The sequence below is a fragment of the Coffea arabica genome, chromosome 5c (assembly GCF_036785885.1).
Source record: "Coffea arabica cultivar ET-39 chromosome 5c, Coffea Arabica ET-39 HiFi, whole genome shotgun sequence".
Taxonomy (NCBI): Eukaryota; Viridiplantae; Streptophyta; class Magnoliopsida; order Gentianales; family Rubiaceae; genus Coffea; species Coffea arabica.
Window position 1 is genome coordinate 38,681,098 of NC_092319.1, and position 144,179 is coordinate 38,825,276.

Genomic DNA, 144,179 nt, shown 5'->3' on the forward strand with positions numbered 1-144,179 from the left:
AAAGAGAGACTAGTGAAAGTTTGAGTATTGTAAAGGCAATTTTGTTTAGATTATAAACGTTAGATCAATACTAAACCTATTCCACCTTTTCTTCTTTTGTAAAACGAAGGCCAATGTCTAGAAGGAAATTTAGCACTTGGACGAGAAGCTCCAGATTCTCAACAAACCGAAGGAAATAGCACACGGTAGAGACAAAATCAGCTGTCAATGAAATCAGTTTTAACCAAAAGATTGGAATTAATTAATAAGCCTGTTTTGGTATAATTTTGAAGAGCCAAACGAGGTCCAAATGTTTCAGTAAATTCGTATAATTTTGGTTCTTCAGTAAATTTACACATAATAAAAGGTTTCCTTTTGGCAGTAAAATATGTTAGATACCAAATTTACACAACAATATTTGTCAAATTAGATTCACGGAAATCAGTGAGGTTTTATAGGTCTCGTCACACAAGTGCATAAAATGACGGATGATTATCACAAAAAGGGAACAAGGAAATCTGGAAGTGTTTAATTGGTAGGGCATGAAAATCATGCAGTAGTTATTTATTTAATAGGACATACGTACTTTTTTTTTTTTCCAAGATTTCCATAATATGCAACTGATTTATGGAAATTAACGAGCTCCACCCCACCATTTATAGGCCAGGGAGGTAATACTTAGACATGGGATTCAAGAAAACAAAGTACAACACTTGAACTAGTCCTGCATGGACATAATTAAAATCCACCACCACTACCATCACCTCCTCCGAATCCTCCACCGCCTCCAACGCCTCCACCTGCTCCACCTCCTACACCACCACCAAATCCACCACCTTCTCCAAAACCTCCTCCGAGGCCTCCTCCACCTCCACCTCCACCTCCACCTCCACCACCACCACCTCCAAAACCTCCACCTGTTCCAAAACCTCCTCCTCCACCAACTCCGCCACCTGCACCTCCGCCGACACCGCCTCCAGCTCCAAACCCACTGCCACCACCAAGTCCTCCGACTCCAAATAACCCTCGTCCTTCCCTTCCCCTGCCACTACAACCCCTCCTGCCAATTCCACATCCATCTTCCTTCAATTCTTTGTTAAGCATGCCATCACCAAGAGTTGTTACACTCAATTCTAACACAATGCTCAAGAGAAGAAGAAACACAAAGACACATTTTCTCGAAGAAGAACCCATATTGCTAACAAGGTTCACACTTCGCAGTTCAATTTGGTGTGCTCTATTGCACCCCAAGACTTGGCATTTATATAGGCTTCACCTTACTAGCGAAAGTGCCAAGATTGTCAATACACCATTAATGTAAGCATGTGAAATTCTTGCTCAACGCGTCTAAACCGTTGGGGGAGATGTGGCGGGAAGTCGGGAGCCATTAAATTGATTATATGGCTGCCAAAGTCAATCTCTGATGCATCTTTGGAGCATATTTTCAATACTACTGAAAGTGACTCAGTAAGTACTAACTCGCTTTTTCTCATGCATAAATTTTAAGAATACAACTCTTATTTTTTACTGACCATAACTTGCATAATACCTTTCCAATTGTGCAAGATTTAACCCACTTGGTACAAATATTTAGAGCTTTGTTTGCACAAAAACCAAATCTATTAAAATTTTCCGTGGGTGTAGAGGTGAGGTGATAACTTAGTATAGATTGCCCTTAAAATTCACAGCCATGGATTGGTACCCAACTCTTCCAGCGTACTTTACTATTAGACACCTACACATCTGCTCGCTCTTGTGATGGAGCTCCGAGAATTGATTAATGGCATAAAACAAATGGAAAAGTATGAAATGTCTATGAAAGATTCTGATCTAGTCTTGGACACATGCATGATAGGCCATGCCATCAAGTATTTGTACCTACAATTAGCAAGTAATAATTTTCCCCCTTTCTTGCTTTTATTGTTGGAATATGAGATCATTGAGAAGGTAGCAGTCTTTGCTTTGAGTATCTATATTGTTGATTACACCTTCGTGTCGAACAACCATGCATTACAAGTCTGGTGAAGACTAGGGATATTGGCAAACTGGCCTATATTTCTGGTTGAGAATTTTTAACATGATTTCGGTATTTTAATTTTGATAACATCTCCAAATATATATCCAAATTTGTGCATGTAAACAAATCAGAATAATGGCCATGACGTACAAAACCTATTCTTGGTTAAAAACATAGTAATTTTTTAGGTCGATTTCAACATATGTGGAATTATCACTTCAGCAACATTCGTTTTTCAAATGTCCCAAGTAATTGAATTACAAACTTTTCCGCGGTTGAGGCAATAGTTTTTTTTTTTTTCTTTTCTCTACAAAGTGTCTTGAGAAATGTATTGAGAAATGCTGTAGACTATTATCCTGTTATCCATGATTATTTTATATAAGTAAGATTTCGTTGTAACATTTATTAAAGATGCTCAACTAATTTGGTGAACATTAAATTAGTGTAAAGGCCGAAGAAAATGTCTTTCTTTTCCGCTGGATCTAAAACCCGCACATCATCATCTGTGGACGGTGTTGGTGATCGGTGGAGTCAACTTGCCAGTATTTGTTCGACTTTTTGGTACAGACCATGGAGCCGGTGATCAATTGGGAGGCTTCATTTGACCTTTTGAGTAAACAATCATTGACTTGGTACCAAGGCCCGAACAGTCACCAGAAAAACCGTTTCGAACTATTTTTCTCTAATTTTTTTTTTCCAAAATGATAATTGATTGTATTACTTGACAAAAGATTTACAAGTACGAGCAAAGGCTCGAATGAACTTTACAAGCGACTTTACTTGCCACTAAGGAAACCAATGTTTCTCATCTAAAATGATGCCCAAGGCATAGTTACTAAGCTTAGTCACCAGAAAAACCGTTTCGAACTATTTTTCTCTAATTCAACATGATGTAATTTCATTTGTTGAAATGTAACTCGATTTCAATAACTTATAATTATAAACCAAAATTTTCTGAAGGAGATTGAAATCTATATATAAGATGTGATTTGAGTTTTATATTTTTTTAATCAAATCATGACCATCAATCTTTAGGGCGTTGCCTACCCCATTTCCATTTGATCCATTACTTTTGAAAAAGTAATCCAGCGTCATCAGCTTGAAGCATTGCTGCAAAATCTCCTAATACCTTGTCTATGGAATAGTAGGCAGAAAATTCCAATGAAACATATTTAAAAAAAAAGGAAAGAAAAATATTTCCTGTACCGTCAATAAAAACCCATTTTACACTGCCGATTCGTAGTCTTGCAACACCTCATTCATGAAAGTTTGGTAATCCAATGTAACTTCTTAACTGCCAAACCAATCTTCCCTTCCTTAATTTGTTGATCTTCTTAATTGTCAAAAAAATGACTCTAAATCTTTTAAAGTGGTAAAAGGTAAAGAACATTATAGTGTCATTAATCAGGTGGCACAAAATGATTGCGCAGGAAAAATTAACTCATAAAAGTAAGGCTGGAAAAAGAATAAATTTAAGCAAATAAATGAAAGAGAAATCTATTTAAGATTCTCGAGAGTTTTATTCCACAATTTCTATAAATATATATATGTGTGTGTGTGTGCGCGCATGTCTGAAAGCACTAAGGTGGCATGTTTAATTAAAGAGAGTTGATGGGGCAACCAGATACTCAGCCTATTATTCTATTTGAGCCTCATTCAACAACTTTTATCTAATTGGTTTCTCATTAAATATATAATTATTTATATTTTTAACTTTATATCTAATTGAAGAGAAAATCTATTTGGGTTTCTCTCATCGTTTCTCTCTTCTAGTTCTAATAACTTTAACTTTTTTTCTTTACAAATTTGAATTTTTTTCTTATCCATTCTTTGTTCAGTATAATCTTAATTGGTAAATCTATTAACTTTGCTAGAAACTAAATATTCGCTCATGAGGAAATAGGTTGTTACATCTTCTATATTCAATTCAATAAGTACATAGTTGTTGTAGATAGTAGATATATAATCATTGTAACAGTTTAATTACTATGTCAAAGAATACATATAATTTTTTCTCGGCATTGCAGTATTTGATGGATATTATCACATTATAATAAACTAAACTGTAGAAGTTATTAAGAATTAATCTGATATTTGAACATCCAAAATACAATAATGTTCTAAAGTAAATAGAACAACAATACAAGAATGTTGCTGATATTTCTTTCTTAAGTTATTCATATCATATACAAATTCACAGCTAACAAAAAAAAAAATCCCGCGCTAAATGCATGGGCTAAAATTACTTCGGGTTAATTGCACCTTTTCCAGTCCTCTTTCTGATTCACTTTATATGCGCCATTAATTCTGTGTCCCCCTTCACGTCCCTTTCGAGCTTCCTCGCTGTTCTAGCCTCTCAAATTTTCTTTACAGCAGGTACATGTCGAAATACCGAGTGTATGAAAATACCCAGCAGCTAAACTCCCAAGTTTTTCAGAATGCACATTAATTAATGAAGTTGAATATAAAAAATAATCAATTTTGTGTTTAAACCTGCTTTCCTAAGCTTGTTAAAGTCTAGCTGGAGTATTTTCTATATATTAGTGGATTCCTAACACAGACACATTACTTGTGCTTGGGAAAAATATGTTGTTATAAAATCTTTAAAGGTTAAATACAAAAAGGAAATGCTGTAGTAACTATAGTTATGATAACTAAACAGTTTTTAGCTGATATAACAGGTTATTATATTTGTAGCGACCATTTGATTACCTATTTGACCTATCCACCTGAATAGGATAATGTCTAAAAATAAGGAAGTAAGTTTCTTATCTAAAATAGTAAGTTAACCGTAATAATTAGTAACTTTTGTGTCTCAAAAGATAAATTGGAATAAATATGAAACTTACTTTTTAAAAAAATAAATTGCTATTTTATATCTCAAACATACTTTTGAGAGAGTAAGTTTAGTTCAAGTAATAGTAAGTTTTCATACATAAATAGTAATTCTTACTTATAACATAGTAAATTTGATTAATGACCAAAACTTACTAATTTATGGCAAAACTTACTAATTTATGGCACAAATGTACTACTTTGCTTAAAAAAACTTATGCCAAACCAATACTAGGAAGTTTATTTGAAATAACAATAAAATGTTTTATTAATGATTAAAACGTAGCACCTTAGTTAGTAAGTACTCGTAATACACTTGTATAATATATGATTATATGTATAATTTAAAATTTTGTTGTATTTATATATATTTTAAAATATTATGAAAAATATTTTGATCTTTCGCATAACCTTATAAAATAATAAAATTTTGTCGTATTATAATTTGGAATAATTTTTGAAAATTTTAAAAGTTTGGATAATAATAACAACACATCTTCCTAGTTATATATGGAACATCACTTATCTATGTAATTTCTATAATTTAAAATCTATTAATATAATAAGATGATAAAGTTTTAATATATTTATTGTCTGGGACACAAGAAATAATAAGAATTAAACTTGTATTAATATAGACCTAACAAAATGAGAAAAATAGTGTAACAATTAATATAACAATAAAAATAACAGAATTAGTATAACAAAATTAGTACAATCTGGAATTTTTTTTCTCTGAAGATTGTTCACAAACATAAGATCCAACCACTAAACAAAAATCACATGCATATATAATCTATTGTATAATTTAAATTAAATTTAGTTCTTGTACAAAATGATCCTAAAATAATTAGGACACTACAATACATATTATTTTAACAACAAAAATGTTTTTTTGCCAAAAAGTCTCCAATATCCATTACATATGTATGAGAGATATTTTACCATATTTTTATCTCTTTTTTTCCATATTTGTATCTCATGTCTAATCATTGATGTTAATTTGAGGAAGAATATTTCTTATAATAAAATCATTTTGAATTTAATTAACAAGTTGAGATTTTTTTAAAAATAAAAGTGAAATACTTTTGGAAACTTATTTTTATTTTCCCAAATTAAAAGATTGCTATTTGTTACCAATTGTTGCCATTAACATTTCATTTTCTAGACTAATTTTTATCAATGTAAAATTAGTTTAGTTAACAATAATTGAAATTCTGTTGGTCCGAGGATTGGCACGCTGTTGTTGTTATTTTACATGTAAATATATAACCTAAGTAATAAAATAAATAATAGCTACTTAAAAAAAGGAAATAGGTACTCAATTGATTGCATTCAAACTACGAATTCTGTTAATGCATAATTGCTAAATTATATTTTTATTTATAAGAAATCAATATGCATCATATATTGACCAGGACTAAATTACTGATTATTTAACACATCATATCTAAACACATGATGTGATATATATTGCATTTGGTCACCTTTATACTCGTACCATTTTCCTTTCTTTCTATTTATATTTTAAAGGTGCAAAATTCCCTTGATTATATTAATGAAAATGCATAAAATATTTTACAAAATTATGTCAATTTATTTACAAAATATTAGTACTTTTAGGAGAAGCAATGCATTGTAGGAATGGTTTACTAATTTTTTAGTAAATATAACTACTACATTAAAAAGTTAAAAAAAAAAACTTGATTTTATTGTGCTTTAATTAGGAGTGCTTTCGAAGAGAAGAATTAGGGGATTAATTTTTTTGATTCAAGAATTTTTAGAGATAGTAATTATCAAAATAAAAAATAATTTTTAGAGATTGTAACTCTCTTATTATTTGATTTAATAAATTTGACATTTGTGTAGGTTTTCGTGTCTTTTATTTTCGGCAACAAAATTTGTGCTTACAGTTAGATACAAATATGGTCAAATATCCCTCATATGTATGTCATGGATATTTGAGACTTTGAGTAAAAAAAAATTTTGTTGTTAAAATAACATTGTATCATAGTGCGCTAATTATTTTAGGACCGTTTTATACTTGAACTGAATTTAATTTAAATTATACAATAGATTATATGTGCAAGTGATTTTCATTTAATTTTTGGATCTAATTTTTATGAATAATCTCCCAAGGAAAAAAGTCCAGATCATAATGATTTTCTTATATTAACCATTATACTAATTTTGTCATTTTTATTGTTATACTCTCTCTCATTTTGTTTGGACTTTAACTTTTATTAATTCTTGTGTCCCAGATGTAAATTTATTAAAATTTTATCATCTTATTATATTCATAGGTGTTAAATTATAAAAATTGTGATATATAAACAGGTGATATTCTATATATAATTAGGAAGATTTGTTGTTATTGTTATCCAAACTTTCAAACTTTTCAAAAATTGAAAATGATTAAAAACTTATGATATGACAAAATTTTATTACATATTTTACAAGGTTATCTAAAAAATGAAACTACTTTTCATAGTATTTTAAAATATATAAATACAAAAAATTTTAAATTATACCTATAATCATTTATTATACGGGTATATTATGAGTACTTACTAACTAAGGTACTAAGTTTTAATCATTAATAAAACATCTTATCATTATTTCAAATAAACTTCCTAATACTAGTTTGAGATAAGTTTTTAATGTAAAATTGTACATGTATTCCAAAAATCAGTAAATTTTGATCATTAATCAAATTTACCATGTTATTAGTAAGAATTACTATTTATGTATAAAAACTTACTGTTAATTGAACTAAACTTACTCTCTAAAAAGTAAGTTCGGGATATAAAGTAGTAATTTATTTATTTAAAAAGTAAGTTTAATATTTATTCCAATTTACCTTTTGAGGTATAAAAATTACTAATCTATTAAGGTTAACTTACTATTTTATATGGAAAACTTACTTCCATATTTTTAGGTGTTATGCTATTTAGGTGGATAGGTTCAACAAATAATCAAATGGTCGCTAAAAGTGCAACAATCTGTTATATTAGGTAAAAACTGTTCCGTTACCATAACTATCGTTACTAAAGCATTGTCCATACAAAAAACCTACTTGAGGTTAAGCGATTGTGCACATTAACTCCCTGTGACTTGAAAACTTACCATTTAATCCTATAGTTCATGATTAAATTCAATCCATTAGTTTTCCATTTGATTTAACAGTCAAAGGAGAATAGTCAGATATTTTTTTAATAAATATACATTGTCCTTCAAATTGAGGTTTTAACGAGATTATGAAGAAACTTTGGGGTTAAAAAGAAAAGTTTATTTTCTTTATCTTCCCCAGCAGAACTCATCTAGGGATGGCAATGGGGGCGGGTGCCCGCGAGCAGAACTCATCTAGGGATGGCAATGGGGGCGGGTGCCCGCGGGGGACTCTCGGGGCGGGGGTTGGGGCGGGGGCGGGGGGGAATTTTTTCCCCCCGCTTAGAAACGGGGCGGGGGACGGGGGAGTATACCCCCGCCCCATCCCCCGCCCCGCCACCCGCAAAAAAATATATATATATATAATTATATATAATATGTAAGTTAATTAGTTATAAACTTATGATAATGATATTATTAGTTAGATGTATTATATAATGTATAGTAGTTTATGTAATATAATTGATATTATCAATTATATGAATAATTATACATGTCTACTAATAAAATTTATTAATTAGTTATACTAAATTTACTAATACATTTATACTAAATTTCTAATTACACTTAATAGAATAACACTTTTTTCTAAAAAAAAAAGCACAAACACAATAATGAATTAGTGATTGCATTTGTACTAAAAGTGAAAACTTGACTATTTTAGTTATATTTATTTCATCATATTGGATTGTATTCAAATAACTTCTGTTTGATTGTTTTTATGAGTTTCAATTGTAAAATTACAATAAATAATAATTTGATGATGTGTTGATATTTTAGTACTTGATTATTTATTAAAATTTAATTATAATAAAATTATATAATAAAATTTTATTAACCCCGCGGGGGCACCCGCGGGGGAAGCGGGGCAAGGCGGGGCGGGGGGAACGGGAGGCGGGGGACGGGACGGGGGACGGGGGGAACTAAAAGGCAACGGGGCGGGGGACGGGGGAGGGGTCCCCCGCCCCAACCCCGCCCCGTTGCCATCCCTAAACTCATCCTCTACCCTTCTATAGTTTCTTCTTACCACTCTTTGGTGATGTCGTATAGGATCAAGTCATGTAGTCGGGGATGTCGCTGTGATTTACCAGACCGTTAACACTCAAGAGGAACTAGGCGAACTCAAACGCTTATATAAAAAGATACATTGAGGATGTATAGAAGAGTAATCTTAATCTTTTACATATAATTTTTTCCTTTTCTATTTCAAGCAAAAGGAATAAATTACATAAAAATAATAGAGGAAAAATGGTTGAGGTAAGTACAAACAAAAAAAGAAAGAAAAAAGCAAAATAAAATTAAATGGAAACAGTTTAAAAGAGGATATATAGTTAAAATTTTGGCCATACCCACTGGCAACGCTGGGCATGGTGGTGGAAGGAAAGAAGTGAAATAAAGACTACTTTGGTGTTAAACAAAAATAAAAGGACTAAATGAGAAAATTTAAAACATTAGGGACTAAAAGATACTTTGCACAAAAAAGTTGAAGAATTAAATGAACTATTTCTAAACTTTTTCCGTCCAAACTGGTTCACGTCAATTGTACTAAATTGCTCAAAAATTAAAATTACAGGGTCCAACTGTTTTTTCACTTAAACTTTAGAACAATATAAAGCTTTATGGTGTAATGGATAAAAAAGGCTCTCTAATATTAGCCAACAATTATTCTTGCTCCATTATCCCTTTCCCATTAATCTTAACTATGTTTATGTCTATGCCCAAAAAAGAGTAAAACACGTTACTGTCTGTGGAGGTAAGTAGCCTTCATCATCAATTTGCCACTCCTTGTTTAAGAGATGAGACGTTACATATTGTCGGTTAGCAGGACAGTGCACTATTCGAGCTCAATTAGACTCGAATGCACCCTTCCATAATCCATATTGATTTCTCAATAATTTTAACAAATTTAATAAGATTTTGAGTCACTCCACTCACAGTCAATCAATTGTGGTTTGGACCTCGGTTTCCCTATTGCGCACCAATTAAGGTTCTTAATTCTCTTGTATTTAAAATGGTCTCTGAAAATTTCCACTAAAACGTAAATGAAAAAATAAAATTAAGAAAATGAAAGAACTTTAAAGGGCCAAAGTTAATTAAGTAAAAAAAGAAAAAAAAATTTTGAGAGAACACTGGATGTATTATAAAAGTGTTGTTCTACTTTTGATGATCATTCATGGCAGGTAAGGTTTTATTCTGTCTTCATTTTGAAAATTTATGTCACGCGTATTGAGTTAGTTTGTGAACTCTTAGTATCCATAGTTATTTCATCACCTCAACATGAACCTACCTACTTATGCCAGTAAAATTTTCAAGATTCAAACATTTTTAAGGATAAATATTTCAAGAAATCAACCAAGAAGAGTGATTCGATACAAAATTATTTGAAATATCTTTTTAAAATAATTACTGCACACTTTTGTTATATTATGTATGCGAGATAAAAAGGGAGAATTGAAAAGATAAAAAAAATATTTAAAAACTTATTTGTGATGCAAACAAATAAAATTTGCCAAATAATGGTACATCCAAACACAACAATATCTCTATCGAGCTAGCTATAACTAATTTAGTGGGCCTTAATAATGTGTGTTTGGACACAAAATTTTTTTGAAGAAAATACGGTTTTAATTTGCAATGTTTAGTCTCTATGCAGTTTTACTCCTTAAATTTTTGACAAAAGAAAATCTAGTCTTCAATGTTTAATGCATGTGTAATTTCAGTTCCCAAAGTTTTGGTAAGAACAAATTTGATCCTTAATAGATCCAATTTAAAGCATATTTAGGACATTTGAAGAAGTATTCCTAATTAGTGACAGAATTTAATCACATGTAGTGATATGTACATTATATTATATTTCAGAATATAGAAGCAAAATAATAGCTGACTTTAAACCACAAAAATTAAGAAGTAATAACTCACATGCTAATTAATTAGCTACTAAATAGAAGAAAATTTTTTAAACTATAAATTACTAAAACTAGTTGGAACATTCAGTTCATCGATCCAGAACTCATTTTCACTCTCCATCCCCACAGCTTGGAGAAAAAAAATTGCAATAATTAATTTTTTTCATATAGATTAATAATTTTATTTTTTCTTGGTTAATTAGTTATTAGCATGTTATCACATGAGTTATTCTTATACTTCAAAATTAGTCGTTATTTTGTTTCTTTTTCAAGGAGTTTAATTCAACAAACACGTTGCTACACATGATTGATTCCACTGATATTTGAAGAAATCAGTTAATTGTCCTAAATCTGCTTCAAATTGATAACATTAGGGACTTTGTTTTTACCAAAACTTTAAGGACTAAAGTCATATTAAGTACCAAATATTAGAGACTAAATTTTTTTTTGTCAAAACTTTAAGTACCAAAATTGCACAAATGCTAAACATTGATATCCAAAACTGTATTTCTCCCAAATGTTTTAAATATTATTTCACTTGCATCATAAACATATTTTCTAACATAGTTTTTAATATTTTCAATCACCTTTTTATCTCACATATATTAATCATAAAAATACAATAATAATTATTTCAAATAATATTTTAAATAATACTCTATCCAAACGCATTATTTAGTTAGCTACAACTTGGTGCCAAGGGCTTGGAGAACAGTCTTTATTCTATTCGGTCTAAAACCAGCCAATCATCCTCTAGGTTCTCGTCTAGCTGGTAATTCATTTCACTTGTGCTAAGAGAACTACAGATGACTCTTATCTAAAGTTATTGGCAGCCTTTACCAATTTGAAGCAGTTCTTCCAAAAAAAAAAAAAAAAAAGCGGTTCTTCCAAATTCTCATTATTCTCTAATTCTAGAAAGGTTTGGAAGAAATCCGAAAAAAGAAAACGGAAAAGTCAAAAGGTAAAAACAAAGAGAAAACATCATAGAAAAAACTTTGGAGTTTTTTGCCAAAATAACACTCTTTCTAAAAAATATTCCCAATATGATTCACTTTCAAATTTTATTCCCAAATCGATCCTGCTTGCCATGTAGTATAACAATAAAGGAAAGCTTTAATCTAGTCTATACTTTCCAACAAAAACTAAAAATTTAAACTTTTTTATTATAGAGGCACAAGAAGATTGCATAACTTTAATAATTTCCTTATAATTATTTAAAATAAATTCTACCATTATTGACCTTGCTATTATTGCTCTCTGTAATTTTTTTAAATGTATCAAACTTATTGCATATATTTTTCAAAAATAAATTTGCAAAATACAAAAGTTGCAATGAAAATTGTAAGCAATAACAAAAAAAAGTTACAAAAACTTCAAGACTATCATATTTGTTTTATGTTATGCTTCCGACTCCTTGAAAAGAACTTTTACAAAAAGTAATCAAACTATTGCAATTGAGATAATGCTAAAGTTTCTTGAAAGTAACACAAGCCATTTAATTGATGTTGAATAAATGTGCAAAAATACTTCAAGTATACGAGATTATTTGATCATGTGATAGAGAGGCGCTACAAATGAACATGCTTATATATATATGTGGCGGAAATCAAACATATTGAGTATGAATCTTACGTAGTTTTCCTATTAACATTTTATCAAACACACGGTGTGACCTCAACCACCAGACCAAGCCCCTGAGGGCGTGAGAAATCATTTGTTAAAACAATTAGTATTCAAAATTTTTGAAGGCCATAGGAATGTTCCAAAAATTGCACAATAGAAAAGATAAGAGAATAATCTTCGTTTACCTTGAGATTATCAAATTGAGGAGAATATTTTCATCCACAGATATAATATCAGGAATGACAATGAAGTTTTAGATGTTGTTAATATAAATATTGGCTTCTGGCAATTACATTTGACAAGGAAAAATAATGAAAGAACGAAAAATAACGAACCGAAAAAAAAAAAGGTGGAAAGGTTCAAAGAGAGAATCGGGGAAAATATTAGTTGGGAAAGAGAGATGGAATGTGCCTCTATCTCTATCCTGCCACATATGCAACCTATGTGACAAAAAAAGAATTATAAAGGTAATAAATTTTAAAACTAGGTTACTTTGGGTATATGTTTTGAAAGAAGAGTTATTTTGGCAATAAACTCAAAACTTTGTACTCTATTTGTTACTTTCAATATTTTACAAAAAATTGTATACACTTTACTTTCATTATCATCTTCTTCTTTTCTTTTTTTTAACCTTGGTTTTTAAATAAAATTGGTGAAAGTTCCTGCACGTCTAAGATTGTATTTTTGGAAATTTTGTCATTAATGCCTATCTGCTTAATTAGGCCCTTCTTATATTATCATTAACTGTAAATGTTGCTATATATATTTCTCAATCTATGCATAGAAAACTGCAATAGTTCCGTACCAAAATAGATTAGAAGACCAAAAGTATTTTGCAGAAGCCAATCCTAAACGACTGGAAAGGGCATGTGAAGCCTTTGGGCCGGTGGCCACCACCTAACTTAGTGGATGTCACATTTAAGTGGTTTGCTTCAAAAAATTCAGACGGGTGTGCTGTACATCCGTTTGATCCGGTGGTAGTTCAGTCCCCTCCGAATTATTCCTAGGTCTCCTTAGGTCCGCCCCCTCCCCCTTAGTATAGAATAGATTAGGTTATACAACAATTGTCGTCTCCGGAAAAGAAAAAAAGGAAAGGGCATGTGAAGCATATTTTCATCACCTACTATCTTTTTTTGACCTATTTTTTCTCATTTTTGAGAATATATATTCTAGAGATGCCAGGTTTAATTTTGTCAGCCATTGGCATTATTTGAATTTAAATACACATTATAATTAGTAAAGGTGATGTATTATATGATTATTGCTAACCATATTTAAAGTCCTATTTCTTTTGATAATTTTAGCAAAAATATTCTCCGGTGTCTCTTGAAGTTTAGAATGCCAGGTTCAAATCTCAAGATTATCTGTTTTTTTTTCAGGTTGAAAGGTCAATATTATCATATTGCATTGCTCAAATAATTCTCTATTATCCCAAAAGTTCTATCTGTGTATGTTTCTGTCTCTCCAAACTTTAATTTCTTTCATTCATCATATGCAACTGAATCTGCAAATGGTATATATATAAGACTGATAAGAAAAACCAAAATCCTGTCCATTATTTAACAGCTTTCTCAAGATATATAGCAAGCGATATTGAACCACGTCTCCCATATGGAAACCAAAGAGAATTTTCATGTGGGATGAGCAGGAACATTTGAGAGGAAGAAAAATGCAGAAGTTGCTTGTCCAAACTGGAGATTGAGGGCCTAAAACTTAAGCAAGGAGAAGAGAATTACTGAATCTGGAAGATATATAATAAGTTCTTAACACTGTCACAAAACATATTTTCTTGCTTTTAAATCAGCTCAGGATTTTGTCATTCTACGGCTGCTATGACCATTACAAATCCAAACTCTCCATTTCTTGACTGGTTCAAGAAGGAAGACAAATATGTTTCAGAAATATTAAGTTTAGATGATCATGCAACAACATTCAAGAAAACAACAACTTTTATCTCCAATTTCTTTCGGCAGAGAATGAATTCAAAGAAAAAGAAAGACAATCAAATGAGATGTGTTTCCACTGAACAAGCATGAACATTTTACATTTGCTGTGGCATAAACTGAAAAATGTCCGAAGAAGAAAAGAAAACAAAATGTTCTTGATAAAAGTGAAAGAGCTTCGCGCGAGACTCGATGCGTCATGCATGCAGGATAGAGTAATGGTAAAACTCATTTTGGTAGCATAACTGCCGTGGAAAACTTCTTTATCGGCCACCGCCGCCTCCGGTACCAGAACCAGTGCCCACTCCAACAGCACTGCCACTCCCAGTACCAATGCCAATGCCAACCCCAACCCCTACGCCAATACCAAATCCTCCACCATGGCCACCTCCTAAACCTCCGCCTGCGCCACCACCTAAACCTCCTCCAGCTCCACCTCCTATGCCACCCCCGGCACCAAAACCACCACCGTGCCCGGATCCACCTCCTACTCCTCCACCACCGCCTCCTCCGAATCCTCCACCACCTCCAACACCTCCACCGGCCCCACCTCCTATGCCACCTCCTGCACCAAATCCACCACCTTGGCCAGATCCTCCTCCAATGCCTCCACCACCTCCTCCTCCTCCTCCGCCACCTCCACCTGCTCCTCCTCCAAGGCCACCACCTATTCCACCACCTGCGCCAAATCCTCCTCCCTGTCCGGAACCACCCCCAATACCCCCTCCTCCTCCACCACCAGCACCTCCACCTCCACCTCCACCTACTCCGCCAAGTCCGCCACCTACACCACCTCCAGCTCCAAATCCTCCACCATGACCTGAACCGCCGCCAATGCCTCCTCCGCCTCCACCACCACCACCACCTCCTGCTCCAATACCCCCTGCACCCCCGCCTATTCCTCCACCAGCTCCAAAACCGCCTCCATGACCTGATCCGCCACCAAGGCCACCTCCAATGCCACCACCTCCACCTTCTCCTCCTCCTCCACCACCACCACCACCAAGTCCTCCTCCTGCACCTCCACCTGCACCTACCCCAGCTCCAAAACCTCCACCATGACCCAACCCACCTCCAACACCACCACCTCCGCCACCACCAAATCCTCCGCCTCCACCAACACCGCCACCAGCACCCCCACCAACGCCACCCCCTGCTCCAAGCCCTCCGCCTTGCCCAGCACCACCACCTAGACCTCCACCTCCACCCCCTCCAAAACCTCCTCCTCCACCTACTCCACCTCCAGGTCCTCCTCCAATACCTCCTCCAGCACCTGCACCTCCACCAAACCCTCCACCACCCCATCTTCTTCCCCATCTATCACGCCTACCAAAGCAGCCCCTCCTGCCAAATCCACAATCATCATCACCCCACCTCTCTTTCTCAAGCTTGCCATCCCCTAGAGCAGTTATATTTAAGTCAAAAACAACGCTGAAGAGAAGAAGAAATACACAAAATCGTTTTTGAGAAGAACCCATATTGCTAAACACTATCTATGAAACTTCACTTTGATTTGCTCTGCAACACTCTTGGACTGCCTGCCTTTATATAGCATTCATCTTTCTGGAAGACTTGGTAGCAAAATGCATGGTAATGCAGCGCGTTTGAACCGTTGGGGAGATGTGGCGGGAACATTAAATGACAATAATACGATATAAATATTCAAAGTCAATTTGACTCAATTGAATTGCATGTAGACTATTGAAGCTTGTAGTCAACTCTACCGACATTGATAACTATGCCATTTATTCCAATGGACCAATGGCCTCCAATTTGCTCCCATGCTGGTTCTTTACGTAATTATTCACTCTTTTCTTTTGTTATTTCTTTTTCTGCTTCTGGTCAGTTTCTATCCGGTGGGGGGAGTTCTTTAGCGCTTTGACATGTAAATTGCTTCTGGAAGAGATCTTTTTCATGCATATATGATTGAAGAATGGATTTTAAAAAAAGAATGTTTTTTGAGCCACGATGGTTGACAATGTTAGTTTTCTTTCTTCATAAATTTATGATAAACAGGCATAATTTCTTATGAGACACTGCTAGTGCATGAGTGACCATTGAACAACTTTCTTGTGTTATGATCTGATTGCCATTAGGGACAAAATTGAACTGAAAAGGACTTAGACAGTTTACATGTTTGTGAGGAATAGTGGTGGTTTTTGAACCCTCAAAAAAAATAAAAAAAGGAATAATGGTGAAGAACAATTATTGACCTATCTTGGAGCTATCATTTTTCAGCTTAGATAGGATTAGTCGACTGCAAAAAATTTCGATCGTTAAAGAACAAGTCAACAGGCACATCTTTGTCTGGCCAACACCCACTGATCCAAGGGGAAAAAAAACCACTGATCGACCTTGTTCTTATTCTTATGTTTTACATTTCACTTGTCTAATGATCATAGTTTCTTTTAATTCTGACGAAAATTTTATCTTATGCAGTCCTAGCAAACTCAGTTACGTTATTGTATATGATCGTCTCTTATTTTTAGTAAACCTTATGATCTCCTAAAGATGACACGTCTGATGCGTTGCTTTAGCTTCGAATTACTTTCTTATATTAGATGCTTTTGTGAAGTTGCATAGGATAAAATATACGTTCAATCATATAGCTCTTCTGATGGGGCCATTGTAAACATTTTTTAATTTTTCGAAGACCAATTATGGAGACCGGAACATTCATATTTGCAAAATTAAAGAGGTAAGTTGGGGATTTGGGGTAAATAAAAGTTGGTTTTGAAAATATTAAATTATTATGACAAGATGGGTTACATTTACAAATTCTTAAAATTTAGGGGCTCATGGGATTTCGTACTTTAAAGGATAGTGTCCAAAATTGAACTTTAAGAATTAAAATTGATGAATTTTTTATTACAAGGGTTCAAAGTGTTCAAGATTAAAAATTAAGAACTAAAGTGACAATGCATGTATAATTTAAGGATCCAAAGTAAAATTTTAAGCCATACTATGGTTGGTAGTATGTGACAAAAAAAATCAAAAATTTTCAGCCTGCGTAAAACTGTGAAACAGAAGGTCAGTTTCATTTGCTAGTTACGGTATTTTGTCCATATTTGTAAGAGGAAACTTTGACAGACCCCTAAACTATTCACTACTATTCACTTTGCACGATTTTAATCCCTCAACTATAAATTGTCACAAATAAACCCTTAGATTTAAAAAAATGCTTAGTTTATTGACTTTTGTCAATTTTGGGCGTTAAATGTAATGGAATTAGGGGCAAAATCGATCAAACAGAAAAATCAGCCTGTGACTTAATTAAAAATCAACTAATAACATGGAATTTGATGTTTCTTCCTCTTCTTTCATCTTCCTTCTTCTTTAGCCCTAATTTGATGAAATAATCAGTCAACGAGACCTTTTAGATTGCTTTCATGGATTTTTTTTTTGTTTGGTCAATTTTGCCGCTAATTCCTTCATCTCTAACAGCCAAAATTGACTAAAATCCTTAAACTAAGCATTTTTTTGTTTAAAGGTTTATTCGTGATAATTTATAAATGGGGAATCAAAACCTTAGAAAGGCAATAATTTAGAGGTTGTCGAGAAAGTTTCCTATATATGTAATCTACTATTTGTACTCAAGTTCATTTTCTATCATTTTAAACATATTCAGATGGTCTATTATTTGCAAAGTTTATATGATTATGTACCGTACTCAGTAAAGGCATCTTGCAAAAATATAGTTGATTAAACTGGTGTTGAGGTGAAAGGGATTATAAGTAATAGATCCTGAATTGAAAACCTCTCACTTATAAAAAAAAAAAAAAAAAAACTGCCATTAAAGCACCTTATCAATTTTGATTTTTTAAAAGAAAGTTTTGAAATATTGATTAATATGTCATACATTCAAACATGATCACTTGAGAATTGAGATGAAGAAACTTGAGTGTATCGAATATAACCTATTAAAAAAGGTCATTTGCAATTTCGGGGAAGATGTATCTTGGTCTTTACTATTTTTATTGGAAGGCAGTCGAAACAAAGAACAAATTGCTATATTAGTTCCTAAAAATTATAATACAGATGATTTAGTCCATCAGTTTTTGGATGACAATCAATGATCCTTAATATTCAACGAGCCGAGTCGCACGAATTTCTTCCCTCCTGTAAATCTAGAAACAACTTCATCAATGACATCCTCGCAAAACAAAAATAAAAACAAATCACATATATATTTTTTTAAATACAAATATGTGCACCTCCCAACCGCCTGTATAAATATATGAATCATAAGCTGTCATCTCGAACAAATAAGCGAGTACAGTATCTGGTCAGTTGAACTTTTCTTCAATCGCCAGTGCACACTGTGGATCAATAGATAAAGGGATCCTCCCCTAACGTTCATGACAATTAGAGACAGTACCCTCTAGGTTTGAAATATTACATTTACCTCCCCTCATGCTTCAAAATGACAAGAATTACCACATTTAGGTAATGAGTCGAACATTTTTGTGTTAATGCAAGTAATGGACTCTAATTTGAATTTACAAAATAGTAACAAAAATATTTAGGATATTATTTTGATGAAATAATGTTTTTTAGAGAAAATTAAAATATTTTGGTTTGTTATTGACATTTCGGATTTTGAATATTACCGAACTACTGATCTTTCAACCAAAATCCAATTATCAATATTCAATTTATCAAATTAAAATTTGGACAGTTATGAAGTATTGATCTTAAAAAATCGATTCCTGAATTCCCAAAATTTCTTTTACCGAATTCTCGAATACCGCCCGTGAACACCCCGAAGCAGTATCTCTTACATCCATGCGGTGGCTTTCCGACTTAAACGGGTCAAACCTACAGCAGAATGGCTCAAGACAGCATTCAGTACACGGACAGGACCAAGTCAATCTCTTGTCATTAACTCCTGGAAATGACAAAATCTTCCGACCATTGGTTAGGAAAGTCAACTAATGGCCCATGTCGACTTTTGAGAACGGTACCGGTAGCCGGTAGCCATTATGTGACGCATTGATGGCAAAACACGATTCTGAAAATTTCAAATCGGGAGGAATTGAAACTTCAAAAAAAAAAAAAAAATAGAGGTTAAGGATTGTAAATTCATTGTTCTAGTCAATCAAAGGCCAAACGTGGAAGTTACCAAAATAATAACACATTGCAATAGGGTAAAAAACGTAAAGATATGCTCTTATGGAATATCAGAGAATAGGAAATTGATTTTAAAATCTGTTGAAAATCGAAGGATTTCAAAATTTGGAAATTCTCATATCTCAGATGATTGGTATAGAAGAACACCAGAACTCTCTCAATCCAAAATTAAAAAAAAAAAAAAAAACTTTTAAGCACACATAACTCTTGAGGTCCGGCATTTGCCGCATGTTGTGCTTGCTTAGGAAAAAATTACAAAAAAAATATGAAACTTAAAATTTTGCATTCAAATGGGGTTTGTCTTTCCCCTGCTTTTCAGTAGCTTCCCCATTGTACGTAGATAGAAATTATAATGGATTAACTTTTTTACACACGGTCAGTATAACAATTTTTTCACATAAATAGATTTGGATCATGTTACATAATATGAATTTAAATTTGAAATTTAAATAATACACATATGGTATACATTCAATTATGCTAGTATAAAAAAATTCAGTACAGTATCGGTGCATAAAAAGTTAATCCATTGTATTATGTGTTTGACTCTTTTTCTTGTAAAAATTGTTCATTCTTGATCTCAATAAAAATACACAGTTTTGACTTTAAAAAAAGATTAAAAAAAAAAAAAACTCTTCTAATGTTGCCTCGACAAGTAACACCTTATAAGATGAAGATGGTGAAGGATGGAAAAAGACCCCCACGGGGTGTTTCTGGGGGGGGGGGGGGGGGGGGGGGGGTGAGTTGGGACTTGGGAGTCGAAAGTGGTCAAAATTGCTGTTCATTGAACCTGTGTCCATTCTGATGCTCTGGGGCTCTCCGAGACGATTCCAACCCTACATTTGATGCCCAAAAATTCCACCTGAATAGAAAGTGAAGGCCTTCAGCAACTTGTTCCATGTCAGTTTGTGGAATGCTAATAACATTGCAGCTGAGAACTTGATGGGTGGAAGGTCAGGTCCAACCCTTGCTTCCCACCAAATTGTCTGCCCCTCACGGGCAATTCGATTGATTTCAACAAGGTTCCTTAGGAGTTAGTGTCCAGTACCCGCAAGAATTCGAGTCCTGCGGTTATCGTGTTCCGGGGATGGGACCTTTCCTCCCGGGCCAAAGTGGGATTAGTCAGGCCTCGTAATGATTGACCTGGACACCCACTCTGTCAGAAAAAAAAAAAAAAAAAAACATTGCAGTTGAGCAAAGTCTCGAGATATTTTTACGTAATCAAACAAACTATTATTGAGGTATATATAATATAAAAATTACATAAATTAGTTTATATAAAATGACAAATGCTGATAGTAGACACAGTGATCTAGGCAAGTTTAAATAGGTCATAAATAAGTAACAAGTATAATTGAATTAATTTATTTATATTCATTTAATAAATGGATCAACTCGTTTATATACATTTAATAAATGGATATGAGTAGATTCAATTACTTATTTTTTACTTCCTTGAAATTCTACTTGCTCTTTTTTTTTTTGGATTTTGTTTAATAAGAAATAATAATATTTTATTGTTATTATGTTGGTACAAAATTCAGATTTATCCGCTTAATATTTACCAAAAATTTAGTTTAAATGTGTAATTATTTTTTAAAAAGATACAAATGGGCAATGCTAGTTAATCCATTACTCACCAATTAAATAAGTTTAATTAAATCATTCATATAAACTCAATCAAAGATCATTACATATCCAAATCTATTTATTATTAGGCTAATTAACATAATTGAACTGTAATTGACACATATAACTAACGGGGACACATTTATGTTTGCTTTTATAGACAAAACACATATCCTTAGAAATGGGTGTCTCGCACAAAAATTATAGGCGAACCAAATGAAAAAAGACAAAAGGCATTACTTCATAAGAGCGCACAGAAGAAAAAGAAACAAGCAACACAAAAAAATGGCGAACGTTACTTGGGGTTTATCCGCTTCTTCCTTTTTTTTTTTTTCCCTTTTGTGTATCTTCGAATTTCACGAGCCAATGCAATCCAATCCAAAGACTTCCAACTAAGATGCTTTCTTGCTTTGCTGTCCAAACTCGATTCTACTTTACATAGATTCATATTATCCATTTATATCGAAGGAAGGTACGGGATAGAGGGAGTATAAATAAAAGATTCAATATTTAAAATTTCATTCATCGTCTAAATTTATTATATGTGTGAATATAAATGATTGTACCAATCACAATCTAAGCAAACCATTTTCGAGGTCCCAATTGGCTTATCATTATAATTAAACTGGCTTATAATTATAATTAAACGTGAATCTTCCAAGGTACTCCGGTTTATTCTTGAATACTGTTAAATATTTTGGTTAGATACGCAAATACACGAAATTGTATCATCTTTATAGTTATCAATTTCCAATAGTTGTCCCTCAATTGCTCAATGGTGATTTCTTGCATTTGGCAACCTAAATATTGCATTTTCCATGCATATTTGGAGGTCAAATATCATACCATTTCCCAAATTTCAAAAGCCAGATCAATCCAAAAGACACGAGAGTTTCTTTACCCTTTATCATCAAATGAGCCAAACGAGGACGCTCAAATCTCAACGCTCGTTATACCAAAAACTTCATTCTATGATCTGTCACTGAAAATGATGCCATCAAGCAAACTCATTCATGGAAACATACTCTAGAATTTGTAATTTACATATTTTAAGAGGAAAAACTATTAATGATACAAGAGAAATTTTTAATAATTCTCCCAAAGAAAAACGATAAGCAAACAACGAAAATTTCCCTTTGAGCTAACCAAAATAATCCCTTTGTGCATGCTAAGCTTTATGGCCTACTGCCCGACCACAAAGGAGAGTATTACTTGGGATTGGGTTTTCGTCTCTCCAAGAATTTGCCGGAGAAAATATTCGAAGGTAGAATTGCTGTCCCAAGTGCTGACGAGCCCAGTCTTGAGATCTTACATTCCACATTCCTGCATTGTCCAGAGGCATGTAAACTGCAGTCCAAGATTTGGGATATACCTGCAAATATGTGTCATTAGCTGATTCTCCAATGTATGATTTGATCTAACATTGGTATAGTTTAGAAGTCATGTTGCAGATTGATTGATAAGGAAGCTCCAATAATGATGTTTGCCTGTTTACCTGAACAGTGGACCGAGATATCGTGTCTCGAAGGTTGTATACAAATCTGCTTGCAGGCGTCCACTCCCCTCCGTCCATCCTATTGAATTCCATAAGTATGTTAGAATATGTCAAACTCAATTCCAAGAAGAGTGTTATTATCTACAGATGACAAGAAGATTCATGTCAAATTTTGAGCATTTTAGACATAAAAGCTATAGTGAAGGTTTTACCCCACAACAAAGAAATGATGGCCATCAATATGCCAAGACTGCAGAGTGTCTTCAGAATTCTCAAATACAATCTCAGCATAACCGCGGTATTCAGAAGCCATCACGGATGTCTGGAGATAACCACCACCTCCAGTGGGGTTCTGAGGGATACTGCTCAGGCTGAAGACCCCTGGAATGTTGAAATAGTCAGCTAGTTTAACCGGTGTGTCTGCTGGAATGAAGGAGACACTATTAACGGCATATCTCTGTTTCCCATTGATGATTGGAGCAGAGTTTGCAAGTCTGATTGTATGCGTTGTGTTGATCAATCCATAGTGGTAAGAGCCCTGGGGATTTGGTCTTGGTCCACTAGCTGTTAAGTTCCGCCTGATGAGAAATATGACATGAATCTTGATATGATTAGGAAGAAGATATTCTGACCTTAATCAGAAGATCTTAGACACCCAAAGCTGTAAAGTGAAGATCTCCTAGGAAGAAATGTAGGTTCTCTGAGGAGATAGCCTTATTTCATTACCAAGGACTAATGCTGTCAACCATCTATTCTCTCTAAGAAGCCATCTTAAGACCTTTATTTCCACCTTGGTGTCAAGAAACTGCATACATTAGCTTGCTCTTTGCTCCTAAGAAATTACAAGCTTTTAACCTCGTTGCTAATGCATTCATCAAAATTTAGTACCAATATAGCCATCACTCTTTTGGAATTCCTCCCTACGTCTTGCCACTAATCCCTTTTTCTTTATACTGTCTTCTGTATTATGTCAATCTTACAAATTTATGTTGGATAATCGAAAGTTCAGAGAACAGCTACGAATATTCTATATATGGCAGATATCTGTATATTTTACTGTAAGCATTTCATCATTATGATACCAAGATAGTTATATATTTATATATCCTACTATTGTATCTAGAGAAATTGAATTTTAACAAATGTACCTCAGTGATCTGGCCTGATTTAAAGACCAGTCCACCTCAATTGTTGGTCCACCAGGAGGAGGACCAGAAACACTTTTCTGCGAGTTGCTGTACCGAAGGACAGATGTAGCTGTGAGCACTTGGGGTGTGAAACGCATTGAGGCAACAAGGTAGTAATCTTGTATAGGCTGATCAGCTGTGACCAGCACAGAGTAAGACTGGCCAAGATGAATATCAAGGGAATCATAAGTGTTTTGCAATGTATGAGTGCCTTCTACCTCAACTAGCACCATTTTGTGCCCCTGGATTCTGAAGTTGATGGAAGTAGCAAGTCCAACATTTGATATCCTGAACCTGTAGGTCTTCCCTGAATCAAAAATTTATCAAATTACGGTATTGCAAAATCACCATTCAATAATCATAACGAAGACTAATCATCGTGATTCAGCTAGTTACCATGTTCCACTGTGAACACATAGCCATTAGTACCACGTCCATTGATGAGAAGCCCATTAGGAAAGGGAAGATTATGGCCACTATCCAGAATGGCTTTCAAATCCTTTATGTAAAAAGATCAGAAAGCCATTAAATTAGTCAAAATGTTCAATGCATACAATGAACTGAAAATCAGTGTCATCTGATACCATTAATACTCACATTGTGGCTTTGGTTGAACCAATCTCCTGCAAGTATAGTGTAGTCTCCAGCAGGAGGAGCAAAAGGAACAGGGATTACAGAACGGCTGGCGATTTTGATGCCACCATATCCTCCTGCAGCCTTGTGGAAAGCAAGGGAGGGAAAGTAGAAGTAGCTACCAATCTGATCCTTGACTTGCAGAGCATAAGTGTAATTCTTGCCTGGCGGAATGGGACAATTTGTGCCCCAGACTCCATCTTGCCATGAATTCCTCCTCTGCTCTAAACCATTCCTAAATAACAAGCACTATCCGGTTAACCATTGAAATCCTCTCTATATTGGGCAAAAATTTCATCACTCTCTAAAGATTTGGAAAGTACAAAAGATTTACTGATCAGGGATAAGATATTGTAGGATTAAAGGTGAAACTAAAAGATAAATAGAGTTCACTAACCAAGAAATGAGAAAGGGTTCATCCAGATTGTTGAAGACATTGATTATCAAGTTGTCATTGGTCACTGACTCAATTGCTGGCCCTGGAAACTGCCCATTTATCAGTATACCCTGCCATGTACTACCCATTAATCATCTGTACATCAAGTAATCAATCAAGAATACAAATTTCTTGAGCTTTATTCAAATTGTAAAACTTTCATGATAAGAAGACAAAGAAACCAGAAAGAAGTAAAAACAGGGTACCTGTTGCTTGACACCTAGAGGATAAATATCACCATATGTTACATTCCATGTAAAGAATCTGTATGGATCTTCTGCAATAATGCAGCCCCCTAGTAACAAAACTAGCAGCATCACCAAAGCCACCGCGAACCACCTCCCGGTCTTCATTTCCAGTCTCCAATTCCCTTCCCCAGTTGCCACACTCTTTTTTGTCTCTCTGCACTGCTGAGAGAAAAGCACAGTTACCCTTTTTCTTCCCCTTCCTCTCTCCCTTCTTTCCTTTGTTACATTTCCTTCCTTTTGCTTTGCTGCGGGCTTATAATAATGGTTTCTTTAACTTAAAGAGTGTCGGTGATCAAGATTGACGCTTAGCAACGATGCCAAGGTATCTCATTGAAGATGAATCAAGGCGTAGTAAATGCATACAAAGAGCTATTTTGGTAGAGTTGTTTTCCAAATGCGACACCTGAATTTGATAGTTGTGTTCACAAAGCCATGTGTCCATTGTTCAGACGTTGTCTCCTTCTTAACTCATTATTGATATCTGTAATGATACACGTTTGCTATATCTCTCTTCTTAGAAAGTTTTCAGTACAAAACTCTCTTGACAAGTGGAACCAACATTAAAGGCTCAAGGGTTTGATTACATTTTCTTGTCAAACATGGGATTTATTGCATGGAAAATAGGTGTTTAAGAGGCTGTGTAGTTTACAAAATCACAAACATAAGGTAAACAGCTCGAATTTTAAGAAACTGCAGGAATATTCACTTTACAGGAGTGGGTATATCTAAGGTTTAGAAATAAAGTCAGGTTTAAACTGAGACATTAATTTATATTAGAACACTACCAATGATTTGTATAAACTTCTGTAACTCTCAAAGTCACATCATCTACAATCTTGATATTTTCCTTGTTGTATACCAGATGTAACATTTGCAAAACACTAATTAAAAAAAAAAAACTGCAGCATGACTTGAGACCATTTTTTGACGTGTTTTTATCAATCCATATGTGTAAAAAAATAGGGCTTAAGAGTAGCCAGTTAACCATGATGTGTTGGACAATATATGGTGTGTATGAGCTGTTCTGCATCTTGAGTCGGTTGGGGAGCCATTTAGTATCCTTCTGGACTTGCTATTCATATTTCATAGGATGCTGGTTATGATGATGACGGGTACATTGGGATTGGCAGTCTTAATTCCGGCTGATGGTACCGCCAACCATTCTTGACTGCATGCAGCTCATCAAAGAGATAAAAAAATGGCAATCCAAGAAGATTGTGTTAAAGACCGGCTTTTGGGGTTTTTACGGGATTTGGATTAGTTTATTACCACAAAAGTTTTAACTTGCTTGATAAAAAAGAAGATTGTGTTAAAGGCCACCACTGTAACCGAATCCACGGATTCAATTTTTATTTTTTATTAATTAGTAATATATGTGACTTTTCACTTTAAAATATTGAAATTTATTTAGATAATAGTGCATTTATCTGATCTGATTGTGATTTAATTTTCATCGATTTCTTTCCTTTAAAATAAATTATAGTAAAAATACGTGTAGAGTAAACGAATACCAATTATATATAAAAAAAGATTGTGTTAGGAATAGAGAAAAATTGGCCTCCGTAGTGATTTGTTCAGACTGTAGAGACTAGGCTATAGTGACGATTGTATTAAAATAAAGAAAAGATTGCATTAGAATAGGCGATGGTAAAAGTAGTGCAGAGTAAATAAATGTCGATGGTAAAAAAAAAAAAAGATTGTATTAGAAATAGAGCAAATGTGGTGTCGGTAGTGATTTGTTCAGACTGTCGGAGACTAGTAGATGGAATAAATATCAGGATTGATGGTGAATCGTTTTTGTCTATAATAATAATTAGGGACATTTGGCAACTACAGGGAGCCTTGGAGAAGCCAGTTTCTTTCTGCATGCAAAAGCTATGTGATAATAGTGATGGCGATAGTGCCAGTTTGGCAAGATTTGCCATCAAATTGATTAGGGAAGAAAAGAACAGAAGAATGATGGGATAGATACCCTTTTTTTTTTTTTTTTTTTGTAAATGTTATGCAAAGCTGATTATGATATCAATACGAAGACAAGTGACACTTTGACAAATATTAGAAGATTTGACATTCGTTCAAATAAAAAAGACAAAAAAGGAAAAGAAAAAAAAAAGAGTTGGTATTCCCAAAAAGATAAAACCAAAGAAAAGATTTCTAAGAATGAAAAACAATTAGAGATTTTTTTTTATAAAAAAATTCTAGTAGGGGAAGATTGGAATTTAAGAAATAGGCGGGATTAAAACATACAACTTGTAATTTTTGGAATCTCAATTTCAGACATTAGATTAAGGTCTCCTCGACACAAAAAAAAAAAAAAAAAAAGACAACTTCAAGAAAAAGAAAAAAAAATAAAGATAAATTAGACATTAGATTAAAGTATAATTTTGTTTTCAATCATAATAGAAAACAAGGGCATTTAGACTTACCTTGATCACAATATTCATGACAAGCTAAACAACAAAAGTTTAATTACACATTTTATGTTTCTTGAATTTATTCAATGAACAATTCTTCTTTGATGGGACAATTGTACAAAAGGAAGGGCTACACATGTTCACTTGAAAACTTTCTAAGTGGCTTGAGAAGAGATCCAAACTTTAAGGACCAATTGTATACAATTTTTTTTAAATTTAATTTAAAAGCAAAAGAAAAAAGAGATTCTCTTTTGCTTTTCTTAAAGCAACTGTTGCATGTATTATGGATAGTGAGAAGAATTTATCCGCATTTTCTCTTTTCTTTTCCTTTTCATGGGCTCTGCTTCATGGGCTCTCTCCTGTTGCCGTAATAATATTTGCTTTTAGTATACAAAAAAGGAGCGAGCGTCCATTGTATATTGATAATGGGGTTCCGAAATTTATAATCAAATTTTCAATGCTGAATTAAAGCCCAAAATCTACCCACGGACGATTTTGTTCCTCTTCTGTTTTTTTTTTTTTTTGGGTTGATTTTTAACTTTTTTAGTCAGTCAAAAGTTTATTAGGAGGGGAATGATATAATTTGTTCTGCATAAATTATTCAGCTTTTGCTTTTGCAATTAATGGCATATTTATGTATACAAAGAGCTTATGATGGGTCAAATATTTAGGCCCAATCCATGCTGCTCTAATATTTAGGCCGGATCCAAGATCAATATTGGGTCAGAAAATAAGGGCTCAATAGATGAGGCTCATTTGCAGCAAAGCATAACTAAGCGCGCATTGAAAAGTCCTAAAACGCCCAACACGGTAACTCATGCCACATAAAAACAAGAATTAATCTTTCTTACACCGTCAGTATTGGATGAATGACAAATATATAAATTTTGAATTTAAAATTCAACTTTTGCACATATTTTATATATCAAATGGTAATAATGGTGTATATAAAATTTACTTTAAAAACAATGGTCAAATGATTAAAGAAAAGTTATGAGTTTGTTTGGATAAGAGTTTATTTGGATGATTTATTTGAGATATTTACTGTAGCACTTTTTGTGATGTGATGTGTGTGAGATAAAAAGGTGATTGGGAAGATAAAAAGGTGATTGGGATTTGTGAGGCAAATTTTTTTTTCCCAAGTTCTCTCTATCCAAACAAACTCATTGATTCGATTAGTAAATCCTGCACTTTCTCCTTCTCCAAACCTCCAATCGAAAAAATAAAATACAAATAAAATTTCTTTATTTCCTTTTCTTAAATTTATTTTTCTTCTTTTATATCTTTTTATTTTGCAAATAAAAAATGAGAAACTACTAACAAAATTTGCTCAAAAAGAAGCTTTTTTTTTTAATTTTTCTTGTATGAATAAAATTTCCTAATTTCTTATTCTTTTTTCTTCTTTAAACAAAAAAGAGGAAAAATAAATTTAATTTGCTTTTTCTAAATCTAATATAAATAGAATACCTTGTATATACCTAATGCAAATTTGATCTATGTGACAACTCGTTTCATCTTAAAATCTTTAATATCACTATTTGAATATTGTGGGACCACATGCTCAAAATTTCAAATGTTAGGCACAAAAGTACAAAGTCAAAAGTTTTGACTAACACCATTTAATTTTGATCATTAGGTGCTCAAAATTCTCATCAGTAATATCTTGAAGTCAAAAGTATAGGTCATATTACTGACCAAATTTGCGAAGCCAAAACTTTTGGAACTACACACGTGCATAGGTCATAAAACAGAGATCAAAATTGCAATTCTCTCTTAACATTACACTACTAAATCTTGCAAAATTATGCCAACCGAACCAATCAAACAAAATTAAATTGGTCCAACCATGTTGTCACTATATTTTGTTTCCATTACGAATAATCGTTCTCTTTCCTCCGTTTCAACATCAGCGGTCCCTATATGCTTATCGGGTATTAAGCACGTCAAAATTCAGGCCATACATAATGGGAGTGGGAGGGACCCTCCTTTAATTTCGATATGATATGGTCTAAATCAGTACTACACGCTATATAATTTTACTTTAAATAAAAGGACCAAATTATTAACACAAATTAAGGAAAGACTTAGATGGATGTTGCCATTAATGTTAAGCAACAGAAGCATTTTGTACTTGTACATGGTGCCGGCCATGGAGCTTGGTGCTGGTACAAGCTGAAGCCGCTGCTGGAGTCTGCCGGACAAAGGGTCACAGCCATAGATCTATCAGCGGCCGGGATCAATCCAAAAAGGTTAGACGAGCTTTACACACTTGAGGACTACAGCTTGCCATTGCTGGAGCTCATGGCTTCAATTCCTCCTACTGAGAAGGTTGTTCTAGTTGGGCATAGTTATGGTGGCTTTAACTTGGCTCTTGCCATGGAAAAGTACCCTGAAAAGATCTCAATTGCTATTTTTGTCACAGCCTCCATGCCTGATGCTATTCATCCACCATCTTATCCTGCAGAACAGGTATCTAGAAAATGGTTTAATGATTTTTTTTTTTGTTGGATGCTTCTACTGTTATATTTCCTTTTTCTTTCTTGGTTTAATAAAAAAAAAAAAGGTTGAAGGAAGAAGGACAACAAAAGAATATCAATTCATTTTAGTTGAAGTAATTGAGAATTCGAAACTTAAGGCTATGTAGTGCATATCTTCCTGTCAAGAAACAAGAAATTGCAAAAATTATAGAACATTAATTTCTCAAGTTCCTCCTCATGGTAAACTGGCTAATTGCCCCTTGTAAGTTGTAAGTCCAGAAATTTCAATTATAACTGTTACATTTTACCTATTGTTTAGATTGATGAGCAACTTCGAATCATATGGCATGCGTAGTATTTGACAACCTAAAGAAAATTGCACCTCACTCAATTTTTAAGACAAATGTTTTCATAGCTAACAAAGTGTAAGTTCTCTTCTTTTTTTTCTTTTTTTTTCTGGTGTCCGATCACTTAGATATTTGAATTTTGAAAAGGAATTATTGACATTATCAATGGTTCTTTTTCACAGCATACTAAATGTATTTTTGTATCCAAACTTTGTCGTGTAAGCTGCAATATTATTGCAACTCTTTTTTAACTGATCATGATTTACTGATGTTCTTGTGGAAAAGCTTTCTGCTCAATACCCAGAATATTTGTTGCTGGACACGGAGATTTCATCCTATGGTACCCCAGAAAAACCACGGAAATCCATGCATTTTGGCCCCATATTTTTGTCCACCAAACTTTACCAGCTTTGCTCCGCTGAGGTGTGCCCTTATGTCTTTAATATTCTTGAACCTGTTTCAATTGGTTGTTTTTAATATACTAATTTTTCATACATAATGCTATAGCAACACATTGCAAAAAACACTCCAAAAAATAACTCCAAATACGCCTATCAAAAACACTAGAAAAATAACTCTTATATATATATAAAGTTAATTTTATATATGCTGATAATGTATATATTATCATCATTAGATGTATGATACATATGTAAAATTTGAATTTTAAAATTAAATTCAGGTTAATTTTCATACATCAAATGAAAATAGTATAAATACTGTCAGTGTATATAAAATTAATTAAAAAAAAAATCACCACCACACCACACCTCTCACCACTACCACCCCCACTTCCTCCTCCCACCAACTCCAATTTCCCCCTACCATCCCTCTCACTACCTTTCACCCACCCCCCCCCCCGCCCTTTCCTCTCTCTTCCAATTCTTCCCTTGCCACCCTCCCCCGGCCCTCCCTTCAGTTCCCTCGCGCCTCTCGCCCTTCCTTCCCACAGACCTAGTCGCATACAATCTAGTCATGTGGCCAAATTTGAGAGGAGAGAGAACGAGGGTGCAGGTGAACTAGAGAGAAAATGAGGGTGGCGAGCGAAAAATTAGAGGGAGAGATGACAGAGGGAGTATAGGGGAGGCTAGAGAGGGAGGGGAGATGTTGTTGGGGAAGGAGAAGGAGGGGGTTGCATGGGAAGGTGGTGGAGGGAGGAAGAGGGAGGTAAGGGAGAAGAGAGGGGATAATTTTTTAAATTCTTTAAAATATCCTTAAAAATTTTAAAATTTTAAGATTCATGTCTTACGTATATTTATGTGAAAGGATTTCTAGCTAGTTCCAGTTACGTGTTTAATCATGTATTTATTTGCTAAATCTAATACGTAATAGCCTACTAATCATGTATAAAAACCATTAGCAGTTTCTAATTTCTTTTGTGATGGCTCATGGCTAACATTTCCCTACTCCGTATTAATCATTTAAAAAAAAATTATCAACAAATTTGATTTTTGCTAAGTGAAAAATGATGGATTTGAAAATTGACTTTTAGTGGCTTATTATTGATATATAATTTAATGTAGGTTGTCTACCCTCAAAACCGTGTTATTCTTCTAACCGGGACAGGGCATTCTACATTTAAATACATCTTCCTTTTTCCAGGATCGATCATTAATATATGAAGGCTTTTTAGGTGGGTATCTGCATAATCCAATATATATTTCTTTTGTCAGGATCTTGAATTGGCAAAAATGTTGGCTAGGCCAGCCTCGAATTTCCTAGAAGATTTGGCGAAGGCCAAACCGTTTTCACCCGAAAGATATGGTTCGGTTAAGCGAGCTTATATTGTATGCAAGGAAGATAAAATACGTCCATTAGACTTTCAACGTTGGTTAATTCAAAATATTGGGGTGACAGAAGTGAAAGAGATCAAAGATGCAGACCACATGGTAATGTTGTCAAAGCCCCAAGAACTTTGTCAAAATCTCTTAGAGATAGCTAGTAACTACATTTAGTTATGGCGTCTTACTTAATTCATAGAGGGTAATAATGTGTGGGATTCTTCGTTTCCCTGAGAGGGAATCTACATCCTCTTTTTTATTTATTGCTACTTTAGGTGGACAATGATAGTAGAATTTAGGCTAGAATTGGATTATCTGTATTGTTCACTTGATTTTGCATTGGGTTTCCTAGGTGCATATAGGAATGTTGAAAAACAAACGTGCTTTGAAAATCAGTGCATTGTCTAACAATGAGGCCCAATGGGCGATCAGCCATGCAACTATACATGGATAAGTATTATAATGGCCAGCATTAACAAGTCACAGCTTGTAAATTACTCATTGCGAACCTTGTTTAGTGAATCAATTTAATAGATTTAGATTTTAATATATTCAGACGTGTTTGATAACAAAAAATAGAACATCTTACTTGATCAAGTGACTCTGAATTGGTTAGGCAAATCTTAATCCAAAAAATGAGTGATAATTTTTCACTAATCCCGTAACGCAAAATATGTTCAAATGTTAATATTTCAATATTTAACAATTCAGCAACTTAACAAATTCAAATTTCAGATTTCAATTTTATCAAACACACTCTTTGTCTTACATAGTTATGGAATCCTTCTATAGTACTGCTAAAGTCGGTAACGTGAAGAAGTGAATCAGTACTCCCACACTCACAACAGTGCTCTGACGAGCAAAGCCTCAGCGTCCCTTATTTTCTGTCTTCGTTTTGTAATCAACTTGACAAAAAAAAAAAAAAAAAATCATTGGCCATAATGGTCTAATAAATCCGATATGCATGGTCTTGCCTACCTTAAGTGCAGATTAATGTTCTTTCAATTTATTGTATTAGATTATGACTATTGGCCCTTTCCCGAATTAGTTGCCATCTATCAAGTTCAGCACCTTCCTCCTATGTGTTTGTCTGACTTGGCGCATAGAAGTGATCAATGCTCCAAACGGGTTGTCATTTTATACTAGAAAAATTATTCTAGTTGCCAAAGCACAAATATTAAAACATAACAAAACAAATTTCGATGTAACAAAGCTAGCAGTCTGACATCTATAGTTTATTGAAAATGATTCATCAGAATTCATAATCGGGTTAGAGATCCACCCAACCGAAGTGGGTCACCTGAATTCATAATCAAATCTAAAATTCACATAAATCAAGAGTGGTTTCTTGCTTGACTTCCACACCTTAGTCTCTCATAGAAAACCCTCTATTCCTCTTCCATCATCACACAAATCATAGCACATGTAAATGTTGCCAATGTTAAGCAACAAAAGCATTTGATCTTAGTCTATGCCGCAGGCCATGGAGCTTGGTGTTGGTACAAGCTCAAGCCACTGCTGGATTCTCCCGGACATAGGGTCACCGCCAAAATCAGGGAAGTAGGGGTATATCCTAACAAAATCCTACAGAGGGAGGGTGAGGGGGGTGGGGGAGAGACCAAAAGAATATTGATTTTGGCTTTGAGCGGATGTATTTTCACAAGAAGAGCAGTACAAAGTGCTATGTTCACTTCATTCAGGAGTTACCAACTTTTTGAAGTAAAAAAAAATGCGAGACTTTTTGAAGTAATATTGATTTTTTTTTTTTTGCAATTGCCAAATTCAGGAGTGCACTCAGAAATTGTGACTTAGGGAAGACTTGAATGAATGTATATTTGTGGGGCTAATTAATGTATATTTTTTGGTTGTCCTTTCTGTCATTGGCTGGCTACTTTGACTGGAATGCGGACTTTGCTTGTTCAATGGTGAACTCCTTGAATTTGGGTAGGTGTGCATGAGATAAGAAACACCATATTGGTGCACATCTATGATTTAATAGTAATCAATAGAAAAAAAAATATGTACTTAAATGTTCTAACAATTTAATATGTGAAGTCATGAAACACCTAACTAATGCCATTATGTGTGTCATTCCTTGGGAAGATTTTATCCTTCCAAAGAAATTGGTATTATTGTTTGTTACGTACTTCTTGAAAAAGTTGTTCTGAAATCTTTCCCAATATGCTCCCCATTTTTACCTTTGTTATACTCTCCAAAAAAAACCCCCCCAAAAGCATAATGCCATGTATATTATTCATTTGCTTTTCTTAGGATTTGAACCGACCAAGCTGACAATCTGCCAAGGAAAAGCATTGTCGAGCAAAGGCCATGGTGGTTAAAAAGCTTTTTATTTTTCAAAGGAAGACTCTAAAAAAAATTGAAAAAGAAAAGAATTTGATATTCGAATTAGAAATCTAATTAATAATTACTTGACTAATGTCGATTGTTTGTTATGAGTTGCATCTTGAGGACTTTTATTTTGTTTCTACTGAAGGGATAGAAGAAGCCGGCTGATAAAAGAAATGATTAGTTTATTTTCCCTTAGTCATTTTGTCTCCGTTGTTGCCATAAAGGACACAAACGTCCCTTTTCATTTAAGATATATATATATGTAACATCTACCCTCATTAGAAGACGTATGTATAGATTCAATCAACATAACCATTGACCAGATTGCTTTTGTAAATCTCCAGCATATAAATTAAATCCAACAAAAACTGACTGCAGACAATCAATAAAATACTAAAAAAAAAAAATCCAACAAAATTCGGTTCCACTAATTCTACATCCAACTGCATGTGTCAATATTAAAGAACTTTCATTTTAAGACAAGCAATACTCTGAGAAATTTTACCTCATTGTTTTATGAAAATAAATTGTTCGAATAATAGTGATCCATTCCAATAATATTGTTGGCGTGTAATATTGTTAAGTTATTACTCATTTATTGTGAGTTCCGGGAAACCTTATCAAAAGAAAATATTTATGGGGTTTAAAATATCACAGGAATCAAAGTCAAGTAAGCCAAAATTCATGGCCTGGCGTAGTGGGTAGCTGGCCTTACAGAATTTAAAAGCATTATGTTTATCAGCAAGAAAAAAAAAGAATTGGAACTGACTCGAATTGATAGTTGACTATACCCTTTGCTCCTTAAATATATATATCTGCTATTGAGGATACAAAGGAGTGGAGTTTTCCAAAAGAATTGAAGACAAGACACAAATGGATGTTGCCATTAATGTTAAGCAACAGAAGCATTTTGTTCTTGTACATGGTGCATGCCATGGAGCTTGGTGCTGGTACAAGCTCAAGCCACTGCTGGAGTCTGCTGGACAAAGGGTCACAGCCATAGATCTGTCAGCGGCCGGGATCAATCCAAAAAGGTTAGAAGAGGTTTACACACTTGAGGATTACAGCTTGCCACTGTTGGAGCTCATGGCTTCAATTCCTCCTACTGAGAAGGTTGTTCTAGTTGGCCATAGTTATGGTGGTATGAACTTGGCTCTTGCCATGGAAAATTACCCTGAAAAGATCTCAGTTGCTATGTTTGTCACGGCCCTTGTGCCTGATATTGTTCGGCCACTATCCTATCCTCTGGAACAGGTACTTAAAGACTTTCCTTGTTTTGATAGAATCAACTCGTAAGGCATAATTAATCCTTTCATAGATAGGGCAAAACTTTTTTTTTTTTTTTAAATTATCTTCCTGGCAATCGATTAGCAATTTTTTTTTTTAATTTGAAAGAAATTATTGTTATTATTATTTATATAATTTGGCAACTATTATCCAACTAACGATTTAACTGATGTTCCTTTGGCAAAGTTTTTTGCTGGTGAAACTCCAGAAATGGAACTGGACAGGGAGGTTTCCTCCTACGGTGCCCCAGAAAAGGGGGGAAAATCTTTGCATTTTGGCCCCATATATTTGTCAACCAGACTTTACGAGCTTTGTTCCGTCGAGGTATATATGCCCTTACATTTTTTGGATGTTAATTCCCTTATGTCTTTTGGAAGTTACATTATTTTGGTTCTTCTTCTTTTTTTTTTTGTTTTGTTTAATAAGACTACGACTAACAGGCAAAACCGTAAGATCAATAAAATCAAATTACAACTCAACAACACTGCAAGTTAATCCATAAATTGTCAAAATTATACTAACATATAGTTAGAGAAGACAACTCGAAAATAGTTCTTTTAGTTTCCAAATGGCCCTTTTTCCTCCGTTTTGGTTATTTGCATCAATGAGAGCATTGATAATGCAATTAAATGAGCTTCATTTTAGTTAGTAGTCAATAATAGGATTAAATGAAGTTATAATTGTAGCTAGTCCCAAATATACATGTTTACTTTTCTATTATTTATTTGCTTAAAGTAAATGAGTACGTATTTACATACTAATGCTTTCATAAAGACAAGTTTATAGCGAAGACATGTTTCTTTTATGCTGACACACCCCCAAGTTTTCCCTACTACAAGGTAATCTTTTTGAAAAACTTTTAAATCAACAATTTTGGGATTTAGGGTCTGTTTGATTCAATGTAAAATATTTTTAACGGAAAATGTCTTCCATGGAAAATTTTATCGAGGAAAATAATTACCTTTTCTATGTTTTTTCTGATGTTTAGGAGTAGATGGAGACTACAAATCTTTAGTGGGCTATTGCACAAGTGATGAGTTTTGTTCCGAATCTTAAGGCTAGTGAAGAAGCATGAATGGATAGTTTAATGACTTACACCCGGACATGGAAAATAACTTCAATTCATTTAGATGGGAAGTCATTTTACACCATCTGATGTAAAATATTTTCGGTAGGAAAAAATTTTCCCAAAACAATAACCCAACCAAACAATAGAAAATCAGGAAAACATTTTCTGAAAAATATTTTCCTTCCAAACAAACAGACCCTTAGTAATAACATGATTCATGAATAAAATATGTGTATTACATTGATATTTGCCAACATTAAACGTAGGATAAAAGATTTGAAGTTTGATTTTCATTGACTTATTATTGATCAATTAGTGTAGAATGTCAGCCCAATTGTTTGAAATCTATCTTTTTGCAAACAGCGACACAGCTATTCTACATTTGAATGCTCTTACCAATAAATACATAAACAAACATTTGAATTTTCTTTTGCCAGGATTATGTATGAAATTTCTTCTGTGGATCTATTGGAATATCTATCTATAGTTTAGTATATATGTATTTTTTCTGGTCAGGATCTTGAATTGGCAAAGTCGTTGGCTAGGCCAACCTTGCTTTTGGTGGACGATTTGGGAAAGGAAAAACCATTTTCAGCTGAGAAATATGGTTCAGTCAAACGAGCTTATATCTTATGCAAGGAAGATAAAACAATTGCTTTAGACATTCAGCGTTCGCAAATTGAAAATATTGGGATGACAGAAGTGAAAGAGATCGAAGATGCTGGCCACATGGTAATGTTGTCGAAGCCCCAAGAACTTTGTCAAAATCTCCTTGAGATAGCTCAGAAGTACACTTAATCGTGAAGGTTGTGTTAGTGTGTAATAAAAGTCAGCTTGCCCAATTATGGATTTAATGTTGAGATTTTGGTTAATAGTTGGACCATTTGCTGATAAATGTTATGCGTTATTCCTTTTTCTTAGATTAGTTAACTTAAAATTAGAGGAGTTTGTGGTTTAGAAACTAACCGGAGTGATGTTTCTTGGACTTGACCATTGATGCTTGATTATTATTTTTCTTGGTACCTTGGCAATTTGTTGGATAGAGCAATGGCCATTATCAAATTTTGGTGTCTGTGTACTTTTCTCATGCTTGAGGACAAGCATGGTTTAGGTGTGGGGGAAATTGATAGTTTGCGATTTTATCATTTATTTTATTATTAATTTCTCCTATTACCTGACCCAATCTGGATTAATTGTGGGATTCTACTCACCTTTAGTATTTTACATATATTTCAGGGAGTAGAACGAAAATATAATAACAGGTGCTAATTTGGCAGAAAAAGAGTCCAGATGATAGAGCTTGTCCTAGGGGCATTTTTGGAACAACAAAACATGAGCCCTTGTTGGGCAAATTGGGCCGAAGTCTTCATTTTTCCGCACAGGAGCCGTCGCAAGGGGCACTACTTTATAAAGGAAAATTGCGCAGGAAAAAAGAGAGCTTCTTCTTCCTCTCCGGAAGGGGAGCCGCCGCACAACAGAAAGAGCTTTTGGTCTCTAGTTTTTCTTAGCCGCAATTGTTGACTTTTCCCTTGGATTTATTCTCTTTGGCTTAAGAAACATACGAATGTCAGTAGCTTAGCCATCCTTGGCTTTGACTTTTTCCTTCTTTAGTTACTTTTAGTAGTTTTTCTTTTCCTTTGTGCGTGGAACGGAGTGGAAGCCGTGAATGGCCTTTTGTAGCTTTTCTATGTATTCAGTATTCGGACGAATTGGACTTTCCAAATTTAGCCGGACGATGGCCACGATTTCCTTTGCAATTTTGTATGGGGTTTTCCCATCAACAATGAGCTAAAGCCATTTTCTCTGGTCAAGGAGCAACGAAGGTTTTGGTTCGCCTAAAAATTGTGAGATTGTTTTAATTTAATCTTTTCCTTTTATTTATTGGTATCCGCATATTTCTTGGTTGCTATGCTTATGGTTATTTAATTAATTGATTGTCTTGGATCCAGATAATTAGTTGATTGGATAATCTATTGTCAATTAGGGCATTAAATCCGTAATTGTTTAATTGCTCTAAAATAGTGGCAACTGGCATGATTAGGTTTGTGTCAGGGGAATACGCGGGCTAATCTAAAATAACCCTGGTAGTGCGTTATTTGATTAGAATAGGGCTCCTCTAATACGTAAGGCAATTGGGGAATTAAATTCTATGGGCGTACCTAAGATTATTTCTCAATTAGAGCAGTGATTAACGGGCGTACCTTAATCATCGACACAGTAAGGAGGGGTTGACTGTCATCGCTTGTTTGGCAGTTATAACCTATTTATTAGTAAATAATTGGAATTGCCTTTGTTTATCGATGATCAATTAGGTGAACCATTGCTGAAATTATTTCTTGGCTAGATCCTTAATTATCACTCATTTGATTTTAGTAGATTGTTATTTAATTTTTAGTAGCTTCTTAGATTTTCTTTGTTTGCCATCTTCTGCATAAAAACACCCCCTTGTCACTGTGAACTTGAGAAGAAATAAGTACTCCCAGTCCCTGTGGATTCGACCCTGCTTACTGCTATCTACAGAAATCACTTTTAGTTTGAGCAGGTTTTATTATTGCACAGGCTTCGACAACCTGTCAATTTTTGGCGCCGTTGCCGGGGACTGGTGTCAGATTAGTTTGTTTCTTTTTGAGTTCACCTTGTTTTCATTTTTAATTTATTTTTTTTTCTCTTATTTTTTTTATGGCTTCTAACACTTCGTATTTTGGTGAAATACTGGATTTTCTTTCCGGAAAATGCGATGTGACTAGTTTTATTGCTGAGTCTGCATATGCAGAGGCAGTAAATTCTATTAGAAAAAGAATGGCTGCTGCAACCTGTAAAATTTGTTATGCCAGGGATCATTCAACAGGTATGTGCCCCGAATATCAAGATAATCAGAGTGTCCCATTCAATAATTACGGAGATTTTTCACCCTGGTCTCAAACGTGGTATGACCCTAATCCATATGGGTATGATCAAGGAGGGTGGGATAACTCCAATTATAATTATCCAACGGGGCCAATGAATTTTCAGCAGTATGAGTCTCAAGAATCGGCATCTATGTCAGGTATGTCTCTTGAAGAAATAATTGAACCAATAGCTACTAACACATACCAATTCCAACAGGAGACACTAATGGAGAATGAGATGATGAAGGATCCAATGAGTTATCTGGCAGATCAACTATGTCTATTGACATCCAGAATGAATCGATTGGCTTCTCAAATGGAAGAATTGCCCTCGGAAACCATTGTTGATCTAGAAGAAAATGAGAGTGCAATTTGCTTGACTAGTGATGAGGAGATGCAAGAGTGTCAAAATGAGAAATCTACAGATGCAGTTGAAAAAGAAGCCAAAAAGGAAGAAATGGAACCCCAACCGCAACTCATTCACGTGAAAGAATCCAGTGAACAATCTCCAAATGCGGTGACATCTCCTCCACTCCTTCATCAATATTCTCCTGACTCTTACTCTTCAACTCCTGTTACTGAAATTGATTTTATTATACCAGAAAATTTAAAATTTCATGACAGGAATAAGTTAAGAGTGGAGATGGCAAAATATCTTGAACCAATGAATGCGTGTGATGGAGGAGTGAGTGGAGAATGCAGATCATTGTTGACTTGTTTAGCGCCATTTATTAGTCCATGGAAGCCCGTAACTCGTGTGCCCAAGAATTACTCCATCTACGAGGGTTATCAGGACTATATAGAGGATGAATCATTAAGACGAGCTACAAGATTTTATCCGCCATGAGCAAAACGTGATAATGTCTAGCCAAAGACATTAAAGAAAGGCGCTCATTGGGAGCCAACCCAATTTCTTTTAGCTGTTTGTTTGATTTTATTTGTTAGTTTAAATATGTTTTTCCTTGAATTCGACTGATTTTGGGTTTCAGTTTTCGTTTTTGCTGATTTATAGGTGCCCTTCAGTTATGACGCGCCCGCGTGGTGACGTGCAGGATGCTCACGATCAGAAATTCTGAAACTTCTGGGAGCTCTCTTGGCCTCATGACGTGCCCGCGTGGTGACGTGCAGGATGCTCACGATCAGAAATTTCTGAAATTTCTGGGAGCTCTCTTGACCTCTTGACGTGCCCGCGTCAAGTTCGCGGGAAAGGTAAGGATTCAAAATGAAAAAGAAAATAAAAAAAAAATTTTCTTATCACTGTAGCTTTAGTTTCCAAAATTCGAAATTCAAAAAAAAAACAAACAAAAAACAAACAAAAAAAAATATTTTTTTTTATTTCTTCTCTTTTCTTTCTTTTTCTTTCTTTCTTCTTCTTCTTTCTTCCTCTGTTCTTTCTTGCTCCCCCGCTGCCCTCCTTCTCCCCTGCGCCCTCTCTGTTGTCTGAAATCCAAACGCCACTGCCGCCCATCTCACCCACGACCTCCGCCGTCCACCTCGCGCACATCGCGGCCGCCCGAAACTGGCAGCCAGCGCGCCGCCACCAGCCCCCCTGCTCTCTCTCTCTCTCTTTGCTCCACCACTGGCACCGCTGCACCTCCACTCCAACCGCCACCGAAGCCGCAGACCTCTACCTAGCGCAGACCTCCATCTCGCGCGAGCTCTCCCTCCTTTCCCCTGCCGCAGCATGTTCCTCGCGCGCGCCGCCCGCTTCGCCAGCGCGCCGCTGCCGACCTCCATTTGTGCGCCGCGAGTTGCTGCCAGCCGAGACCCCTCATCCTCGTGCGAGCTCTCATTTTCCTCTTGCTGTCCGTAGCTCTACCCTGTCCGCCGACTGCGAAGGTATTGGCGGAGGAGGTATTTCACTCTTACTCCCAGATTTTTCAGTTGTGATTGGAGCCATCTGGTTTAGCTCTAGTTGGTGTTGGCAGTGTGTTCTCTTCCATTGTCTACTCCACCAGTGGTACTGGTGGGATAATTGGACTTCGATTGGGTATTTCTATTTGGTTGGCTCAATGGTTATTTTGTTATCTTTCAAATTGCTGATTTTGAGTTGCGACTTTTCTTGGCCAACTGGAGCCGTTTATTGAGATTTTGAGTGAGCTGAATTGCAGTGATTGTTTGTTAACTTCGGAGGAGACTTTGAACCTCACGTTGCTTGTGGAAATTGGTTGACTCGTTGTGAATTGCTGGGCACTATTCTGTTTGAATTACTTGTTGAGATTTGTAGCATTCGATTGATTTGTTGAGAACACTCTGGTTACTGATTTAAATTAATGATCAACTCAATTGCGATTTTGCCTGTGATTTGGTTTTTGCTGGGTTTCTTTTGCTAATAGCATCTGCTAGTCTCTATAATTGTTGGAGTCTCTATCTCTGGTTGATTGGGTTGGCTGTTAGCGGACATGGTGAGACCGAAATCAGCTTCTAGGTCTAGGGCATCTCAATCTCACTTTGCCCCGACGTGGCTGCCATGGCACGGAGTTTGGCGGCATTTATTCAGTAAGCGAGGTTTTTCACCCCAAGTCCCATCTCGCCCACTACTTTGATCCGATCTCAGGGGAGTTTTGTTGCTCTCTCTCTTACTTTTGATGTTTATCTACTACATTGAGGACAATGTAGGATTTAGGTGTGGGGGGAGCAGTTATGGTGCTAGTGTCTTTTCATTCATTTTTTTTTCTTTTTAGTGATTGACTCGTAAGTGCATGCCACGGTTTGATGTTGGAATATTGTCTCTATTTCTACTATTGCCAATTTTACTAATAAAAGGGTATCAAGTTAATGTGGTTGAATCCAAAAACATCTCTTTGGTGAATATCAATGATTGTTTTACTCTTATAATTTTTGGTTAACTTTCCTAGGCATAGGGAATGATTATTGGCATTTTCATGTGAATTGATCCGGTTATTAACTTTAGTTCTCCATGTTTGAAAATGAGGCTAGCTGATGCAAGTTTTCTTTTGGTTCTTGTGTTATATTGAGTTTTTATGATTTTTAGCTATGCATAAACTTGACTGTATTCCGCTATTAGTTATTACTGAGTAACCGGGGATCTGCACCTAAAAGTGTTGATTCTCGCGTCAAAAGGTAGTAATTCTTATGAGTACGTGGTCACGTGGCGATAGAAGCTGAGTAACCGGGCTCCTTCATCTGGCCAATGTTGGAGTTCGCGTCAAAAGGCTCAAATGGTTAGCGACTAAGTCTCTTGTTACTATTGAAAAAAAAAAGTATCAAAAAAAAAAAAAAAAGAGAGAAAAGTGGAAAAAAATTGTGAAAAAAGTGAAGGTTGTGTTAGTGTGTAATAAAAGTCAGCTTGCCCAATTATGGATTTAATGTTGAGATTTTGGTTAATAGTTGGACCATTTGCTGATAAATGTTATGCGTTATTCCTTTTTCTTAGATTAGTTAACTTAAAATTAGAGGAGTTTGTGGTTTAGAAACTAACCGGAGTGATGTTTCTTGGACTTGACCATTGATGCTTGATTATTATTTTTCTTGGTACCTTGGCAATTTGTTGGATAGAGCAATGGCCATTATCAAATTTTGGTGTCTGTGTACTTTTCTCATGCTTGAGGACAAGCATGGTTTAGGTGTGGGGGAAATTGATAGTTTGCGATTTTATCATTTATTTTATTATTAATTTCTCCTATTACCTGACCCAATCTGGATTAATTGTGGGATTCTACTCACCTTTAGTATTTTACATATATTTCAGGGAGTAGAACGAAAATATAATAACAGGTGCTAATTTGGCAGAAAAAGAGTCCAGATGATAGAGCTTGTCCTAGGGACATTTTTGGAACAACAAAACATGAGCCCTTGTTGGGCAAATTGGGCCGAAGTCTTCATTTTTCCGCACAGGAGCCGTCGCAAGGGGCACTACTTTATAAAGGAAAATTGCGCAGGAAACAAGAGAGCTTCTTCTTCCTCTCCGGAAGGGGAGCCGCCGCACAACAGAAAGAGCTTTTGGTCTCTAGTTTTTCTTAGCCGCAATTGTTGACTTTTCCCTTGGATTTATTCTCTTTGGCTTAAGAAACATACGAATGTCAGTAGCTTAGCCATCCTTGGCTTTGACTTTTTCCTTCTTTAGTTACTTTTAGTAGTTTTTCTTTTCCTTTGTGCGTGGAACGGAGTGGAAGCCGTGAATGGCCTTTTGTAGCTTTTCTATGTATTCAGTATTCGGACGAATTGGACTTTCCAAATTTAGCCGGACGATGGCCACGATTTCCTTTGCAATTTTGTATGGGGTTTTCCCATCAACAATGAGCTAAAGCCATTTTCTCTGGTCAAGGAGCAACGAAGGTTTTGGTTCGCCTAAAAATTGTGAGATTGTTTTAATTTAATCTTTTCCTTTTATTTATTGGTATCCGCATATTTCTTGGTTGCTATGCTTATGGTTATTTAATTAATTGATTGTCTTGGATCCAGATAATTAGTTGATTGGATAATCTATTGTCAATTAGGGCATTAAATCCGTAATTGTTTAATTGCTCTAAAATAGTGGCAACTGGCATGATTAGGTTTGTGTCAGGGGAATACGCGGGCTAATCTAAAATAACCCTGGTAGTGCGTTATTTGATTAGAATAGGGCTCCTCTAATACGTAAGGCAATTGGGGAATTAAATTCTATGGGCGTACCTAAGATTATTTCTCAATTAGAGCAGTGATTAACGGGCGTACCTTAATCATCGACACAGTAAGGAGGGGTTGACTGTCATCGCTTGTTTGGCAGTTATAACCTATTTATTAGTAAATAATTGGAATTGCCTTTGCTTATCGATGATCAATTAGGTGAACCATTGCTGAAATTATTTCTTGGCTAGATCCTTAATTATCACTCATTTGATTTTAGTAGATTGTTATTTAATTTTTAGTAGCTTCTTAGATTTTCTTTGTTTGCCATCTTCTGCATAAAAACACCCCCTTGTCACTGTGAACTTGAGAAGAAATAAGTACTCCCAGTCCCTGTGGATTCGACCCTGCTTACTGCTATCTACAGAAATCACTTTTAGTTTGAGCAGGTTTTATTATTGCACAGGCTTCGACAACCTGTCAATTTTGTATATCTCCAGTATATAAATTGAATCCCATAAAGAGAGACTGTAGACACTCAGAAAACAAATTAGGGAATCAATAAAATACTCAAAAAAAAAAAAAAAGCAAATTTGGTTCCACTAATTTAGCATGCAACTGCATGTGTCAATATTCAAGAAATATGGGGAATTTTCTTTTTTTTTTCTTTTTTTATTGACAAGGGAATCCGCAACCGCTATTCGAAAGTGTGCACGAGCAGGGTTTACCTAATGCACACTCTTTGATAGCGGCTGCGAGTTCCCTTGTCAACTAAAAAAAAAAAATTCTTCATATCATATTAGTTGAAGGTATCCCATGAACATCCAAAGAGCCATTGAAGCTAGGCCCTATACTCTTGAGAATTTTTACCTCATTGTTTTAGGCTAATTACTTCGATTATTGGTGAAAAAATAATAAATCAGAAGAATGTTGTTCTAACAGGAGGTAGGTACGAAACTATTGCTGCCAGGCTGATTAAGCCCGGTACCAAAAAATATATATATATTTTTTAAAAATGACTGGCAGCCCAGTGTGTCAGCCCGGCAGCATCTTCAAAATGTTAAAAAAAAAAAAAAATGCTCCGACCCTGAAGCTTTTCAATCTGAATAAGTATGTTCCTTATTTAAATCCTAACTCAATTGTAAATGAATAATCTCCAGTTTGGCACATTATATATCTAGTTAAAAAATTATACTACCAAAAACAATTCTGCATCAAGTTCGCAGCTCTATTGCACCAAAAAAAAAAAAAAGTTCGCAGCTCGAACACATTCAAACAGAGAAACTAAACTAGCTTGGAATGAATAACTTTGTAGCATAAGAGAGACACTTAAAATAATTACAATTTTAAACTACAAATAAGTTTCGAAACCACGAAAAAAAAAAGTAGTATTCTTCGGAACTCACATATATGTAGCTGTTCTCGTCCGTCTGATTCCCGTTACCCAACACTGCAATCAACACAGTAATTTCAAAGCCAATACAATATTTGTTTCTAACCAAATAAATTTTTCCAATCAAATTATTCCAAAATACTTTAAACATCTAAAGAAATATTACTACATACGAAGCTAAATACAGTCAAGTACCGAGCAAAGCAAGTCTATTCGAAACTATATGTTAAGCAAAATTTCTAACAGAACGGACGTGTAATACTTATATATGTATAAAAGAGCGACAAGAATAAAGAGAGTGAAACGGCACCGTAATTATTCAAGCCGTTCAAAACGAGTTACTCAAAACACGAGTTTTTTTTTTTTTTACTTTTTGCATATGCTGCTGGGCTGTGTCAGCCCGGCTGCTAGTCATTTTTTTAAAAATAGAAAAATATTTTTTTGGTTTCGTACTAACTTCCTGTCAGAACAACATTCTTCCGATTTATTATTTTTTCACCAATAATCTAATCTAAGTAATTAGCCATTGTTTTTATGGAAATGAATTATTCGAATAGTAGTGTAGTATCACATGGGATCCGCAAGGTGTTGCTTCCATTCCAGTTCATGGGTCGCTGTCTCCAATTTCAGCACTACATGTGGCACCTAATTATTAGTCTGGTTTAGCCAATAACATCTTGATCTAATAATCAAGTTGGCGACTCAGAACTTAGAAGTTTTGAATTTGTGTCTCGTAATATCGAGTAGTCAGTCCAACTATATGTTAGTAGTCGTTCTAGACATTCTGAGTTGGCGTGTAATATTGTTAAGTTATTAGTCATTTATTATGAGTTACGTATAGGTTGCAAAGGAGTCGACTCGATTAGAGTTAAATTTTGACCTAATCGAATCGTGTATCGATTTAATTTTAGCAAGCTCAACCTCGAACTTGAGAGTTTGACGAGTTTTCAATGTAAAGTTCGAACTTGAACTCGAGTTTAAAAAGATTAAAAATAATTTTTTTATTTTTTTAAAATGAATAAAATAGTAATTTTTTTAATAAATAATAAAATACTGTTAAAATAAAAATTAATATATATATATATATAATCAAGTCGACTCGTAAGCTAATGAATTGAGAGTATCTTTGAATTCGAGTTCAAACTCGATCTCAATTTGATTAGTTCAAGTTCTCGAGGTTAGTTAACATCGAAGTCAAATTTTGAATTGAATAACTCGCTATTAGCTCGCGAGCAGTTGAACTTGTATTCACCTCTAATTAGATGTAGCCTTATAAATTGAAATGTTTACGTGTTTTAAAATATCACAGGAATCAAAGTCAAATAAGCCAAAACTCGGGGCCAGACATAGTGGGTAGCCGGCCCTACAAAAATTTAAAAATTATTTTTAGCAAGAAAAAATATGGAAATGACTCGAATTGATACTTGACTGTGCTCCTTAAACATATATCTGCTATCGAGGATACTAAGGAGTGGATTTTTCCAAAAGAATTCAAGACAAGAAACAGATGGATGTTGCCATTAATGTTAAGCAACGAAAGCATTTTGTACTTGTACATGGTGCATGCCATGGGGCTTGGTGCTGGTACAAGCTCAAGCCTCTGCTGGAGTCTGCTGGACAAAGGGTCACAGCCATAGATCTGTCCGCTGCAGGGATCAATCCAAAAAGGTTAGATGAGGTTTACACACTTGAGGATTACAGCTCGCCACTGTTGGAGCTCATGGCTTCAATTCCTCCTGCTGAGAAGGTTGTTCTAGTTGGCCATAGTTATGGTGGCTTTAACTTGGCCCTTGCCATGGAAAATTACCCTGAAAAGATCTCAACTGCTATTTTTGTCACAGCCTTTATGCCTGATATTCTTCATCCACGATCCTATCCTCTGGAACAGGTGATTAGATAACGCTTGTAATGCTTTTTTTTTTTTCCTTATAGCTTTCTTTTTTTGTGTGTTTTATAAAAAGGATGGAGGAATGTGGGCAATAAAAATCCGACATTCATTTTAATTGAAGTAAACGAAACTGCCGAGGAAGCCTTGATCTAGTGATTAAGGTTGATGCCCCAAGAATTAGAAGTTCTGGATTATAATTTCCTTGCTTCCGTTTCGTTTCTTAAATCCCATTTCTCTTCTTCTAGAAAAATTTTAAAAAATGAATGAAACTTAGGACCATGGTTTAAAAGGCAAAGTTGGGGAGAGCTTCGGAGTGAGCCCCGGGGCGAGGCATACCTGAAAAGTCCTGGGGCAAGGTGATGTGGTGTAAGTGTTATGGGGCAAATGCGAGGAGGTCGCCTCCAAGATGGAGGCGTGCCCAGGCGCACGTCCCGACGCTCCATATGCCCCAACAGACAGCAAAATTCATGGAACAAAGCGAAGGAGAATAGGGAATAAAACCTTATTCTTTATTCCTGATCGGTACCTTGCATTAGTGATGGAGGGGAGAAGATATGGAGCCATGGATGAAAACGGAAAAAGGGCAATGAAATAAGAGATTTAGGGATGTTGGACGATTTGCAGATATTGGCGGCACCTGAGTTTAGTGATGCAGGGCTCCATTTACAAAAGCATCTAATATTACCTATTAAGTCCTTGTGTTTTGACTAACCTCATAAAATTAAGCTCACATGCTATGTTTATGTCTTATTTAATCCAAAACTTAGTTTCTTTATAACTTGACCATTAAGAATATAAAAATCAAAGTTCACCATAACCATTTCAATATGCCTATGTAATATAGTGATTTTTTACTATGTTTTGCTATTTTTAACTATATATGTTTAATAAAATTTTCTTAATGTTTGCATATCTTTAATAATGTTTTTCATAATTTTTATAATAGTCTTTTAGGTTTTCTTATACTTTTAAATATTAAAAACCAAAATTTGTGGGGTGTTCTAGGGCTTTTGCTAGACCTGAGTAAGGGTAAAATATCTCGCCTTATGCTTTTACCTTTTAAAACATTGCTTAAGACTGCGAAATGCAGGAATTTTATTCCTTTTTCTGATATATGTGCAATGCTTGTGAAACCATCTAGCTAGTTCTGAAGTGCCTCCGAGCCCATTTTATAGCGAGATTTACAATTACAATTCTATTATTGTCATGAAAAAAAAGAAATTGCAAAGTCTATTTAACATTTCTCATTGGCCTATTGTAAAGGAGAAAAAAAAAAGATGAGGCTTAGGGGTATAAAATTGGAAAGAAAGGTAGTTGAAGCTGCTAAACTTTTTCCAAAAGTAATGAGATAGTCGTTAGAGCAAATGGTCCCTTTTTAACGTTGAATGTTGGAAAACTAGCTAGCAGCCTTTGAAAGTGTAGAATATTGCAGATTTATGGTTGCAAATAGTTTGTTTTCACACTGATGGATGAGTAGTGTCTAGTTAATTGTCATAAGAAGTACTCCATCTGATAAAACAAAGAAGGTTGAAGTGTTGAACCAATGTTTTTAAACTCAGACAGGTAAATAAACGGACGAGCTTCCGATTCAACCCCGGTTCAGAGATTTTAATTTTTATATATTATAATACTAAATACCTCAGCTAATATTTTAACATAACAATGAAAAGAAAATTTTAAGGGGGAATGGGTTCAAAAGTCTGGTATAACCGGTTCAACTAGTTCTTGAGAAGATTTAATTAACTTTTCCGGGTATAATAATGAATCAGACCAATGACACTGGTTTGCAAAATATAGGGTCGAACCTTAATAAACTTGTAAGATTTTCTTTGTTTTGATAGAATCAACTCGTAAGACTTTATTAATCTTTTCATAGATAAAGCAAAAAAAATTTTAAATTATCTTCTTGCAATCAGCTAGCATTTTTTAATTTGAAATAAATTATTGTCATTATTATTTATATATAATTTTGGTACTCTTTTCCAACTAATGATTTAACTGATGTTCCTTTGTCAAAGTGTTTGGCTGGTCAATCCCCAGAAATGGATTCGCTGGACAGGGAGGTTTCCACCTATGGTACCCAAGAAAAAGCGAGAAAATCGTTGTTATTTGGCCCCCTATATTTGTCAGCCAGACTTTACCAGCTTTGCTCCGTTGAGGTATATATGCCCTTATGTTTTTTGGACGTTACTTTATTTTGGTTCTTCTATTTTCTTTTTCAATATAAGATTACAACTAACTGGCTAAACTGTAAGATCAATAAAACCAACTTACAACTCAACAACATTGCAAGTTAATCCATAAAAGGTGAAAATAATGGTAACATATAGTTAGAGTATACAACTCAGGTGTAGTGAAACTAGTTCTAAATGACCCTTTTTCCTCTGTGTTGGTTATTTGCATCTATGAGAACACCAATAATGCAATTAAATGAGCTTCATTTTATTTTATTTTATTTCATTTTATTTTTATAAGTGGGAGGTCTTGAACGCATCTTAGTTAGCAATCAATAATGGGATTAAGTGAAAGGGTAATTCTAGCTAGTCCCAAATACATGTTTAAAATTTCATTTATTTGCTACAAGTAAAATGAGTTTGTATGTAAATACTAATGCTTTCATAAATAGAAGTTTATAGCAAAGACATGTTTCTTTTATGCTGACACACACACAAGTTTTCCCTACGACAAGTTAATTATTTTTTAAAAAAATTATATCAACAACTTTAATATTTATTAATCACTTGATCCATGAATAAAATGCGTGTGTTACATTGAGATTTGCTAACAATAAGCGTAGGATAAAAGATTTGAAGTTTGATTTTCAGACAGTGACACAGCTATTCTACATCTGAATGTTCTAACCGAAAAATAAATAAACAAACATTTGAGTTCTCTTTTGCCAGGGTTATGTATGAAATTTCTTTGGTGGATCTATTGGAATATGTATAGTTTAGTGTATATATATTTTTTCTTGTCAGGATCTTGAACTGGCAAAATTGTTGGTTAGGCCAACCTTGCATTTATTAGAAGATTTGGCAAAGGAAAAACCATTTTCAGCTGAGAAATATGGTTCAGTCAAACGAGCTTATATTGTATGCAAGGAAGATAAAGTACTTACATCGGACTTTCAGCGTTCGCTGATTGAAAATATTGAGGTGACAGAAGTGAAAGAGATCAAAGATGCAGACCACATGGTAATGTTGTCGAAGCCCCAAGAACTCTGTCAAAATCTCTTAGACATAGCTGAGAAGTGCACTTAATTGTAGCCCCCCTCCTTAATTCTAGGACCATAAATTGTGGGAGTTTTTACGCAAGGAAACCATGTAATGTTGTACCATTTTTGTTTGAATTAATCTTTCTTACATTATCAGCGTTGAATGAAAGATAACTATGCAAAATTTGAATTTGAAATTCAACTTTATCAAAATCTCTTAGACATAGCTGAAAAGTGCACTTAATTGTAGCCCTCCGACTTAGTTCTTTCAATTTTTCGTATTTGATTACGACTGTTGGCCCTTTCCGAATTAGTTGCCATTTATCAAGTTCAACAACTTTGTCCTATGTTTTTGTCTGAGTGTCTGTTTGATAACGTAAAAAAATGCTGAAACTGAATTCATTCAGACATTCAAATATTTTGAATGTTTGATAAATAAAAACTTTTCTATTGAACTTATTAAGTGGTGCTAAATTTATATGTATTTTTTTCAGCACAAGAATCATAACTGAATGCTTAATTTGATAAGAATCAAAAGATTTACTTCAACTACTTTATCTTATCTACTAAATCTATCCTTGTTTGTTAATTACATTCAAAATCCTTATCTAATTAAACAACATAATATTCTCTATCCAAAATCCTTATCTAATTAAATAACCTGACATTCTCTGTCTAATGGATTTCTACTTCTATTTTCTCCCTATTTAATGACTTTTTTACAATTTCTCCATGCTCCTCATATCTGTCTACTCCTTATCTTTTTCCATCTTTCTACTCGTTCATAATTTTGTTATTTTTTTCCTCCCAATTTTTTTTATTGCTACCATACTCACCGATCTCAAATTCATTATTTTCAATTGATTATTTGTTGTTTTGCGTCAACATTTTTCCATTGAAGTAATTAAATTTCTATATAATTTGGTGTGAATTTAAAACTTGTTTATTGCAGCTTCCTTTTGCTTATATTTGGACTTTTCTTATCAAACTCTGATTTAAAAATATATTTGCACCGATATTTGGACTTTTCCATAATATATTTCTTCTTTTATAGTACTTTGATTTAAAAATAAATATTGTCATTTTCATACCTAACAATTTTAAGCTAATTAAATCATAGGTTCTATTTCCTTTTTGAATTAACAGATAGAAGGGCAAAATTGTACAATTTAGCTTATTAAGCATTAAGCTATAAATGTTTATCAAACAGTATAAATATGTTCAGTATTAAGATTCAGATATTCATATATCTCTTTTCAGTGCTTAATATTCAGCAAATTAATTGTTTCAGTATTCAGAATTCAGAATTCAGATTCAGTTTTATCAAACGGAGCCTGACTTGGCGCATAAACTGAAGTGATCAATAGTCCAAAAATGTAATCACCTCATCTGTACATAAGAAAGGCTTCTTTTTTTTTTTGCATAAATTTTTCTCGCAAAAATGTAAAACATAATATTAGTGACCTAGATTGTGGTATAATTTTGATCAGTAGTTGGCCTATTATGTTATGGAATTTGCTGTTGTAGAAGCCCTGAATCCAAAATCAGGAAAGTAGGGTTGTATCCTAGAGAGCCGTAAATAAACCAAAAAAAAAGGGAGAGAGAAAAAAAAACCAAAAGAATATTGAAATTGGCTTTGAGTTGATATGTTTTTGCCAAGGTACTACTTTCACCTTATTCAAAAGCTAGCAACTTTTCAAAGTAAAAAAAAAAAAAATCAAGATTTGTATGTCACGGCGGTGAGTAATTTTGAATTGTATTATAATCTATTATTTGACAAATTATAAAAGCTTTGAATCAGCCAAATTTCAAAACTCAATTTTGCTTTCAAACCAATGCAATTTTTTGGCAATTGCCAAGTTCAAGAATAGACTCAGAAATTGTGGCTTAGGGAAGATTTACATGGATGACGGATGTATGCTTGTGGGGCTAATGTATATTTTTTTTACAATCTTTACGGGGCGAAAGTGTCAATTTCATAAGGCTTTTAGTAGAAATTCCAAAATTTTCAGGTAAATAAAAGAATTTTAAAGTCATAACAATGTTGCATATTCGTACAATATTCGCCATTGGCCAGGCCAAATTAAACTTGTCAACATTATTACATATATCCAATTTTTCTACGAAAATTCATCGAATTTTCATCCTTAATCGTTTGTATCTGTTTTATTTTTATTTTTTTCTTTTACTTTTGCTTGTACATTTATTCCAATTTTTTATTTACTGATGATCTTCCGGAAAAGTTTTCTGAGCAATCCCCAGATAACGTAACGTTGGACACACAATTTTCCACCTATGGTCTTCTGCCCGGAGTTCTTAACATCAACTTTTGCTCCACTGAGGTATGACCTCGAAGGGCGGTAGTAAATATCCCTCTCTTTCTGAGAGTTTCTCTCTCTTGCTGAGAGTGTAGGCTCCTCGTGAAGTAGGAGGTGGACAAAACAGTATCAATTGGAAGCCATATGCCGGCCGACCATCCCTCTTTTTTAGTAGCTTTTCTTGGCTGGTTCTAAGTTTATTTTCTTTTGATGCTTGCTGGGTCATTCAGGATGTACTAACGCATGCTTTTCTCGTTTTCTGAGTCTTTTTGTTTTTTTTACTAGTCTTTCTATAATCTTGTGGAAATTATGCTTCTTTGAACTTTTCTTTTTCAGGAGTAAGCTGCAGATTCTTCACAGTGTTGTGTCTAGGGGACCTCGAATTACCTCTTAGTCATGGCTGATGAACTTGCAGAAGTGATGAAAAAATTTGACTTGAGTAGTAGAGAAAGTGAGGAAGTGGATTTGAGTGAAGAAGATGCGGACCCAGCGAGAGAGGAATGCAGAATGAGCCTTTTTGGGAAGGTAATGGGGGAAAGAGTAATGAATTTCACATGAATCAAAAGCTTCGTTAACCATATGTAGGGATATCCTAAAGATATGGTGGCTGTTGAGATTGGCGTAAACGTGTATCAGTTCTCCTTTACTGATCAACAGTGTATTACAAAAATCCTCAATGGTAGACCATATGTTATTGATAATCAATTGCTGAACATAAAAGAGTGGGAAGAAGACATTGAAGGCAACCCAAAAGCCTTCTCAACTTCTCCATTGTGGGTGCAATTATGGAATCTTCCAGTGCACTGGCTAACTAAAGAAATTGGCAGGAAGCTAGGAGCAGTTATTGGACCAGTGGAGGATGTGATAATTCCAGCCGGGGGTAGCAAGGAGGGAAGACATCTAAAGCTAAAGGTATGGGTAGACATAAGCAGGTCTCTACTTCGAGGGACTATGGCAAAGATGAATGGTAGCTCAAGATGGATAGAGTTCCGTTACGAGCGGTGTCCTGATTTTTGCTATGAATGTGGCATCATCGGACATAGTGATAGAAATTGCAACAACAAAGATGCAAGGCTGCACTACAACAACAAACCACAGTTTGGGGCTTGGATGAGAACTCAAAGCAGCAAATCACCTCCTAAAAAATCCACCGCTACCAGAGCAGAGAATGCCAAGAGCCAGAAGGAGCAGAGGAACTCGGTAGCTAATCAATTACTGTTTGAAGGAGAGTACATTGTGAACACTGTGAAAGTCCCCAGAAACAAATCCCAGGAAGATGGAGAGCAACCAAACACAGCTCAAGGGAATGATGGGACAGGGAGTCAGATTGCAAAAAGGAGGGAAGGTTCCCGCGCTCTCCAAAAATCATCAGTGGAAGAAGACCAGGGAAATAGAGAGGGCTCTATACCTACGACGACCAGACCAAACACAAATGATACTGGCCCAAAGAAGAGTCTGTGTGACCCTACTTCTACTGAGATGGGCCAATTGACTGAGGAGCACACTGAGGCGGAATGTATGGACATAAGTGAGGCCCCAAGTCAAAGTATAGTGACGAAACTCAAGGATAACTTAACTCAAATCCAGTCAATGCAGGAAGGACCAAAAGCTAACCTCCAGGTACATCCAGGGACTTCCTCTACTGGTCCAAATAAGAGTCTGTGTGACCCTACTTCTGCTGAGATGGGCCAAATGACTGAGGAGCACACTGAGGTGGAATGTATGGACATAAGTGAGGGGCCAAGTCAAAGTATAGTGACGAAGCTCAAGGATAATTTAACTCAAACCCAGTTGATGCAGGAAGGACCAAAAGCTAACCTCCAGGTACATCCAGGGACTTCCCCTACTGGCCCTAAGAAAATCAAAACCAGAACAGAAATCAAATGCACCCGAAGAGGGAGCAGAAACCTGCAAAACAGAACCCCCCCTAAGACGGTTAACAATGAAACATCAGGGGAAACAAGCAAGAGGAAATTTGCTCTCAGAGATGAGGATGGAGATTATATTTTGGAGGATGAGCAACTTGGGAAAAAGTGCAGAACATCAGAAGACACCTCAGAGAACCAAGACTCGAAGGTGGAGGAGGCCAACCTCAAATGGTCTCCAAGTACCATATGAGAGTATTGGCGTAGAATTGCCAAGGTGCAGGGAGCCCCTTGGTTATTCCCTATCTGAAGGAGGTAATTGGCCTTCACTGCCCTGATTTAGTTTATCTTTGTGAAACTAAGAATAAAAACAGTTTTATGGAAAAATTCAAAAAAAAACTTAGATATGACAAGTTGTTTTTTGTGAACCCGAATGGAAGAGCAGGAGGGCTAGCTATTATGTGGAAAAATGAATTGAAGATAGAAAAAATTTTGTTCACTCATATCACCATTGAATTTAAGATACCTACTAGTAATGAGCATGATGCATGGTGGTGTGTATGTTTGTATGCAAGCACAGATGACCAGGTGAGGAGAGCGCAGTGGGAATTTTTGAATCATAGAAGGCAGATATGGGGAAAGAATGTAGTCATTATTGGTGACTTCAATGATATCGTTTCTAACGATGAGAAGTAGGGAGGTAGGATTAGGAGCAGTTGGTCCTTTAAGGACTTTAGGGGGTTTATCAACACCAATGAGTATGTTGATCTGGGATATGAAGGTCTTCCTTGGACATAGAGTAATTCATGGGACAATGCAAGATCAGTCAAGGAAAGACTGGATAGAGCGTTGGGAAGTGTTGCATGGGTCACTACATTTCTGTCAGCCAAGGTAATGCATTTAGAGAACCAAGCTTCTGATCATAGTATGGTGCTCTTAGACTTAAATCCTGAACCCAAAAAGGCAAGAAGGAGGTTTCATTTTGATGCTAGATGGCTCCAGTATTTTGAGGTGGAAGGAATAGTGAGAAATGCTTGGAATAAGCAGATAGAGGGTTCCAGAGGCTTTAAGGTAGCTAAGAAGGTGAAAGAATGTAGAACTGCTCTCACCCGATGGAACAGAGGGATTAATAGCAATAGTAAAAAAGAGATCAAGAAATTGAAGGAAAAGTTGGAAGAGTTAGAGAAACCCCATTTAGCCAATGGAGGCAATAAGTCAACTATGGCTAATGAACTAAAGAAGCTGCTTATTGATGCCTATAAAAAAGAGGAACAATTCTGGCACCAAAAATCAAGAATCAAGTGGCTGAAGGAAGGGGATCAGAATTCAGCTTATTTTCATGCTTGTGTGGCCACCAGGAGAAAAAAGAATAGAATATCTAAAATTCAAAAAGCTCAAGGTGGATGGTGTGAAAATGATGCAGAAATTGGGGAGGAAGTGGCTGCGTACTACCGCAAGCTGTTCACATGCTCATAGCCTAATGACTTTGAGGAAATTCTGAAGGGCATCCCCAGGACAATTACAACTGTGATGAACTTGCAGCTTACCAAACCTGTCACAGAAAAGGAAGTCAAAGCAGCACTTTTTTCCATGCATCCTAACAAGGCACCAGGACCCGATGGTATGTCCCCCATCTTTTTTCAAAGATTTTGGTCTATTATTCGTATTGATTTAGTGGAGGCAATTCAAAACTTTTTCAGTACTGGCCATATGTTGAAAGCCTTTAATGAGACCTTAATCACCCTCATCCCCAAAATTGATACTCCTGTCAATCTTTCCCAGTACAGGCCCATTAGCCTTTGTAATGTTGTCTACAAAATCATTGCTAAAATTCTGGCTAATAGACTTAAGCCCTTGTTAGGTGGTTGTATCAGTCATTCTCAGGCTGCCTTTGTCCCAGGCAGACAAATTATAGACAATATCATTATTGCACATGAGTACATTCACTGGCTCAACAATAAGAGGGGAGGTAAGGATGCGTATATGGCTCTTAAGATTGACATGTCCAAAGCGTACGATAGGATTGAGTGGAAGTTTTTGTTTGCTGTCATGGGTAAAATGGGCTTCTGCCCAAGGTGGATTAAATGGATTCACGGTTGCTTGTCATCCATGTCTTTCAGTTTTAACATTAATGGGGAAAAACAAGGCTATGTATGTCCCACTAGGGGAATTAGACAGGGAGATCCTCTGTCTCCCTATCTTTTCCTTTTTTGTGCTGAAGCCCTTTCTCGTCTTCTTAAGCAAGCCACTGAGGATAAAAGAATTTCTGGGATCAAAATCTCCAGACAAGGTCCTACAATTTCTCATCCTTTTTTCGCTGACGACTCTCTTATGTTTTGCAAAGCTAACAATGACGAAGCTACAGAGATCATGCGAATCCTCAAGCACTATGAATGGGCCTCGGGACAACAAATAAATATTGAGAAATCATCAGTGTTCCTTAGCAAAAATATTTCACAAGCAGAAACAGAAGCTGCCTTGAGACCACTTGGCAACATCCAACTTGTCAATCAAAGCAAATACCTGGGCTTGCCCATGGTGATTGGTAGATCAAAGAATAGTGTCTTCAGGTTCATTAAAGACAGGATGTGCAAAAAGCTGCAAAGTTGGAAAGGCAAAATGCTGAGTTCTGCCGGCAAAGAGGTATTACTCAAATCTGTGGCTCTTGCTCTCCCTTCATATGCAATGTCAGTTTTCAAACTATCTGCTGGACTGTGTAAAGAGCTATGCGGGATGATGGCTAAATTCTGGTGGGGAAGTGATTCTACAGAAAAGAAAATGCATTGGAAGAAATGGGCTGATATTTCTGATGTCAAAGGGAAAGGAGGACTTGGGTTCCGGGACATTCAATGCTTTAATACCGCCTTACTAGCCAAACAAGTTTGGAGAATGCTTACCAATCCAAACTTGTTGGTTAGTAAAGTGGTAAAAGGAAGGTATTTTCCCAAATCATCTATTCTTGATGCACACGCAAAAATGGAGCTTCGTGGATCTGGCAAAGTCTGCATAGTTCAATTGGAATGCTGGAAAGTGGATTAAGGAAACAGGTTGGAGATGGCAACACTATTGCAATTTGGAAGGACAGATGGCTCAAAAACAGCTCAGGTAAAATCTCCACACCTAAGCTACAAAATTGTCCAAATGACAAAGTCTCGGAGTTGATTCATGACCACAAGTGGAATTTTGACATTATAAACTCCATGTTCTCTGCTGAAGAGACCAAACTAATCACAGCAATCCCACTTAGCTTATTTGGCGGGAAGGACAGGTACACTTGGTGCAGCAGTGCAAATGGTGAATACACTACCAAAACTGGATATGTCAAAGCCAAGGAAAGAATGGAAAGAAACAACAAAAGACTGCTGCTACAGGAAAGCACTAGTAAGAATAAGCAGAATTCCAGAATTTGACATCAAGTTTGGGATCTCAATATTAAGCACAAGGTTAAACACTTCCTGTGGAAATGTCTACATGACATCCTTCCCACCAACGACAATATTTTCAAAAGAACAGGAAAAGGAGAACCTTGGTGCAGGAGATGTGGGGAAAGTGCAGAAACATTAGAACACCTCCTCTTCTTTTGCAGGACAAGTGAGCAGATTTGGAAGACCTTCCCTATCCAATGGGATGGCCTGGAACATTTGAAAGGGAGCTTTTGGTCATGATGGGAGAGCTTACAACAGGCTAGAGAAAGGGCAGATGGCAAAGCTCACATTGAAATGACAACCAACCTACTCTGGCATATCTGGAAGGCAAGAAATAATTGGAACTTTAACTTGATTAACCAGGAAGGTTACCGGATCTCCCAATATGCCATGGCGGACTGGTTTGAGTTTAAAGAGGCAAACCTCCTAAACACTTGTGACAAACCACAAAACACTTCTGAGTTGAATAGTCAGGATCAGACTGAGGAACTCCAACAGCAGCACTCGACTATCATTTACACAGATGCAGCAGTGGACCAACGAAGAGACAAGTTTGGTATTGGTATAGCAGCTAGAGACAATAAGGGCAATCTAATCTCTACATGGTCAATCCCAACCTCATTAAAAGGAGAGGCTGCAACCCTGGAAGCTCATGCTATCAGAATTGCCTTGCTCAAAGCATTGAAGGAAAATTGGACGTCCATCTTGCTACTTTCTGACTGCAAAGTTCTGGTTGACAAATTAAACCACTGGAGTGAAGACCTATCTGACATCAACATTATCCTGAGAGATATCAGGACATTAAGTAGCTCCTTTTGGCGTTGTACTTTCTCCTTTGTTAAGCGAGAAATCAACACATGTAGTCATGGTTTGGCGAAATTCGCCACTAACCTTATCAACGAAACTAGGTGGAAGAATAGCTTCCCTGTGTGGACCTCTACGGCTGCACAAACTGATTATCTGGCAGTTGCCAACTAGTATGTACATGTCTTTGTATGTATCAAAGATTTTGATGATATAAATGAATGACTTTTGACAAAAAAAAAAAAAAAGGTATGACCTCGAGTGTTTATCTTTTAATTTTTTATTCTTTGGTTAAAAATCCTTTTATTCCTTTTCCTAATCTGCATTTTCAATAACCCAAATTATATAGTTATTGAAATTCTGTTACGGTCAAGAGAATAAGTATTTTATGCCTTTATAGTACATGGCATGTCTTTTAAGAATTTTGTAACTTAGACAATTTCCAAGGGAGCTAGATTAGTGTAACTTAGCCAAAAAAAAAGGTGTAAATTTTTTGAAATTTTTTTAATGTGTTAACTATGGTGAATCCATGTAGACATGCATTGGCAAATATGACCACAGTTGAAAAAAAAAATTATGATTGTAGTTATTAATTCAAGAGAGGTCTGTTTAACTTGCTACCTCTTTTACATTTTAAAAACTTCATTACGGTTAAACAAAACGTTTCATCCATCTTCCAAAAGAAAAAAAAAAAAAAGAGTTAATTCCAACATGTTCTCTTCAACTTATTAGAATTTGTATTTTGGTCGTTAAACTTCAAATTGGATCACTTTGGTATCCAAAATACAAAATTTGCCCTATTTCAATAATATCATCGACAAAAGTGAGACAGATTTTATACTTTAGGACTAAAGTGTCATATTCTAAAATTCAAGTACCAAAGTGAAAATTCGAGTATAACCTACCAAAAAACAATGCACAACTTTACTTAGAAACATCCACCAGTTGGTTTTCATTTGATTTTCTAGAACACGGTACCATTATTAGAGGACTAACTATACTTTGTATCCTGAACTTATACCTTATTTTTGCTTTATACCATAAACTTTAATTTTAGACACCTTAGACTCTAACATCTCATATTTGTTCACTTAAGTCCAATCTATAATACGGTTAGCAGTATAGAGGATTGCGCAACAAATCCATTTTTTTACATGACATATGGGGATTATGAGATGATGGTAATACACTACTACCTAGCAGAGTGATTAAAGTATATGTTATGTACATGGTCCTCTATTCCATTGCTTTTGCAAATGCTATTACCGATCGGACTTAACTGGGATAAATCTGAGATATTAGGGTGCAAACTTTCGAAATTAAAGTTCATAATATAAAGTGAGAGTAAGGTATAAGTTTGGGATGCAAAATGAAATTAGTCGTTAACTAGATGGAATACAAATTTTAACTCAAATTGACCCAAGAAATCAAGTAGACCATTTCAGTTTTTGTATAAAATGGCTGGTTAGTTCATGCATTATGTCTCTTTCTCCAATATAATTGATTTAATGTTCAATGCACACAAGTTATCTCAATTGGTAAAAATTGGTTACTTCCTTACAGAAAATCAAGTGTTCGAATTGTATCGCAGCGACCTATGATTTTGGGGAAATGATTTTAACTTGTAGTGGTGATCAAAATCGAATTCATTCAAATTTTTATCTACCAAAAAAATCAACGCGCACCTATGGTGGTACAGAAGCATATATGCAGGATGCAGCTCCAACACTATTACAATATTCATTATCTAGTTTTACTTAATTAATAAAGGATATACAATATACCTTGAAGAAATTAATTATTTAGGATAATATGACTAGGATGATCCCGTCAAGCAAAACAAAAAAAAAAACTTTCATTTCTTTTACTCCAATATAGGAATCGTCTGCTTTCCATTGCTTTAACATAGATATGTTTTAAGATTCAAAATTTTTTAAAGGATTAATCTTTCTTAAACTGATAGTATATACACTGTTAGTTTTGGATGAATGATAATTATACAAAATTTGAATTTGAAATCTAACGTTTGCACATGTGTAATGAATCCAACGATGATAATATATACATTATCAGTGTATATAAGATTTACTCTTCCTTTAAGTACAATCAATAGAAAATAAATATGTGTGCCATATGACATTCTCTGTATCTCGTCGAATTTAAGTAAAATGGTGCGATCACATTTTTCTGGTCTGTCTACAAATAATAATTAACTATTAGATCTCATGAGCATTAGTACATAGGAAAACTAAAGACTTATTTCAGACGACCAGAAAAAATTAGAAACAGAACTTAGGTTAACTAAAAGAAATTAAGTTGTTTGTCTGGAGGAAGCAAATGAGCATTTAATTTTCTGCGGTCGATGAAAAGCCAGATAGGAGATGTAACGTGCTCATCTTTTTCAAATCCTACTTTTCTAAAAAGTCTGCCATGGTCATTTTTTTCCTGGGCATAGACATTTTGGTCATATTAATTTTGATTAACTCATTTCTTGATTACAAGACAAATATTTATCTACCCAATAAAGTAGGCAATTATTGTCTTTTAGATCTACTATCAGTTTTCATGTGGGCGTAGAATATTATTGTACCCTTGAGCTTTTTTCCTGCGTTGATCTCTTCGTGTGCAGGGAAAAAAAAAATTTTGAGGAAGAAACATTTTGGTCTCAGTGATTTTCATTTTTATCCATGTGTGTGTGTGTGTAAAGTCTAATAAGATTAATTGAATGGTCTCAATACTTTTTCATCACTTGTTATCATCGTAAAGAAACAAAACACAAGACAACATGGATTTTTTGGCCAATTCCAGCAAACAAAAGCACTTTGTTCTGGTACATGGTGCAGGCCATGGAGCATGGTGTTGGTACAAGCTGAAGCCACTGCTGGAGTCTACAGGGCAAAGGGTCACAGCAATAGACCTATCAGCCTCTGGGATCAACACAAAAAGCCTGGATGAAATTCACACACTTCATGACTATGCAGAGCCACTGATGGAGTTTATGGCAGCAGTTCCCCCAGACCAGAAGGTCATACTCGTTGGCCATAGTTTTGGTGGCTACTGCTTGGCTCTTGCCATGGAACACTTCCCAGAGAAGATCTCAATAGCAGTTTTTGTAGCAGCTTTTATGCCTGATACTATTCATGATGCTTCATATGTTGGAAATCAGGTAACTCTTTCTACTCCACATTATTCTTCTTGTCCTTGTTTGTTAACAAAAGAATGAGGGATTTTGGGCTTCAACCATTTCTGATGAGAATTGTTGGAGAGTGGAGACAACTGAAGACTGAAAAGTCCTAAAAAAGATTTGAATAGATGTGAGGTAGACTGGCATCCTACTTTTTATCAAGGGTTGCAGGATGAAGCAGTAAAATGGAACCATTGCTTGATTCAATTGAATTCTATGTTTTCTTGACATGTGTGTAATATTTTTCTCCAAGGGATCTCATCTACCATATCTCCACAAATGGTTCAAATTTGCCATATATAGGTATTCTCAGGTATACACAAGAAATGTCAAATTCATACGTGTATCACAATCTACGTGTATCACAAATTTGATTTTCATGGATATCGTCTTATGTCAACTTTGTAACCTATACATTTTGGTGATTACTATTGCAATCTATATCAATTTTGTGACCTATACATTTTGGTGGTCTCAGTGTCTATGAACCTGCATCAATTGTTAGTTTATACAAGAACATGTGTATTATTCCTTTTAGCTTATGTTCTAAACTAATATTAGCAGTAGTAGGTCTTTTTTTTTACTTTAAAATAGCCAGGCATAAACTCACAATATCGAAAACACAATTTTCTTGAAAGTGTTTTAAATGGTTCTCTCCAGCAAGATTATCTCCACCAATGCAGGATGTAATGTAAACTATACTTACATTTCTGGTTATCATTTATAAACGAAACAGAAAACACTACTCCACTCTATACTTCTGTAATTTTCTCTTATAGTCAGATACTTAATTTCCTTTCTGCATTGATATTTTCCTGATGCTATTCTTGAAAAGTTTGCTGAGCGGTTCCCAGCAGAAGATATGTTAGATACCGAATATTTTGTCTATGGTAGCTCGGAGGAGCCAAGAACTGTAATGTCTTTTGGGCCAAAGTTTTTGGAGATAAATGCATACCAACTGTGCTCCATGGAGGTATGATGACTCAGTTGTTCAAGAACTTGAGGATTTACACACTTTCTGCATAGAATTTTACATGCCAACTGGACTGGATGCCGTATAAATTTCTCATTTTTCTGTTCTGACATGAAAATTTGAGCTTGCAATTGAATAATCATATTCATTTCCTTTTCCAGGACCTTGAATTGGCAAAATTGTTAGTGAGGCCAACCCACACACTTAATCAACATTTTCCAAAAGCAAACAAGTTTTCAGCAGACAAGTATGGCTCAGTTCAGCGAGCTTATATCATATGCAGTCAGGATAGAACATTTCTAACAAGTTTCCAGCACTGGCTAGTAGAGAATATAGGGGCAACAGAAGTTCGAGAAATAAAAGAAGCAGACCACATGGCAATGCTTTCAAAGCCCCAAGAACTTTGTAAATATCTGCTGGATATAGCCAACAAAGTACATCTAAGCTGAATTAGAAGGATTATTTGTGTATTTTCTATTGTAGAAATAAAATAGTCAAGAGAATAAAATCACAACTAAAATGCTGCAACTTTTTACCTTTTATGTTTTGAGACAAAAAATTCTGATTTCTGCATAAGAAAGTACTTAATTGCTCGGTATTCTATTTTCTGACAGGAATAATCCTTTCTTGCCAAGTAATTGTGCTAACATGTAATCCTGACAAATATCAATCAGAATAGGATGCAAATTACAAAACATTTCCTGCATGTCAATTGTTGACAAATGCAGATAAAAGGAAAATGAGATTCTCAGGAAGACAGGATAAAAGATAAAAGCCTCAAGTATAGTTCTGGCATCTTCTAGTAAGAACTCTGTTTTCATAGCTCAAATAGTAAAACCAGTCACCCCTTCGTGACGGTTCTTCTGCTTTTTCAGTTCTAAAATGGCCTTGTCTTGCGACCTGATGCTCGACCACATAGGAGAGCATTCTTTGGAATAGGATACTCGTCTCTCAATGAATTTGCAGGAGAATATACGCGAAGATAGAATTGCTGTCCCAAGTATTGACGAGCCCAGTTCTCTGATCTGACATTCCACATCCCAACATTGTCCAGAGGCATGTAAAGGGCAGTCCATGACCTTGGATAAACCTGTATAGAAGTTACAGATATGAAAATTAAGTTTGACCTCAATTGCACAATATGCAGGACTGCACATTCTAAAGGGAGCATGAATAAATGAGGCATCAAACAATTTAGATCGCAAAGTATCAGGTCTGCTATAAATTGTCGTGCATGAATAGTTAAAAGATATGCACTTTAAGAAAGATTCAAAACCACCAAGTACCTGAACGGTGCAACGAGAGATTCCATCACGCAAGTTGTAGTTTGATCTGCTGGCAGGTGACCACTGTCCACCATCCATCCTGCATACAAAACATGCTCAAGTAACTTCATAAGCGAATCTAAACACTTCAGCAAAGTTTCCCAGAGATAATACTTCTATAATTTATTTCCACAGCAAACTGGAAAAACTCATCCTAAAGCCTTGTATTTGTGATAACATGTCATGCTATTAGGGCAGAAGCCACATAATCTATGAACAAGATCTTGATGTCAAGGCAGACGACTTACCCAACAACAAAGAAGATATGGCCATCAATGTGCCATGACTGGACAGTGTCTTCCGAATTCTCAAACACCACCTCAAAGAAAGCTCTAAAATCAGCAGCCATAACTGAAGTTTGGAGGTAGCCACCCGAACCAGTGGGATTGTCAGGCATACTACCAAGAGAGAATACCCCCTGAATGTTGTAGTAGTCCGCAAGTTTAAGTGGCGTGTCAGCTGGGACAAATGACACACTGTTCACGGCATACCTCTTCTTACCATTGATGACAGGAGCAGAGTTCGCCAGTCTAATGGTACGTGTAGTATTCACCATTCCATAATGATAAGAGCCTTGAGGGTTTGGTCTTGGTCCACTAGCCGTTAAGTTTTGCCTGGTTTGAGGCAAGAATTGGACTAATCAGGAGATCTTCTAAAGGCTGATAATGGAAGTAGACAATACTAATTGACATTTGAAGGCAAGCTACTTGTTAAATGAATTAAACACTAGCTTCATGAAAATCCAGTGATTATCAACTAAAGCCAATATATTAAATCTTCCTACTGACAAAGAAAGCAATCAATGTAACTTTTCATGGTGATGTCAGGACATCTAGTTACATAAAAGCTGTAGAGGTGATACGTCACATTATTAATGCAAAAGAGTATATTCTCAAACCATACCTGATGGACCGAGCCTGGTTGAGAGACCAATCAATCTCAGTTGTTGGACCACCGGGGGGAGGCCCAACAACACTTACTGCTGAGTTACTGTAATGAAGAAGGGATGTTGCTGTAAGCACTTGGGAGGTAAAACGTGTTGAGAATACTATATAATAGTCTCGTGCAGGTTGGTCAGCAGTGACCAACACAGAGCAAGACTGTCCCAGATGGAGATCAAAGGAGTCGTAGGTGTTTTGCAATGTATGGGTCCCTTCAACCTCAACTAACAACATCTTGTGCCCCTGGATTCTGAAATTTAGGGATGTCACAAGCCCCACATTCGATATCCTGAACCTATAAGTCTTTCCTGGACGACAAAGTTTTGGTTCATTTAGAATATTAACAGAATGATAAGATACACGGGACCTAAGTAGGAGGATTGCTCTTTCATTACCTTGATCAACAGTGAATGTATAACCATTTGATCCACGGCCATTTATTAGAATGCCATCAGGAAAGGGAAGGTCATGTCCACCATCTAAAATTGCTCTCAGATCCTAACAGGTTTAAAATGTGGACACATCAGTTATCACTCTGCATATGATTCATCAAAATTTTGTAACCATAAGTCACAAAAACCGATCAACAATTCCTTCAATTTAAAACCCAAGATCTTACTGTGTGATTTTGCTTGAACCAATCACCAGCCAAGATGGTATACTCTGCAGCAGGAGGTGGGAAAGGAACAGGAATGACAGAACGGCTGTAAATTCTGATGCTACCATAGCCTCCAGCAGCTTTGTGGAAGGCGAGGGAGGGAAAGTAGAAGAAACTACCAATCTGATCCTTCACTTGAAGGACATAAGTGAAGTTCTTTCCTGGAGGGATAGGACAGTTGGTTCCATAAACTCCATCTTGCCACGAATTCCTTCTCTGCTGCACGCCATTCCTGCCAAGTTTCCAAACCAACAGAAAGAAAAGATTTTATTACTTATCTTGAACTGCTTAATATCTCAATGATTTCGAAGTAAAATTCTGGATGATACTGCTCCAAAAAAAAATTAGCGGACTAAAAAGCCAAGTTAGACTACAACCATTTGAGGCTAATTAAAGGAGCAGATTCATGAAGAGCCCATCAAACTCTAACTGAACATCTCCTCTAAGAAAACATTTCCCCTACTTGTCAACTTTTAAGAAGACTAATGCAGAAACAGCATCACTCCGTGCCCATAACATTCCAGAGGAAGAAAATTGAAAAGTATTCACAGTCGTGGAATTGTTTTAAAGGCTTTTTTGGTCCTTCACTTCAGTTGGATATTAAAAACAAAAGCCTGCTCTGAGAATCACTAAGATAATGCAAATGTTGTTGTCAGCAGCCAGCACCATTTAATCCCAAGTAAAACAGGTTTCTTGGACTTAGATCCCACCCATGGTTGGGGCAATTATTATTGTCATTCAAAACTCGGAGTGCATTTGGTAAGGAGTAGTTAAGATGCAAGTTGCACTGAAGCAAAACTTAATGCACCTTTCTTCATTAGACAAGCTTCTACTATTTCAGCAAAAATAGTAGAAAATTGACTAAAACAAAGTTGACTAAAAGATCATTAATATAACAAATTCTAAAGCCTGTACAAGCCAGACACATCATTTCAAGTCTAACTTCTAGTCCAACTTCCCAAAAAATCTGAAACGCAGATCCAGATGCAAGCTTCTATTATTCAATACTTTGGAACCACAAGATACAAACCAAACTAGCCACCATACTAGATTTTGGACAAACGTAAAATTGTAAGGTTTAACATAAGGAAAAGAACTTGTTAATTATTTCTTATGTTCCTATATATATAGAAATCTACAAGGATCTGAAATGGAAAAACATAATCAAAATAAAGTTACATTCTTTACCATTTTACACATGTTTAAGTCTCAATGCTGTGTAATTCAAAAGCCAGTAAAAACTGATTTAAAAACGCAAACAACCAAATCACAGCTTGGTGTAAAAAAAAAAATCTTCAAGCAATTTCTAGATATTGAGAAGGAAAAAGGAAAACTTTGACATTCTTTACATCCAATCCGGCACAGCAATAATATTCAAGACAAAAAATGGAAAAACATTGTCCTACCTTCTCAACTGCAAACTTCATCAGAGAATAAAGAAACAGTAACATAAGTAATATATTCATTAGCAGAACTGACCAAGATAAGAGGAAAGGCTCATTCAAGCTGTTGAAAACACTAACAATCAAGTTCTCATTAGTCACTGAAGTAATTTGTGGTCCTGGAAACTGCCCATTTATCAATATCCCCTGCAACATTTCCGATACATTCATAAACGTAACCTCACAAGAAATATATATATATATATACCCAGTAAAAATATATCACAAAAACCAAGAAAACGTGAAAATCTTGAATCTTGAAGAAGAAAGGAAGAAGAAATTACCTGTTGCTTGACACCAAGAGGATAGATATCTCCATAAGTCACGTTCCATGTAAAGAACTGATATGGATCTTCTCCATTGATGCATTTCATTAGTAAAACTACTGCCACCACCATTGCTGACAATCTCCCCAGCCCCATATCTTCTGGCATTTTCACTAATCAACAAACGAAAAAATCCCACAAAAATGGAGAAAAAGAGGGGTCTTTGATGGGATAAATGAATGGGAAGAGATTTTTATCTATTTAAAGAAAAGCCCAGCAAGTTCTTTAGTTCTTCTTGCTTTCTTGAACCTTATTACTGTGGTAGTATTGGGTTTTTTTTTTTTTTTTTGGATCAGGCGTAGAGATTATGGAGAAAATGTGGGGAGGTTGTTTTTAGCAGAACAAGTTTTGGAGGTAAAGCAGTTCTCTTCTTCTCAGACTTCTCTTGAGTTCAGTGACCGCGGTCTTTTTTGTACAGTGTGCAAACGCGGTTACTTTATTATTTTGTCTTTTTTAGGTTCTGAATTTCCAGCAGGTTTACAATAGCGGTTCAGATTGGATCGCAAACAGAGTAACTCGATCTGAACGGTTGGTTTTAATTTTTAATTTGAATATTTTTAATGGATGTCTAATTTAGTACACTTCTTTTTTAAACTTAATTTGGTACACTTTATTTACATTAAATTTGTTAGGTGATTTCAAACACTTACATTTATATCTCCATACATTTAAGCTTTTTTGTTTTATTTAATTTCAATCATATATACACACACACACATATTGAATATATATATAAATAATAGAACAATGTTTGGTTAATTAGTTCCTTAGATGGTAGGTTGATTATCTATTTTTCAGTCATGTGAACTTCTTTAATTTTTTATTTTTTAGTTTTAATTATTTTTCTCTTTTTTTGTAACAATTCCTTTATTAACTTCCTTATTTATAGTAACTTTCAATCAATTTATTTATTTGCACCTTATATATATATATATATATATATATTGTATCAATTATACCTTGCTAAATTCTTTTATCAATGAACTTATAGTTTTCCTTTTCTAAAACCTTTCAACAAATTATGTGCAGGTCCGTTCAAATATCAGGTCAAAAACTAGTTGAAAAACTAATACGGGGCATCTTTCGACGAGTGGACACTCATTAAATAAATCTTTTTAATTTTTAACAAAAAGAAAATTTAGGCCAAGTTAAACGTAGTTGGATTTGGATTTACTAAAGACCACTTACCTTTTTCTTTTTTTTTTTTTTTTGTTTAGGATTTTTTCAACACGGATGTTCAATAGACATTCATTAATATGTCTAAGTTGACCTAACTCATCATGTATAAATAGTTTATACATACTAATAATTACTGAGTTCCCTTTTATTTATATATTTTTCCTAATTAGTGTTACATTTTAAAAAATTTAACACATGAAATACAACTTAACGAGTGCCCAATAAGCATTCTTCTTTTTATATTTAACTTTTTAATAGTGGTGGTATGAATTTCATTTTTCCTTTTTATTTGGGTGAATATGATTATATATTTTGTTACTGTGTTGAGATTTGCAGTAGCTAATGATTGAGGCATGCCTTGTTAATGGACTTAAACAAAGATACAGAGTTGGGCGATAATTAGTTCATGCAATCAACAGTATTTAATATCTCTATTTCATCATTTAATTTGATCTGTACAATGCCAGAGTAGAGGGCATTATGAGAAATCACTACAGATTACATTTCTTTTTCTTTTTTTTTTGAGGAAAATTCATTAAAATAACATTTAAAAAAAAAACCTCCTTTGGCTTTCAATCATAAGAAGGTAAAAGGCAGGCAACCACCAGATAAATTTATTAGGGAAAGTGCAATTTTCCCTATATCACAGGGCCATCCTTGGGTAGGAAAGTGATATTCTGTACCACCATCTGGTAAGAGTATTAATGCACATTACTTACCAAAACCTATGCTCCTGCATGGAAAATTAATAGGCAACATCAATGTTCAATGTATATATGGTCCTACAGTTGTGAATTTTTTATGTGTTTTTATTATTTATTGATATAAATGTACTAGATATTTTCTTAGGGCCCTTCTACTCTGCACGTTTTACAATGCAAGCTCCATATCATTTTTTGGGTATAAATATAAATTTTTCCAAGAAAGTGTTTGCAATTTAAGGGGTATATGATAATTTTAGGTATTTTATCTTGAGGATAAAAAATAGAAAAATCCTTCTTCTAACACTTTTATAGTTGAATTTTAAACGACGATTGTAGGTATCATGAGAATCATTACATACAAAATTTGTATAGTTCCGGATTTGATCCCTCAAGTATAGAATGCTGCAATTTGATCCCACTTATAGTCTCGAATTTGTATTATCACACAAATCCTAGCATGGATCCTTAATTAGGTTCTTAAATTTATCCAAAACTTTGAAACATCAAAGACCCAAAAAAACTTCATTTTGTACTTGACATGGTTAAAATTTTGTCAATACTTAAAGGACCAACACCACAATTTTGCCCTAATAGCATAACAATAATACGTGTGTTTGGATTGAGATAATTTAAAACAAAAAAATTTACTTCACAAATTTCAATCATTTTTTTTATCTTTTCAACCATTTTTTTATCTCATATACATCACATCATAAAAAATGGTACAATAATTATCTCAAATAAATCATCCAAATAAACTCTTATCCATATCCGTGTGAATGTGATCTATCTGGGTCACACTTTTTTGACTTGGTGCACCGATTTTTGGGTCAGAAAAACAAGAGTCAATTTTGTATAGGACATATGCTTTAACCAACAAAAGTAATTTACACAATTACATATAATCAATCACCTGTCCCCCTGTCTGTGTCTGTTCCTATGCTGCAATTAATTTAAACTACGCTCAAATTGCAGATTTTGTCATCTGTTTACCCTTTTCGAGGAAACAATGGGCAACACTACCAGATGTAAAGCAGTTTTATTTTACGCCTACATATGACCTTTTAATATACAGTGACAGTCTACCATTAAATTTATGATATATATGTAAAAATTAATTTTTAAATTTAAATTTTATATAATTATCATTCATAAAAAATTAATATTACGTATAGAAAAATAATCTCACGTAGCCATTTTTCAGACGTGTAAGACCCACACGGCTGAATATGTCAGAAATTGACAACAGGAGCCCCGCGTGTATGTGTGTATATATATATATGTATATGTGCGCACACATACACACACGCAAATAATCAGCCTGTGCACATTAGGAATATTAATCCATGCAATTATTTTAACTAGATTTCACCTCACCAGGTAAATCCCTCCCCCAAAGCAGTATTTGAATAGACAAAAATTAAAAAAAGAAAAAAGAAAAAAAGAGAGAACAATAAAGAAGTGATGAAGGGAAGAAAAGGGCTAAAGGATGTTGGACACTTAATGGGAATACATCTTCTAAGACTGTCTAAAGACTGCCATTGCATTGACAAAAAGCAGAAAAGGATAACAGAACAATTGCAAAAGAGCTCATCGATTAACTTTAAAAGGATTCTGATGTCGGTTACAAACTTGAGACTTTATACAGAGAGTGTTAGCTTAGCCTCTCAAATGTGTGTTGCATAATTTATATGCTAATAAATCTTTACATCAAGAAACTTTTTTTATATTAATTCCTTTTTATTTTGTGTTTAAGCTTTTCCCTCCAGAACTTGAAAAATGAGTGACTTATTAGATACATGCTTTCATTTTTTTTTTTTCATGTTTTACAAATTAAAACTATTTTTCTTAAAGATCTATTTTATATACATTTGTAGGACTAATGACAGGAATGCTCTACTATTATCCCTACAGAAACAAATACACCTTATTCAAAAGAAACAAATTTAAACTTATACCGCAATTTTTTTTTTGTGGGTTCTTATTATTTTTTTCTTTTTTCCGTAAGAGTTCTTAATCTTTATTCACTTATTAATGTGCATCCTATACGCAAAATGGCCAAAAAGAAAAGAAAAAGCATGGCTCTGCAATAAGTTCTTTTTTGTTTATTAATGTATCAAAGAAAAGAATAAAGAAATACAGAAAAATGTGTGAAAAAGAAAGAAAAAGAAAGGCAAGGAGAATGGAACTTTTTGACCTCCCACGTGGTGTCAGCATCCTGATGGTCCACTACCAAATCCGATCCTAATCAATGTCACATTCATGTCCATGCAACATCACATCAACCGTAAATGGGGTGTCCCCTTTAGTAAATGGGATATAAATTGAGGTCTGAGTTTCTCAGTCATCGGAAAAAGTAAATGGGGTGTCCCCAGTTCCAATCTCTTTAGTTGCGAATCAATAGAAATTCGATATAAATTGATGTCTGCAGTTCCGGTTCTCTTTAGTTGTGTAAATCAATAAAATTTGGGTTAATTCCATTTTGACCCCTCAAACTATACCCTTATTCCTACTTAAGTCCCTAAATTTCAAAATGGAACACTTAAATCCCTAAACAAAAATTCGTCTCACTTAAGGAAATATTTTGACGGAATCTGGGTTGCCGTAAGTTTTCCACGCTCTGTTAACCGAAGGGCATAGATGGAATTTTCTGGTTAAAAGGAAAATAAAATTGGCCAAGAGAGGGAAAGTTCCCCGCCATTTGACTAATACTCGTGGGTCCTTACATGACTCGCTCCAAATCCAAATCATAAAAAGGGTCGGATGTGCCCTAATCAAAATGAGAACAAAATGGGACTCCTCAAACGGGCTGGGGAAGAACGAAGACAGAAGAAAAAGAAGCAGGCTACAACAAAATAGGAGAGATGGTCAGGGAAACTTGTAATTGCGGAAAACAAACACTACTGATGACATCATGGATAGACACAAACCCAGGAAGAAGATTTGTTCGATGTCCTCAGTATAAGGTAATGAACAAGAAGTTTTTATAATTTGGCTTACTGTTGGAATTTAGGTGTTTTTGTGATTTGTTCGATGATATTGTGGTATGTAAATAGGAATTGGGAGGCTGTAAATATTGGGACTGGGTTGATCCAGAAATGTGTCAAAGATCTAAGGAAATAATACCAGGACTGTTACGGTCCAAGAACAAGATTGCAGCTGAGGTCGAAATGTGGAAGGAGATGGCCAAGTTACAACAAGGAAATGCGAGAAGGTTGAAGATGTACCTGATGCTTCATTGGGGTGTCATTCTCTTATGGCTCTTTTTCTTCAAATCTGAGGCAAAATGTGAAAATGAAGTTGGAGAAGAAGTTGGCCTATGATGTGGGAAATTATTATTTTTGCCTAATGCTGGGATCAAAGGTCATTAGGGGGATGGTTATCCAAGTTTCCTTAGTTGTAGGTTTTCGGAATAGGCTGTGTAGTGAACTATGTAATATAAGCTGGTTCTAGTGTTGATACTGCAATACTACAATGGATGAGTGTTTTTGCTGGTTATGTATGTAATTTGCAGTATCAACTATTATTTTCGGATGTAATGCATTATTAGTGGAGCCTAAGTGTACCCTTGTAGTTTAGGGACTTAAGTGTCCCTAAGAAAATATAATATAAGGATTTAAATAATCCTTTTAGATGTGTAAAATAACTGAAGTGTCTCATCATTTACATCATTTATATAGAATAGTTCCTCTAAATTGTTCCCTGTTATCCAGTTCATTATAACTTGGTACCAACCACAGCATTTCGTAGAGAAAAAGGCAAGTTTAGCCTTACACAAATAACAAAGAGTATTGTTACTACTAAAAACTGTAATGTTTACAAATACAGAGCAGGTTGTTGTATGTACTATCAAAAACTGCTCATTGTTAAGCACAAGTAGCAAATTCAAAAAGTTTTGGAGCAGGTTGTCCTAGTTGCACTCAAAAACTGCTCATTACCTAAAAGCATAATCCAGGTACCTAGTAAGTCCATGCAATCTGTTAATTCCCTAACACCAGAAGCAACCCTATTTGTTCTTGGCATTTAAATTCCCTAAACTAGCATGTTGGTTCCCATCTCCATGGAGCTACACATTGTCAATGCCAGATGAATCCTTGTGGTGGCCCGCAACCCTCTGTAACGCAGACAAGTTAATGCACATATGACCCCTCCAAGTGAATGGTACTGGCTGAAGTCCTTGGGCAAGGTGAAAATTTACAGATAAGTCCTCTGTGTATCTCTCATCTAGGTATAATTCTGGAGCTTTCATTGTTACTCCGGGACTGTGGGAATAAACTATACCTGTAGCATTGGAGTTCAACTGCATTCATTAAACAAGGTGGAGACGAATAAGAAAGTGAATAGTCAAAGTAGCAGTAAGTTTAAGCGTGTGTTTAGGCACTTGACATACCTGTGTAGTATCAGTGTGAGTCTTCTTAGTCACTTGGTTATTGTCAGCACCTCTATATGGGTTAGAGGGCTCATCTCCTGTGCCAGTACCCCTTTTCAAGCCAAGTTCTCCTGTCATATCAAGCGAGTTTCTAAATGTCCACTGTCGATGTTTGCAATTGTTTTTACTGTGACCATATTTACGACAAAATGAACATTTTCTGCCTTTTTTGATAGTTGGTTGTCCTTGAGCACCAGTTGGTTAATTGGATGGCATATCTTGTGGCATACTGGATATGCTCTCCTGGGTATTCAGCATACCAACATCAGCAGTTAACCCACTCTTAGATGGCTCTTGAGCACTTGAATTGTTGTTAGAAAGGAAGGCAGATTGGAGTTCATCTCCTGCAGCACCATGTGCCATACTAGGCATCCCATCTTGTGTAGTAACAGGCTGTTGTTTAGCACCTGTTTCATATCCTGACTTCTTATTAGCTGGGCAGCTTCTCTTATTGTGGCCATACTTCTTGCACAAACTACAGCTCATCTTAGTGCCAATCTTGCTCACTTTGTGAGGTTTATTTGGATTGACACATGATTTAGAAGTTGCTTCCTCTTCACCTAGACCCCTTTTTCTCATTTTCTTCGGCCTACCAGGTGATCTTTCAAAGTTTGGAGGCTTCATTGGTGGTAAATTAATGTGCTCCCACAAATTTGGTCTATTGATAGGATTTAGCACCGGCTCATAGCTTGCCACGTAAATAGTTTTCAAATATGTGTGAGATACATGTTGCTCAAGTTGCTCATGCCTTCTATTAATGCATGCAACAGCATGACCACAAGGAATTTCTCTCAGTTGCCACTTGCGACAGCTACAAGTTTTGTCAGCCATATCAACAACAAATTGCTCACCAAATGGACAAGATACTTGGTACCTGTTTGTCCCCGCATAAGAGGCAATACACATGCATTGATCCCTTTTTGCTTTCTTAAGTATCTCAAAAATTCTGGGACAAAGGAGACCTAAAGCAGCAAAATACAATAGGATCATTTCAACTGTAGTTATAAAGAAGGGGAGCTAACAGTTATTTTATTAACACATAACAAAGATGAAAAGGCACTTAACCTTCATGTTTACCCATTGCCTCCCTATTTATCTCCATTCTCCTCAATAAATAAAGGTAAATGATCTGCAATATGCCTACTATGGGCAGTGATCTTGCTTTTAATAGCACAGCATTAAAGGACTCACACATATTGTTCACTAGAATGTCACAGTCCAAACTAGTCCTAAAATAAGATATTGTCCATGTTTTAGGGTCTTTGTTATCCAGCCATTGATGTGCAAGTTCAGATTGTTGCTTCAGCAACTCCATTTCACGTTTGAACTGGTTCACATATGATGCCCTTGCACATTTCCATATCCTATCTTTTAGTGCCAGGCCCCTATGACTGAGTTTGAAGTTGGAGTACAAATGTTGAGCACAACACCTATGTTCATCCTCCGGGAGTTTATCTCTAACTGCTTGGACCAGTCCCTAATCCAATCTAAGTCAAAACCAGATGCCTAATTAGTAAGTCTTACATGCCTAATTTCAGTTTTCATTTACCTTTTGTTTATCAGTCATTATGCACCAATTCTTTGAATTTGAAATTCTCAAGTCCTGGACAAGTAGTCCCAAAAACCAACTCCAGTTATCATAATTTTCCACTCCTACAACTACTATTATCAAAGGATACATTTTATTATCCGCATCCATGCCGACGGCTGTCAAAAGTTGTCCACCGTAAGGGCCCTTTAAGAATCAACCATCCATTCCAATGCAGCGTCTACATCCTACTAAATATCCCCTTTTCAATGGCTCTAGACACATATACAACAGCTTGAATCTAGAAGTTCCTTCATCATCAATCTCGGTCTCTACAAAAACAGTAGACTCTGGATTTGCTCTTCTCAATTCTCCACAGAAGTCTTCTAGCAATTCATACTGTTTCTCATGGGATCCTTCAATTGTAGCTCTAACTTTTCGAAGTGTCCTGTATCCTTGTTTTAAGGAAAATCTACGTTGAACTCTTTAGTCACTTTGGTAAGTAGCTCATGTACATTCATTGAAGATGTCTTTCTCACCTAATCTAGAAACAATTTACTGGCCAACCTTGAGGTCATATTCTTGTTATGGAATACTCTGCCGCAACTATGTTCACCACTCAGTGTTTTAATTTGAAAAGTGCTCTCACCCTGCATTTTCGAGCCAAAAAGCTCCCACCCACAGCCTCTGCATTTCACTCGCACCCTGTTTGTGTCATTCTTGGTGAAGTAAACATCCCTCCCATCCATAATGGCTTGTATTCTGACTACTAATCTGAAGATAACCACTGATGTGAACTGCTGGCCAACAGTAAATTTAGCACTTTTCATATTAGTCTTGTCATTGAAAACTGGAAACTTAGGTTACTTATTTCTACGGAGACTAGATTCTTCATCCGAGTCACTTACACTCTTCAACTCTGCAGAAGCATCTGATTCATATTCTGATTGCATGCCATCAATATTTATCACATCAGCATCCTCACAACCATTGACTTCGACTGCCTTTTCTTTTTTTTCTGCCTACTTTCTTCCTTGTTTCCATATTTGGGTTAGAAGGTTCAGCTTCGTTTTCTGTGGGGTTAAAGCCGAATTGTTGCCCAACATTTATGCATTCATCAATGATATCAGCTTCGTTTGTACCCATTTCATAGTCTGAGTCCTCTAGTTTTTCTTCAGTAGGCATGTCTTCAGTTTTGTCACCATTATTATTTTCCATTGCCTCCTTGGGTTGATCATCACTTGGGTTGTCGTTTTTGCTTCCTCTAGCAAATTGCACTTCACTATCTTTGCTACTGATCTTTCCCTTTCCAGCATTCACATCAATTTGATTTGTGTCATGTTTCTCCACAGGTTCCCCTTCCACTTCATTGCTGTTGTCAACTCTCAACTCTCCTAAGGCAGTTTTTTCTTTCTTTGGTTGGTTCATTTCATATTTGGCTACCTCATCATCAGGTCCCAAATCTTGTAATATCATAATGTCACTATTGCTCTCATGTATGGTTTCATCCTTCATGTGTTGATTTGACTTAGCTTCATCATAAGCCTGCTGGGTGTGAGGCATCATCGTGTTTACTCCAGGTACAACCTTTACATACACCTCTGCGAGTCTATTACTTGGTAATGTATTCACCATTACCTCGCAATCTCTATCACACAAGCAAAAATACAATCCTACGTCCAAAGGCATCCCTGGTAATCTATAGTACCATAAAAAACTCGAATATTTTGGGTATCTAAGTTTCCACCCACATTTATCCAACATTATCAGGGACCACTCTTCCGAGTTGCATCCGTCTATATAATCCACCTGCCCTCCTAAGTATTGTATATTGGGAGGATCTGTGAAGTCATCTTGATGGTGTATTTCCAAAGTGAATGGTTGACCCAAAATTGCTCCATTACCACCATCTATTATTAAAAGAAGGAATTTTATAATCAGAAAATTAAATTTAAAAATACCCTAATAGTACATTCAGGACCCCAATGTCTTCAATGAGGGAGCATTAGGATTCCAACGAAGAAGCATTTTGGTTCCAACATCACAAATTTCCAGACCATTTTCGAAATAAAAAATTTTCAAGTAAGTATATTGCATATTTAAATATTTTCACAAACCCTAATGTTTTACTAATCCCCCACTTCATCAGCCTATTTATCATTTTTCTATGTCAATACAAATCCCGATCCATCAACATATTCCAATTGCACACCACCCCCTAACAGTATTAAAGTGAAATTTTGAAGGTTCTTACCAATTTCCATCTTCACATTCCCTTTCTTTGCCTTCACTGGAGATGCCTTTCGATGCCCTTTCTTCCTTCCCATATCACTAGCTATGAATCCCGATCAATGGTGGATTGCTATTTTTCTTTTTTATTTTTTGCTAATCCTACCATTCTGCTCGTCCCCTTTCGAATGGAGGTAGCAATGGAGAACAATTTCTTTAGACAACCTCTTAAATATTTACAGGTGAATTGACAATCATGTCCTCGTCTTTTCCTTCACATAACTGACACAACCTTCGGTTAACAGAGCATGTTTGCACGCTCTAGGAAAACTTACGACACCCCAGATTCCGTCAAAATATTTCCTTAAGTGAGACGAATTTTTTGTTTAAGGACTTAAGTGTCCCATTTTGAAGTTTAGGAACTTAAGTGGGAATAAAGGCATAGTTTGAGGGGCCAAAGTGGAATTAACCCATAAAATTTCGATATAAACTAATACAAATTTTAATGTAAACGTGAATTATAATTAAATTGGTATAAATTCACAAATATACTGAAAATATATTAATTTAAGGGTGCGTTTGATAAAACTGAAGTCTGAAATCTGAATCCATTAAATTACTAAATTGTTAAGCACTAAATCAAATGCATTTGAGTGCATATCACATTCAGTGATAAGTAAATAACTTATCATTTAATTTTGAGAACAAATTTTGTCTAGAAAATTCAGTGTCACTTAATTAATTTAGATGCTCAATTTTTAGTTATTAAATGATCTAAATATTTAAAAATTTAAATCCATTAAATATAAGTGCTGAAATTGGGTTATTAAACAAAGTCTAAGTCTAAATCTAAATCGTGCCAGTTAATACAGCTAAACAGAACTGGACCAAACTCCACTGGAGGGCCCTGAATCCACATCAACCAACATAAAAAAGCACCCTTAACGTGACATAAGCCGTGGATTAAGGGAACGAATGAAGCATTTAGACTAGTTTTGGTAATACGTCATAAATTTTGTAGTTACTTTGTTAATTATAGTAATTGGAAAATGGTTTGACAGGTAGGTAGCTGAAGCTTTAGTCCTTAAACTGCAATATTCTTTTATGCACCCAATCTTTTAGGTTTTAGCTGACTTATAGAAAATCTTTTACTGTTAATGTCAACTTATGCCGACATTTGCCGTAATCGCAATTAGTTATTGTTTAGTGCAAAAATGGCACATTTGTGGTAATGAAAATCAAGGAGAAAGATTGGTTTTGAAGGGTATTGTGTCGAGAGTTTTGAAAAAAAATAAAATAAAAAGCGATTTGTTGAAAATATATGTTGAACCTTATGCAAATAACAGAATATTTCCAAACGAGAGAATTAATGTAATAAACATGACACACATCTAAACTTATTTAATGTATTTCACTTTTCCCTTTTTTTTCATATGTAGCTAGGGGTCGAAAAACGAATAACTAAATAAAATTAAAAAATTCAAATATAACGCTTCTACTGTACCGGACATAATTTTGCCCTTTATAAGAAAAATTTGTAGATTATTAATTTCTATGACATTGTAAAGTTTTTTTTTTTGTCAAATAACTACTAAAAACAGTTTACAAGGGATAACAATGTCAAAACGGTTTTCATTTGTCTGAATTATTAACGTAATATGCTATATATAGTAGTAGTTTATTGGGGTTTTTTTTTTCTTTTTTCTTTTTTAATAGGAGCCATTCTTGGAAGAAATATTCTTTTGGACGTTTAAGATACCAATAATCAAAGGAAAGCAAATGTAATATGATACCAGAAATATATCTTAATGATGTCTAATGGGTATCCATTAGATAGACCCAAACAGCAATATACAAAAACACAATAAATTTTTTTACTCATTGAAATTTGTACCCCAAATTCAATCCCTGTTATCTAATTTTAAATTTATCCATCTCCCACTTTTAATTGTTCTCTGCAATCCAAAATGTGATTGCAGAGAAACTGGATCTGCACAAAAGCGTTTGCTGCAGATCTATCTAAGTCGTACTAATTTATTCTATTCTAGGGGGCGTTTGTCTGGGATTTGACAGCCAAGTATATATTTCCGCGCCCAAAGGTTCAACAGAATCTATATCCTGTTTAATTACAGCTGAAGTCAATTGTTTCTAGCCTCAACAAAATCAGATGGTAGTAAGTTTTGGACAAGGGGCAGGGACGGTCATTAGACCGTCCATGAACAGTTAATGGTCATGATTTGATCAAAAAGTTTTGTGCGATTTAAATCACAAGTTGTGTATCGATTTTAACATCATGTGTAAAATTTACAAAATTTTGTACTAAAGTTACATGTTATGCAAACAAAATTACGCATTGTTAAAAATGACCAAAATCGCTGGAAACGGTTGCAGGTGCAACCATCCGTGCCCCTTATCTAGTAAGTTTCTTCGTCTTTAAAAACTTTTTCGACGAGGTAAAATATCCTCCTAGTTTTGGACTAGTTTCAATTTGGTTTCTTCTCGTACTTTAACTCTGACATAATTGGTCCCTTTCGTAAAATGTTCGTCTCAATTTGGCCCCTTCATGTTTCCACTTTTGACGCATTTTGATGAGAAAAGGTCTTAGGATACGTTTGATAAAATTAAAATTTGATAACTGAAATCTAAAGCCTGAACCCATTAACTTAGTGAATTATTAAGTACTAAATTTGATACATTTAATGTATATCATATTAAGTGATAAGTAACACTTAATTTTTTGAGCAAATTTTTTCTAGAAAATTCAGTATCAAATACATTTTTACATGTTAAGATCCAAAATCATTAAGCTTAAGTATAAAATTGGGTCATTAAACAGGGCTTAGTCCTGCAAGAATGCATTGGATCATGTTGGCAATTTTCTAGCCCAATTGGACCTTTGCATCGTAAGATTGTCATTTTCGTCTTTGGGCTCCCCAAAAAAGAAAAGATGATGATAAGAAGGCAAACAAGTGACGGCTGTGCGCAAGACTACAGAACTCCCACGGGGCAGCCCAAACAATTTATTTATTGTTTGTTTGAACCACGTTATACTCGTAAAGGATATGTTCGGGTTGGAAATTATTTTAAAAAATTATTTGAAATAATTGTTTGGATATCTCATTTTTTTCAAATAATATTTTGGTTGCAGTATAAACATATTTTTCAACCTATTTTTTTATATTCTGAATCACTTTTTTATCTCACATACATCATATTATAAAAAATACTACAGTAATTATTCTAAATAATATTTCAAATAATACTCTATCCAAACAAATATAGCACTTTTTGTGATGCAATCTATGTAAGATAAAGAGATGATTAAAGATTATAATTATAATGCAAGTTGAATAATAGTTGAAAATCTTTTTTTTTTTTTTTTGCAAATTATGCTAACCAATTGGACCCAAAATTAAAATTTGCATATTATAGCTACAGATATCTAAAGGGTTCGACGATATACTCTTTTGGACTAGATGTATTTTCCCTTCTAGCACCTTATATGATAATACAAGTTGAAGAATAAATCTTATATATACTTACAGTGTCTACACTATCACTGTTTGATGTCAAACACATACGCAAAATTTGAATTTCAAATTTAAATTCGAATTATATGTTATACGTTCAATAATAAAAGTATATATACTGTTAGTGTATAAAAAATTAATTATAAATTTAAAATAGAAAAATGTTGACAATGCTAAAAGCCAATTTTGTAGCTATCACTTGTCAAAGCATACACCCAAAAAAAAAAAAATCACTATTCACAAATCAAAAGATTTTGAGGACACAAAACATTGAAGATTTTATTATTTTATTATCCTAGCTCAAAGCACCTCCTTCAAATAAAACTCAAAGCACCTCAGTCATTTATTTCATTGTCTTTGGTAACACAAGTTCAAATTGCAGAAAGAATGAAAAGTTGTGTATAAAAGAAAGATACCAATACAAAACATTAACTTTCACTGCTCTTATTACGTAGACAAATCGTCTTTGAGAAAAAGAAATATAACAGTCTTCATTCTCTTAGCCATCGAAGTGGAGCAATATCATTGAAGTTTGTGGGGGAACTCTCCAAATAAACATCCGCTGTAAAAATTTTGCAAACTTTACAGCATCTTCATAGTCCATGATTCTATTATCATAGCCTTCTCAGCTTCTTGGTTCTAACTTCCTGCATTTCAGTTGAGTTGAGAGTTGTGATCCGACGTTGAAAAGTTCGTTCATGTTTCCCGTCCATTTCCTAAAAAAAGTTCCTCAGTTACGTCGAAAAAATATATCGAGAGTGACCAACTGGTTGACTATAAGATGTTAGTTTAATGGTCGAATAAGTAGATTGTAAGCTCTGGTTGACAATGAGACCTTAGTTTAATGGTCGAATAAGTAGATTATAAGCCCTTAAATACTTCGACACTGCACTATAATTTATAGTAATTCACTTACACGGTAGTTCATGTCCAATTGTATGTAAGTTTTCTGTCGCTATCATTTTAAAAAATTGATACAAATGGTCACTTTCATTTCTTTTTACTTAATCCTTAGGAAACAAGAAAGACCAAAGGTTTCTAGTTAACAAAAAAAAAAAATGTTAACATCTTATTAAACTGCTTAATTTTGTTGTCCAAGATGATCTAGGATATTTTCCCATTGCAATTACCAACTAATTCACTACCAGAGCCTATTTGGGTAGCATGGCCCAAGGCAGAGTACTCAAAAAATCATAATGTACAAGGTTATACCATATTAACATGAAACAAAAATTATGTTGCATGCATTTGGGACTATAACAGTTGGAAACATTTGTTAGATTTAAAGTATATGCTTACATTTCTCTATCAACTTCTTTTTTTCGTAAATTTTAAAATAACTATCAATTGAGGACGTTTTAGTCTAATAGCTAATGTTAGGATACTAAAAATTAGATGTTCTTGATTCACTTTCCCCTTTCTCTCACCCCTTCTTTCCCTTTCGGCTTTTTAAATCCCACCATTCCCGTATTAAAAAAAAAAATGTACGTACATTTCAAGAACAAGAGCTACATGTGCTACAATGGAACATTAAAAAATATGTACTAATTTCTGTAGCTAAATTTTGGTATGATTAGGGCTTCAAACATTAATAATCTGAAATGTGTAAGAAAGTTATCAGAAGCAAAAAATGGATACATCTGACCCTCAATAAAATCCTAAAAATCTACAAGGTGTGCTAGGCATAGTAGGAAAGAAGCAAAAATCTGTACAATCCAAGAAACCATAAATGTAGAAGAGGGAGTTCTAACAACAGAACTTCTGAAATTCTCTTGAGAAAAGAAATACCTACTCTTCAACACAAGATTGTGATATACGTTTTCATGCAAAATTAATCTTAATTTTCAAGAAAGTAGTTGAAAGAAAAAGGACAGAAGTACCTTTAGGCTCACATCTAAGAAGATTGGGCAACATGAACTCGAAGAAGAAGGAGAAGAAGAAAAGTAGCAGAAGCAGCCTAGACCGCTATTATGTGGAAGATTGTGTGTATTCACCCTGTCACGTCTCACCTATTAAAGCAGAGACATAACATGCGGAAAAGATACCCTTTGGAGGTTCATTGAATCTGGTCATGGGACAATCTTCCACTGTATATCTACCATAATGTCTGACATAGACCATAGTATAGTCTGGCCGGACTATGTTCACTAAATGTTGGAAATACAATTGTAAAATATACGACGAACAACGCCCTTGGACTTGGAAACCCCTTAAGACTCCGAGTTTTGGTAGGCTGCGAGGTCAAAAGTTTAAGTTATTTTCTATTAATGTGTTATTATATGTGATTTTTTTTAAAATTTATACAGATTTATTGTACATCCATCTGATTCGATGGTGGTTCAATTCTCGTCAATTTTTCTAAGACGTCCAACGCACCCGTTTAATTAGGTGGTGATTTAATCTTTATCGATTTTTCTAGATCCATTAGGGATTCCCGGTTGGTTTTTCTAGGCCCCGTTAGGCATCTGATTAGAAAAAAATTGTAAAATAAACAAATTTTAATGCTTTTGAATCAAGCACTTTATACCATACTTTACAAATAAAGAGGCATGCTACAATGTCAAATTCTTATGGAAATCAGCTACTACTCAACAGGTGACTAGCTAATTGTCAAGAAACACCGATTTTATCAATAAGGAGTATCTATTAATACTTTTAAAAGCTTATTTCTCGACTTTTCGATATTACTTAGCAATGTCGAAAATATGCTTTTTGGCACCTAAAAATAAAAAATGTGCCTCTAATGAAATCTTTCTTGATTTGAGCATAGAATTTCGACTAGTAATTCAAGCATGTGATGCCACTAAATAAATTGTTCGGCGTGGAATAATATATAGTCAACGAATATTGTAAAAATTTCCAACTATATATTCTATGAATAGCATGGAACTTTCCACCACTACTAGACGTATGATACTAAATATGCTATTGGGCTGGCTTAACTGGAGCTACTTATGCGATGTCTGCCGCCTGCCATGCAATTGGTTGTGTCTTGTGTGTGCCTTCTGGCCGCCTTACCCATCTTCCGAGGTTAAAAGAAGGGCTTACGAGGGCTCAATGTTTGAATGTGACCTTGAAAGTTGAGATCATGAGGGCTCTTCAGCCTCTTCTTGTTTGGTCTTTTGTATCTAGTCGAAAAGTGGTTTAAAATTGTTCAGGCCTTGTTTGGATTGCGGTTTTTTGTCAGAAAATTACATTATTTTTCGTGATCACATTTTTCTATTACCTTTTACCCTCACATACATCAAATCGTTACAATAATTTTTCCATGAAAAATCATGAAAAATGCAATCCAAACGCAACCGAGTTTGCCAGCTAAAAGTTGGCAGAGCCCTCAAAACTCAAGCAAGCACAAAGCATACAATAAAGCATAATCCTTCATTCTTCAATACAACAAAGGGTAGGAGGAGTTGAAGTTTGAACCCCCCAACAAACTTGAAATGATTCCTTTTTTCTGTTCAACTAATTAATCAGAAGAGGATGTAACGCTACCATTTCCCATCAGAAAGCAATTATATATTTTGATGCAGACTATCAAATGTAATTAAACACAAAGGTGCCATCAAATTCATGTGATTAACTCACTAAGAACCCATCATTTGGCACTACAGAAAATCATACTCCTTGTACTAGAGCAGGTGTATCTTTTAGTCATTGGTCCAATGGCTTGCCAATGGAGGAAACAATGAACCCGATTTCTTGGAACATCTTTAGATCTACAGACTGAAATATTCCGTCCATCTCCCCTTGAAACCATGAGCTTTGAGCTCATCTCACTAAGGTAATATGCGAATCCTATTAGCATGAAGTAGCTACAAAAAATGCAGGTTAAAGTGTTTGTCAATTTGTATCATGTGGATCATCACTAGTACCTAGAATGTACTCCAAACTGAAAAAGGGGGCCCAAAAATAAAAAAGAAAGAAAGAAAAAAACTATTCCGTTTGAATTAATTGTTTTTTGGAATATTTTTAAAAAACTTTATTGTAACTGTATATATAAAAAAATTTTATTATAGATGTTTTTAGAGGTGTTTTTAGAAGTATTTTTAGAGGTTTTTAAAATATATTTTAAGGTATTTTTACAATTTATCACTTTTTTGAAGTATTTTTTTTTAAAAATTTTACACCATCCACCACCACCACCCCTTCCCTCCTCCTCCTCCCTCTCCTCTCTCTCCCTCTCCTTCTCTCCACTCTTTCCTCCCCTTCCTCCTCCCTCCTTTCCCTCCGCCTCCAAACCCCTCTCCCATTCTCAGGTGGTGGCTGCGACTCCAATCACGGATATAAGCCACGAGTCATGGCCAGATTTCTAGTCGTGACTAGGAAGGTCGCAGTCAGTGGAGAGGAGAGGAAAGGGAAGGGAGAACGGAGGAAGGAGAAAGGAGAGGAAAAAGCAGAAGAGAGGAAGGAGAAAGAGAGAGAGAGGGATCCTGGGTGTGGGGGTGGTGGCAATGGCAGTGGAGAGTGATGCCTGGTGGTGGTGGTGGGTAATGTGTAGAAGAAGAAAGAGGGATTTTTTAAATTATTTTTAAGTATCTAAGATGTGTTGTTTTTTTTTTTTTGAGTTGTTTTTTAAGTTAATTTTAGAGTTTATTACTATAGATGCGAAGGACAAAAACAGTTTTTCAAAAAAATGTTAAATCCAAACAGAGCGTATGAACTGGACCGAGGGCAAAGATACAGGGCAAAATGCAGTTTTGAGTTGTCTTTTTTCCTCCTCCTCCTCTTCCATGATATTAATATTGGTTGCTGAATAATTCAGCTCAAAATCATCGAGTTGAGTTGCATATATCATCGAGGGCGGAGGAATTGAGTTGCATATATCATCGAGTCACTTCAATTTCATATGTGCTATTGTATGTAGAAGTCGAAGAAAAATCCTACAATCCATCTTTGTTAGCACGAAATGTTAGACATTGTGGTTGAATAAACTCATTCAGTAAAGAAAGAAAAAGAAAACATGAGTGAATCTATTAAGGTCTAAAGTCCAAACATCCAGCTAAATATCCTTTCAAAAGAAAATCTGAGATTGATTTCCCTCTCTGTCAAGCAATACTCTTTTCTCATATTCATTTCTGTTCAATATGATCAACCACTTCTGCACTTCCCTATAACACATCTGAATCCATCAGCTCATACACATGGACAATTGAAACCTTGCAAACTCTATATTTTTTTGTCTTCCATCAGGCAAAAGAGCACCAAAGAGTGTAGTTTTAACCACATTATCATGAAGCAATACAGACTCCACTACATGACAGCACGCGTATTACACAACTCTAGAAAATGATATCTTCTTTAGACCTTTTTTTATCATGACACAGAATGATTCACTTCAGATTAGTTCTACTATAAGCAGCATAGGTTTCTTAAAGTATAACCTATCAGGACATGTTCGCATAGTTAACCATGCAATTAGTGGTGATCAGTAGAGACTCATCCTTCTCAGCCACACAAATAAGTTGAAATAGATCAAAAGTGCTTTTGACTATATGTGATTATTAAAGTATGGACTTGGCTGAGAGTACTTTACAGTGTAGTAGTAGAAAGAAAGAACTCAAAACGACTAAGAGCAATTCATGATTTTCTTCCAGCTTCAACTAATGAATCAAGAATGCAAAGATCTCCGCTGGGTATAGGGGATTGGTAGAGCTGTGGAGGACAACTAGATGCTGCAGGTATGCATCTCAACTGTACCCAAATTAAATCCCTCCCATAAAATAACAGAAAGATCTGCAGACAACTTGTTGAATTGTATGTAGCTGATGATGATGTAGGGAAGGACGGGGCGGTTGCCACTCCAGTACAGAGAAGGACTTGGATGCCTACAATTTCTATGCTGCAATTCACCACTCCCTTCTTAGCAAAAGAAATTCCAGCTGTTCCAAACATTGACTCCAACGTTGTAAATTACTCCCCTGGCTGATGCATGCAAATCCAACGAGTTTTCAGAAGCCATCATCTTTACAACAAAATGCACAAAACGCAGCCTAAATACACTCTGCCATAAGTTGGAAAGGAATCAAGAAGAGAACAAGTCAACTACTTTATTATTATTGTTGTTGTTGTTAATCTTGTTTCTGTTTGGATATTATAGTCTGCCAAACTACTTCCTAGAAAAACCATTGTATTGAAAGTTTAACACTGCCAAGTTCATTTTAGCCAATAAGGAAACTGCAAAATCCACATCAATCCCAAAACAGGGAAAAAAACACAATTTTCATTAAAAAGTGCTGATGTCTGACTGACCATGCACTATCTGTATGGTGAACAATGTATTGAAAGGAAAGTCAAGAAAAAAACAAAAGAAATAATAGCCTCTTTTTAACACGTCCTTTTTATGGTCAGCAATGATATACTGTAGTATTACCCAAAAATGTAACGGAAAATATTCAAAAACTATAGCATGCAAGGGACTGCTTTTTACCTGTCCTAATCATTCAAGAAGTATTTTAGACATAAAAAGCGAGGAAAGCTCAAACTTTCCCGCTTAAACAACTGTCTTGGCTTAGAGACAGAGGATAACATTGCTAGTTCTAGCTTACCTCTGTCCTAAGTACAAACAAATGTCCTCCGCAAAGTATTATCCACTTCTTGGATCTTTCTTCTTTTCCTTTAAAGTTATGAGAGGGAGGGATAAGAAAGCATTGGGCATAGTTTATTTGGTACCAGGGAAGGCTTAAAAAAGGGGTGCCCTTGACGTCGTTAAACTTAAAAAGGAAAAACTGTAAGAATGCCCCTCTATTAGGTTGGTGTACAAATGTCTTCAAACTCTTTCTTCATATATGTACAGAAGCCATAAATAAGCAAACTAGGGTTGTTATTTCCATGATAGGAGCAGGACAGAATGCATTAAGCAAGAGAACAAAGGATTTGAGGATATCCAAATGTGACCTAGTCTCAACTCTTAAATAGGCCCAATTTGGTGTCATTTGCTCTGTGAATGAAAGTACAAGACTAGTTAAACGGCAAACAGGTAAAGGTCTGTAAAATGCTGCTCAAGGCGAACTAAAAAGTGTTAGATACATTTCTATGTGAACAAAGAAAGTGGAAAAGCACATCTAAGTGTATCAACCAGAAAATTGATCAAAATCCTGCTGAGGTATTCACCAATTATAGAGTCTGAGAAGTCATATTTGTAAATCATTTTAATTCGGATGAGGAAAGAAATTAAAACTTTTCCCTTATTTTACTCATCATATTTGAAGCAGGAATTTTAACCATTGGTTTATAATTAGTCAGGAGTAGTAGTCAACCTCAAATAAGAGCATTTATTTTATATCCAGCTGCACAAATTCCAATTAATCGTCAGTGTATTTCAGTAAAGATTTGATATTCCTGAGAAGTTAATACATCCATTTGATCAAAACGTATCTCATCCCAAGGTTTTCTAGTTTTCTAAAATTTGGTAAGCCCAAAGGATAGCTACAGGCAAAGACTAGATTACAGGCAAGTCAACACATTGGAAAAGACTCACCTTTCACCGATCACTGGGTCAGAACAAAATATTCATTTGGCATCTAACTAAGCAGCTGCATCTATGGGATAACTTCCAAGTATACGAAGAAATGTTGCAAATTCCTGCTAAACAAAAACATACAAATTATGACAAGGCATTTGACAGGCAGCTACAATCTAATCCTTCAAGCAAACTGTGATCTAACACTGTTTGTCAGAATCATTAACTAGCGCGACAAATATCAAAGTAACAGTGACAAGCAGTGAATACACCAAATCACACATAGCATCATTAAAATTTGCTTAACACTCTGTGGAAAACCAAAATCTAGATAACACAGACTATAGTTTCTCTCTAACAGCTTTTGTATATAAGTCATACAGTGCTAGAACAGGCACAAGTCGAGCATCAAATTCCAACTGCACCCTACTTATGACGCCTCCATACTGAATGCCCAGTAACAGGACTATTTTGCTCCCAGATTGTAACAGAGAATAATGAACTTGGCATCTTGTGTGCAGGTCAATGGGAAAAAACTAACTACACCTTAACTAACCTTCTGTGGGAGGCTTAAAATGACTGAGGAGATATGAAATTCAGGAAACTTTCATTTACTTATATGTAGTTCATGAGAGGAGTTGGTTATGTGGAAGAGTGGATGCTTGTTTTTGCCTTGATCAATCTTTTTCCTTTTTCTTTGTGAAGTTTTCATTCTTTGACTAAATGTAGCAAGCCACTCTACAACTGGTGGACAGGGTAAAAACAAAAGAAAATTAGAGAGAAGACGATGTATTTCTCTTTTAAGCTGGAGTGTCTTCATATGACTTAAACAGGAAAGTGATTTCTCAGTGAAATTCTTCCAAACGCCCGATCGTCAACCAATGACAAGAGAGCAATAATCTTGAACTACTTTCTTCTCTTTTCTAACTCTCTTGTGTTTGCTTCAATTCCTTTTGTCTTCCTTCGCAACTTAAAATATATTCTTGCAAGGTTGTTATCTAATACTACGTTAAACAGGTTATCTCAATCAGCATCCAGGAGTGCAGCTTCACTTTTTGACACAATATTCACTCAATCTCAAAAGTTTATTTATGCATAGAGCTTGGGTAGTTCGAATTGTTATCAATGGATATCCATGTCAATAGGGTTTAGAACCAACTCAAAGCAAGCATAGAGGTAACTAAGGGAGGGAGAACATGAAATAACAAGGTGCTGACGACAAAATGGATATTCATGTAAGGATGTACAACCATTACATTTTAAGAAGCAAAGAATCATGAAGACATTATGACATAAAAGTAAATCATGTTATTCTAATAAAACAGAAGCATCGCATGAAAAAGTTACGATACCCTAGAAACTGATTAAAATATTACTTACACCATAAAGCAACAAATAGTAATTACAAAGATATATAAAGAACAAAAATGTCAAGAAATATAAAAATCAAGGTCAAGATATATCTTGTTTTGTATTGAAATATGCATCAATAATCATAACCGTCTTAGAAAAAGAAAATCCATCAAATACACAAGCTCTAGTTGTTCCTTTGGAAGTAGTATGTGATTTTAATACAAGTTAAAACCAAAAGTTTATTTGTGGGAATTGCATAATGATAATAAAAAAATTAAGTGGTACTTTGATTCTAATTTCAACAAAGTTGCCAAACAATGAGTTGAAAAAAAAAAATAGAGTTGAAGTGATCACAGTACCAGCAACAATGAAATGCACAGATTAGTTCGTGCAAATGGATGAAAGACGGAAATAAACCTGCAAATGACCTAAAGCATTTTGTGCACGAGATTCTGCCATAGATGCCTCAAAGTCAATATAGAACAGGTAATCAAAATACCTGCAGCCATAAGTAATAAATATTAGCTTCAACAGTGTAAACAAGATTAAAATACTCTATTGCACCAAAGAAGTATATTTCCAAAAAGTTGTGCAATGCCTAGTGGAGATATAATACAAAAATGGTTCCGGAACTAAAACCCCAAAATTTTCAGTTAATTCTAAAGTTTGATTGGCAAGAACAACTAAATCAAATGGTGCTGTAAATTATCATGTTTATCATCCTAAATAATATGCTCAAAAACCTCTTTACTAACTCCACATGGTCATCCTCCGTAAAATCTTCTCAGATAACAGCCTTCTCCTGGAAATCCTGATGCCAATTCATCTAAAGATGCTATTTGAACTTTGGAGGGATGCAGAGATGAACCCACAAGCTCAAGCTTGCAGTTTTTTATCCATTAAGCTATTCCCTTAGGAAGGATAGATTAATATCTATAAGAAGAGATAAAAGGTATAAAGGCACTTAAAAAGGCATCCTTTTCATTCTATTAAATCCCTAGTCAGCACCAAAATTGAACCTTGGCACCTTTTCACTTGTTCTGAGGCTGACTAGGCCATTTCCTTCCCTATGAATAGTCTGACACAAGCAACAGAAAATAGTCTGCAAAACAACTTTAGTTCATGATGGAAAACAGAAAAGAAGAAAAGTCATTTTATTGTTATTTTTAGTCTTATATGGATTAAGTTAAGAAACAGCAGGAAAAGGAGAAAATATGTATATTTTGTTGCAATATGCCTAATAATCTATCACCCACCAGTAACATAATCTTAGATAGGCTAAGTAGAAGTCAGGGGTAGTAATAGGGCAAAAGTTACTTTTAAACTTAAACTAGTACCAGTTGAGGCCAAAGCAAAGAGATGAGCTTCACATCTTTAAGGGTAACCATTCTAGAAGGTTCACAAAAGGAACATGGTTACACCAGTGAAGCCATGCACTTGTCCGCTCTGGATCATCACTGATTTGAGAACCTGTTTGAAATAACAAAAGAAGTACTCACTTGGCAGTTCCATTATTGGAGTCATCAACTACTCTCAGTGGTTGCTTTCTTTGGGGTCGACTTTCAATCTGAAAATAGGGTGGACATAAAATAACTGACTAACAATTTGCCATGTATAATATCCCCAATTGAAAAAGATGTTTCTTCTTAGCACCTTTGTCAAGTTAATATCCCTCAGTGCAAACACTGCTAAGGCTTTGAATATTACTCCTGGGCCTTCCTCTAAAGTAAATACAATACTTGTCTGAAACAGGCAATCATGCACTTCTCAGCATAATATACATGAACTGACAAGAGTGTGAAATGTATAACATACCTTAAAAGCCTTGTCTGTCCTTGGAATTATAGGATCTCTTGCAAGTATAATAAAGCGTGTAAAGTTATCTGGTTCATCCTGCAAAGATTTTCAAGAATATGAGTATCATCAGCTATAAAAATTGAGCTTCGTACAGTTTCTGACAGTAATTATATATTTATATGTTTGCTTTCTTCTTCTGTTCTCGCAATCAGACATGCTTTGACAAGCATTGATCATCAACAGGTTTATCTACTAACATACATGCTCGTACAACCTTAAGAAAATCTGCAAAGCAAATTCAATGCAGCCTTAAAGCCTCCCTCCCACCTTTTTCCCATTACAAAAGAATTAATAAAGCACAGGTTCAGCCATCCTTGGAGCAAAAAAAAAAAAAAAAAAATCAGCATTTCAATTGGATGACAAGGTGGAGCATACTGAAGGTCACGTAGAACTCAGAGGTTACATGGGCATGGCATGTTTAACACTGAATGCAAGAAGTCCGTTAGGCATGAACAATCAGAATCAGTTTGCTGGTAAGCAAAATCATAAATCTGGTGCATATCTATCAAAGTCAGGTTGACAAGAATTAATAAAGTGGCATAATGCCAAAATATCTTGTGGCACAGTTACCTAAGGAAGGAATTTTTCTACAAATATCCTTGCGAGAACCTCCAAATGAACAACAAAAAGGATATCAAGTATGTCAAAGACGATCTAAGAAATGGATAATCAATTTTACTTTTTAAGCTCCATTAGAATGTTGCCAACATATGCCAAATCCAGGCAACGAAATTCTACCATCCAATGAGATCATGTGGTAAGAGAGACATTGCTATCCGTAGACAAAAATTGTAAAGAGCCAAATTTACATAAGCTAATCAAGTCAACCACATGAACTCCGGAATGGAAACACATACTCAGACATAAGTACCAAACAGAAGAATATAAGAATTGAGTCAGGAGGACCTGTTTTTTTCATATGGACACATCTCAAGGAACTTCAAAAATAGGAACAAAATTATGTAGGATAAGAGACATTGGAAACTGAAGAAATGAAAAATTTTTAACACATTATACTTTACAGAACTGATGAACTGCACATGACTGCATTAAAAAATCCACTCGACACAAGTTGTCAATCTGTGGGATACACATTTGAGTGATGCAAACTATGTGCTTATTTTTAGTAAAACCAACGTTCCTAAATTAGTTATAAGGCTTTGAGAAATTTATCCTGCATACAAGAATTAAGTACCTGAATTGCTTTGGCAACTATATTGAGTCCATAGATTTCTGCTGCTCGAGCAGTTGCAATGACACCAGCATCAAACATTCTCTTTGAAACTACAAGCTGAGTGTGAATAACTAGTGTCAAAATCAATAAAGAGTTATATCAGATTTACAATTAAACAGGAATAGCTTTGTCACCTGAGCAGCACCAGCGGTGTCTTCAAAATTTTCTCTAACAACACCTAACTTGCTGAGAAAATTATCGCTTTGTGCAAGTGCCTGAAGGTAAGAGCTTTTCATATTGTAAAAACCAGGGAATGGCATTAAGACTTATGCATGTTTCATGGAATAACCCTCCACAGTAAAGATAGAAATGCTATTAACACAAATTTTTAAGGGTCCAATATGCCTGTCCATAAAGGCACTCAAGGATCACATGGCAAATTAGTTTTTCTTAAACTTTTTTTCTTATTTCATTCTAGATGGGTAGAGTTCAGTGTAGTTTTGGTAATGCTGGTGTTTACACTGGTGTGAGAAATAAGTCCAACAGCAAATCAATATCTCTTCTGACGGTTTCAATATTAAACAAGGACATGCGAAAACATGTGAATTAAATTAATCAGTTACACTGTAACATATCTTTAAAAGTGCATACAGATTACGAGTTTGAGGCACAGATTGGTAGCTTACTTAAAGGTCTAGGATAGGTGGACATCTATTATTCCAGAGGCTACAGATAAACAGAATTTGGAATATTTTCAGTCTTGGTTTTTTGTGCTTGACACTTGTACTCTAGGAGACGTGCTGAAAAACTTTTCACTTGATTTCAGCTGAGTGAGATTAGAAGGATGAATGATGCAAAAAGTGATTCTGAAGACAACAATGACCAAGTATATGACAAGCTTTCATAGACGCTAGAACTTCCAACTATGAATTGCAGTAACTTCATTATGACGTAAAGAAAGCTTACCTTAAACAACAGTTGCAAATTATTTTGCTATCCCAAGATCCAGGATATAAAATAACACATTCACTAAGTTATGGAACCTGTTAACTAAGTTAAGGAACCTGGCTTTTCGGATGAAAATGACTGCAGTCAGCCAAGAGTGAAACAGAAAGATGATGCAACTAGTGCGCATCCTTCGTTCCATACTCATGTTTCGCATGACTTATGCTTTGTACTTATTTCGTCTTCATTCGTGAACAGACAAATTAACAAAAACTAAGTGTGCATCGTAGTTTTATGACAAGTTCTTTGGAATAGTGCATTTATCACAAGTCAAGAATAGACTGAATTATCATCAAGTAATACTCTTGGTCAAATTGTGGCTCCAACCACTATTACAAACTTAAGAGAAATATGGAATACTAACCTGTGGATGGCTTAGGACACGTTTTAACCGCTCCAGTGGGATGCCTGGTAGTGCTAGAAGGCAAAAATTTACAGGCAACTGAACCTCACCCACAATATGTAGTCTATGACGAAGAAGCAAGTCATAGTTTCGATGAATACTTCCACTTAAAGAATTTTCAATCGGGAGAACTGCTCTATCAGCGATCCATAATTCAACTGCCTGTAATTGCATTCACAAGAGGGATAGCAGAGATAGGGTTAGGAAGTACATTGGGACCTAAATCAGGCAACATAAATTGTCTTCTCATGAACTAAGCTAGACAGTTAGTAGGTAGCAATGTATCACTTGCATCACCTTAAAAGCATCTTCAAACTCATTACAAGGAACAGTTTCGCATTGTGGATAAGCTTTCAGTGCTGCATCTTCACTATATGAACCAGGCTCCCCCTGTAGCATCAATCAAAACAAGTACAAACAGAAGGATTTTTTGGTTCAGAAAAACAAAAATATTACTTGTTTCATCTGTTTCTGTGAAAATGCAATTTAGCAACCAAACACCATAAAATACCAGGGCAAATTACCTTAAAAGATACCCGCACCTTCGAGCCATGACTTGGAAAAGTAGAAAAGTCAGAGACAGATAATGGTCCTGCAGTTGATAGTCTCATAAATTAGTCAAATTGAAGAAGATAAGATGGTAATAGTCAACCAAACATGCAAAAGACAGCAGACTTTGCAGGATCACTGAGAAACTTCAACAAAGAGAACTAATTAAGATTTGGAACTAGTTGCAAGCCAAAGTGACATTCTTGTTGAAGCTAACTTATAAGAATCTAAGCCATAAGAATCTAACTTATCTTGACAAATCCAAATGCTAATGCTATAATGAAAAGAAAATGATATAGCATTCAGCCTCTAATAGAAGAAAAGTCCATGGACTTTCCACAAGCAATATTGCTCAATCAGGTATCTTTCATTATCCGTCATTCAACCATTCGCGAAACATATTTATACAATTTAGATTTCTAAATTATGTCTCTTAATGTGAACTTACTCATTGCTTCTTGTGAAATGTGGATTACATTTCCAAATGCATTGAGAATGGCATTTGAAGCATGAATGCTATCAAAAATAGACAAAAGAAGGTCCCCTTTTTTCCCATGTTGGACTAAGAAAAGAGTCCATTTTTACAGGAGATATCATAATCATCCAATTTCTTTCCATAATTGTTTGTTTTCAATTCATACTGTCACCTGCAGCTGGATCCATATACCTGCGTAAAGAACTTGGAATGCCTATTAGGTATTGACTTTCCTAGAGCACAGAGCCTGCAAAATGACCACCTTAATCAACTTCCTAACTACGTTGATGGGTAAATCCAGGATCCTGATGCAATGGAGATGAGAAGCACCTCAAGAGATTTGTCAGCAACAATTTTGGCTAAATCAACCTTGAGCAGTTCAAGTGCCCAAAATATTAAATTTAGTTGTCTCTTTCCTACAGGCTGAGTGAGAACCACTAGCTAGCCCCCTAGGCACCTAATAGGAAAGATGCTCTACAGTTGGACGACAAATTTCATCACCATGTATAAATTGCTATTGTGACTTGTTCAACCAGTTGGTGACAGCATCCAAATAATGAAGACTTGTACCCTTATACTGCAGTAAAAGCAATGAACTGATTCATGCAGTTGACAACCATCATCCAATGCAGATATTCATATGTTGCATTTTTACGAATGGAGAAATAATATGTTTTGCAGTGATTCCTCTTTTTGACATAAATCTTAATCTGTTTAACAAAAAAGGGATCTGAAAGCAGAATCCTACACAGCATTATGAACAATGTATATCAGACAAAACTAATACATAGTTTAGATAGTATGAAGCCCCATACGAGCTCCCAATTCATTCGCAGAACATGTGTATTGCAAGAATCATAGGGGAAATAGACTAGACACTAGTCAAGCACATTGCGGTACAATTACATCCCCTTGAAATTTTCTTTCTTTTTCAATATTATTAAGTGTTTACGAAAGAAAACTTGGAAAGAGTGACATGAAATTTGCTTGAGTATAACAGCCACTTTTAAGAAACAATTTGTGTCTGTGTATTGAGAGGTCATTGTGCAATGTACTAGTTGGCTTTGTTGGGCAATTATTTTTGCAAAATCCATCAGAAGAATAGTCAAAACAAGTAATCCCCATTCCCGGCATCCTATCTTTTCTCCACCATCCCTTTTCACCTCTCATCTTCAGGAAACCACAAATAGTCAAATGGAACTAGAAATGGTCAGATTGAACTAACCAAGAGAATTGAAGGGAACTAATATAGTAAAAGGTTTATCAAAATAAAGTAATCAGCTAGTACTTGCTAATAAACACAAGAACAGCTGCCCTTAAATCAAATTCTAGCCCTCTTATAAAATTAATAATGAACATACATAGATCCTATATCTATTTTGATGCTGAATTTAAGAAGCTGCAAGAGCACTTAACAACAAACACTCTTTCCATTTCATCCAAACTGAATAAGCTCACAGTTTAGCAGCAACTGCTAAAATATTAGAAGTTAACATCAAAACTACCAAATAACAGGTTCCAATACACAACTAAACAACGGAGCACTCTTCATATTCAGCAAAATAAATATAGAGTAAAATTTACTGGGTAAAGAGGTCAAATCCTTCTGCAATTTGTTAGCCAAGCTGCTTTCTCTGTTATCAACCACACTTGGCAATTCAGAAGCTGAATTGGAAGAACAATTCTGATCTCCAAGACACCTTATTGCATGATTTCCTGAAAACCCAATAAATTCACTACATTTCAAGCCTAAACAAGCATATACGCTGGGCTTTTCACTAAACTGTGCACATCCCACTTGTGGAAACAAACACCCCAAGTTAATTAAATTCTTGACAGCCATCAAACCATCAAACCAACAATATAACCAAAAAAATTTACCAATCCAAGAAAAGAAAGACCAACAATAGAACCAAAATATTTTATCAATCCAAGAAAAGAAAGAAGTTTCTTATGAAAGTATGACACAATGAATTGAAGGGTTGATGGAATTGGGCTGCATTGTATAAATATGCATCACCAAGAAAATTAGGTGAAGGGGTCTTATTTGTACCAGATTAACGTGAAATATAATAGGAGTATTTGGTTGGTGGTTTGGCTTCAATTAGAAGTTTTGACAAGATTCTTGATTAAGGATTTTAAACACGACTTTGTGGAATCTAAATTTGACCGTTTGAGCAGTTATGGTTACAAGGTATTGAAGTGGTATTTTTGGTAGGAAATTCCGACAAGAGTTAGGTGACATGGCTGTTTACGTTTGGGTACGATTGTCAAATGTTCCACATAAGATCAGGTGGCACGAGGAGAAACGGTGGATGGCTGATAATTGTTTCATGAGTGGATTTTTGTTGGTGAAATAGATAAGAGATCATGCAGTTGAGTTTACCTACGCAAAAGAGTTGACTTAAGAAACAGACGATATGCTTAAGCCATATCATAAGCCCAACTATGTTTTTAGAACCGGGTATTGACTCGGTCAAGCTCACGGGTCAGGGATCAATAGGTTCAATCAGATTTGATAGGAGTTGAACCGGATGACATCATAAATAAAAATTATTTAAAATTTAAAATATTATATGTAAAATACCTAATAACATGTAAATATTAATAAATGTATATTCATATATATTTGATATTTTAAATATATTTAACAAGAAAATACAAAGAAATTAGAACAATTAAGTAACAATTTATAGTATTTAATGAGCATTAACAAGTTTAGAATTAAAATTATGGACTTAATTAAAAGATAATACCAAACTTTAAGAAAATATTGATAAAGTATGAAATATTTGAGATATATTAATAATTTTTAACAATCTAGGGTCAAAACATAATATTGAAAAAGTTTGAGTTTTTTTTTTAAAATGCTGTTTGAACCGAAAAAATCCGATTTTTTTGGTCAAAGCCAGTCAAACCCGGTTTTTGACAGGATTTGACCGGATTTTTACTTATCCGGTTTTTAAGCATGATTCGGATCGGACCCTTGGCCGGTTTTCTGTTCGACCGATTGAACCGGCCGGTTCAGTCCGAATTTTAAAAACACAAATGCCCAAACATCTCCAAATATTGAAACTTTTAAAAACCAGGAGGCACATCATTTTTATTTTATGTCGATTTGTTGTATAAGTTGTATATGATATGGTGTAGGATTTTCTATTATGGTTTACTAGATACACTTATAATTTTCTGTTATGGTAAAATATCTCATAAATAATAGATTAGGGATGGCAAAAGTTAAATCCGATATCTATGAGTCAGGAGTGCAAACAAGTCGAGTTGAGTCAAATTTTGACTTAATCGAATCAAGTCGCAACTTAATTTTATTAAGCTCGAACTCAAGTTTGAGTTCGAGTTCGAGCTCGACTCAAATTCGAATTGAGTTCGAGCTTTAAAAAATAAAAAAATTATTTATTTATTTTTTAAAATGAATAAAATAATAATTTTTCTTAACAAATAATAAAATATTATGGATATTTATGTAATTTTACTATTAAATTAAAAATAAAAAATATATAATTGAGTCGGCTTACAAACTAACGAGCTAAATATTTTGAGCTCAAGTTCAACTTGGTCAGTTCGAGATTGATGTTGACCGAGCTCAAGTCGAGCTGCTCATGAGTGGCTCGATTTATTTGCACCCCTGACTCGATCCGATTCGATGGATAATTTAATTAGACGATTGATGGGTAATCCATTAGGGTTTAATAACATAACCCTAAAATCCCAAAACTCGAAACCCGTGTGTATGTGTATCTAACAGAGGCATTTTACCCTTCATAAAATGCTAAATTCCTCTCATGTAGGTTGTATGACTCTACCAAAGTTTAAAATTTAAAATAATGTGCTGATTTAACATTATGTATGTATTAATTTGAGTTTGATAATAGTTAATTACTTTTTCTGAATATTTGATAATAGAAGTGAAAATGCGTAGGGTTTGATAAAAAATTTAGATATAAGGATTAGATTTAAGTAAGAAAGATTTTTGAGAGCACTCGACCCAGTATCATCCCTGTAATAGATTATGCAAGTTTAGCAATATTATACAAATGTACAGATTAGGAGGATTTGGCATAAGCTCTAAATGGTTTGAGGCCTCTACTTTGCATCATGGATGCTATTTTCATTTTTTTTATAGAAATAATATCATTTTATTAAATCTGCACTATTAGTAGAAATTACATCAATCATACGTAGATACAAATAGATGCATACAGAGATACAAATACATGTGAAGAACAAATATTAGACACAACAGAACTAAAAAAATCAATAGAATATTACACTATGAAATTCAGAAAACACTCAAAAAGTAGAACACTTATAGTTCCAAATTCCAATATGATTTGTGCATGCTTCCAATTGCATCGCTTGCTCTCTCCCAAATTTGCTAATCAATTGATTCAAACTCAAATGTTAAGATGAGATTTGATGAGATAGATCTAAGGAATTCTAAATTTGACAACCAAATTTGAAAAAATCCAAGATAAAAAAAACTACAAAAACTCTCACTAGAAGTCTCCAGTAAAGGAGAAAACTCTTGCCAAGAATTCCTTAGAGAAAAGAAGCTCTTAATAAGAAACTCTAGAATAGACTTTACAAGCAAAGGCAAAAGACCCCAAAAAAAAGGACATGGAAGGGACGGAGGGAGGGATTCCAAGAAAGGCCAGTTGGTCTCCCTCCTAGGGAAGAAAATGTTTTGTTTCCAAGGAAACGGAAAGTTAAAGAGAAAGAGAGGAGCTTAGGATTAGAGAGAGAGAGTTCAGCCAGAAATAACTATGCCTTGTTGATTATATAGATCCTGTATGTTGAGGTTTTGCAAAAGGCTACAAATCAATTCAAATGAATGGATTTTTTAAAGCTTTTAGGCTCAACTTGAAAATTTGTGTTCGAATTTAAATTCAAGCGCAAATACTATACGAGATTAAAGTTTGAGTTCGAGCTCCATTCAATCTCAAATTTATTATGCTTGAATTTGATGGGAAAGGTTGAAGTATTTATGTTTCTTTATTTGATAATTATCTTATAAACAGTACATATAAAAATTTATTACGTAATACAATGACAGATACACTTTACTATATAAAAATATAAATTAGAAGTGAAAACTAACATCAGCCTCATCGACCCAAATATTTGCAGGTTAGAACTCGATTCTATAACTTAATTGGATCTTCATTTTTTGGTTCGAATTTGAACGTGCCCTTGCCAAAAATTGAACTCTAATAAAGTCCAAATTATACTTTAAAAGCTCAATTCGTATACAACCCTAGGTTTAAATAGGTCTTAACTAGAAGGTCATCAAAGGTCAAGAGAGAGATTTGGCTAGCATTATTTTTAAAATGTAATCGATTCTCCAATGTCTTTGTGTTGGTAATTGAGGAGGGAAAAGACGTCTGTTGATCTAAAACCTGGCTTGTAGTTATAAATTCATCCATGCACCTCCTTGTCAGACATTTGGTCCAGCCTCTGTGACTCGTTAGTCACCATAAAGGCAGGATATTATTGTGATGGCAATTATTGGGCCTCCATGGCCCTGTAGATAGACTAAAAAGTCAAACCGCAAATTTCATTTTGGGACAAAGATGGACACATGCTGATAGCTTGACAGCGTATTGTTCATGCTTTAATAATTTTTCATATTGGTTATGCTGATAGCATGACAGTGGATTTTTGGAGTCTTTGGTAAGGGCTTCAAATGGCTTGGAAATTTGGGAGTGAAACATTGGGAAGCTGAAACCCACTCCCACATGAGAGGGCATTTGACATATCATTAGATCATGTTTATCAGAAGATTTGATTGGTGAAACCCCTAGCAAGAATATTCATCTGTAATCAAACTTGGACCTTTGGTTAGAGCCGCCCGCATATTCTGCAAAAATAAACCATCGAGGATGTGGAATCAGCCTATAACCATCAGCATTTTCATACCAATTTTAAACATTTTGTGCCTTGAATCGGACCAAATTAGATGACGCAAAAAGAGATGATCATGCCAAATTAAAGTTTGAGATATAAACATTAATTAAAGACCAAGGCTCTTTAGTAGACTAGTTTATTGCTGAAATTAATCCACCATATGTACCACAATTTAACTAGTGTAGAATAATATGGCTCTATAATGCTAGTGCAGATTATCATCTTTGTAGTTATCTTAGGATGGACCCGGCCTCATAGCCCTTCAACCCTCGGTGCCAGCTACTCGTACAAACGTTATCCTCCAAAAAGGTTGCATTTTCATCGAAATGAAACAATAATAATATCTTTTTGATAGAGTAAGAAACTAACACAAGAAACTGGATTTGACTATTTTGTGAGCAATCACACTTGTTGACTCATGCAAGAAACAACCATATCTGACTCTTCCCCAGCAGGTATAATTGTATAGGTTGATGCTCTGTGGGACCTGAAGGCTGTACTGCCGTCCTCATTTGCTCTTATAAATAAATGGATCGCTATTCATCTTCTCCCCTCATTTATTCATCACCGAAAAAACTACACAAACGTAGACACAATTATGTAGTTTTTATCCTTTTGTGAATTCATGTGTTAAACCCAAAAATGTTGTGTATTTTATTTGCTCCCCCTCCGGTAGCACAGGACCGGAGTTTGGATGTATATATGTAGAGATAAGAACTTACCAAGCAAATTCAGCCATTCATCAGAAAAGCGCTCCTATCCATTTCTCTTTTCTTCCCTTTTCTCCCCAAGAAATCACTTGTTACACTAGAAATTAAAGATTTTGTCATGCTCGAAATATTTGTCCTACTTAATCTATCCAAAAGAAAGAATATACTCCTCCTATATACTCCTCCTTTCTTTGTTTGTATATTGGCCTCTAGAGGAAAACTTTCTGCAACCTTACATTCATGGAGCAGAATCAAGTTGGAGGTAGGTTATTATATTTGGTGTAAGAGGTATTGATGCGCCTCAATCTTAAGCCATGGTTAGATTCTACGGTTTAGCTAACTATGTGATTTTGATTGAGCCGCGTCAATATCTCTCTATTCTATGCTTCCATGCCTCCCCCTCTAGGGCCTTGGTCTGTCATGGATGCAGGAGATATGCAATGCACCAAAAATAAGATCATCCTATACTTCTAATGATTCCTTCCAAGAAACATGCAGATTATAAAGGTAAGTCCTCTTCTTGACTTGATTTTAGCTGTGAACCTCTTGGTTAATATAATCTCATGTGAAACATATTCAATTAGCCTCTTACATGGGACCAATTTTTCTCCTTTTTGGTTCCTTTTTTTTATTCGTACATGATTTTTTTTTTAGTCTTTTCACTCAAGGTTTAGTGCACATATCATAAATGCAACTTCTTGTAGCATCTGTCGATGCATGGGATGATAGGTTTGATACTTTGATCAGTTAGAGATCTTGATATAATCACTAATGTGTGGAAGCTAAGAAGGGAATAGTGAAGTAGAAACTTGGTGAGGATGCCTTCCATGGAAGTACTTTCCTGGCTTCATTCGGAAAAGGAATTAGTACTTTTTCTTCTAACCTTCTGCCAAACAAAGATGACCTAATTTCACTAGTCATGATAGTGAAAGCAATACCCCCGTATTCCACCACCCAAAAAAAACCAAAATTTGAAAAAAAACAAAGGGAAAAGGTGTAAACAGGATAGGTGAACCTGGTGAATATTAATTTGGTTGGCTTAAATCCTCTTAACTTACGAAATGTGTATTGATATTTTATGTGGAAGACCCTCTAACCATAGTGCTGAGTGATGACAGATGTATTACACAATTAAATTTGGCAAGAACTGGTTGCACAGTCCAAAGTTTTTAAACGATGTAAAAGATGATTGCGTGGGGATGATGATGCTCACCGGCCCAATATGTCAAAGACAGCTGTTGATGATGAGAACCTTGTGGTTGAGCTACAACAAGAAGGTTTGAAATCTGAAAGCTTCTAAGAAATTGTAGCGGAAGAAAATAAACCTTTAAATACATGCAGAGTTTTTGTTGTTGGATAGTAAACCTTTCCAATTATCAAGATTCCTTGGAATAAAATAAATGACAAAGATATTATTAGTATGTTAGCAACGTTTTGAATAGGTCGTTGAAAGTTGCAGTCCAAATAGTGAATATGTGAATTGGCTCAAGTGTTGATACTCGAATTGGACAAGTGATTTGAGCACAATCAGTAAAGAAGGAAAACAAACAAGAAAAGCTTCAATGATCTAAATCACGTTTTGCATTCCAAAGTTTATTGTCATGTGTTTGGACAGTGCCACTTTTGTCACACAGGCAGGGGAGGATGTTTGACACAAAAAAAAAAAAGAAAAGAAAATGACCCATTAGAAATTTGTACCATCTTTCGAACTTTTTGTGCATCGTAGAAACCATGTAACTGGATAAATTTCTGTCTCTTGCTTTATGTTAGTTTATTAGTCTCCTTGAATGCCAATTGATATCAAAATTCTCAATTTTATAAATCAATCACAATGAACAATATAACAAGACTATTTCTCGTCTCTTTCATATCACTAAAATAACAATAATACGTCAAGATTATTTTTTTGACATCTTTGTGCTATGATCACTGTCCAACAACAATTAGAAATTTGCAAGATTGATGGTGAAAAGTATAGTCAGGATTAACTTTTGACATCGTTGTGCTATGATCACTATCCAACAACAATTACAAATTTGCAAGGTTGATGGTGAAAAGTATAGCATATTGATTTCCATGGCCAAAAATCAAAAAATATATTTAAGTTGGTTTTTAAAAGTAAAAATTTATATTAAAATAGTGCAATTTAGATGATTTTCTTTGTTGGCTTGTTACAAGTACTTTGCCAAAACAAAGTTCAAAACAAAAAAAAGGGTTATTTTTCAAGTAATGTAAAAACTCTTATTGTCTTTTCAGAAATATTTATTCACTATATTAAAATACCCTATAGACGTTGCATGGCTGTTTATATGCTTTTTCCACACTACTGAGTTGAATTATGAATTTAAATTGAAATTTGATTGGGGGTAGGTAGTAGATTTTGAGAACGGTATATTTATTGATAATTTGGATACTTTGGAATGGTTTGAATTAGTTGACAATTTTAATTTACATACATTGTTTGGAGAAATTGAGAGTAACTTTTGTAAAAAGACAAGGGAATATTGCCAAAATAGTTACCTCACATTTTCTAAAATTTTTTTTTTTAGTCTCTCGCATTTGAAATCAACCAAAACAGCCCATCAAATATAAAAAATTGTGCTTGTTTAGTCCCAGAGCTTGGTCATTACTATATGAAGAGAAATTTAGTTTAAGATTATGTACAATATACTTATTTTGAGTTTTTGTTCCTTTAATCTAATTAATTTAACCACACTGAAAAAAATTGTACATACAAAGAAATTGGTGTTAGGAATGGCAATGTAATAAGAGATGAGGACATTTCAGAATATCAGGGGCAATGTCAAAAGAAAATGGTGTTTTCTAAAATTGAGGGGGATAATTTTGAAACAAACTTAAAAATCTATAAAACTTTCAAGCCTATCCTAGAAATTTAGTAAAGTTATCGTCCTCAACACAATGTAGCTTTGCCATTGATTTCACCTCTCTATTGCTTACTCAGATTGTGATATTATCTCATACTGCTACTCAAACTATGTATACATGTGTGTATCCACAAATGTAAGTATGGTAAAAACCATTCTTAGCTTTAATAAATAGTTGTTGTTAAGTTCGTGAGTAAAGAATTATGTCCCACATTGATTCAAAAGATGGAGAAAGAGCTATTAATATGTAAGTAAGGACTCGAGACTTAGTAGCTTAAACTTTTGGATCAAAATTAGGTACCTGACTTATATATTGGACATTTTTGGTGGACTCTTTCGAGATTTTTCCCTCTAACAAGTGGTATCAAAGTTTCTGATTGCGAGTGTTGGCTATTTATTGGTAGGTGAATTCTTTTCGAAGTTGGGTAGCTGTGGAGAACCGAGTGCTAGAGAGTTTGGTTGGCGTTGGACCAAATGCATCATGGGCTTGGCAAGTGATCCGATTGGTCTTAAACTAAGGAGTTAAGGGTTGGCAGATTCTTGATGATGGACCAAAGTGCCAAGGAGTTTGGCTAGTATTGGACCAGATGCATCATGGATTTGGCAAGTAATCCAGTTGGTCTTAGATTAAGAAGTCAAGGGTTGGCAGGATTCAAAATCTAGTTTAGATGTTGAAAAAGAGTGGGTCCATGAGTTGGAGAAAAAATGACCTTTGGAGTTAAGATAGGGTTGAATTGAGTATTAAAGTAGGCTCAAAAAAGAGTTTATAAATTTGGATTCAATGTGAAAAGTTATTCATGAAGGGGGAGATTGTTAGGTTAGAAAGATGAAGAAAAGAGAGATTGTTAGGTTAGAGAGATGAAGAAGAGAAATTAATATGTAAATAAGAGTTCGAAACCTAATAGTTTAACCTTTTGAGTCAAAGCTGGATCTTGACTTACATATTGGACCTCTTTGATAGACTCTCTCAAGACTTTTCCTCCTAAAAGTTGTTAAACAAGTGCCAAATTTTGGTATACTCGGGATAGGAATTGTGTAATCAAAATTGGTTTGGTTTTGTTCAATTGACTCGATTTGTGATTTGAGGTAACAAATTGAGATAAGGGCAAAGGATAAGGTGGTAAACTATAAATTGCCCCAGCTTCCTCCATGCATGTAATGCCAATTTGCAGCTCAAATAATAGCCTTAACCACATAGACACATGGATATACCTTACTTTTTATTCTGTTGTATTGATTTACTAATAATCATTGCCAAAATATTATTTTTTCTAATTTACTGGTTATTGTATTCATTTGTTAGCCCTAAAGCTTGATCACTGCAAGAGTGGTATGAGAGCTCTAGCATGAGCCATTTGGGATGGCGAAAAACAGTGAGAAGAGTCTACGAAGATAATTAAATGAATATTGAAATCAATTGGAAACTTACAACTGAAGAAATTTGACAAAAATAATTGACCACTTTTAGTTGTGCAATTATCGCTATCCCTTGGGATAATTTCAGGGGAGGTTTATGATAATTTCACTTACTCCCCCCAATTTTAGAAAATTACACCGATCTCCCTTGCATTTACTGTTTAAGTAACAATATAGACCCATTATACTAGAATTATACTTTTTTTTTTTTTTTGTCAAAGGAGGCTAGAATTATACTTAAGTATCCTAATATACCCTTATGCAATATCATACATCAAAAGAAAGTGAAAAAAGATTTAGTGATCAATTTAACAAAAAAAAAAAAGTAACAAACACTTTCATCTAGACTTACTATGCTTCCACGATAATGTAAATCTAAAATCTCATCAACTTGTTCAAGCAAACTCCAACTTAATCCCCAAATTCTATCAATTTTGGCATCACTAAAACCCAAATTTTACTAAAATTGTACTCCAATTTAATCCCCAAATTCTATCGATTTCGGCATCATCAAAATCCCAAACTCTATCCGAATCACTTCCTCTACAAATCGACCATAACCTCCACCACCAACTAAAATACCCTCAAAAAGCTTCACGCTCCAAATTAACACTATCTTTTGTCTATTAACTAATATCACACCTCAAATTATGAACCCAACACCTATCACCTATCACCTTCCTTGAACAGAAAAGGACCTGGCCAACCACTATTGATGCCTATGCCAAGAGCAACCCCATACTCCAATGGCGTTAGGAATAGAGAAACTAATTTTTGTGACAAACCACCACCAATACTTGCAAATCAAACAAAAATGAAACCAAATGAAGATATTAGATTCTAGTATGTAACAGACATAATAGCATAACCCAGATTCGTCCATTTTTCTCTTCTGACCATAGCCCATTAATTTCATTTTTCCCCCTCTATCACAACCATCTTCATCGTCTCCATCTAATTTGACCATGAAATTTTCATTTACTCCCTCAATTTGTAATTTTGGAAATTTTGATTTTTTAATATATACAAATTATAATATGAGAAGAAATAAACAAGAGGGGCCAATAGTTAAGTACCACGGAAAGGGAAAAGTAGACAAGAAATAAATACTTTAGGCAGGTTTGCATGGTATAGTTGATTGGTGGAAGAGACAATGGGGTTATAGGCAGGAAAGAGAGAATCATAAGAGGTAAAAAAAAAAAAGGGAGGGAAAGAGAAAAAAAAACTTCTCTTAATTAAAATAGGATTAGGGATGATGACGAGTTGTTGTAGCTTTTTATTGTTTCTTTTACTTTTGGTTTGGTTTTTGTGTCCTACATATGTAGTAAATTATCTATTAAATAGAGGGTATTATAGTCATTTTATTAAATCAAGGGAGGTCGGTGTAATTTTCTAGAATTGGGAGGAGCCACGTGAAATTGTCAGATACCTCAAGGGAGGTTTCTAAAATTATCCCCTATGGGAAATTTCAACAACATTGTTAGAGTCGAAATCAAAACTGGAAATGACCTCTGTACCTTTAAGCCCTCTATACATAGAAATTGAAGGTTGGGGCAAGGTTTCAAGGTTTTCAAGCACTTCCTGAATTGAATGTTGTGCAGACAATCTTCATGGATCCCAAAATTAGCGTTAGATCATTTTTCATATCACACACAAAAAAAGCCTAAAAAATAAAAAAAAAATTTGCGTAGTTGAACTTTGGTTTTTACTGCCATTTAGAACTAATTGATATTTTTGTAATTTCGACTACTCATGAAGACGCGGAAAGGAGATTAGGTGGTGCAAATGATCCACTTGAACATAGGCCTAGGTTGAGTCTGAATCCATTTAATTTTTGCCAAATATCTATTTATAGTGAGAAAATATATAATACATGTATAGATCATTTTCATGAACGGGGTTTGCTATTAATATACATATATACATGCATACATACAATATATATATATATATATATATATATATGTATGTATGTAGATCATGTGCATCCTTATCAACAAGCATTATTACGTTTGTTTTCAAGGTCTTATTGAAAAGGTTAAGGTAGAGAGTTCTTTAGAGTTTGATAGTAATATAAAATTCTACATGTTTTAAGTATAATCCTTGCTTAATTTCAATAAAGTGAAAATGCTTCGGTACTAAGCTGGTGGAGCAGGATGCCAGCAACTAAATGATGTCAAGTTACATTTGTTGCACAAAAATTATTTACTTGTATCACAAACACATTTTTTAACATACATTTCTATTTTCTCAACTACTTTTTTATTTCACATATATTATATTACAAAAAGTGTCATAGTAATTGTTCCAAATTTGAGGGGAGGGGGAGAGGAGAGGGAGGACAAGCTGGGTCGCATTGTGGAAGGGAGTGTAAGTGGGAGGTTTCGAGCCCCCCGTCCGAAACCTCTCACTTACACTTAAAAAAAAGTTACAAAAAATAATAATTATTCCAAACAATATTTCAAATAAATTCCTATCCAAACACACTTAGCCTATTAACAACAAATATGTCACACTATGCAAGAAAAAAAAATAGTCTATGCGGAATTTTCATTTTTTTTCTTGTTCTTTTCAAACTATACAAAGTTTATAAAACTTCGGAAAACTTTCAGCGGCTAATGGATATTGTCCAAACACTAAATTATCTCTTCTAATTTGGACAAGTGTATTAAATCAATTTTCCCAAGTTTCTTTCTTTTTTTTTTTTGTTTAAAAACAGACTCTAAATCTTATAGAGAGGATCATGACTTTTTCTTTTCACAAGATCAAAGTAGTCACCATATATACAAGAGAATTACGTACCACCCTTTTTTTGGACTATGCCATTTTGCTGGCTGATTTTCAATCCAGCATTTAATAAAGGTCATCCACTTTTCTATGAAAGAAAAGAAAAGAAAGAGCCAAATTGGAAATACTGATATATTAAATTTTTGTGGTCCTATTGCTAATTACGTAGTACATGTCTTGGTTGAGAGTTAGGTGTAACCGTGAACAAAATTTTTTTCGTTTTCTTGCGTATATATCCCCTTTCCGATAAGGTTGCCATGAAAGGGGACAGAAATTGAGGGAATGGACGAAGGAATCATTTATGTCCACTGTCCAGTTCTTGTGAATTAGCAGCAACCATGACTCTAGTCTCAGTGGGTCTATTTTGTCTAATATTTTCAGCTGCATTGCAATAAATTCTGGTTTTTAAAAAAAAAAAAAAAAGAAAATTCTGGTTTTTGTATATAGGGATCGAAGGGTTAAATTAACACCCTATATCTGAAATCTGCACTTTTGATGGCTTAATAAGTAGTATACTTATATTGATTATGTATAGCATTAATCCTCCGAAGTGGAGCATAAGGTATGGATTTAGTTGACAAATTGATAAAGTCAAATCGGTCATATTTTATTCATGTATAATTCTCAGATGTTTGCATGTTAAACAGTTTATATATATATTCTTTTCCCAAAAAAAAAAAACCACTTAGGATGATCAAGAAAAAAAAATGAACCAACACTCTAATTTTTGTTCTTTTCTAAAAGTCACTGAAGAAATAGATAAGCTAACAATCTAATTTTTCTACAATAAGTTTAACGTTTTGCTTTTTAATAAATGGTCCTCGTTTGATTACTCTAACATTTAATATCTTAGCGACGTAAAATTAACATTATAGTATTAGGACTAAAATTAACTACAAAGTTTTGCTTGTCAATATCCTAATTAAATTAATCTTCTATGACAACTAATCTAAATTTAAATTTGAAGTCTAAATTTTGCAAATATATCATGTATCCAACCGTAATAATATTATACACTGCCAGTGTATATAAGATTAACTATATCTAATGACCTTTTATGTTGTCAAGGGAGGAATTGTCATTTAGAAGTTTAAATGAAAATTCCTACATTTACCCTCTTTAATGAAGATTATCCAACTCCCAAACAGTTACCAGATGGCAATGTCAAGGTGTATTAATGGCTTTGATTGACAACCAAATTAAGGTCCTAAATCATAATTAGTTGAATCCTTCTTCTTTATCTTTTGGCTAGCTTTGGCAAATAAATTCTAACCTCGTAACAACTACTAATCATTCATCTTCCTACCAATCTATTGTAACATTATCCTTTTCTTAGTGCCTTGATGACATTAATTAAGCATCAGCCTGAGATCATATATACGGACCAAGTCTAGAACAATGGTTCACGAATTACCTTTTTGGATGCAGACAAAAATACAACTATACATATTATATATGTGTCTTAATGATTGATTTATTTTGACCTCTTTTCGCGAACTTTGTCTCAGTTTGTGATATGATAGAAAAATCTAAATCAGGAGACCCACGAAGGAGATTCTTTCAGATTTGAAAAATTTTGCATGGTTGTCTGTCCCTTGGCTATCTCTTTCCTTTTGATTGTAAACTAAAAAAGTACAGCAGAATGATTTTAGATGACTGGCTAAAAAATGGATTTATACGGAGGATGAACTGAAAAACGTTTTGCCTAATTACAGAAAACAAAAGTCAAAAAAGAATGAGAAGAAGGAAGGAAAAGGATGTATGAAGCTTGAATTAACCATGCAGGACCTAAAATGGCTAAAGAAAGATTTTAGATGGTCGTGGACAAAGCTCAATCAGCCTGAGTTTTCTAACCTAATGAGGCAAAGAAATTTCTCGATTTAGAATTGATTGAATTTTTGCTAGCTTTATTTTGGGATTTACGTATTTATTTTGATAATTACATGGGAAGTTTACAAATGTTTTAAAGTTCATTTGGCCCCTAAAGGTTCTCAAATTTGTCTACTTGATCACATACTGCACCACACCTATAACACAAGAATTTGATGGATGTCAGCTTAGCTTGATCAGAATCTTTTCTTTCTCTGGTTTTTTTTTTTAATTATTTGGGGGTTTAAATCTGGTCAGAATCTTGGTAAAAGGTTGTTTAGAACCTCCTCCTTTTCCTTTTTGTGCTCAATTAAGCAGTCCTTAGAATCCAATCATTTGATACTTCACGGACTAAATAGATATTTTTGATTAGATACCAAAAAGAAAAATGTCCAGGTTGCTTGAATTATTTATCAGTCTATCACACAATACTTTAAAAATGCAAAAAATCTGTATAAATTACTGGTTTTTGAAATTTTTATAGAAAATATATTATACTAATTTGATGTATGTAAAATTAAAAAATTTAATCACGAAAAACGTAAAATTTTTTTAAAAAAATAGTAATACAAACAAAGTGACCCTTCACAGAGACTATAGTACACCACACGCAGGAGGCGCACTTTATGATTGCACTACAGCAAAATGAAGATGCCGATTCCAGCTGCTTTTGCACAATTTTCAAAGCCAGGCATACACTTACAAAAGTACGGCATGAACTTTTAACGATAAGACCATTGGTCGTTTCATTTGCAATAGGAAAGTGCTTGAAATTTTCTGCTGGAGTGGACTTTGGGTGCATGCATACAAGATTAGTTGCTAGCTAGGGGAATCCAACAACTCCAAGGTTAATAGAAAATGAAAAAGAACGAATAAGAATTCAACAAGCATCTTTGATTTGATGTCGTGAAAGTGATGCATTACTTCTAACCAAAAGTCAGAAATGTTCGTGGGAAACTGATGTTGTAATGTGGCCCGGTATGGCATTTCACTCGTCTACAAATAATTGTTTATTGCCTGCAATAGGAAGCAAATTTTGTAAACAAATGAAAGTACAGGATTTATAGGAAACCACAAAAAAAAAAAAAAAAGATTAACCTTTAAAATATTCATTTATTAAACCAATAGTGATTTTACTTTCATTTTTTATTTTTTATTTTTTTTAAGCAAGGAAGTGATGGAATTTAGAAAGCTGATAAGGAGAAGGATGAATTTGAGTCCAAAACGTCTAATTCGTCCGGCATCAATTTCAACTACTACACCAACGTTTCCTTGACAAATGCTGGATAGTTCATATTTTCTAGGCCATAAACTAGTGATGCTTCAAGTGGTTATAGTATTCTCCGTACGCACAAAAACTCAAGAATCCTATTCTGCATCATTGTTGATTATTTACGTGTATCCTATTAAATGGTCCCTTTGACATGCTCAAAATTGTCAACCAGGAAAAGAAATTTAGGTAAAGGACTGTTTAAGAATTATGGAGAATCTAGAAGAAAGATGAAAAGGAAGAAATGGCTGAAATATGCAGAAGGGATAATGCGAGCTATATTCTAATGTTTTGCATCCAATGGTTGATAGATTCATGGAAAAAACCAATTATTTTGCTTCTGTATTTTTTTTTATAATATTATCACTATACCTTCTAACTTTTTTTTTCAACATAAGAAATATCCCAATTTATGCTCTACTAATCTTCCTGCGACTGTGCATCCCGTCCCCAAGAATACACAATCAATAGAAGGGAATTCGAACACACGATCATCATCCCTTATAACTGTGCACCCCGTCCTCAAGAATACATAACCGATAGAAGGAGGGGTCGAACACAATCATCAGATTCGTAACTATCAGCCTTCGACCATCCGAGCCAACCCATGGGCTTCACTATACCTTCTAACCTGAAATTATATAAAATCTTTCTTGACTTTTGGGCAAAAAGCCACAGGAAGTCTTGCTTACTAAAAATAGAGGTGCATTGATTGTGGGAGACTTCTATTTTGGACTGCTTTAATAATTTAGATTGTACTCAACTTTATCGCTAGATTGACGAACTAATTTTGTTATGGGCCAAACACTATTTTTTATTCTTGTTATTGTTTTATTTCTTCACCTATGGGCTATTTACTTAGTTGACGTCCTTGATAAGTTCTTGACCAATGCTGATATACTCTCCCTGGGAAACCTAAGATAATTCAGCCATCTCCGGGAGAAAATTATTCTTGACATGATGAGAAAACTATGGTAATTTTGTTTAAATTGCATATCTGCTTATTTGTTGATTTTGTTTAGAGTTCATAAGTGCATATATTAGTAATGTTGATCTGAGTTGATAAGTGTGTTGTATATGATTTGTAAGACAGAGAACTGTAATGTCAATCCTTTAAATTTTGGACTAGTTTAAATTTGGTCCTTCCTAATTCTAGTTTTATATTTTTGCTTTCATCTTTTTCATTGTTGTAATCTTGTCCCTCATTTTTGCTGCGGCACACTTGATCCATATTTGGAACTTTTAGGATTATCTACAAGAGAAAATTGAAATTCCGAACATCTTAAAAGAAGGTCAATTTTGCTTATGGACGAGTGTAAGGAAATATGTAGAAGAAAACATTCATAGAGTTTCACTTGAATGAAGAAATCTAAAGGGGTGGAAGGGTTGGGTTGAATGATAAGAGAAGAGAAATTATAAATAGAAGGTTTTGGATTCAAAATTTTTCCATTTACAAACATTTTTTTATACCATATAAGAATGAGTTGTGGTCTCGGCAGGGAGGGGGGATTTGAATTTCAACTGCATGGATAGAGACTTTTTGGGAATGTGGAATGTTGTGTAATTTTTTTAAAAGTTTTAGTACAACCGAGGACAGATTGAGTTTAGGTATATTTACTGAAATACTCTTATTTTGGTACATTTAAAACTTTGATTTATGGGATAATTTTAGAAACCTTCCTCGAGATTTGTCATAATATTATTTAACTCCCCTCATGTTTTCAAAATTTCACTTACCTCCCTTGTTAACTTGACAAGACTAAATATTCCTATCAAAGGTCACAAATTAACAACATTACCCTTGCCCTTAATAACTATTCAACCAAAAAGCCAAAACAAAATAAAAATTTAAAAGCAAAAAATGTAAATTAAAAAAAATTGCTAGCTAATAATGATCTATATTTCTTTACATTGGAATCATGGTGGAATAACAAAGGATATGAATAAATTAAATCTAATCAAAATTAACCACTTAGAAGGATTTTAGAAAGTGATTAACACTTTAAAAAATTTCGTGCACAGTTACAATTAAGTAAGGAAGTCAAGATATTTTTTTGAAAAATATGTTTTAATTCATGGTATTTTTTAAATCGTATTGAAAACTAAAATAATCCCTTCATATGTGTGAATTTTTCAAGGTTTTCTTTTATTCCAATACAACTAAAATAAATAGTTTACGTCAAGAAATTTACATCTTATAAAAATTAACCTTATATTTTTATTGTTGTTATAAATTTCATAACTAGGATAATATAAGGGTAGTATTGGAACAAAAGTTTTATCTTTCTTGTATTTCCTCTAAACAGATTAAAATGTTACAAGAAATGTTAATTCAAGGGAGGTAAATGAGATTTTAAAAACCTCAAGGGAGCTGAATGATAGTATAAGAAACCTCGGGGGAGGTTTCTGAAATTATCCCTTGATTTATAGAGACATCTAGGCATTTCTGAGATAGGAAATTATTTTGCAACCATTTTTACATTGAGTGCAACTCATATAAGTTTATGTGTCAATGTAATTACCGAAATGATGTCATAGACACATTTAATTGAAGTGTAGTTTTTGTTGTGCAATTAACACAAAGACATATTAACACATTATGCAATTAACACGTTGCTATAATTAACCGTTGGAGGATATTTTTTTGTCTAAAGCAACTTATGTCTGCTCTTGGACGATTTTCAACAGACATCTGTAGGGGCCTTTTGGGAATGGTAAAAGTGTAAAAGCATTGATAAAGTAAAGTGTACACGTGTGTGCTGCAATTAAAAATATACTATTATAATTTTTGTTATATTTGATGACTATTTCTTTCTAGAATGTATTATTATTTGTTCAATAAAAAATTCTCTTTAACCATAGGTACATAACACCCGCGCGATGCGAGGGCACTCCTCCTAGTAATAATAAAAAATAGAACATTTGAATTAATTAAATAGTACTGAATTTTCTAAACAAAACTTTGGCCCTGTTTGATAACTTAATTTAACATATAAATTTAATAGATTCAGATTTTAACATATTTAAATACGTTTGATAATAAAAATAAAATATCTAAATTAATTAAGTTACACTGAATTTTCTAGGCAAAACTTGCTCTAAAAAATAAATAATAAACTATTCACTTATCACTTGGGTTTTGTTTGATAACCCAATTTAGTACTTAAATTTAATGGGTTCAAATTTTAACATATTCAAATGCATGTGATAACCAAAACTAGAATATCTAAATTAATTAAATGGCACTGAATTTTCTAATTAAAATTTGCCCCAAAAATGAAAAATATATTATTCACTTATCACTTAGGTTTTGTTTGATAAAATTGAATCTGAATTCCAAAATTTGAATACTAAAATAGTTAATTTGCTGAATTTTAAACACTAAAAAAATATATGAATGCCTGAATCTTAATACTAAACCTATTTGAACCTAATTATACTATTTGATAAACATCTATAGCTGAATGCTCAATAAGCTAAATTGTACAATTTTGTCATTCTATCTTTTCATCCAAAAAAGAAATAGAACCTATGATTTAATTAACTAATTGTTGATATGAAAATGATAATTATTATTTTAAATTAAATTAATATAAAAAGATGAAATATATTATGAAAAAAATGAATTTGAGATCGGTGAGTACAATAGTAGCAGATAAAAAAATGAAAAAAAGAGCAAAATTGTGAAAGAGTGGAAAGATGAAAAAAAGATAAAATTATGATAGAGTAAAAAGATGTGTGGAGTATAGAGAAGCTGTGAAAGTCATTAAATAAAGAGAAAAAAGAAATATAAAGCTGTTAGATAGAGAATATCAAATTGTTTAATTAGATAAGAATTTTGAATGTAGTTCACAAATATCGGTAGATTTTTTGTATTTAGTACTACTTAATAATTTAGTAATTTAATGGATTTAAATTTTAGTTTTATCAAACGTACCCTTTATGTGATGTACACTCAAATCTATCATATTTAGTATTTAACAATTTAGTAACTTAATGGATTCGAATCTATTATATTTAATACTTAATAATTTAATAATTTAATGGATTGAGACTTCAAATTTCAGTTTATAGATTTTCATTTTATTAAACACACCCTTACAAAAGATTTAAGCACGAAAGGCACGAAACTTTGACAAAGGCCCATTATAGTTGGGTTCTGGCATTGCTATTCTGAACTAAGTGCAGGCCCTCCAAAGATTACCTAAATCTTAATCTACAGAAATCTTTGGGCTACAACTGCCAAAACTCAAAAACAAACGACACTTGACACAAGAAATTTGGCAGCCCAATGGGATGCTAATCCCAGTATCCCACCCAAAGACGGAGGAAATTTTGTGGGACAGAAGTAAATAATAAGGAAAAAAAAAAAAGAAAATATAACATGGCATTCAATTCCCCTCCACAAAAAATTACAAAAACTGATTTATCCAAAATCAAAGTCATCCTCTACTTCTGTCTTTCAAGTTTGTCCTTTAACTGATTAAGCCCAAACTTTTTTCTTCAAAGAGAAAATTTGAAGAAAATCACCATGATTATAAACCTCTTATCCACTCCTCCATGCTCATCTTCTTCTTCTTCATTTTCTATCATTAATTTCATGAATTCAAGATCACCCTTTTCAGAGTTTTCTTTGAGGACCAAAACCCACTTCTCAAAATCTTTTCTTTCTTCAGTTTATTGCTCACCCTCTTCTCCACATTCAAGTTTTCACTGCCAGAATCAATTTTTATGTCCAAAGGAGAAACGCCCACATGGTAGAAGTAAAATTTTGAGTACTTGGGCAGTTCCAGGACTTGATTTTGCAGGGTTCGAGAGTGCCCAGTCAATTCTTGTAGCAGCTGGAGTGTTAACAGCTATAATCATAGTTCATGAAAGTGGTCATTTTTTGGCAGCTTATCTTCAGGGCATCCATGTAAGTAAATTTGCAGTTGGGTTTGGGCCAATTTTGGCTAAATTCAATAAGGATAATGTAGAGTATTCTGTTAGAGCATTTCCACTTGGTGGCTTTGTTGGATTTCCTGATAATGATCCTGATAGTGAAATTCCAGTTGATGATGTAAATTTGCTGAAAAATAGGCCTATTTTGGATCGAGTGCTTGTTGTTTCAGCTGGTGTTATAGCTAATATAGTGTTTGCTTATGTTATAATCTTTGCACAAGTAGTATCTGTTGGATTGCCTGTTCAAGAGGCCTTCCCTGGGGTTCTTGTGCCTGACGTTAGGCCTTTGTCAGCAGCGTCCCGAGATGGGATGCTGCCAGGTGATGTTATTTTAGGGGTAAATGCAATTGGGCTTCAAAAGACGGGGCCTAATTTGGTTGCTGACGTTGTTGATGAGATTAAGAAAAATCCTAAGAAGAAGGTGTTGCTTAAGGTTGAGAGAGGAGGACAGAATGTGGATATCAATATTACACCTGATATGAATTCGGATGGAACAGGGCGAATTGGGGTCCAACTGTCACCCAATGTTAGGATTTCAAAGGTTATGCCAAGGGACACCTTAGAAGCTTTAAGTTTTTCAGGACGTGAGTTTTGGGGTCTTACATCAAATGTCCTGGACAGCTTAAAGCAGACTTTTCTCAACTTCTCACAATCAGCTAGCAAGGTTTCAGGACCTGTTGCAATTATAGCTGTTGGTGCTGAGGTTGCAAAGTCAAATATAGATGGTCTTTACCAATTTGCAGCTGTTCTGAATCTTAATCTTGCAGTAATAAACCTTCTTCCATTGCCCGCCTTAGATGGGGGTACCTTGGCCTTGATCCTAATAGAAGCAGCCAGAGGAGGGAGGAAACTGCCTTTAGAAATAGAGCAGCAAATTATGTCATCTGGCATCACGCTTGTCATAATTCTGGGGATATTTCTTCTTGTACGGGACACATTAAACCTCGAATTCATACGCGATATGTTGTGATTAATTACCTCTTGTCATCTGGTTGATTTCAGGCTGAATGCCAACAGAAGTTGGTCAGTGACAAGTCACTCTTTATTATAAGTGAGCAGAAAGGAAGCAGAATTTATTTCACTTATCTCCTCCTGAGACATTCTGCAGGAGGGAGCAGTTGGCTCCTTCTTGATCTTGATAAGTCTTCTGAGCAAGGATCATACTTATTCGTCATTGCATTAGCAAATCTTAAGCAGGGGCTATTCAGAATTCATCAAAAACTACTCTACCAGATATTTTGTGCACATCTGTACAATTTCCACTCCATATACTTCTGCTTTCATTGACCACATTTGTATATCAGAACTTGTCATTAAGGCTCCTTCTATTAGCTTGACACTTTTGCTATAGAATATGAGAATTGCCAGAACTGAAAATTGTCAATATGCTGACCATCTGTTTTTTGGTCAATGATGTTTTAAATTAGATTCTATTTTTTCTTTCGCATTTTTCTTGCCTTTGACATACTTACTGGAATTACTGAAGGTGGTATTTTGTTGTGTGAAACATTCAATGCATTGTCGTCTTTATTGCTTATTGCCTCTGATCCTTGTTCATGCGTAGCTCATTACCAATTATTCACTGAAAATGGTTAACTCCAGAGACTACTATGTTGATATTAAGATGCGGCAGCACTTGCCAAGGAAAGCTGCATGCAGCTAATTTTGAACCCAGAACAGGAACAATAAATCTTTGTCTAAAAGGGATTACCCATTTTGTTACCTTATCATTGTGTTTGTGTTGCATCTAAACAGAAGACTAAGTCATTCACTTGGCAGAAAAGTTCGTTGAATGTTGTTTCTCCTCAATATTAGGTTTATAAGTTGCTTAAAATTACTCTTGATATTCACACTTGCTTGATACTGTGGAATTTGGTTTGTTCTTTTTTTCTCTGTTTTTGCTTTCTCATTGCATTGAGGAGCTGTATGGCCATCTGGTGTTCCTTGAAGTGCATGAGTATGTTATTCAAGTAAGGCTCTCCTTTAGTTGTTTAACTCTTGTCTTAACTGCTGCACCCGGGAATTAGTCTCACATGTTTGGGGAGGGGGGGGGGGTGTGTTCAATTTTGCAAGTGTGATATGCAATAGTTACATGGTTCTCATCATGTAGAATGATGCAAGAAAACCTATATGGTTATTGCATGTATCACAATGCCTACAAGTGAGCGGATCAATCCAATGCATGTATTTGTTGTTCTGAATGATGGGGAGTATAGCACTTAGTTTCTTTTGCGCCTTAAGAAACACCATCTTTTTGTTTTGGATTTGGAAGAAGAACACTATAGTCTACGTGTAGATTTCATAAGAGATCATTTGAGGAAAACAAGTCTGTAATACGGTGCCATATCTAACTGATAAATAGTGCAAATGTATTGGTTTATGTAATTTATCTAGTACTGTTTGTCCTAGTCTTTGGAGAAACATCTGCTTTTGATTGGTAATAATAACAACTTTATATGATCATATGGTAACAATACTAATGACTTAATAAATAGCTCATTAAGTTTTAGTATTAACAAAATCAGAAACAAGCTTTTGAGAATAACTTGATGAGGAGCGAAGGCTGAATGTGGGAATAAGTTGATGAGAAGCAAAGCTTTGAATGCTTGATTAGAAATTTAGAATCTGTCAGAAAGCATTAACAAATACTTGTCAATGATTCAAAAAAACAAATGTTTTATTGAACTAAATGTTGAGTTAATCATATATTACTCTATCTGGTGGCTAATGCCTGAAAAGGGATTTGAGTAACAATGTGATGACATCGAATTTGCATATTTAGGTGGAATGGCCTGGAATGGACTTATAGCCTATAAATCTGTATACAGAAAAGGAAAATTCTGAATAAAAACCTAACTGTGCACAAGTACTAAAGAACGCCAATCTTTCTCTTAGCAAAAGTAAAAGTGACAACAAAAGTCTAACCTTTTGTGTCATTCAAGCTAAATTTGACTAAGCAAAGACTATCAAAGAAGACTGCCTAATGCAAAAACTCATTCATCTCTTCTCATATAGGGAGAGATACCATCAACTAAATTTATATGTATGAAAAATGTCACTCTTAGCATGGTCATGAGACGCAAAACATTCAAATTGGACAATTGTGTTTCTTGTACCAGCCAACCTCTCTTACCATATTGTTGCCAATTGGAGGAAAGGTGATTCTTCTTGGTTGGCTGCCCTGGCTGACTAAAGGTGTTTATTGGTATCTTGCTTCTCCCAACAACTGACTGACTTGTACACTGATCTCCTTTTCAAGAGTGTGTGATCAAGGCATAATATGTTGAACATGATTATTATGCACTTTGTATCTAAAATGTACATAATTTTTTAAAGGAAGATGGTGTTTCAACTGTTTGCATTTTGGTTGAGTTTTCAAGCAAAGTTTATTGTTCTTCTTGTTGAGTAGTGTCATTTCATTCATGCATAGGTGTTGCAAATGAAAGTGATGATTTTTTTTTTTAATAGCATTTTTCAACATCCAAAGCCTCTAGACCATCATTGAATGTATACGTATCTTATCATTTGCATCAATGTACTGCAACCTTTCATCACAAAATCTTTTATTGTTAAAATCGCCTAACAATACACAATTGTAAATCCCATAAACCACCTTGTACAAAGATTGGATATTGCCATAATATTCTTCCATGTTCAACTATATTACTAGCATAATCCTCTATTAATACAAACTTTTTTGGAAGCTATTATGTTTCACCAAACAAGTAATTGCCTGAGTTTGCATAGAAAGAAAACTACACTAACTATAACCATAATTACAACACAACCATACCCTGCAAATTAGCACCAACATTTCTAGAGTTAATATAAAGCTGGAAAAATGAGACAAACAATAAAACAGTTCATGATTAAGTACAATTGGGAAAAAAGAAAGCTAATTTTCTATGTAATTTTGAGAAATGATTTATAGTACAACAGGAAAAGAAACTTTAATCAATCATAGAAAGGCGCTGTTTAAATGTAAGAGTTGAGTGAGCTACTAATTAAACATAATTAATCAATATCCAAGGATTAGAACATTTTCATTAATTTGTAAAGCTTGATTCTATAGTCATAAACTAGACAACACATAAAAGCAGTAGAAGTCTATATGGTTAAACAAAATGACCTCTAGTGAAAATCTTCTGTCTCAACCTATACAGTAGATCTTCTGTTTTGGCCCATCAAGGTAGAAGTGGAGAAATAAAAAATGGAAAAAAAATCACATCTTCCTCAAAGGAAAGCTATGCCATGTGTTAAAAAATTGGAGTGTTACAGTAAACATCCATGTCTTTTTATATATTAGGTAGATAGAAAACACATTGGGCTCAGAAAGGACAACATAAGCGCCAGACTTGTTTGGTTTGGCATGCACAAAGGGATTAAAAAAAAAAGATATGCAAAAGATAAAAAATATTAGAGTTATGCCACTTGTCAAACTATTAGAAAGCCACGTGACAAGAAAGGAGGCAAAGAACTAAACCCCCTTCCTTCTTATATACTGGGTACAAGTTCTTCTTACTTATTATACATTCTATAGCTGTAATAGTATCACTTAAAGACTTTCGCAACGTTCATAGGTTTAAAAAGTCATGCTAATGTTTTCATTTAAGAAACTCTCTATCTGATTTTCGGTATCACCAATATTCAATCATAACTTATGCTTTTAAAGCATTTCTTTGTGTTTGATTGATATATATATACATATATATATATATATATTATGTATGTATTGTTGGTAGAGATTGAGACTTACTAGCGCAGTGGAGGGCTATTTGCCTTGTGGACGATTAACTATTTGTGCTGACAAACAAATCGTAACACTTAGGAGTGCATTCAACCTAGGGTTGCATTGTGTCTTGAATTGTGATACCACTTCTAAGGGCAATTGTCTTCAATGACTTAGTTTTGTTGCTTCAATAAGTTAAATTTTTTTCATAATTTTTGTGCTACTAAATTTGGTTTGGTAAAAGTGCTTCCTTTTTCGTTCGATATACACAGTTGTTATACTATTAACTAAAGTTTCCAATCTCATGTATCAATGGTGTTTGATAAAATGCAATCTATGAAACATGCTCAAATTTCTAGTACAGGTCAATGTGAACTACATAAAATAGCTACACGCCAAATTATTACATGTAAAATCCAATAATGGAACGCAGCAGACCTTGTTATATGCACAATTAAATTTATGAAGAGGCTGCATGAAATGAATTTTCTCAACTAATATAACATAAGAAATTATTTAACTGCATTTGACTTAATCTTCATTGTTTAATCAGAAGAACAATTAAAGAGAAATCTAACAAAGCATAAGCTTCTCTTGATTACTGCAAAACTTTTGAGTGTAACGTTTGGCAACAAAATATGGCACATGATTTTCGAAATGGCCATCAACGAAAGTTTTGGCCTTATATATCAATAGTCAACCACATCCAATAAATGTATTCGAAGCAGTATCCCTTATCCAAGTAGAATAACAGAAAAAAAAAAATCTTCAGTTGAAGTGAAAGTCAATTTGCAAAAGCAAGATCCTAACACTTGGCAACAACATTGGTCTTACAGTATTCAAGTGCACCGTAAAGAAAAAAAAAAGGTGGTCTTCTCTTAATTAATGCTGCAGCTTTGAGCCTAACATTTAGCAACAAAGTGGGTGATATGGTGCTCAAGTTCATGATCTAACACAAGTTGTTTGCACTTTGTTATTAATACCACAATCTTGAGCCTATCTTTTGGCAATATAATGGGTCATACAGTGCTGAAGTACAATATCAAAATAAGTCTTAGGTTTGGAAAAAGTTAGTGAAAATAGGGCACTTGAATTCCTATTTTAGAAAAAAGGGATGCAAATTTACTCTGTTTATCAAAATGCTATTTGTCTGGATTATTTTATGTAGTGTGTATTTTCATTATTACCTTTAGCAGAAGGTTTTATATAGAAGTTACCATTCATTCTCTTTTTATTGTAAATAGTATAAACTTATGGCCTCTTTATGAACAGTTAAATCACATAAAGGCAATCCTAGTAGGTTTTGCACAAGAAGAAAGCTTATATCAACAAGAAGTTTGTAGGATAATTTATAGGACTAACTCCACTTTGTACCTCGGCTGAATACATACTACTATCTCCCTTTGTATTCTAAATTTTAATTTTGAATACTTTACACTCTGAAGTCTCAATTTGAAACACTTTGTAGTCTAAGAAAAATTAACGATATAGAGGACCCTAAAAGTGGTCAAAAGGAACCAAGGCATCGCAATTGCAACAAAAAGAATGCATTATCAGTACTATGCATTAATTTTATTAATAATATTAGTGATTGGGACCATATAAATCAGTGACAATGTGCTAAACGTGGTAAAAAAGACTGAAGGGATCACATCTAGAACAAAACGATATGTTGTCATTAATTTGCACTGTATTTTATTTCATTAATTTTGCTAACACTATCATTGATCGATTTAAAAGGGACAAACTTGAGAATTTATGGTAAAAGATGTCCAAGATTAAGAATTTAACGTGCAAAATATCCAAAATTAAAACTTAGGATGCAAAGTAAGAAGGTGTTACAAGTTTGGGAGTGCAAATTGAATTTAGTTCTAATTTATATATCACATAATTCTTCTATTTAGTTTGCTAGCATAAAGGATAAGAAGAAACATTAAAAAGTGAACGTACTTTTGAAATATAGCAATTAGAAAGTGATATTCATGTTGATAGGTGGCCCAACATTAAACAATTACACCACTAGGTGTTCAAGCATTTCTTGAGAAAATTGATAGTTATAAAAAATATCAAGACTAAGATGATGCAAAAGACCAAACAATATAGGAGAAATTAAAGTTTCATGTTTCCTCAATACTTGGAAGTTTTCTGAATTTTATGTTATAGTTTATAATTACTTAAAATCATTTACAACCATGTGATATAATTCCTTATGTTGCATCAAGTGATGCACTCAAAGACCATTAATTTACATTCATTGACATAAGATTGAAGAAAATACTTTTTTGAAGAACTCCTTTGTGTGATATAATCAGGTTATCTAGCTATAAATATCTGAATATACTTACAAATTTCATTAAAGAGAATAATTCTTCCATGTATCCATACAGAGAGACTGGAACAACTTTTGATACGCACAGTTTAGTAAGTCTACTACAATCATGAATTTCCATTAGAAGCTAAACCAAGCAATCAATGTTTTAATTATGGATTATTAGCAACAACATAACTTTTGGCAGAGAAATTCTATACAAATGTTTTCTTAACACATTGGAGATTGTCACTAAAGTACTTTTTCTTTTTCTTTTTTTATTTTTTGTTGCCATTCAATTTCCTAAACTCATTACAAAAGACATCAAATGGTACCATTTTTGTTTCAATAACAATTTTTTTATATTGACTATACATTCTCTAAAAAAATATTTGAGTCATTTTTTTAGTGTAATCTTAGTGAACCTTTAAAATCTTAAGGCATGAGTAATGAGATTATCTACAAGTTTAAAGAGAAAATAGATAATCATGATAGGGCGAAAATATGCAATGGGGGTACATACGCAAAAGTTGACTTCTTGAAGTTTGAATAAAACACGAGAATTCACATATTTGAAAAAATTAAAGAAAAATCTAATTTAGAAATAATATGAAACACATACAATGTAACAATCTAGATTTAATGAGAACTGTTATTTAATTTGCCAAAACAATATGAATATCTTCTAACCTTTAATGAGAACTATTATATTATTTCATTTCTTTCGAGAAGCCTCTATTGTTGATTGGTAATATAAGCACTTAATATGTTGATATACAAAAATACTAATAAATTGATAATTCTATTCAGTAAATAATAAAATAATAACTTTATGAGAAGCAAAACTTGAAATGTTCCACTAGAACTAGTCTCAAAGCAAAGTATATCGATAATTAAAAAAACCATCGTATAAGATGGATTGTTTACCTTGTAAAATGAAGAATAAGTGTTTCATGAGACTATGATCAAACTTAATGTTTAAACTCATTTGAGGAAAGTGAATTTCTGACATGGTTCTATATATGGACTAAATGATTTAACTTAAATTCACAACTAAATAAAATACTCAAAGTGCATCTGTATTATTTTACGCTATTTTTCTTGTCGTGTTTGTCATTATCTTTCAAGAAATCTCTACCGTTGATTGATAACCATAATCAATTTATATGTCTAGATGAAAAAAAATACCAGAACCTAATCAATATGTTCAACAAATAATACTAATAATTTTATGAGAAGCAAAGCTTTAAATGTTCGAGGAGAATCTATTGCAAAACAAAAGACAAACAATTATCTATAATTAAAAAAAATATTTTTTTAATAAGCAGGCTTAATCACACTTGCCTAATACTTGAAAACAGATTTAGATAATATCGTGGTGATGTTGAGCTTGCTAACAAGATAGAGTTACCTTGAGTAGGACTTACAGTTCATATATTGATTTTACAGCTTTTAGGGTTTTTTTTCATTGTCAGATTTATGGTTCAAATTCCGTACTTGGTAGTTGGAGGAAGAAAGGTGTGGGGATGGATGGGAGGGTTACAAAAAATTACAGCATTCGGAACAACATTTTTAATAAGGAAACTAATTGTGCTAAATACACGGTATTCTTTTTTACAGTATATGTACTAAGAAAAGTTGAGTCACTATTTTAGCAAAAGTAAAGTGAGAACAAATTCCTAACTTTTCTTGTCTTTTAAAGCTAATTTAGACCAAGTAAAAACCATCATATAGGGAAAGACAACACCTTACGAAATCTATTCAAGAAATTAGCACTCTTATTGTGTTACATACTTATGCTGTCCTAATCAAATTGCCGTACTATATGGACTTCTTATATCTAACAAGGCCAATGCATCTATATCTATATTTAAAGGAGGAAATGGGGTTTCATTTTGGTTGACTATCTTATCGGATGAAAGCTACTTCTTCCCTACGAATATCTTGCTTCTCCCAACTATTAATTAACTTGGTCGCTAGAAGAACATATGATACAATTTTTAAGTCTATCCATTTTGATTATGTGTGGGTCTATGAGATATGGGACTCAGGATAAGTCTGGCTCTGATTTCAGGCAATGACTAAATATGGTGAAAGCATTTGGTATCTTTCTTTCTTTATTTTTTTCGTTGTAAATGAAAGAGTTTGAACTTCGGACCTGCTACTTACAATCCTTCCAATCTTATCACACAATCTTCTCCAAAACATCTGATGTCTCAAATGTATAATGTTGGTAAAAGAGGATTGAATTTCGACTATTCATCTTTTGATTGAGTTTCCTTACAAAGTCTCCAAAACATCTGATGTCTCAAATGTATAATGTTGGTAAAAGAGGATTGAATTTCGACTATTCATCTTTTGATTGAGTTTCCTTACAAAGTGGTTGTTTCTCCCTATTGTGTAGTCTCACCATGCACATACCATTCCACAGGAAATAATGAATCAGTGTCTTTCCTTTAGCAATCATTGTTGTAGGATAGCAGAGTCAAATTTGTTTTTGAGTTTTTTGTACTTCATTCATAATATTGCTAATCATGTAAACATAGACTGTTTTGTGGTTCCAAGATCTTAGAACCAGTATGGTACTGAACACACTAATCATAAATTAAAATGTTTACTCTCTAAGCTGATAGACTTGTAATGTGTCTTTTGCATGATCCATTATAATGTATAACAACAAAAACATGTTAATTATCTGACTTTGGCTCTACCAACTATCGATCTTTGAAATAACCATGTGTAAAGGTGAAGGAATTATTTTTTGATTGCATAGCGAACCAGTCATGAGCAATGGGGCTGTAATTGGATGGATATCTTAGCTTTTTTCACTGTGAGAGAGAAAATGAAAAACGTAGACCGAACAGGAATTTAGTTTAAGGTGAGGGCAAACAATCAAACATATAATGGTAAAAAATTGTTATTAGAAAAAGCATAACAAATTAATAAAAAAAATTATAAAACCATAACTAGTAATCAAATGTTTGTAATACTCAAAGTCAAAACTAAAAAAATTTGCAAAATACAAAATACATTTGATTGCTTGGTGTCTTAAGATTGAAAGAATATACCTATATAAACATATAAAATACAACAAAAAGATTTTAAAGCAAAGAAAGAAATAGAACTTGCCTTAGAACAATGGAGTTTCCAAGAAAGTCAATGCATAAAAGCACAAGGAGAGAGTATAGGAAAGAATTTATTGTTAACACGAGGATGGAGTTTAGGGAGGATTAATTGTTAAAAACGGAATTGTAGACATGGGAAGAAACCCTAATTTTTGGTACTTATTTTTCAATAATGTATGAATCGAAATAGTATAAATTGTTCCAATAGTTTAATTTCCTCTGCTTTATCTTTTATTTGCATTTCTATAATTTTCTTATGTTGTTGTGGTGTACTAATCTTATAGAAACTAGATGTTAGTTTGGTTTAGTAAATATGCAGAAAAGAATTGACTAGAAGTTGGCTGCTCTCAATTGTACCCCCAAAAAAAAAAACCACATATTCATTTGTTGTAGGAAAGTTCAAAAGAAAACAATAAGTAATGTTGGATAAATATCTTGGCCAATGTAGTATAAGTTTTGGTGAAAGCCCTTATCCACAAAAGAAAATTTAAAAGGTTTTGGGGGAAAGGGGCATCCATGAGGAATAAAAATAATCTTTGGACCTTGATTATTATTTATATGAGGTCCCTCATTAAGAAAGTCGGTGAATAAATATCGTCAACTGACTGTGTGTGATACAAAATTAAGTATTGTTTAATACGTTCATATTGTATTAGCATAGATATCATTATGTGATAAAAAATTAAGTATTATTTAAAATGATGATTGATACTAACTACAGGCTAATAATTCCTTTCTCAAATTGAACTCCCTAAAACCGATCTATGGAATCATAGAGGATGCTTGTGAAGGGTCCTATTTATTTATTTTTTCTCTTCATGAAATTGGACCTTCTCTTTTTCCTTGAAGAAAAATATGACAATTCCATAGATATTAATGTGAGTTAATTTAGTAAAAGTGAGCCTTTAATACAATTGGCACAGACTTAATGATCTCCTAATTACTTAATTGCTTCAACTCATCATTTATTCTCAATGTCGAAGTGATTTAATTAACTCTCAGGACTATATAAATTATCTCAACTCAATGCCTATTTTCCCTCATATATTTAAGAACACTTAAATATGAAGAAGGAATTATACCCTCTAAAGAAGTGAAGGGAGTGACTCAAAAAGAGTGATTAAAAATTGTAACATGGAGAATGCACCCCGGGCCGTAATTCAAGCTGATGCCTATAAATTCTCATAAGCCCCTGTGGGGTCTCTCACTTTCACAGCCTCTTGCAAGTTTCCTCTCTCATGATCTCATTCAATCTCTCTATACTCTAATAGTCCATACCCCCAACCTGAAATAAATCTCTCTCCCAACCCCTACCTAGTTTAACTTGTTCTGGATCTCCTCCTCCTTAATGCCGCCTGGTTGACACCTTGATTTGCATGTTTCAACATCTGGCAATATTTTTTGTAGCTATCTATTACTTGTCAGCTAAAGAGATTGGAGTGCAATAATACCATTACTTGCACTCGTTGTCCTCCTTGCACTATAAATTCCAAGGAAGAAGAGGAGATCGATCAATATCCCTTATCCATCACCTCCCTGAAATAAGTGAGTGATCACCGTTCACCTCTTCGAACAACATGCAAAGAATTCTTTTCACTACCAAAAGCACAAATAGTACCTTTTCCTTGTATACATATGAATATGTATACAGTTTTTGGAAGAAATGAATAGAAGCTAATTGATTTCTTTTTGTTTTGTTCTATCTTTCAGGGAAAAGTTGAGCACAAAGGCTGATCATGGCCCCCGATAGAAGCCCTTCAAGAAAGAGCAGTGCAGCGTCCACATCAAGAAGCGGAGGATCTTTGCGGCATATCATGAAGAAAGGGCCGTGGACTGCAAACGAGGATGCCCTCTTGATGGAGTATGTGAGAAAGAATGGTGAAGGAAATTGGAATGCAGTCCAGAGGAATTCAGGGTTGATGAGGTGCGGGAAGAGCTGCAGGCTTAGATGGTCGAACCATTTACGGCCTAATCTTAAAAAAGGGGCATTTACCCAAGATGAAGAGGCTCTCATTGTTAATCTCCATGCTAAGTTTGGCAACAAATGGGCTCGCATGGCCTCCCAGGTTGGTTTTCACCATTCCTTCAAGTTGATTTAAACTAAGTTTGGACCTATATTTGTCGCTTTTTGAGAGCTTGATTTTGATTGTTTTACATTTTGATAGGTAAATTTGTTAACGTTTTGATATCTATATGACTATATGTGTCTGAAGTTCCATTCTTTTGTGTCTAGCTGCTTTTGCAATTTTTTCATATTTCATAGTCTAGTTTCTCTCAACTATCTATTTACACTTTCACCGTTTTCAAATTTGACTTTTTTCACTAATGATTTGGAATATTGTTTGTCAATTCCAATGTATAACTACTACTTTTTAAACACACATACTTTATCTTGTTTTATACACCTATATCTTGTCCAAAGTATTTGCACTTGTGACTTTCTTTTTCTATTACACTTTTTGCAATATTCTCTTTCTTTGCTGTATCTCACATTCTCTTTCATTCTATAGCTTCCTGGTAGAACAGACAACGAGATCAAGAATTACTGGAATACAAGGCTAAAGAGGCGTCAAAGAGCTGGTTTGCCAGTTTACCCTGTCGATATTCAGCCTCTTAATCAATACCAACCACAAAACCTTCAACCTAGTCCTTCATTAGTATCCTTTATCACAGCAGTAGATGGAAAACCCAAGCATAGTACCCCTATATCCATCTTTGACATGTTCAATCCTACTACACCACCTGCGCCCACTTTCCAGAACCAGCCTATGCCTTCATTCCTGTCTGATCCCAGTCCAAATTTCAAACCTGCTCAGAACAAAAATGGTATAGCTTTATCTCTGTCATCTGTTAATTCTTTGCTTTCATTAACTTCAGCTTCTTTAGCCTTTAATAATCAAGGTCCATCTCCATTAGGAGCATCCTTGCCAATGCCTTCACTCCAGTTCAATTGTCTCAATTTTGGCATTGCAAATACTGTACCTGTTTCTCATGCATCATTTGCACAAAATGATACGGGTTCAGGCTCCAGTATGGGGCTTCCTGCAATCCAATCACTTGTTCCTGAAACAACATCTTCAGGAAGTGATTATATGATTGCAACATCAAGTGATGCAGATGATCGTGATGAAGGTCATGATCATCAAGGCTTGTCCCATGGTAACAGTGGATTATTGGAAGACGTTATAGATGAGTCCCAAGCATTGACGCGTGCAGAAAAGCCAAAAGAGACTTGTCTGGATGCAGAAAAAAGTCAAGGAGAGTTTCTGTGGGACTACAAATTAATGGAAGATGTCGGTGGCAACGTAGGCGAAGAATCGGGTCTTAATGCTATCCTGGATGAACCTTTTAAAGATTCTACTCCTACTCATTCATCCATCGGTGAGTTATTAAGTTACCATATTAACTTGATATGTTCAACTAATATGCTTTATTACAGTGTGATTAAGTTCTTATCTAAGTTTGAGGTCCCAATTTAGAAGTCTCAGTTTATTATTGAGATGGAGAAACTTGAGAAAGCTCATCATGGCAATGTCTTAAATTACTTTCCATATCTTCTTATACAGTAATTAGTGTAAAATGCAACATCTAGATAAATAAATTAGCTTTAAATCCTTTTATTATTTTCTAATTAGTACTTTCAATAATTGCTTTGTATAGGGGTTGAAACAACAAACGCTTCATCACTGAAAAGCAATCCAGTGGAGGATGATTTGTTCAATCTTCTAGACGATATCCCATTACCAGTAACAATGCCTGATTGGTATGATGGAAACGGTAATGATATCGATGGACAATGCTCGAATTGGACTGGTGGTGATGCAGGAAAGGAAAATCATCAGCCAGAACCTTCATATTCTCCAGTTGCAACAACTCCCGAGATAACAGATAATAACTGGACCGATGGTGCGAGCTACTGGAAGAACTTGCCTGGAATTTATTAGATTATGCGCAATAAGAGACATCTGATTTTGATAGCTGAAAATGGAGGATGTAAACAAATAGAATTTCTCTCCTTTACTAGTTTGCTATAGCCCATAGACCAGATTATGCTTTTAAAAGCAGTTTTAGCTGTTTAATGTACCATTTCCAAATTTTGAACATATGTAATATAAGTTTGTAAAAGTGCTGGTTTGATTATTTGCTAAAACTAGAATCATTAATTAGTTGGATATTCCACCTAGCATTCTTGCAGATAAGTTCTTTGTTCTACCAAAAGATTTAGAACTAAGAACTTATCTGCAAGAATGCTAATTCACTAATCACATGCTTTTTTTTTTTTTTTGGGATTACAATCTCTTAATATTACACCATTATTTTAAATTTCTCAAATGCTTCAAAAGGATATACATTTTAACTCCCAACACAAAAACTCATATTTTACTATTTAAGTGATTGCTCTAGGTATGTTTTAAGTGGTGAATATCTTTCCTAATTTCTCTTTCAATCATTGTGACATCTTGTGCCATACACATACACATACACACTAGTGCAAATTATATAAATTTATATCTAACCACTTACGAACTTCACTTGTAGGCAGTTCTAGCCATGAATAATTTCTTTAATTTCTCTTCCAAGTGTATAGCAATGCAATTATAATATAATGGTCATATCAAATTGTATGCAGACTTCACCATTTATGCAATTTCACCTAATATGCTCCTAGCTAGTTGTGAATAATTTTATCAATTTCTCTTTCAAATAATGTGACGTAATCGTGAAATAACTATCATATAAAATCATACTTAGATTTCGCTCTTACGCGACTTTACGTGGTACGCTGCTAGTTGTGAATGACTTTTCTAACATTCTCTAAAAAATATTGCGATATAATTGTGGAATAAATGATTGTACGTATGAACATGCTAGCACACAGAACCATTTCAGTTTTGGAAGAAAAAAATATGTATGCCATCTTATAAGGTGTGCAAAATTCGCAAGCCAGACCTGATCATTTCATACTGTGTTTTTTTTTTCATGTTTTTGTGTGCTTTTTGGGGTTTTTTCTCCTTCAAATTAGATCCTTTGATTGCAAAGAAACTTCATGATAAATCCCAATAATTCATACAACTTGGACCATATCCTACTTTATTCCCGAATCTCGCCAAAACACAACGGCGCTGTCTGGCTAAAATTGGATGTTTTCACTCAGCCTTCTGTACAAATTGTGGTGCCTTATGGCTTATTACATCAGATTGAGACAACTTCATCACAATACTACTTTGAATAGATCTTTTCTCCAATGGAGTACTTTTTTATGTTGACTTTTTTGATCTTCTAGTAATAAGTAATTAAAGAAACGTCTCTATAAAAAAAAAAAAAGGTTCACGCAGATTATGATTTCCTCAATTATCGTCAACCTTTCTCACAGATATTTTCCATATTTTCACTTACTTTAAGCCATGAAAGATAGAGGAAATGAACTGGTGTGATGTATGAAGAAGCATTTTTCACGTTCTAATCCTATTCTATTTTGGTTCTTTACGTTTGATCAGCCTTTTCAGTCTGATTATCAGGTGACATACGTATGTATTTGCTTTTTTGAGAGACATTGTATGCCATACGTCAAAGCTTTGCGTACGTAATGCCCATCCTGCTGATTTTGGAAAAAGCATGTTGCTTTGCAGACATTCTGACTAGGCCAACAAAAAAAAAGAAAAAAAAGTTTGGAAATTAAAAAAAAAAAAACACACACACACACACACACATAGAGGTTTTGAACTTTTGATAGAGAGAATAAAAAAAATTTTTGTTGCTCAAAAAATTTTCTCAATTTTATGGGTTTCCTTCTTGATTTTTTTTTCCCCTAGTTCTATCTAGGCCCAAATATATATTGGCATTATCTGGCATCTACTGCTTACGTATATAGAAACTTAAATTTTGAACTTGTGCAGTTGTAAAATTTAGAGATTTAACCATATACATACATGTAAAACTTAGTATTGGATTTATATTTTGTTTTTTTATACACTTGAAAGTTTAAGTTCTATATTTTGTATATATTTCAAGAACAGTTGGAACAAAATAATTTTATCCTTCATTAAGTTTTGAATTCGTGTCATGCCATCAAGGTACAAAACCAAGTAAAGCATCCTTTTTTTTCCCTTCTCGATGCAAAATTATTATATTTCACTAATGATGGGAGAATATATTGTGCAGGGAAAGCCATGTTTATTAATTGTGTGATTTCTATTGAAAAGGCAAGATTAGCTCATAATAATCATGGAACAAATTAACGTAATTTACCAGTAAATAAGAGAACACATAGAGCTTAATTAATCTTTCCATCAACAAAGCTCCATTAAGTAGTATATATTCTCATAAACATCAAGGATTTTTCAATTTTGCATTTTGTACTCTTTGTAGAATCTAGATACGGCTACTCCTACACTTGCAAAACTTAGTATAAATATAAATATGACCTATATTGTACCACTATCACAAATCTGGATATGTTTCTGTAAACTGAAATTTATACTAAACTAATCTGGACGTATTTGATTCATGAAACTAAATATTGCATGACTGGAAAAAAAAACACCATGAATTTTGTTGATCGTATGCCCACACCATCTTATTTCTAGCAAGAAACCCTCCTGCCACTTGCTAAATTCTTGGGTATTACCCTTCTCTTCCATTCTTGGAACTATTATGATTCCAACTCTTCTTACACTCAAATCAATCTCAGACCATTAGTATCTCATGTGATTTAGGAGCCCTTGTCCCCTATCTTTCTCTTCTAACACAATTTAACCCTCATCATTTACTAACATTTATCATACATCTAAGATTTCCTTATTTTCTGCAATTTGTGATCTTGATATCTTTTGTTTCTTGAAAGTTACTTTATTTTTCACTATCAAGATAATACAGGCTAAAGTTGATTTGTCAGTATCATAGTTCACTCAATTTTCCTTTTTTTTTTTTTCCAAAAGTGCTTTAAAAAATTAAAAATTAAAAATTGTTGTTTCTGAGCATTTAACATAGACGTCAAAATTAAATTATTTATAACTAAACCAAGAGAAGTAAAATGATAGTTACTGAGAATATATACAATGGAGAAGTACAAAATCCTACAGATCCAACCTTCATTGCATATGTTGGTTAGTTTGATAATTTCTATATGAATTTTCCCTATATAATGATTAGGACTCAAAACTGAGCATGATAGCTGTTTGAGTCACCAAAGGGATGCTTCTATTATTGAAACTGGGGGCATAAGCAAACTTGCGTCACCTTTTCTTTTCTTTTCCTTTTTTAACCTTTTCTTTTCTTGTTTTTCTCTCTTCTTTTTTTTGGGGACGATTTGCTTTTCTTATTGAGTTTGAAAAGTTTCGGTTATGCACATGAATTTGCAATACCACATATTTTACAGTAAAAACATGCAAATCATTATTTTACGTCTCTATTGAAGTAAAATTACATTAGAAACAAAATCCTACTCGTGTATTATCAAATGTTAATATCTGCCACAGTGAAAAGATTTTAAAAAACAAAGAGCTGTAAATAAAAAATTCAAAAAAAAAAAAGAGAAAGCCAATTGTAACCTTTCTAAATGTTAATTTACTACAAAAACTAGCCAGCCATTTTATCTGATATACTAGCTAATTTGGCTATTCTTCCTACTTTTATCGATGCGAGTTGAATACGATGATTGAATTTTGAAAACACACCAAACTCTGAATCGAGAAAGCAATTTAAATGTCTATTGTTTGAAATAAGATGAATTCAACTGTCATTTTTTTCTTGGTATTCATATTATTATTCTTTCTTGAGAAAATGGTTATTCCAACATTTTTCAAAGCAAAAGTTATGTAGATATTAAGGGCCCAGCCGCTGACGTTGTTTGGGCTTGTAATTGGTGTTTCAGAATTGTGCTGTGACAAAAGTCTATAAAAAAACGTAGTATAGTATGATGGAAAAAGTACTAAAATGAGGACTACTTTTCTCTGGGACTGCAAGTTGAAGTTTTCTTTTTGCAAACAAATGACGCATCAAAATTGTAGCATATGTAATTAATTGCTACCAATTCATTATTCAATGGACCGTGAATCTGATTTGGGCACACATAGGCATAATAGGTTGAAAACGAAGAGGGCCATTTGATGCATGTATGGGTGAGCGGACACCAATTCCTCTCTATTGACAAAAGCAAAGCAATAGAATGAATTATAAACACTAGCAAAACATCTGTATTCTCGAAAGCTGATGTAATTAGGGTCTTTGTAATTCTTTTTTTTTTGTGTTTTAAGTGAAAAAATTGAAAATTATACTCACAATAGTATATCGTCATGAAATACAAAAAATTAGTCAATTGTAATGTTGTTGAATTGTCATTTGTCTATATTAATCTTAAGTCGTTGGTTACGTATAATCATACTTAAAAAATATTGAATAATATTTAGTCTAAAATAGTTAGGATTTTGATTACGATCTGTTTAACCGGTGCCCATACCTAATAGGCAAAGGTTAGATGGGCCTTAGAGCGTCCAAAGGCAATAGGATAATAAATGTGTGTACGTGAATTCAAATAGTGAGTTGGGAGTCAATTAGGTGTATTAACTACGTCAATTAAGTATTGATAAAGAAAAGTCTTATTAGTTAATCTTTTTCATAGGAATTTATTGTTGATATTCCATTAAGAGCAGATTCTACAAAGGGGGTAGAGAATCCCAGATAACTTCATCTAAAACTGCGTTAGCATATTGTGTTGGTTCAAAAGCTACCCCATTATACTTTCTAGGAATCCAAGAAGATTCCCCGGCTAAAAATCTGAAGACCAGCCATAGTAATATCAAATAGAATACCAATACATGATTGATCAGTTTCTAGACATTGGATGGAAGGAATGATCTTTAGAGCATCACCTTCAAGTATAACAAACTGAACTTGTAGCTTAAGCAGGAGTTAAATATCAACTTTTGCTTCAATTACATTAGGATTTAAAATTCCTAAAACGAATTTAGCAAGACCATCAACAAAAGCACCATTACAATCCCGTACAAGTACCCTGATGCCTGATGAACCATTTGATAGAACATTACTGCACCATCAAATTTGGCTTTAACAAAAAGCCTTCCTTGGGTTTCGGCTGTGAAGTTAGTGTTGACAAGGGCGTAGCAATCTGTCTTGTGGAATTAGTCATTGCATTTTTAAAATCTTGTGGATAGTTGGTAGCAAAAAAATGGACGCCAAGAGGGTCAGTGCTATGGTAAGTTAGGGCAAAATCGCACCCCAAAATGTTGTCATAGGAGAAATTTGATCCATAGTTATTTACTTATTTTGAGTTGTGATTTTTAATTTTTCCTTTCAAGTTTTTTAAAGTTAATGCTTACTCAATTAGTAGTCAAATTTGTACTTTACTAGTTCTGCAACAAACACATCATAGGAGAGATGTTAAAAGAGACTACTTGTTTAGGGAGGCACTGTGAGGAAAGATGGAAATATTTCTGAAGTATATCAAACAATATGTAGGGAGAATGGTATTTATTAAAATTTATCATAGGTGGGAGGGATGGAAATTGTGACAAAAACTCCGATCTTTGTGAAACTTTCTACCCTACTATTTGAATTTTTGAAAGTCATGGGAAAAGGACAATTGCCCATCCTCCTTACAATGTAGCTCCACCCTGCTGCAACTAATCGTATTTTTCTGAGAAGAAATTAAGGACCTAACATTGTACGACGACTGGGAACTTGAAAAATAAGTGGCAAAGATCATCTTTCGAGGCTAGGAACAAGGAACATGACCATTCCATGAATACTTCATGGCTAGAGAGACTAGCTGATGTAGAGAGAAAGGGCCATGGACTGTAGACGAGGATGCTATCTTGATGGGGTATGTGAGAATGCATGGCGAAGGAAATGGAAATGCATTTAATTAAGAGGAATTCACGGTTACTGAAATCTTAAGAAATGTGCATTTACCAAGTGGAAGAAGCCCTGAGCTTCATGCTAACTTTAGCGACAAATAGGCTCATATTGCCTCCCAGGTTGTTTTCATCATATATACCTTCATGTTGATTGAAAATTATTAAAATTTCACATATATTCTGTCACTTTTTGACAGATTAAGTCTGATTACTATGTCTTTTGACATTTAAAATTTTCATCATTTTGATCGCTATGCGAGTATATGTGATTGAAGTTCTATACTTGGATGTCTAGTTGCTTATGTACAATTTTGGCAGATTTCACAATCTGGTACCCCTTGACTCTCTTTTTATACTCTCCATGTCTTCAAATTTGACTGTTTCACTCTACATTCCATGATTTAGATGGTCTGTCAATTCCAATATATAACAACTTTTTCTATATAATGCATATACTTTATTTTGTTTTATACACCTATATCTTGTCCAAAGTATTTGCACTTGTGACTTTGTCTTTCTATTACACTTTTTTTTGTGTAATCTACACTTAGGGATTTGATCTAGATCAATACTTTTTTCTCATATTACTTGTTTTTTTGGCATATAACATTCTCTTTTCATTCTATAGCTTCCTAGCAGAACAAACAACGAGATCAAGAATTATTGGAATACAAGGTTAAAGAGACGTCAAAGAGCTGGTTTGCCAATTTATCATCTCAATATTCAGCCTTTAAACCAATACCAACCATAAAACCCTTGACCTAATCCTGGGCATGTTCAATTCTCCATTAGACTGGCAGAGGCAACAGGGCCTGCCCCTCCTAAATTTTAAAAACTTCTCTTAACCCCTATAAAGTAGATTAACCTAGGAGGTTGGCTAATTCTGGATCATTCTGTGAACTACCTGCCTTGTGATATTTTTCTTGAAGTTGGATTTGTTGGCAGGGAGTTTCGTCCATTTATAAGAGAAAACTCTGTCAAAATTTTCTAAAAATAAATAAAATATTTAAATTTCTCGGAAAAAAAAACCCCTATAAAGTTATACATGATTTTTGCATCAAGCCCTTCAGCTGTCTTCCTGACATTTTAAACTAATACCATCTTGATCTTCTTGTAACTCTTAGCAAAATTCAATGTCTACTCTTATTAAGACATAAAGTAATTATATTCAACACTAATTCACGAGTCACTTCTCTCGTTATTATATCTCACTCCGCCACTACTCCATCAACTGCCCCACTTCCAAGATGATGCCGCTAAAATTTTTTGTTGGATCACAATCCCTTGGTACAATTTTAGAATTATCGGATACTTAAAAAAGGATAAAAATTTTAGTGCCCAGTGTAAAAATTCATATTCCACTATATATGCTGCTTCACTTGGCATGTTCTTAGCATGAATATCTACCTCAATTTCTCTTTCAATTCTTGCGATATAATTATGAGGAAAGAGTCGTAAGAAACACTTCACAAAGATATATATATATATATATATATATATGTGTGTGTGTGTGTGTGTGTGTGTATCCACACATAGACACCTTACCCGGCTTCACTTGGCACACATTTCTATTGATGAATAATTTCCTTAATTTCTTTTTTGAATAGAGTGATATAATTATAAGATAATGGTCATATCAAGTCGTATGTAGACTTCAGTATTTACGTGACTTCACTTGACACATTCTTGGTCGTGATTAATTACTTTGTCGATTCATCTTCGAAATAATGCAACGTAATCCTGAGAAAACGGTTATATGAAATTATACGTAGACTTCACCTCTAACATGACTTATGTAGCACATTGCTAGTCATGAATGACTTTCCTAACATTCTTCAAAAATGTTGTGATCTACATATAAAATAATTGGGTTTTTTAGCATGCCATTAGATAGAATATTTAAAATCTGGGGGAAAAAAAGAACACACACGCCATCTCACAAGACGTGCAAAATTCGCAAGCCTGGCTGAAAATTTTATACCTTTTTTTGTTTTATATTTTTGTTTGACTTTTCGGGATTTTTTTGGATCTTAAAATATCCTCATATAATTGCAAAATGAATGGTTGTACATATGAACTATTTTTTAGTGTACCGAAACCTCTCATTTATACTCTCTCGTACCACCTAACTAATTCTTTCACTAGACGTATGAACTTACATAGACACAAAACCATTTCACTTTAAAAAAAGAAAAAAAAAACCATGTATGCCTTTTCACAAGACATGCAAAATTTGGAAGCTTGACCAGATCATTTCATACTTTGTGCTTTTTATGTTTTTGTATGCTTTTCGAGAATTCTTTTTTCCTTCAAATTTGCTTCTTTTATTGCAATGAAACTTGTTGATAAACCCTAATAATTCATACAACTTGGACCATATCCTACTTTATCCGGAATCTCGCAGATCATTGTGGTGATGCCTTATGGATTATGGCATCAGATGAGACAACTATTACTTCCTACCTTGAATAAACCTTTTCTCCAATGGAGCACATTTTGGTGCTGACCTTTTTTGGTATTTTTAGTACTAGGTAACCAAGGAAACGTCACTATTATTCTATGCCAAAAAGAAAAAAGAAAAAGAAAAAGGGGGGATGGGGGGTGGGGTTGATTCCTGCAAATTATGATTTCCTTAGTCCTCGACAACTTTTCTTGCAGATACTTTCCATATTTCGCTTCTTTTAAGCCATGAAAGATAGAACAGATGAACTGGTGTGATGTATAAAGAAGCATTTTTCACATTCTGATCCCATTCTATTTCCGTAGTTCACGCTTGATCATCCTTTTTAGTCAAATTATGAAGTGACATACGTTAGTGGAGCATCAGTCCTTGATCTTTTGTATGGTATACAGCAACCTTTGCCTACGCAATGCCCATCCTGCTGATTTTTTGAAAAAGCATGTTGATTTTGTAGACATTCTGACTAGCTATGCCTAAAAGAAAAAAACAAAAACAAAAACAAAAAGGAGAAAAGAAAAAAAAAAGAATTTTGTTGCTTAAAATTTGTCTTAGTTTTATAGTTTTCCTTCTAGTTCTCTCTCTCTACCTCTTTTTTTTTTTGGTGGGAATACTTTATTGTTGCTTCTTGTTCTTGAATCTATAATTTAGTTACGTATCTGAATTTTGAAGTTAACTTTTATTATTTTTCATCCATTTCTATGTTTGGTTTAGCTCCATTCTTGTTGTTCTCAAAAGGGGAAAATATTGAAATTAAGAGTATCTTTTTTTAGCTGTATCATTGCTTAATGGTGATTAATTTTGTGTCAGAAAGGGTTTTCAATTCACAAGAAAATGACTCTCTTATTGACACAGCCTTCTAGTGTATATCTTAAGTTTATATATGTTTTTCATTAAGTCCAAGATTATCTTATTCAAGTCAAGGATAATTTCAGATAGATAGATATATATATATATATATATATATATATATATATATATATATACACACACACACGTACGTATATATTGATAATGAAGGTTTGTCTTCAATGAACCATGGTACAAATTAATGTAATTTTCCAAAAAAGAAAATGAAAACTACCCCTGCGATCATAAATGCTCCACTAAACAGCATACACATATGCACAAAAGTCCTAAAAACTTGAATTCTTCATTTTGCACACTTGCAAAACTTAGTCCATGACATGGACTTTGTGCTTTGTAGACTTACAAATTTTACTTTTTGCATTCTGTAAACTCGTATAGCAGACAAGTAAAGTATGTTTCATTAAGTTCTATCAATCGAAGAAAAATAAAGGTATTTTTCATCATAAAAGCAAAGGGATCAAGAAAAATAAGGCCAAAAGAGTTGTATATTTCTCCATTGGTATTTAATTGGTGTCATCGAGGTGCTTAACCAGATAGAGGGCGATATTTTTCCTTTTTTTAAACATAATTTGTTGTCTTTTTAGGAAGAACCTATTGTATTTTCTATTAAAAGGGCAAGGGCAGCTTATAAGAATCGAGAAATAAGACAATGAATTTTCGAAACAAAAATAGAACATATAAAGCATACTTGATCAAAGCTCCATTAAGCATCGTATGTTGCATACGCATGAAGAAGCTTTTATTTTGCACTTTGTGCAGTTGTGAAAATTTAGATTTTGCCATAATAAACCTGAAAATTTAGATTTTGAACTTCGATCTTGTAATTTATACACATGAAAAATTTTAGTTTTACATTTTGTACACTACTTAGTGTGATGCTATTTCTTTGGCCGGCAGACATGCAAAGTAGGTGTGTTTCACAAAGTCTTCAAAACCATAGGTTTAAAGAGAAACAACCACAAAAGCAACAGCATAAAGATATGTACGTTGGGCTGAGAAAACTTTGCATTATTTGCGCAAAATTATTTGTTTGTATCATAAACATATTTTTCAGAACACGTTGTTATCTTCCTACCTACTTTTTTATTTGATACACATTATGTTATAAAAAATGTTATAATAATATTTCAAACAAATTCCTGTCCAAACAAACTCTATCATGGAGATTTTTAACCAAGTGCCCCCCCCTTTTTGTCTTTACACAAAATTGTAATCTATTTTTTAACCATGTTTATTACTTGGTAATTGGGTATCTATTCAAAAGGCAAGAGTAGCTTGTAATAACCACGAATGTAATTTACCAAAACAAACCAAAAAAAAAACACATACCATGCGTGGCATAAACACTGAGAAAATCTAATGTTACATTTTATACACTTTGTAGTAACTAGATTTAGGCTATTTAGCCATCCATACACTTATAAAACTTAGTGTAAAATTTAAATGACCCTTTTTTAGGTACAACTAACACAAAATATCCGGATATGATTGTGTAAACTGAACTTAATTTATACTCTCTAATCTGGAGTCTGGACATGTTAAATTCAATAAATTAGCATTGTACGACTACAAAACTGACCATGAATTTTTTCCCTATATCCAAACCACCATATTTCTGGCAAGAAACCCTCCTCCCATTAACTTCGTTTGTTTAACTTTCTCTTCCATTCTTGGAACTATTATGTTTCCAACTCTTCCAATAGTTGAACCAATCTCACACTATTATCTCCAAGTAATTTAGGTGCTCTTGTCCCCTTCCTTCTCTTTCAGTGATAATTTATTCCTAGCCATTAACCAATATTTGTTATACGTTTAAGATGCCATTATTGACCACAATGACATCGATCCCTACAATCATAAATTATATACAATTTTTTAATTTTTACATATATATGATGTATGATCGTGATATCCATTGTCATTTTTTTTTCTTTTTTTTTCGACACAGGATATCCAAGCCTTTGATCCGACCAATCTCCTGCGGCCTGAGAGCTGGGGTCCATTCCTCTCGAACTCGTTAACCCAGAGACTCGATCCTTGGTGGCCATATCATAAAGAAGAGCAACACACCACACGAGCTACCCCAGGTTGGGCCTGATATCCATTGTTACTTTTTTTTTTTCTAGAAACTATATCCATTGTTACTTGAAAGTCACTTTTTTGTCCCACACATCATGCCATACAGTTTTTTTTTTTTTTAAATCAGATTACACCCACTTGATAAAATAAAGTGGTTTTGATGATATATCTTTTTCACAAAGAAGGAGCCCCTTAACAACTCCAATAGTCAATTTTTTGCTCTTTATCTATTTCAAGAGATAAATCGCCCCCTCAATAATAAAATTTGACAGATCCAACAGTGGATATGAACTAAAAGGTTAAAATGTGTCGCTTTTATTGTTGAAGAGCCAATATATTTGAGATAGTTTACTCTTGTATTTACCACCAGTGAACAACTTTTAAAAAAAAAACCATAAATAAGAAAATTTTTAAAAAGAAAAATAAAAGGAAAGCCACAACTATTCCTAAACTTTCTATACTACAATATTTTACCTTGCAGGCTAGCTAATTTGGTTATTGTTCCTAATTATGTTGATCTGAGTCACATACAATACAACTATTGAATTTTGAAAACTAACAAATTGAAGAGAGGAAACAATTTAAATGTATATGGTTGAGCATAAGGTTAATTCCACTATCTATTTTTCATGGTATAATTCTTTTATTTTTCTTATTTTCTACCCATCTTTTATTTATTTATTTATTTATTTTGATAAAACGGTTAATTACAGCATTGGACAGCCTACTTTTGTCCAATATCGTGCATTCTGTGGAAAGGGCCCATCACTGACGTTATTTGGGCCTACAGATGGCGTTGGATGGCAGAACTCTGAAAAGAAGGTCGCGTAATGGCCCAACCATTGACGCTGTTGGGGCCTACAATTGGAGCTGCATCTCAGAATTGTGTAGGCAA

The 144,179-nt window shown here is 34.3% G+C and overlaps 11 protein-coding genes and 2 long non-coding RNA genes across 23 annotated transcripts; 8 read left to right on the plus strand and 5 right to left on the minus strand.

Annotated features, from left to right (window-relative positions):
• Positions 1-14,734: 14,734 nt before the first annotated feature.
• On the minus strand, positions 14,735-15,949 carry LOC113687411 (uncharacterized). Its single transcript, XM_072051590.1, has 2 exons — positions 15,559-15,949; positions 14,735-15,504 (listed from the first exon to the last, which is right to left on the minus strand). Exons 1-2 carry the CDS (start codon positions 15,947-15,949, stop codon positions 14,735-14,737), a joined length of 1,161 nt encoding a protein of 386 aa, XP_071907691.1.
• Positions 15,950-22,213: 6,264 nt separating this feature from the next.
• Positions 22,214-25,785, minus strand: LOC113688468 (L-ascorbate oxidase homolog). The gene is made up of 8 exons (XM_027206288.2): positions 25,188-25,785; positions 24,943-25,052; positions 24,510-24,780; positions 24,309-24,411; positions 23,874-24,219; positions 22,938-23,303; positions 22,726-22,804; positions 22,214-22,602 (listed from the first exon to the last, which is right to left on the minus strand). The coding sequence occupies exons 1-8, from the start codon at positions 25,332-25,334 to the stop codon at positions 22,399-22,401; spliced, it is 1,626 nt and encodes a 541-aa protein (XP_027062089.2). The 5' UTR covers positions 25,335-25,785; the 3' UTR covers positions 22,214-22,398.
• Positions 25,786-29,689: 3,904 nt separating this feature from the next.
• LOC140007728 (norfluorocurarine synthase 1-like) lies at positions 29,690-32,688 on the plus strand. Of its 2 annotated transcripts, XM_072050863.1 has the most exons (3): positions 29,694-30,112; positions 30,753-30,890; positions 32,141-32,688. In XM_072050863.1, the coding sequence occupies exons 1-3, from the start codon at positions 29,732-29,734 to the stop codon at positions 32,420-32,422; spliced, it is 801 nt and encodes a 266-aa protein (XP_071906964.1). In that variant the 5' UTR covers positions 29,694-29,731; the 3' UTR covers positions 32,423-32,688. The 2 variants fall into 2 exon arrangements, with proteins under 2 accessions (XP_071906965.1, XP_071906964.1); XM_072050864.1 differs by lacking the exon at positions 30,753-30,890 and having other exon boundaries at positions 29,690-30,112.
• A 2,730-nt stretch (positions 32,689-35,418) lies between these two features.
• LOC140007526 (polyneuridine-aldehyde esterase-like) lies at positions 35,419-38,662 on the plus strand. Of its 2 annotated transcripts, XM_072050191.1 has the most exons (4): positions 35,419-35,851; positions 36,071-36,208; positions 37,470-37,685; positions 38,190-38,662. In XM_072050191.1, the coding sequence occupies exons 1-4, from the start codon at positions 35,471-35,473 to the stop codon at positions 38,220-38,222; spliced, it is 768 nt and encodes a 255-aa protein (XP_071906292.1). In that variant the 5' UTR covers positions 35,419-35,470; the 3' UTR covers positions 38,223-38,662. The 2 variants fall into 2 exon arrangements, with proteins under 2 accessions (XP_071906292.1, XP_071906291.1); XM_072050190.1 differs by having other exon boundaries at positions 37,470-38,662.
• An 8,616-nt stretch (positions 38,663-47,278) lies between these two features.
• On the plus strand, positions 47,279-51,118 carry LOC140007527 (norfluorocurarine synthase 1-like). The gene is made up of 3 exons (XM_072050192.1): positions 47,279-47,691; positions 49,710-49,850; positions 50,670-51,118. The coding sequence occupies exons 1-3, from the start codon at positions 47,311-47,313 to the stop codon at positions 50,949-50,951; spliced, it is 804 nt and encodes a 267-aa protein (XP_071906293.1). The 5' UTR covers positions 47,279-47,310; the 3' UTR covers positions 50,952-51,118.
• A 4,655-nt stretch (positions 51,119-55,773) lies between these two features.
• Positions 55,774-56,564, plus strand: LOC140007323 (uncharacterized). The gene is made up of 2 exons (XM_072050053.1): positions 55,774-55,788; positions 55,887-56,564. The coding sequence occupies exons 1-2, from the start codon at positions 55,774-55,776 to the stop codon at positions 56,562-56,564; spliced, it is 693 nt and encodes a 230-aa protein (XP_071906154.1).
• A 5,293-nt stretch (positions 56,565-61,857) lies between these two features.
• LOC113690601 (norfluorocurarine synthase 1-like) lies at positions 61,858-64,016 on the plus strand. 2 transcript variants are annotated; one of them, XM_027208594.2, is made up of 3 exons: positions 61,861-62,483; positions 63,337-63,474; positions 63,636-64,016. In XM_027208594.2, exons 1-3 carry the CDS (start codon positions 62,103-62,105, stop codon positions 63,921-63,923), a joined length of 807 nt encoding a protein of 268 aa, XP_027064395.1. In that variant the 5' UTR covers positions 61,861-62,102; the 3' UTR covers positions 63,924-64,016. The 2 variants fall into 2 exon arrangements, with proteins under 2 accessions (XP_027064396.1, XP_027064395.1); XM_027208595.2 differs by lacking the exon at positions 63,337-63,474 and having other exon boundaries at positions 61,858-62,483.
• Positions 64,017-64,055: 39 nt separating this feature from the next.
• Positions 64,056-68,543, minus strand: LOC113690600 (L-ascorbate oxidase homolog). Its single transcript, XM_027208593.2, has 8 exons — positions 68,125-68,543; positions 67,878-67,987; positions 66,360-66,630; positions 66,136-66,238; positions 65,703-66,048; positions 65,048-65,413; positions 64,761-64,839; positions 64,056-64,564 (listed from the first exon to the last, which is right to left on the minus strand). Exons 1-8 carry the CDS (start codon positions 68,272-68,274, stop codon positions 64,352-64,354), a joined length of 1,638 nt encoding a protein of 545 aa, XP_027064394.2. The 5' UTR covers positions 68,275-68,543; the 3' UTR covers positions 64,056-64,351.
• A 13,716-nt stretch (positions 68,544-82,259) lies between these two features.
• Positions 82,260-83,776, minus strand: LOC113691102 (uncharacterized). The gene is made up of 2 exons (XR_003448544.2): positions 83,646-83,776; positions 82,260-82,481 (listed from the first exon to the last, which is right to left on the minus strand). It is a non-coding gene; the product is annotated as an uncharacterized lncRNA (long non-coding RNA).
• A 3,457-nt stretch (positions 83,777-87,233) lies between these two features.
• LOC113690895 (arogenate dehydratase/prephenate dehydratase 1, chloroplastic) lies at positions 87,234-98,430 on the minus strand. 7 transcript variants are annotated; one of them, XM_027209013.2, is made up of 12 exons: positions 97,625-98,430; positions 95,541-95,608; positions 95,314-95,406; positions 94,978-95,178; positions 93,803-93,883; positions 93,630-93,725; positions 92,393-92,470; positions 92,231-92,320; positions 92,077-92,144; positions 90,995-91,076; positions 89,243-89,346; positions 87,234-87,687 (listed from the first exon to the last, which is right to left on the minus strand). In XM_027209013.2, exons 1-11 carry the CDS (start codon positions 97,881-97,883, stop codon positions 89,290-89,292), a joined length of 1,173 nt encoding a protein of 390 aa, XP_027064814.1. In that variant the 5' UTR covers positions 97,884-98,430; the 3' UTR covers positions 87,234-87,687; positions 89,243-89,289. The 7 variants fall into 7 exon arrangements, with proteins under 7 accessions (XP_027064814.1, XP_027064816.1, XP_027064815.1 ...); XM_027209015.2 differs by having other exon boundaries at positions 87,234-87,727; XM_027209014.2 differs by having other exon boundaries at positions 87,234-87,766.
• A 4,052-nt stretch (positions 98,431-102,482) lies between these two features.
• LOC140007528 (uncharacterized) lies at positions 102,483-104,582 on the plus strand. Its single transcript, XR_011814841.1, has 2 exons — positions 102,483-103,179; positions 103,791-104,582. It is a non-coding gene; the product is annotated as an uncharacterized lncRNA (long non-coding RNA).
• Positions 104,583-117,314: 12,732 nt separating this feature from the next.
• On the plus strand, positions 117,315-119,287 carry LOC113688992 (probable membrane metalloprotease ARASP2, chloroplastic). Its single transcript, XM_027206820.2, has one exon. It carries the CDS (start codon positions 117,431-117,433, stop codon positions 118,808-118,810), a length of 1,380 nt encoding a protein of 459 aa, XP_027062621.1. The 5' UTR covers positions 117,315-117,430; the 3' UTR covers positions 118,811-119,287.
• Positions 119,288-129,200: 9,913 nt separating this feature from the next.
• Positions 129,201-132,152, plus strand: LOC113688857 (uncharacterized). Of its 2 annotated transcripts, XM_027206667.2 has the most exons (5): positions 129,201-129,547; positions 129,713-130,068; positions 130,513-130,828; positions 130,919-131,383; positions 131,663-132,152. In XM_027206667.2, the coding sequence occupies exons 2-5, from the start codon at positions 129,739-129,741 to the stop codon at positions 131,944-131,946; spliced, it is 1,395 nt and encodes a 464-aa protein (XP_027062468.2). In that variant the 5' UTR covers positions 129,201-129,547; positions 129,713-129,738; the 3' UTR covers positions 131,947-132,152. The 2 variants fall into 2 exon arrangements, with proteins under 2 accessions (XP_027062468.2, XP_027062467.2); XM_027206666.2 differs by having other exon boundaries at positions 130,513-131,383.
• Positions 132,153-144,179: the final 12,027 nt, after the last annotated feature.

Coding starts and splice junctions, on each gene's coding strand:
- LOC113690600 (XM_027208593.2), bottom strand. CDS start 68,274: ATGCCAGAAGATATGGGGCTGGGGAGATTGTCAGCAATGGTGGTGGCA. Junction 66,049..66,135: donor TACATTCACTGTTGATCAAG/GTAATGAAAGAG, acceptor TTTGTCGTCCAG/GAAAGACTTATAGGTTCAGG. Junction 65,414..65,702: donor AACCAGGCTCGGTCCATCAG/GTATGGTTTGAG, acceptor GCCTCAAACCAG/GCAAAACTTAACGGCTAGTG.
- LOC113690601 (XM_027208594.2), top strand. CDS start 62,103: ATGGATTTTTTGGCCAATTCCAGCAAACAAAAGCACTTTGTTCTGGTA. Junction 62,484..63,336: donor CTTCATATGTTGGAAATCAG/GTAACTCTTTCT, acceptor ATTCTTGAAAAG/TTTGCTGAGCGGTTCCCAGC. Junction 63,475..63,635: donor ACCAACTGTGCTCCATGGAG/GTATGATGACTC, acceptor TTCCTTTTCCAG/GACCTTGAATTGGCAAAATT.
- LOC113688992 (XM_027206820.2), top strand. CDS start 117,431: ATGATTATAAACCTCTTATCCACTCCTCCATGCTCATCTTCTTCTTCT.
- LOC113688857 (XM_027206666.2), top strand. CDS start 129,739: ATGGCCCCCGATAGAAGCCCTTCAAGAAAGAGCAGTGCAGCGTCCACA. Junction 130,069..130,512: donor GGGCTCGCATGGCCTCCCAG/GTTGGTTTTCAC, acceptor TTCATTCTATAG/CTTCCTGGTAGAACAGACAA. Junction 131,384..131,662: donor TCCTACTCATTCATCCATCG/GTGAGTTATTAA, acceptor TGCTTTGTATAG/GGGTTGAAACAACAAACGCT.
- LOC140007526 (XM_072050190.1), top strand. CDS start 35,471: ATGGATGTTGCCATTAATGTTAAGCAACAGAAGCATTTTGTTCTTGTA. Junction 35,852..36,070: donor TATCCTATCCTCTGGAACAG/GTACTTAAAGAC, acceptor CCTTTGGCAAAG/TTTTTTGCTGGTGAAACTCC. Junction 36,209..37,469: donor ACGAGCTTTGTTCCGTCGAG/GTATATATGCCC, acceptor TTTTCTGGTCAG/GATCTTGAATTGGCAAAGTC.
- LOC140007728 (XM_072050863.1), top strand. CDS start 29,732: ATGGATGTTGCCATTAATGTTAAGCAACAGAAGCATTTTGTACTTGTA. Junction 30,113..30,752: donor CATCTTATCCTGCAGAACAG/GTATCTAGAAAA, acceptor CTTGTGGAAAAG/CTTTCTGCTCAATACCCAGA. Junction 30,891..32,140: donor ACCAGCTTTGCTCCGCTGAG/GTGTGCCCTTAT, acceptor TTCTTTTGTCAG/GATCTTGAATTGGCAAAAAT.
- LOC113688468 (XM_027206288.2), bottom strand. CDS start 25,334: ATGAAGACCGGGAGGTGGTTCGCGGTGGCTTTGGTGATGCTGCTAGTT. Junction 24,781..24,942: donor GAACCCTTTCTCATTTCTTG/GTTAGTGAACTC, acceptor CTTGTTATTTAG/GAATGGTTTAGAGCAGAGGA. Junction 23,304..23,873: donor AATCAGGCCAGATCACTGAG/GTACATTTGTTA, acceptor ATTTCTCATCAG/GCGGAACTTAACAGCTAGTG.
- LOC113687411 (XM_072051590.1), bottom strand. CDS start 15,949: ATGGGTTCTTCTCAAAAACGATTTTGTGTATTTCTTCTTCTCTTCAGC. Junction 15,505..15,558: donor AGGATTTGGTGGTGGCGGAG/GTGGTGGTGTTG, acceptor GAGCTGGGGTAG/GTGCAGGTGGAGGTGCAGGA.
- LOC113690895 (XM_027209010.2), bottom strand. CDS start 97,883: ATGGCTGTCAAGAATTTAATTAACTTGGGGTGTTTGTTTCCACAAGTG. Junction 95,609..97,624: donor GGATTTGACCTCTTTACCCA/GTAAATTTTACT, acceptor TATCAACTGCAG/GACCATTATCTGTCTCTGAC. Junction 92,321..92,392: donor GGACAGACAAGGCTTTTAAG/GTATGTTATACA, acceptor TGCCTGTTTCAG/ACAAGTATTGTATTTACTTT.
- LOC140007527 (XM_072050192.1), top strand. CDS start 47,311: ATGGATGTTGCCATTAATGTTAAGCAACGAAAGCATTTTGTACTTGTA. Junction 47,692..49,709: donor GATCCTATCCTCTGGAACAG/GTGATTAGATAA, acceptor CCTTTGTCAAAG/TGTTTGGCTGGTCAATCCCC. Junction 49,851..50,669: donor ACCAGCTTTGCTCCGTTGAG/GTATATATGCCC, acceptor TTTTCTTGTCAG/GATCTTGAACTGGCAAAATT.